Genomic DNA, 144,179 nt, shown 5'->3' with positions numbered 1-144,179 from the left:
AGTAATAGATCTTATACATTAGAATAATACATAGGATATAATTAAAACATATATATGTAAATTGGATGAAATATAACAATAAACATCAAGTAACACTTACTTGATATTTATCACTTAATTTTTTATATACATATAGATATATATTCATTCATATATATACATAATTAGAAATCTGAACATTTAACTTTTATTTACATAACTACATATTTATCATTATATTTCGCCGATGACGATGCAGACGAAGTTGCGCTGGTCAACTAGTTTATAAATTATAGATTAAAAAAATAATCTAATCTATTATGTTTTCAAAAATATTTGTATTAAACTGACCAAGCACATACAGAAAACGGTCGTATTTTAATTAGTTAAATTTATAGCCGTCGTTGAACCATAAACTGTTGAGAGATGCGCCATAAATACCATTTGTTTATATGTCTGTCCACCCTCTCCAACATACGGACACGTAGGCGTGAACATGTCTTTCACTACAGTGGGCGTTAGTGCATTTTTAAATGTACGATCCATAATTTATTAATACTATGTATCTTTCTATGGGTTCACCTCTCCAATGAACTATACTTATGTAGATCTATGATATCCCATAATTATATAAATATACATTTTACCATCTTTTGGGTCTTTGAGGTAAAAATGGACATTTTGGAATTAATAATAGTGTCTCAGCACAATTCACACAGCACCATCTAGACCCAAGTTAAGCTAGCTAAAAGCTTGTGTTATGGGTACTAGATATCTGATATTAATATATAGTTTTTTTTCATAAATACATACATTTTATACATAGAAAACACCCAGAGCAATACAAAGAATCATACTCATGAATACAACTGTTTGTACCAAGGAATCGAACCTGTGACATCGGAAGTAAGACGGTGTGCTAAACCGCTAGATCATCGAGGCCGTCGAATTAATCCCAATTAGCATAGATACATTTTTTTTGTAAATATTATACATATGTTTAAAATTGAGACCGATGCAAACAATCATACTCATACAATGTTTCAAAATGTTTTGACCGTAGAGGAATCGAACCCACGATCATCAGAAGTAAGTAAGCATTGAAATATTACATTCACCTTAATAATGGTAGCACTTCATACATTTAATATTATCACGTAAATTTCTGCAATCAACTATATTTAAAAATATTTAATACCTTCATAAACACTTTTTTTTTGTGGCTAACTAACCCCTGTCTCTTTTGGGGTATGAAAAATAATTATAGATCCTATTCTTAGACTTTTTGAATAGACACACGAAATTTTAAAAGATTCGGTCAAGCCGTTTTGGAGAAATTTTGTACAAACACTGCGACACAAACATTGTATATATTAGATTTATATTTAGTCTTATTAAAATTATGAACACGAAAGTTTGTGACTATATATAGATATATAGATGGATATCTGTTACTCTTTCACGCAAAAACTACTGAACGGATTTTGATGAAACTTTCCAGTAAATTAGTTTATACAAGAGAATAACATATGGGCTATAAATTTCTTGCAACGGAAACCTCGGGTACAGATTAGATACATAAATAAAGTATGGCTCATTATATTATTATCAGATATTCAAATAATTTATGGTTTATGATAATAATTTACATAGTCATATTATAATCATATCATATCCTCACGCCATTACAAGTAGAGTAAACAATTATATTCGACCGTTTTATAATATTTATCGCTAATGGAATTTACCTTATCGCTTACACTTTACGAACTTAATTCCTTCAAGTCATTTACATTGTTACTCGATAATGATCTCTATCTTTCACGTATTAAAGTATTTTTTACCTTTTAAAAGTGTGTAATATTATTTTGAATAATGTTATCGATATAGAGATTACCTATCTTATTGGAAACTTAGACGATTTAATTAAAGTGTTGCCAGCACAATTTATTTTAGTTACCATTAAATTTGAATAACAGCGGGGTTGCTATTTATGACCTTATTCTATTGTAATAAAGTACTTTAAAAGGAAGATATTTATACTTGACTGTATTAGTCAATTCAATTAAAATGGCGATCAAAATTACTACGACCAAATAAGACAACTGAGCCAAGGTTGGAACCTCTAGCAATGCCCTCAGACTAAAGTCGTAACCGTCAGGCAGGAAACTTCAGCCGCTCGGAGTTGGGTTTCAGCCACTCCTTAAGTCCTTCCTTTGGTTTGGAGTTCTATTTGCACTCGCCTCCTATCGTCCGGTAAAGCTTTACAGCTTTTATGCCAGCTGCAGCCAACAGCATTAGAGTAGTCTGAAAGCTATAAGTACATTTGTACGAGGCTTTCATAGAGTTTGAGAAAGTCGTATGCGTGGATTCAAACAATCATACTCATGAATATAAATATTTGTACCATGCGAGGAGTCGAACCGGAACCATCGGACGTAAATAGACCACCGAGGTCGACAGAATTACCATCAGCTTATTTAGAATTCTGATTCGAAATAGTATTTATGTCAGTTGTCCAGTACCTATAACACGAGCTATGCTTAGCTTGGGACTAGATGTAACTGTGTGAATTGTCCTGAGATATTATATTAATTGGAGTTCATTCAGAAATACATCCTGTATATGGGATATGATTGGAATCTGCGATTTACGAGTTACCCACATACTGGACACCCTGTACATATCAATAACACAGAATATAGTTCAGTCACAACAGAGAAATAGAGACGTAGATCAAGCTAGTAGGAAGTGATCATAGATTCAATCTAATGTGTGAATATGCGCATATATCAAGATGGCGGCAAACATAAATTTACTATAATACGAAGTAATAATAATAACTAGCTATGACCCGAGATTTCGTCCACATAGATATTACTTACTTTTTTATTTAAATAAATTTAATGCCTAAACTAAAAGACTAAGTTGCTCCTTATAACATTAGCGATCAGTCAGTGAAAGTTTCGTCAAATCGGTTCAACTATTTCACAGATTAAGGATAATTATCGATTCCTAGCACAGTCCAAACAAGGATGATTTAAAAATACAAATGGATGCTCTAGATGCTGCAGATAAACAGCTGCAGCATCCATTTGCCAGGAATCGAACCCGCGACCATTGGAAGTAAGGTAAATAAATTTTATGTGTTATTACGATTTATTTAAACATAAAATATTTAATATCATAAAATATATGACTAACAGCGTATCCTCCAGCAGATAAATTCAGAGTACTCTATATATTAAGACAGCGACGAACATAAACTACATACTGTATGAAACCGAACAGATTCAACTTTGTATCTCAAATGTAATCTCGTGAAATTTCAAGTCGATTATCATAACAACGTGACCGACACGTCACGTGGACGACGCGTGCACGTGACGTGCGTATAACAAACAGAAAACCACCAAAATGTGGACAAACTTCAATTATGATATTTGTTTCACAAAAAGAACTTAAGTAGGTATTTACTTTGTTTTTCCTTACATAATTGGTTTGAAAAACTGTTGGTTGATATGATGGTAAGTGGTAACATAACTTATACACATGAGTATCTAGAGACATCACGTAATCACATGATAGTGATATCGTGAACGTCTACTGAACCTAAAAAAGCAAAACCTTAAAATTAGGGACAATTACGTGCTACTATCCCCTAAGCAAACACTTACACAATAGATAGCTACAGAGAGTTCTCTTTGTCGGGGCTGCTTTGTAGCCGAAGAAACGGCCGCTCACGTAATCCTGGAGTGCGCAATAGTGGCCACACAATGAATACAAATCCTGGAACGGTGAGGTCGCTCCGTGAAGCCTGTGAAGACACTAGGTGCCTTCTGCGCTTCTGGAAGGAGCTTGTCCGACTACTTTAGTAGTCTCAGCTGTATGGATGGTCTGACTGACCTGACCTCATACTCATCTTATCATCCTCCACTGATGCCTCGCCAGCGTAAACTGTTAATATAGGAGGATACACTATTCCAAATATTAAAAAAGGTAGACTCTGTAAAAGTCACCTCCGTAGGAGACTCTACCTCAACTATTACTGCCACTAAGCAGCTTGACTAGATTTAAAAACTATGGCCACTAAATCCTTTCGAAAGAAAAGGGTTAAAATAAATAGTATCGCTTACATTGAGCAATGCACTTTTTTAAGTCGATTTAAAAAAAAGTAATATAAGAGTACTAACAGGCATACTAGCTGACCCGCGCAACTTCGCCTGCATCACACTTACCCAATTTACATAATATCTTTTTAAATTATAGCCTATGTATTATTCTGATAGCCTATATTGCTGTAATGTCATCAAAATATTTTAAGTAGTTTTTGTGTGAAAGAATAACAAACATCCGTCCATCCATCCATACTCATAAACTTTCGCGTTTATATTATTATAAGACTGTGATAAAAGTCCCATAATAAATATAAGATTATAAAAAAAACACTATTAAATAGTGATGAGACATTATTTTAAGAGGAAGCTACAGCTATTAATTATATAATTTATTTTTAAATGTAACTGGTACTTTATAGGTCAACGATCAATTAATTCAAAGGTCGATAATAAAGAAAACTATTTTAGCTTTCTTATGGTAGAAATTGATAGATATTATGGTAATGTAATACCCACTCATACATAATATTATATGTAAACTTTGTAGAAAGTGCTCTATATAATTATGTCTTATTTCTTATTCTTTGGCAATAAGAATGAATAATTATAAAATATTTATATAAAAATATTTTTATTTCATAAAAAAAAACATTATATCTAAGTACATACTTGCAATATATTGTTGTTACATCTACAGAGCAAAGAACACTATGATTTTTTAATAGTTGGTATCTTTATTACAATTCTTGTAAGAAAAGAGAAGCAATGTAATATAATCAATAGAAGAAAAGTGTGCATATGAGGACAAAATATTGAAAATTAATCTGTACAAACAATTGCGTGAAGATAAAATACAAAAACAAATTGTATGAATTCGGGTGAATCATAGAAAAAATATTTTCTTAATAGTAACCTAGTGCAGCAAGTTGGGCTACGGCCCTAATTAGAATTATTTAATTCATAAATATTTACTGTTCGAAATTTGAAATAATTATTTTTTTCAATTTATGTGAAAAGGGGAATTCGTGATACAGCCATGAGTTATGACTACAGAGGTATTTCTTTATTACTTTGTCACTTTTGCTTGATATATTAATTTATGGGCTGTTCATTAAAAATAATAGGTACAACTTTAATGGCGATGAAAAATGTGATATATTTTTCAAATTGAATAAGTACGACGAATACAAGAGTTATGAATGATTTTTACATTTATTTTATTTAAATGACTGAGATGCATGTATGTATGTAAGTTATTCTTTCTTGTTAAAAACTAACGTCGTTAGTTTAAAATAAGAAATCGTTGTTTTTTAACTAGAGATAGGTTTCTGTTCAGTAAAACAATGTTCTATTATTTATCATGTAGGAACTATACTTTTCCTGTTGGATGGCAAATTGTTTGACTTTGTCAATGATTGAATTCAATAAATAACAATACACGCAATTGCAGTGTGCGCATTTCATGTTACTGAACGAATTGTCAGGTACCTACCTATTTATAATTAGCAAGAGGTTCTTATATTTTAATGATACTTAATTTTTAGATTGTCCAAGATGCCAATTTGCTTTCACGACTGCGAACATAAACAAATGAGATTTAACAAAACGAGCATCTGATTCGAAATTCGAACAACATTGGAATTCGTAAATCGAAGTGTCCCTGATATGGCGCGCAATCGGCATACGGATTTCGCGTCCGATAATTTAGGTCAGAGCAATTGGTTTGACAGCCGACGCCCCCAGCGATCACATTACTGTTCCACGTCTTTATTTGGATGGTCAATTCTGTATTTCTGTACAAATTATTTGACTTTCGAATTATATATGGCGGCCACGTTTTTGTATTTTGTTGCATAAATATTTTGTTTTTTTTTATCGTAGGTAGGTACTTGTGAAGGCTGTTCGATTCAACTAAATGTGTTGTGTTCGATATTTGAAAACAGTTTAATCTGCAGTCTTGTTTCGCAAGGTCGTTGCGATGATTATCTACCTAATGATATTGACGTCTGTTTTGCTATCGAAAATTCAAATACAGTAGTCGAAGTATGTTAATTACTGATAAAATGGTAATAAGTACAAGATAAATATTGAAGGTACATTGTACAAGATAGATGCAATTTGTAAATTAGGTCTACGTTTCCAGTGGGTAACTTAAGAGTGACAAAAAGTCAAGAACGAGTAATACATACATAATAACAAGGCGTAAAAACTACGAGTAGCTCTTAAGAAAGTTACACTTCCGCATGATTATATTGCAGCTCAGAATCATGTACCGACCGGAACTTGTCATTTTATGTTATGGCAATTAGCGTAAAATGTAATATTATAAATATTATAAGTCTGTTATCTGTGGTAAAATCAAATCATATGAATTTGTTTTCTAATAACAATTCCTTTATTTATTGGAACCAATCTTAAACTAAGTAATATTTGTTTTAATTGATAAAACTATATTATTGTGTGTAATAAATTTTCAGAATGATCCTGTGTCACTGTGCGTGTGTTCACATGTCACGAACGACGTGTTGGCCACCGATCGCGTCGTGACGCCGCACCAGGGATGCCAATCGTACAAGATTCCTCGTTACGAGTACGAGATTTTTGGTCTTCGGTAGGTGAATATTTTAATCCTCGCGTAAGTTTGTCCAAGATTTGGACTTAGAGAAATCGGTCAAAGTACTATTAGATTAGAAAACTAATTTGAGGATACGACATTTTATAAAATTTTATGGGAGGAAAATACCAGCAAAGTCTCTATACAACCTTCTAAAGGAGCTTGTTTTGTCTATAACTGCAGTAAGTTATATACTAGAACGTGTATTTAAATATGCATTAAAAGGTTCCTTCCAAGGATCAGATTTGGCCCGGTATAGAGGTAAATACGAGTGGTGAAGGTGTGTTTTGATGAGTTGTTGAAGATGAATGTTAAAGTCAAGTTTAAGGGGTCTCTTTGCTGACGTCCCCATATATATACACTCGCGTCTCAAGTCCCAGGAACTGCTAGAAGTTTCTCTGCTACACAACGAACCCGGCACCCACATGGTAAATTCATAGAATGCTAAGAAGTTCGTCTCTCTATTTCTTTCTTCGTATGACTCTAAGTGTGGACTCAAATGATTGACTCAAGAGTCTGCACTGCACTGCACCGTCCCGCCTTGAAAGTCTTGAAAAAGTCGAGTCAGAACTTGATAATGTGTGCCCATTCTAAGTGTCTTAAGAATTTTTATTGGATGATTATGTAATGATACACCCGCCTGCGCTAATGGTTTATGCTGGCGGGCCACAAGTGGGGCATGAGGTCAGGTCGGTGGCCCATCGCGACAAATTCGTTAGGAATTTATCACGATGTTTTCCAGAGGAAACCTCATGATCAACCTGACTTGGCCATTGCTAGCCATGGAGTAATTAGACTAATTAGTTCATATTGCCAACAATCCCTTTCTCCCAGTGTCTTAAGGTTGGCACCCCTGCGACGCAAGCCGCGTGTCATTACCTATAGGTACCGGCCACGTCGTGAGCCCCCGTTTCGGCAACACTTAAGTACAGCAACCGATGTATATCTCTGAACGTTTTGATGGATTATTGTCAGATACACTCGTTGTAATATCCTAGAAATGTTACAGATAAACTGTATCGTGTCACTTGAGTTTGTAAAGTAGGCCAATCCTTTGTTTTGTATTCTTCTAAACTTTATCTACTTTACTAGGAAAATACTTTCGATCATTGATGTAATATTTTCATGTTTAACAATACGCCACCCTTGCTTTTTTTAATCTTTTTATCAGAGAAATCTCCCCTGGTCACTATGGTTCATTTATTTTGATACTCAACTAACTATACAGTTTAAAATTGGTATCTTATTAATTGTGCTTTTCATACGAAATCTTAAAACACAAAGCCATGCACTATTTAAAAAAAAAGAGAAATAGGTGACTTCCTTGCTCATTATTATTGACTGAATATGTACGTAGTCTCAAATGGATTGTAGATTAAAAAAAATACTATCTTATTAATATTATAAACGCGAAAGTTTGTAAGTATGTTTGTTATTACTCTTTCACGCAAAAATTACTGCACGTATTTTGATGAAACTTACAGTAATATAGCTTATACATCAGAATAACATATAGGCTATGAATTTATGCGGATGAAACCGCAGACACAGATAGTAGATATACAAATTGACACAACGTATTTTTTGATGTCATCCAAATAATCCTTTTGTGTGTAAGTTTCGGTTGTAAACCACTAGGCTATGATGTATCTTTTTATTATATTTCTTAAGCGTTTGATGTTTTTTTAATTTCATAATTAAAGATACATTTGTTTATAAATAGGCTCGCCTGTAACGTTTTCCAATCCAGTAAATCTAAACACAACCATTTTATGACCCTTTCTAGTTCCATACAAAGGCACCATCTAATTTTGTATGAAAAACCGGGGACAATAGCCATGTTAATGTGTAAATATCTCGCTCGTGACCATCGCTGCGTATAATACCAATGTGTGGTGAACTGAACGATTAAGATTCAATGGATGTGACACGGGGAAACAGGCACGTCTAATAATAATAATAATAATAGTATATATATAAACATATATATATACTATTATTATTATTATTAGATCTCATTACGCCACAATGCGTAAAAAACCAGTAAAAGCTTTGAAAAAAAGGCAAGACAATAATAATAATAATTGATTTATTTGTGAACGATTTTGGGTACAGTGCATGATGTTAATAATAATTATTTATTTATTATCAGATTACTTGCTCTTTTTGTTATTATTAAAATAAAATCTTATAGTCAATGTTAGTACGTACAGACAGAAAAATAAAATATAAATAATAAATATTACAATATGTAAATTAAAATATAATCACATAACAATAAATATTTAAAAAAATTAAAAACCATATAATAAATATTTAAAAAATGAAGAAAATATATAAAATAATGAAGACATGGCCCTTACAACATCTAAATATTTTAAATTGAACAAATAACATTTAACAAATTAGACTTTTTACAAAGTCATCTGCTTGAGTAAGTACCCTTCACCTATTTCAGGCACCAAGCAGCTTACATTGTAAGATGTATTTCAGTTACAGAGTGATTTTTTTATACTACGATGGTGGCTAAAAAACAGACGGCCCATCATAGATAATGCAGTGTGATGATGTATGTCCATGCCGCTTTGAGACAACGGTCACCACTTACCATCTGGTGGATCGTCAGTTGTTTTACCATTCCAATTAAAATAATAAAATAGGAAAAATTTTATTTTATATGTATTCGTTTGTTTTATAAACTCAGAAGATATTAAAGCTTTTCATTTTCTTATAAAAAGTTACATTATCAGCATACCAAATCAAATCAAAATATCATTATTCATGTAGGTCTATTACAGACTATTATGATATGTCAAAACTACCTACTAAACAAAATGTCAGCTCTTATTCTATTCAAATGAGCTTGCACATTTACAAATATAGATTCATTTCTAAATTCAAAATGGGGAGAATAAAGTGACCAATTCTCCCTATTTTGAATTTAGAAATATTTTGAACTTACACCACTTATTACGATTTTGTTAAAAGAATGTGGCCGTAACCTGAACATACCAGTCCCCACAAGCTGCACTGGTTCACCAGTATGACGAATATGGAGGTATATAGGTACAACAAAGACAGCGACACGGGATAATGCTAGTCTGTAATAATAAAGTGATTGAAGCAACAGTTGTGTGTAAGAAGAAGTGCAGTTACAACACTAAATGAAATCTACTGTCAATTCTATAGTTCAGTTGTAAGGAAGAGACAACAAACTTGGCGGTTAATATTCAAAAGAGAATGTACATAGTTTTAAAACAATATAATAGATAAGTATAATCAGAAAAGAAGAAAAAATAATCAGAACACTCCAGTCCCCTCAACACCTCTGCTTTACTACATTGCTTCTAAAAATAATTTAATGACATATCAAATGTCATAAAACGAATCTAAAAGATTTTTTCTTTTAAAAAGTCTTATTAAAAGATTATTACAAATTACACACATTAAATACGACATCCTAATATGACTAATCCTAAGAATTTATTATTGCATCACCACATATTAGAATACCATACAAGTCAATAACACCACGGTACATAATTGGTGTGAATGTATCGTTTATATATAATTTATGGGTACAACTGTGGAAAGTCATTTTATAAGTTGGAAAGGATTTCATAAGGAAGAAGTTACTGTATTATATGTATAAGCAATCTTTACATTTTATAAATTGTATTTTTGTCTTTATTCAAATATGTTTAAATTTAGAATTAAAGTTTCTATATTTAAAAAAGTTTTATTGCGTGACCAATGTGCATAGATTATGTAGTGATTTATTTTAAAACGTAGTGATTATTTGCTCAGTGGTTTTATTTAAAAACCGAGTAATAAATACCGTTTTTTGAATAATATATTCACATAGTAATTCGAGAAAACATGTATAACTGTCTAGTGGTACGGTTTAAAGCTAAGGGCTATTAAATCACTTCTTTTCCTTCATGATGTCGGAGCTAGTTTTAGTGTTTTGCGGCTTGTGATGAACTATTTTCCTTATAAATGTGGCAACATCGAGGAAAATAAAACACAAATTGTGTAGTATATTTATAAATTATTTACGTAATCTATTAAACTGTGGTGTTACTGATTTCCTATTTGCTATTGTTGTACGTTGGAATAAAAATTTTAAATTTCGCGCTAAAAAGACTAGACCGTGTTCCAAATTAGAATTTGAATGTTTTAAACAATTACCAAATACTATTTTAAGTAAGTGTTCTCCTGGCTCATGTCATTTAGAACAGTCAGAATAAAATTTATTTTGTAGCAAACTGTGCATCTACATTTTTATTAGCGTAGCAAATTAGTAAGTGATTGCAAAGATTAATTTTGAGCAATGTCCTCAGAAACATTCGTATTAACAATTATTAGAATATAAGAATTTTGAAATAATATAAAATTTTATAATAAATTAAAATGTCAACAATCGGTTGAACAGATTCCATTTATGTACAATTCTTGTGTGAATCTATGGCAAATTATTTATTGTATTAATCTATATATGAAACCGGAAGCTAGCCTCTTATCTGATAAAGTGGGAACCGTTGCCTACAGATATGAATAATAGCATAGACAATATATTATCACGTGTTCCTCTGGTATCATCATCAATAGAATTAAGCCTTCATCAGTATAGATTCACTACTATATTCCTTCCCTAAAACTAGATTTCTAGATACAGATTATCAAAGCTGCATAGCTGCACGGCGGCAAAAATAAAGTGAGCCTACTCAGACGCCTTTGACGAAGGCTAAAGAAAGAATGAGTGATAGACTGGTTGAATGCTTGATTAATTGAGCACTGAATGAATGAATGAAAAATTAAATTATTTGAATGATTAAGTAAAAGAATACGAATGAATGATTGTGTGAATGATCGTTTACAAAATATAAAGTTAAACGGCTAAATAATATCGTTTCCAGTGTACTAAGTCGACGTGTATGTGTGTAGGGTAAACGCAACGACCCGCGATAGAGTCATTTCCTGATTTTGATGTCGCAATACAATGATTGCGTTGTGTATATGTTAATATCTCAGATACTTTTTAGAAATATAATTTATTTTAGTACCAGGTCTATTATAAACTAGCTGGCACCCGTGACTTCGTCTGTGTAGAATTAGTATTTCGATTATAGACTTATTAATTATAATGATTATATATTAATTACTTGATCAATAATTGATTCTCCATTTTAATCCCTCACGTCAAATTTTATTAAGATATTTATAACAGGTTAGTCGTGAAACTTAGTATTTGTACGGAAAGGACAAATATTTATTTTTATATAGTATAATATGACGACGGTCATAGAAACACTAGTATATGTAAATTTTAAAATTCTGTTGTGGAAATTTCACCTTCCTGTCCTGTCAATTTAGTCTCTGTGTTTAAAAAGCAGACTATACATTGAACTAGATGGGACTGTATGGATTGTCCAGAGTTTTTATTATTAATATTCTATTCATATATCTCTTTACAAATGGCTATTATTAAAATATATTATATGTATAGAGTATATAATATATAACACTCATTGAGTTTAATATTGTTGTTACTATGGTATATAAATGTCTTCGTATTGAACATATACTATCAGAGAGGAGTCGGTCGCACGAGGATGTTGGATGTCGGAACAGTGGCTAATTTCAACTAACTCCTACCAATGCACTCATACTGACAAACTTATTGACCCACTTATATAAAAATATATATTTAATAGAAAAAGAAATTTTATCAAAATCGATTTAGTAAATTATATTTTAAAATAATATTCGTGGTAAGTGTAAAAAGACGTCTGCGTGGGTATCACTGTCTATTTCAGTCAAAATTGTACTTAAAATACTAGTTGTTCTACGCACAATTTCATTATACAGATGTATTAAAATTTTGTATAATACTAGTTAGAGAATAGTATGAAATGCAATGGTATTTCCTAATTTACCAATTTACATACCAAACTATAGTATTGTAGATACCATCGACGTATAAATAACGTTAAACATCCAATAAATGTACCAACAATGGACAATTGTACGGAACTATCGCCGAAAACAGTTAATGGTCACAGATTGGCACATCACTAGTAGGCACTATTACATCTTTGTTTCTATGACCATAAGGTTTATAATTGAACGATAGTAACATATCCTATTGTTTTGGACTACAAAAAATGCTATGGGTCATAAACTTTACGCACAATACTCGGATTTAGTATATTATCTATTGAATTTAGTCAAATTTACGAATATAGTACAGTTGTGTCTGTGATTTTATACGCTTATTGTTTAGTGTAATTATAGGTTATGTTTAATAATAGGCTTTTATAAGATTTATTCTTAGTTCATTGGTATTCATAGACAAATGTCATTGTTTTTATCTATCGTTCGCACGCTTCTAAATTATTTATTTATTTATTAGAACTTTAATGCACTGTTACACAAATAAAAGTACACATGGCTGACTTAACATCTAGAGGCGTTATCGCCCAGTCAAAAATAGGGCAAACAGAGATTCATGTTGGCGGTGCATTATAATTAACATATAATACTTACTTACTTACATAACTTAATAATATATATATATACATGCATACATATACATACATACATATACATACAATATATATACAAATCAACAATGAAAGTCAGGTTCCTGAAGGAGGAGGAGTAGGGGAAAATTAAATAGTAATGATGAAATTTGGGATAAATGGAATTACTGTAGTTCAAGAAAAGGTGTTTACGCAATTTTGTTTATTGAATTACTTAGTAAATAGAATCTGTAGAGAAAACCGAGTGTTATTCAACAAAAGTAACAATAGTAGTTTAGCGGCTGAAATAGCTATCCAAATAAACTTGGATTAAATTTTACATCGGTAAACATTTTGGAGAGAAGCTTTCTATAGAATTTACGATTGTATATAAATATATAAACTACTCTTTTAATGCAATTTTTAGCAATAGATAGAGTGATTCAAGAGGCAATTTTATATGTAGGTATATACATATAAATACACTCATCAGAAGCCGGGGCGAGTAGCTTGTGCTTAATAAACGTCTCTAATATTATACTCTATTCATCTTTACATTACAAGAATAAAAATTCAGTCCAAAGACATGGCGTAAGCCTAGTATTCATATTCGAGTAAAACTGGGCAGCAACTATGTAATAAACAGTATAAATTCCTAACGGTAGATTTTCTTTAGATTATTCACATCTCTCTCCAGAATTCATAGATAAAGTCATTGCAACATTGCGTATAACACTATACTCGTAAAGTCCGGTATACACTCATGGTTCACGCATAGATATTTTTTTTTATGTACCTGATTCTGATAGAAATCTTGCTATGTACAAATAATAAACGTTTCATGTCAACAATTAAATAAAGTCTTGTTTGTCACCATCGTAGTATAAAAAAAAATCATTAAATATTCTTAAGACAACCTTAATATAAATAAAGAAAAGACGTATTAAGTTATTTTTAAGTTTTCGTGTTTAATATGCATTATTTATATTATTAACCGGGTGAGTCTTTCTTCCAATGTGGTAGGTCGATATCATAAATTGTCAAATATCCTGATTTATACATATGTTTGGTTCCAGAGGATGATGCAGCTGGAAACGAGTCACAACAAGAGTTTCAAGGGGTTTGTGGTCCGAGTCTACATCAATATGCTGTCCACCTTCATGAAGGAAGATTGCTGGCCGAAGGAAGTGACATATCGCTACCGCTGTTAGTGTCGTGACCATAGACACAAAAATTATGTTCAGTTTTCAAATAAATGTAGAATACAGTGTTTATAGATTTTAACATTAATAAATATTATATCTAGTGTACATGTACCTGCGAAAACTTTTTACATTTCAGTATTTTATATGTTGTTGTACAATTAGGTTATGTAAATGCATTATCTGTATTAATAATAAAAGTTACCACTTAGCAAATTTGTTAGTCTGTAAGATACATATAATATGGACCAATAGAGTTATAATATTAAGTTTCCAGAAATATAATAAATAAATTAAAAAGAGGTTACATTTAAATTGGTAATGTGTGTTATAAACTCTATGTTCTTTTCTATAAACAATAAAGATTTTACAGTTTAATAGATCTAAGACTTGCGCCATAAAAACCTTACTTTTTAAGCAAAGAAGACAATGGAGCTTGCGGCTCACCTGATGGTAAACGACTACCGCTGCCCATGCGCACCCAGGGAAATTGCAACACTAGAGAAATTGCAGGTGCGTTGCCGGCCTTTTAAGAAGAAGTAGGCTCTTTTATTAAGGATTCAATATTGTATCGATTCGGAATTAGATGGTGCAACAAAGTGTGTTTATTCAAAACGCTTACATGAAATTCATTTGAATAAAGAACATTCTATTCTAGTAGTATTTCAAGCGTAAATCTACATGACCTTGTAGAGTATAGATTGAACAAGTAAGTCAACACCAAACCACAGAGTAAATTATAGCAGTCTATCAATTAGTAACCACCCTATAATTACAGTATAAATACAAGTTGTTAATTGAATAATATTATACGCATAAAACAAATTGATATATAGAATCATAGCTTTGTGACTATTAAAATATACATACAATAGAATGTAATAACAGACGGTGGTTTTACTTAAAGATTTCGGTCGAGCCATTCCTGTCGCTAGAATTCTTTAGAAAGCATACAAAGTGGTAATTTTGTTAGAATCAAGCCTACATCGATAGATTATCTTTTCGTGCTTATTTATAGGCTATTGTAGTCGGTGTGTGTCCGGCCTATTTCGATCAGAGTTGACGCATAAAGCATAGTAAATAAGTGGACAGGTTTGTTGAACCTAAGGAACTTTTGAACGGGCTGATTAAATATCATTATGTATTTTAAGTGATTGTATTAAAGTTGATAATTAATGCAGTGGTAAGACTATAGTGAGTGAATAGTCTATAATTTGTAGTAACGAAAGAGTTATATCAATATTGTTTAAAATAAATCTTAACACACAAATTTATTATTTAAAAAACCAGCTGTCACCCGCAACTTCGCCTGTTAAACCTGTGAAATTGTAAAAAATATATATTAAAATAAATGAAATTTCAAGTACCTAAATAAAATATAAATAATCTAGTTACTCATTATAATATTGGCTATCTGTGTGTGCATTTCATACATAGTGCATTAGCAAAAACATACAGACAGACGTAAATTAAAAAAAAAAAATTCTCGCTGTAAATATCATATAAACTTTCTTACGCATTTATTAAAAAGCTGTTATTATTAAACAAACATACATTTTAATTTTATTTATTTGTGTAGATTATTAAGGTAAAACGCATATTAATGACAAATTTAATTAACTGTTTCAGAACGAACGAGAGCGGAAGAGCTCGTAATAAGTGGGTGAGCAGAGATAGAAGAGGTAAACAATAATTTTGTTAATAGCCTCACACAAGACAATAGGGTTTGTTCGAACCTGTACAGCTTCCACACGTTCTCAAAAGATTCGGATATTTATTTTTAATATTTAAAAAACCTCTAACGGTATCCCCTTACTGGTGCAGTGCAGGATGATAAGATGAATATGAGATCAGGTCAGTTAGCCAACCATGGAATTTACCAGGAATCTATCACGATGGTTTCCAGGGGGAATCGCTTGAAGGTCAACCTGATGTGAACGGTACATTGCTAGCTATGGAGTCATCAATCCACATTACTAACAATCACCTTCCTGTCACATAAGTCTGTAAAGTTCTACAAAAATAAATAGTTCTTGTAATTTACTTCTAGCTACTAAATTTACTTTGCAAGTAGAAGTGACTGCCACTTCAACTAGGCCGGTTATACCTGTCGTACAACAGATAGTTGCTGGAGCAGACATGTTTTAGAGTGGAGACCGCGGACTAGCAAACGTAGTGTAGGTGGAACGATGATATACGTAGAGTTACGGGAAATAAGTGGACGAGAAGCTGAAGATCGTGCCTTTGGAGAGATCTATGTCTAGCAGTGAACTACAATACCACAATATTCTTTTTGTGCCTCTTCTTCCGTACAATTACTAAGCCATTAGCGGTAACAGCATCACATACATCGTCTGTCATGTCAACAAAATTTATTACACCTTAATAATAAATATAGATAGCAAAATCTCATTAAAATATAACATGTGGTCACTGTAAAAAGCACAAGCTTTTAAATGACAATGCGTTCAGTGGACCGCCCACGGCACATCCGGCATTTTGTTACCGTATCATTCTCGGTGCGGGATTCGAACCCGCGACGTAGGTGTAACGTTTTATATTCTGACACAATCAGCTTTAATAATAGTAATCAGCGCTAATGACAATAACAGCTCTAGTCCGGACATGTTACGTATTAACTACTGCAGGTTTAGCTGTTTGTTTGTCTGAGAATATGTATATATTACTTGATTCTCCAGTGATAGAAACACGAATAGCAAAGTGCGTTCAACAAAATATCTACATTTTTGTTAATTTTTTTAATTAAATTGTCGCCGAATACTAACACCTAAAAGAACCGTTAAGGCATTCTTCAAATTGTATTTTTATATCTTTACGGGCAACACTTATTTCACGATCATTCAAATTCTATTAGTAAATATAATGTGAATTGGACATATAATTATCGACCGATATTTTCAATCTTGGTATAGTGTAATAAACCCATAAAATATTAGGCAACTGTGTAGACTTAACAAACATTATGTGAAACCAAATACGAACAAACATACAACTGGTTTAATAATTTCAGAAAACTATTTCAACGTTATAAAAAGCATGCAATACTGGTGAAGTTTGCCATAAAATTTAATTGCGTTTGGAGATTCTAGGATTGTTATTATTTTGCTATTACCATGTATCACAGCGAAAATCGTAAGTGTGTACAATAAAATACCCATAAGAAAAGACACTAAATTTGTACATTGAACAAAAAAATACCCTATGTTTGCTCACATAAAGTTCTAAATAGCTTTTATATGTACTATAAAACTTTATGAGATGTACGCAAAAAGGGTACGAAACTCCGACCTGACCGTTAGACAATTTCATCTATATTTTATATGTATAAAACTATTGAACTTATATGCTTGTCCGTGGTCGTATGACAGGCATAGTATATGAAATTAGATAAAATCATAGACTAAGCAAAACAGATTAGGAATGACCGATAATAAAAAAAACTATTGACATCATTTATAAGTATCTATGTGCGGTTAAATACCCATTCTTGGCTTCTAGCTGATTTCCTGTCATTTTGCAGTTTCCTTTACATTATAGGTCATTAGGTATCGTATCTTATCTCGTTTCGTGTAATTTTGCATTTGAAAAGATCTAGTTTTTGCCTATTTTTTTTGTGTATTTTATAGAACACTTAGCAACGATCTGTGGATGTTACGGATAATTATTGAACAGCTTTAAATTATATTAGGAATCAATGAATATTGAATAGCCCTAAAGCAGATCTGTACAGCCAAAATTGAGATGGCAAAAATCACTTTTAAAAGGAATCTACTTATAATTACATAGAACAAAATGGGCTGAATGTAGCAATGTTTTGCATTTATATAATACTAGCTAACCTGGCAAATGTCGTTTTGCCATATAAATAAATATCGCTATTAAAAAATAGGGGTGGTGGTGGAAGGGTAAAAATTTACGACTGTATCTATTTTTAATGCCAAATCATAAAAATTGAATTGATGTGCAAAATATAAAATATTTTTTTAGAGCATGCGAGGAATCTAAGCTTCGACCATCGGAAGCAAAGCGGTGTGATAAACCGTTACACCACCGAGGTCATGATCCCTAAAACTCTATGAAATTATCAAAATATATGAAATTATAGCGTTACGTACGTCCAAAAAATACACAAATATTAGATGTCAAGTCGTTTAAAAATCAGCATATACTGTGGTTATACTTCTATTTTAATAAATAAACCCTTACAAACAAATTAAGAATTCACAGATAACAAAATAAAATAAAACAAATCGTATTCAAATTACATCTGCCATATATGCACCGGTCACTTATAAACGATGAATCGTTTTATTTCCAGGCAAAAAACACTCATTAGGCCAAATCTGGCGTCTTTTACAACATACAATTCAATGCCTATTGGTGACTGGCAAATCAACACCTTCTCATTACAGTGTGACGATTATTTAGGTCAATATAGCATTGTATAGCGCCGTTTTAGCACTGCCCACGCTGGACACGCGCTAACTTTCTATACCACTGAGATGTATATTTTAAAATAGCGTTACCGTATCTTAATGTACATTATGTATGCATATGTATATATATGTTTTAATGGATAATTATTGATTTAAGCACCTGTTTACTGTAACGGTATACGCTGACAAGGTACCAGTGGAAGATGGTAGGACGTGGATAAAGTCAGATCTGTTAGCTCATCATAGCGAATTCCCTAGGAATTAACCACAATGCTACATTTAGAGAAACATGATGAAGTTCTATTATGAGGTATTATTCCCTATTACTTATAATCCCTCTTACCCTTCAAATATTGTATCACTTATATTATGCCTACACATGAAACATCAAAGGTTCCTTACAATAAAAAAAAAGAGTATATTTCTTCTATTTTTATCAGCCATTGTTCCTTTATACCAAGCTCGGTAATAAATAATCAGTCTATCTGATTTCTCTAACGATTTAGATGATTTTTAAATATTTCTAGAAGCCCAAGGAAGATTTAAAAGGTGAGAATAAATGAAGAAGTTACAAGGAAAATAGTGAACATAACTATTTTATTTTCCCATACGAACTGTTCTGTGGGCACGGCTGGTTAATAATATGATAATAAACTTAAAAAGAGGAAGTAAGACCAATTAGTAAAATTACCTATAGTTAACTGTTTGCGGTGTGCTCAATTTTATTTCATGCAATTAAATGGCAATATTGTGGATAATAATTATTTATTTTCGCACGATATCGAGGCAGTGTGTCTAAAATACTGGTAGCATTCTTTTTTTGAATTGTCATGCTTAGTTATATATAATAGACATATCTCTTATTATTCAACAAAGTTCGTATTGGTTTAGTGACTTGATCGCTCTATTGCTTCGTCCTCCGTGTAACCATCCATAAATTCACTATAGGTGTCTAGGAATCTTAAGAAAACTCTCAAAAGCGTAGAAACAAAGTGAATTCTCACATATCTTACGACAGAGCGTCCATACTAAACTGAGGGCCCGGTTTTGTTCTCAATGTGGCGCTATTCACGGGCTCGAAATCGACTCGTTTACACCAACACGTTTATTCGAGTATTTTGTGCATATGTTAAGGTGACATACAGACAGTAAGTTGGGAAATTACACATGTTAAGAACTATTATGTCTATTTTACACAGTAGGATCGTTCCCTGCAACATTAGGGTCAAACACATACATACCGAATAAAATTTGGTCATACCAAGTTGATTAGCTACAAGATTGTTGTTCTTCTATATCTTCTGAATGTATTGGTCTTGAAGGTATTATTATGTTCTAACGGTCCTTTATTTTTATATGTTGACAATTGAAATGTATTTGTTTGTAAACAAGCGAAGGTAATACGAAAACAAACCAAATTCTAGAGACTGTATCCATCTGTATATCAACGGTAGATTTCGGTTGAAGATCTGAAACGTGCATGAACATAAAAACAGAAAGTCTAGATGGGAAATATTGATATAGCTATATTTTACTGGGTATATTTTGAGACCAAAATAGCAGGGGAAGAGCCTACCGCGGTGCTTCACTATCATTTCTTGTGATAAATGTAAATTGTCTTAAAGTAATTTTTTATTGTCAACCAGATTTCAACTCACGACCTCTTCAACGTAATCCAGGGTAACTCCACTGGACCATGATGATTTATTATCGACATTTATTTGTAATTTTTATGTTTAAACCGCACAGACCGTGTGTCACAGATGTTGGGCAACTCGTCTCTAACTGTTGTGTAAAATAAGCGGAGTTAACAAGCAATTCGTATGCTTATTCCGGGCTATTCGTTGTGAATGTAAAACTTAGTTTATGGCCACAGGGGCTCGGCATGCCGACCGAATTCCTTCTACTATCACGCTGGTTCGATTCCTGAATGATTTCTTAGTATCAATATTCTAAATAAAAAATACAAAAGATTAAATAAAATCCCAATCTGGGGAAAGGTGATTATTAGTAATGTGCATTAATAGCCCTATTATTAGAAATATACCACGTCAGGGTGACCTCCACACGGTTCCCTCTGGAAACCATCATGTTAAATTCCTGGTGTATTTGCCACGATGGGCTAACTAACCTTACCTCATACTCATCTTATCATTCTCCTTTTGTGCCTGGCCAGCGTATACCGTTAGCGCATGTGAGTGCACCATTCCATTATCATCCAATAAAAAAAGTACCCCTTATGCATTGCCATTCGCGAGGACTATACCTCATCTCATTCCACCGAACCACTTACAAAGCAAACTCCTGGCTGAATCAACAAATAATAATAATAATAATAATAATACCCATTTACAATTAACACAACGTCATCTAATACCAAAATAAGCAAAGTGAGTACTAGAGGCATTATTTCAGATTAGGTTCGATTCTGGTGATCTGTATTCCAGGTTATACCTATTTCAACACCAGCTTTTCACATCAATTGGTTGTAATGGTACATTTTTCCATTGTGTGATTATAAATACTACATATATTTTTGTCATCCTCGTTTTGTGAAGAGAAATAAGTAAAATAAGTACATAATTACAAACAAATCACACGATGACGTAAAGTTCTTGATGCTGTTCATGTTTTCCATGGAATCGCTGAATCTAATCGTCGAAATTCATCTTCTCTCTGAACTCCTTTAACATAAAATGTTATACTATACCATCACCAGAAGAATGCACCCATGTAATTTGAGAATACTACTTCAAAATTTTAAATTTAAACATAAGAAGTCTTCATAAAAACATTGATAGGTTTTTAGATATTTTTAATAAAATTAATTTAAAATTTTAAAAATTTTATAATACCGTTAAAACTTCTTCCAAGTACTACATTCAAACTTAGTTACTTCTATTTCCATGATGACAAATAAATGATTTTATTAATGAATATAGTCAGCAGGTCAACACGGTCAGCAGTCAGCACTTACGTTGACCTGTGACTCTCGACTCTGACCCCACTAGTCACTGCAGTTGGTTGAGGTCACATTATTTGCAAATCTGCGTCATTCGTGACTAATTATTGTCGACACAAATATAAAAAGGTAATGTAACTTAATTTTGGAATAAACTATTATATATATACTTTAATTCACCGCTTTACTTCTGTAGTCGCAGGTTCGTTTCCTCGCACAGTGGTAACAAATCTATATTTTAGCATAGAATTTTACGTCAACTCAAAGGCTCCATTTAATTTTGTGTTATGTATATGTTTTTATGGAGAAAATAAAATATGTACATTATTAAAATTCTGTATATATTTCCAAAAAAATATTTATATCAATTGTCTAGTAGCACCATGCTAAACAGAGCTTGTATATATAGCTCTGCTAGTTATTTATATTTCTTCTCCAATATTAACGTTATGACGTTGGTTATAAATGGTAGCAGAGGTATTTCTGGCGTTACATGAAAACGTGATGTCCGTGATGCTGCTCTTGCATATCGGCGACGGTTCTTTTGCTTGTTTACTATTTGAGATAAATAAAAAAATACTCAATTCTCATCAGACATGCGTCCTCGCGTATGTCCCTGGGTAATACCTGAAAATCAATGGCTGTTTGTAGCAAACAATACACTTTAGGTGCTGCCTTTTTTGCGTTTGGGCGATTTACTCACACCTTTTTGTACCTATACTATATTTTAACTGACTATTAAATTGTGTATCTACTTTTTTTAGATTACTGTGCCTTGTGTGTGTGACTTTAACACAAATAAAAGTATTATCTATCTAATCACTGCGGTGGCACAGAAACACCTGGTCTTCAGTACAGCTACAAACCGGCGGCAATTGGCAGCGCAATCCCGTCCGGCAATTGATGTCATTTCAATCGGCATTCATTTGGTAAGTCATTTGTTGGAGAAAGGTACTCATCGACGATGCCAGCGCAATTTCCGCGTTAGGTCTGATGCATACAACAGTATGTAATATTATGTTATCTGTGGTCTTACTAAAACTGTAAACAGATATTAAACATACTAATATTATAACTGCTAAAGTATGTCTGTCGGTCTGGTTGTTTGTTAGTTTTTTATGAACTCGACCGGGAAGAATATTAATAAAATTTGATGTGAAAACAGATTGTATCATAAAGTCGGAAAATAGACGAAAAACTTACAACTTATTTAAAGAATCAATTCAATTGCAGCCTTGGATCTGGGGGGTGGGGGGACATGGGGTCCATGCCCCAGACGGCAACTTCTGAGGGTGGCAAATTCGAACATGGTAATTGATTACACAACAGTTTTGACGCACATTTGATAACTTTACCCCTCAAGGCAAGTAAATTGTTTGTGTTCAATACATTTGAAAATGAAGATGACACTGTTAAAATGTCATTATAATTAACAACAATACTAATTGTACTAATCGTAGATTAATATTATTGCAAAAATGTTGGCCGGAGGGGTAGGGCGGGGGAGTGTTAGAGGGACGGCATTTTTTTGTTTTTACCCCGCCTTTAGTTTCAGTTATTGTAAATCCGCAGATGTCAATATTTTACTTTTACTTATCTCTAAAAATTTTACTTTACTTATTTAAGTAGGGCACTTAAATAAGTAAAGTAAATTTTAAAAAATATAAATTATAACGTCGTTTCTAGAATTACTTGTAAGCACACATGTTCATTTAAATGTTGTTAATTGAATATAATTAAGGTTGCCCTGAGTATGCCTAAAAAAAGTATATTAATATTGTAATGAGTTATATATATTGTAATTGTGTTGATGTCAACCTTGTTGATGACTTAATAAATAAATAAATACTAATTCAGTAACGTTTTAAATGCGAGAATGTGTCTTTCTGTCTCGACTTTATTTTTTATTATACAGAGAACTTTATTTTTATTATTCTCTCCAATAAAATAAGCCTAATATACAGTAATATAACATATTATAGTGGACATTGACTTTATCAGTAACTAGAAACTAGCTACTTAACCACGATGATGGCTGTAGCTCTGCAGATTAATTTTAGCGATAATATATCACGAACTAAATCGAAAACGGTGAAAACGTAACGCGATATGTAGCATCTGGTCTCCGTTACAACCGATCATTTCAATGTGGCTAATAAATATATTGGTTGATAAAATCAATATATCTATAAATAATTTAGTTGTAAACATAGATATTTTTTCTATGTAGGATTCAACTATTTAAAATACAAACATTTTAAAAGTTTTCTCATAATAAAAATATTTCTTTCCTTTTGTAACATATACCTATGGGCTATGACATCTAGTTCCTCGGAATGGCAACGATTTAGGGATATCAATAATATCATGATGTCTGACTTACTATTCTTAAAAATAAATAATATATTTTAGTAATACATTGTTTTAAGATAATATAACTAAAGGGGAAAGGATTGTTAGTGAAGGGGAGTAATGACAAGACCCCATTGCAAGTTTTGTACTTGTTAGGTCGACCTCCACACAGTTCCCCCTGGAAACCATCGTGGTGAATTCCTGGTTATTCAATCACGATGGATAAACTGACCTATCATTCTCCACTGGCCACCATCAGCGTATACCGTTAGCGCAGGCACACCATACCAATTGTCTTCCATAATATATATATAAATAATTAAATGCTACCCGGTGTACCAACACCGCTATGAACCTCGATACATAGAAGTTATTTGTTTAGTCTGACAATGTACATTATTGAATACAGCCTCCTTCTACTATCGGACCACACCGTCCGCATAGAAAATAATTTGTATCCGCAACTAAACTAACTAATAAGCAGTAGAAGATTTTTATCTAATTTTGAGTTTCAGTAAATTTCACTTCATTTCAAGATCTGACCACTCCTGAATAGGTGAAAAAATTTAAATAATTTCATCTTGTATTAAATTCATCGATTCGATCGATTCATTAAACTACAACGATATTATATGGTTGTAGTTTGATGTTCATCAACAGATAGCGTCTAGAAATTCGGTTGGAATATTTGTCCGTAATACCAGAATTACTGAGATCGATTATTTATTAGGATATTGAACAAACACACACGTATATTTTATCTTTTTTCGAACTATTCTAAGCCGTTCGCCACATCCGGCTTTTACAGCTTCTGAGAACGATGGGGCGCGAGTGTAGATGCGCGAGTGCAGTCCAAACCCCCATATGGACCTATGGCGAGGCTGAATACTAACTCCTGCCTGAAATGTATATTTATATGTATATTTTACCGAGGTATACTTTGTAAAAAGTCGTCTGCGTGGATACCTCCAAACAGCTTGCTTTGTAAGCTATGTTTCAATTAGACAGTGAGACTAAGCAGTGAAATTACAGAATAGGGCATGATATTTTCTTCTTCAACTTATGAGTCGCATCACAGGTGTCACATAATATTATGATAACCGCAGTATTGTTCATGCATATAGACGACGGCACCACTTACCAACAGATGGGCCGTCGGCTTGTTTGCAAATTACATAAAAAAAAATGGAAACATGACTCATAGTAACAGTGGATTCCCAATGGAAAACTAAACGTACTCCGAACTAATAATATGCGGGCAAATGTTTATCTGTCAGTACTGAACAAACAGACAGATCCGAATGAGCGTTATATCTATTTACTTACACGAAATCGACCTTAATGTGTTAGCGTATCACTCGAGGACCAATCGACCGATTTCAATAATATGTTGAGGTTAATATTTATGCAGTTACTGAGTGCGATCGCGTCTTTTGTCACGTACATTTTTATCTAGTTAGTCAGGTCCTATACAAACAGTTCTACGGTAGTCAAACAATTCTTATTACCAGCGAAACTCGACCGTAATTAATTTATATTATAAATTTAAACATTAAACAAAAGAGTACGTGTGTGTGTCAAATACATAGTGATAATATTTTCTTATTGACAAAGTATTTATAATGCATATTTAATTAAAATATTAGTATTCTGCACTCCTTCTCTATATAAACTATAAGTGTACGAAATTGTATACTCCTGCGTGTGCGCATTTCCGTAAAAAGGGTTACAAAGTTTTTGCTCCACGTATTTCTATATAGAGTTTAAATTCTCTATTAAAGAATGTGTACGAGTTTTGTGTACAGCAATCTTTCGTTATACAATCTAGTGAAGGTGGTTCGTAAAAATACTGACGCCAATCGTTTTTTGAAATCGCTGTATTCCTGTCAGCTCTTGACCACAGTTTTTTACTACCTTGTGGAATTTTTCAAGTGATTATCATCAGCTAATGTAGACCGGTGGGAGTAAAAATGAATTAAAGTAATATACCATAGATGCTTGTAGACGTTTATTATAAGATAAGACGATCTCGGTGGTCTAGCGGTCTAGCACACCGCTTTACGTCCGATGGTCGCGGGTACGATTCCTCGCACGGCGCAAACATTTTGTATTCATGAGTATGATTGTTTGTATCGGTCTGGGTGTTTTCTATGTATAATATATATGTATATACGAAAAAAAAATATCTATGTATTTGTATCAGTTATCTAGTACCCATAACACAAGCTTTAGCTAGCTTAACTTGGGACTATGTAGATGGCGCTGAGCGAATTGTCCTGAGATTAGTATTATTATTATTATAGCAGAGCGCAGTGAAATAAGTAACAATAAAACTTGTATAAAATGAACTCTCATATTTTAAATATGGATAAACGAATATAAAAGCTGCCAGTGACTCACATTGTAGATCTAACAGTGGAGAGTGTGGACATTTATCGCACTAAAAACCAACGGTGTACTACCAAATAACTATTACCAGAGACAGAGAGTTACGATAGCATTTCAGCGCGATACCTGCGGAGTTTGGCATGACCTTTATATATTGCATTTACGACTCGAACGAAGTTTGACCTGCCCTTTATATATTGTAGGATAGGCCTAATCTCGGTTTGGGTTACAACTTGGTCCTACTAGTTAAGGAAGCGCAAGCGTACTTGTGCAGGCTTCCTGGGCCAGGAATACAGTTTTTGTCAAGATAAGGAAGAGACCACAGCTGCATAGTGCAACCAAGTCAATAAGTCAATTATTTATTTATTTATTAAAACTTTAATGCACATTATTTTAAAGTACATATGGCGGACTTAACAGCATGCGGCATTATCTACCAGTCAACCATGGGTGGTGCAGAGAATAATTGTTGACGGTGCAAATATAAACATATTAAACGATACACATACATAAACTATACATAAATACATATTTAATAAAGAAAGTAATTAGAAAAATATATAAAAATAAAAAACAATGAGTAAACAGGACACAGGAAAGGTTACAAGGTCTAATAATGTTCCCGTAATTTACGTTTAAAAGAAAATCTACTCGTGGTGGTTTTGATATGAAGGAGTAAGTCAAGTCAAGTCAAGTCAAGCCATCCTCTCTGTTGAAATTGGGATTTTCATTTTAAAATATCCAAAGAAAAAAAATATCCAAAGAAAAACAATAAACCCTCCATTAGGGTAGCTCAGACCACTTATTTTGCAAGCTGTGTTCATGATTGATGGATGAAATATAACAGTTAAATATTAACAAACAGAAAACCTTTGTTCTCAAGAAGGCTAGCAGATGAGGTAGCACAAGCCTCACGATGTATCTTTGTAGACGACAATTCCCAATTTCCATCAAATGAACCGTTAACGTGTTTATCATTCAAATTACATAAAAAATGGTTGTGCATCAGTGTATTTGTTATACCAATTATATAAAAAAATTGCTTGTGTTTATGTTAGAGGATTTTGTTACATAGCTGTGTATACTGTTGGATATTTGAAACTTATATACCATCGTTAAGTAAGAAGCACATATTTGTCGTTATCTACGTATATATGCGTACATTTAACACCAGTACATGAAATTTAACACTCGCGGGAACCATGGCTTTGCCTTTAGTGTGGGCGATGTTTGGCCAAGAAAAATATAGCGGACTTGAGCGCTATACGCTACATCACTTCGATATTTGGCATTACAAATTAATATATACGGCAAACTATGTCGTTTTTATAATCCAATATGCCATATGGAACATTAGAGTATGAGATGAATTTCTTAGCGTTTTTTTTATGGATTATAATGGAATGGTGCACCCGTCTGCGCTAATGGTTTACGTTGATAAAATGAGCATAAGGTCAGGTCAGTTAGCCCATCGTGATAAATTGACTAAGAATTTATTACGATGGTTTCCAGGCGGGACCGCGTGGAGACAACCTGACATGCTACCTTGCTAGCAATAAGATCATCAGTCCACATTACTAACAACATCAACCCCTTCCCCCCACTTCTTAGCATTCCATGAGCTCACCATGTGGTGCCGGATCTATCGTATGGCAGAGAGGGAAACTCCGAGCAGTTCCTGGGACTTGTGACCCGAGTGTAGGTTAAGAAGCACCTTTGTCGACGACGCCTTATATTTGACGATTATATTAGTATGGAAGTTTTGTTTATTTAACTCTGTCTATGAACTGCATACATTGTTCCTGTCTATAAAACAAGCTATATTCATATTCTCGGTTTATTAAATTTCATAACTCACTATTATCACAGATAACATAATATTACATACTGTTATTGAAGATTATTAATTGGTATAGGACAATTTAATATGATCAGTAACATATAAAATTACACCGATAAAGTTTCCACGTATATTTCAGGTATGTTTGTAAACAATAATGCACCGCTTACTAGTTTCTCAGTTTGCCTTGTGGTTGACTGCGCCCTTTTGGTGTTAAGTTCACCATATGTACATCATTACATAGTATAAAATAAAGTTGCTGACGCTGTCTGCCCGTCCCTATGTATGCTTAGATCTTTAAAACTACGCAACGGATTATGAAGCGGTTTTTTTAATAGATAGAATGATTCTAAAGGAAGGTTTACATATATAATACATGTACACCCGGGCGAAGCCAGGGCGAGTAGCTAATTTATAATATATTGTATTTGTCCATTAAAGTTTATATAAAAAGGTGATCTACTTTAAATAAATAATACTTCCTCTCAAGACCACACACCATGATGCCATTATAACTGATATGTACTATCTAGTATATACTCATCTTGGAAACGTTTTATTAACAATATTTTAGACTAATCGTAATATACATATCAAAGTCACAAACTGTTACCACGACACCAAATAAGGACCAAACAGTGTTTCCAATGCTGGAAACCAATAAGTCAGACGCAACAAAGTTGTTTGGTAATGTCGTTTCTCAATTTGTGGCACAGAGTAAGTATATACACAGAAACACTATAAAATTAATAGGTACTTTATTGTACCAATAGTCGTAATATGACCTTAATTAATTTAAATTATAAATTTGAACGTTATTAAGCTTCTATTGTCAAAGACTTGCTCTGCGTATTCATATGAAGATTCCTTTGATAACAGCATAGAAACAAACCTTGATACTTAATTGTATTTTTCAGTGCTATCCATACTAATATTAGAAATGTCTGTCTGTTTGTTACCTTTTCGTGACTTTAGTGTGAAGACCATGAGAACTTACGCAGGTTACCTTGATCTCAAACTAAATAACAAAAGTAGATTTTTTTATTAATTAGAAAATTAGAATTATTAGTAGAGAAAATCTATTAATACAAAAAAATGACATTCCTTAGTGGCTAAAATGTCCTACATGAATAAACATTTTTGATTCAAATTTGATTAGTTAGAAACTATTCTTTTTATACCGACCATACCGTACCACGGGAGAAATGTTTATAAAGTGAATAATTATATGTTTTTATTTTGACAAAATAACGTACCGTACCACAGGAGTAAACTTAACTACTGAATAAATATATCTTTTTATTTCGACTAAATAATACAATGAACTAATTAATCCCATAATCACTTATTTAAAAGGTCATTACGTCACATCGGCATCTACCGTCAAAAAACCAAACATAAATAAAGGGCACACTCCTTTACAAATGGTCGTTTAAGACAATACCTCGTAACCATCACTGTCGCCACTGTCCCCACTGGTGGCCATGTTTTAAATACTGACGACCCATTAAGTAACTTTATTAAGGATGCCAACGACTCTGTTGAGATTTTATATTATATTTTATTTACCGACTTCAAAAAAGAGGTCCAACTTCAATGTTAGCACATTTTTTAAACATTATGACTTGACTGGAGCACATTACAACAATAGTTGGTGTGTGCTCCAGTCACGCAATAACTGTTGTTGTTGTTGTGTTGTAATGATAATTAAAAACCAGAATAATTGTACTAAAAGGCTGGCAGTAGTCAGTAGTAGTAGTCAAAAGTGACATATAAAAAACAGATAACAAAATAATACAATATTTATAACAGGAATAATGCACAGATTGTCTCGTTTGGCCAGCAATAGATTGTTATATAGTTACATAGTTTTACTCCATTGTTTATAAAGCGATTTCAAAATAAAACCTTTTATATTAGTCCCTTAGAAATATCATCATAATCATTTCAGTAGTTTGGTTGTTGTAAAAACAATAACTAATAAACATCACTGAGTGATGTTGTCGGTTGTAAGAGTAGTCGAATGAACTGTCTATCGTCCAACTTTATCATAAGTTAATCAATTATGATGATAATTATAAATTTGTAATAGAAAAAAAATTAACCAAACACGTTTGTTAATGATTGAAGTAATATTTTATAACCTTATAACCTCTACGTGAAATATTTTTTTTTTATTCGCAATGTTAATTTTTTTTTTAATTAATTTTTTTTTTTATATACTCAAAACTAATTTCTACCGATTATTATTATTAAACTCTTGACACCTTCACATGGGTATATGGCCATAAGATATGACAAATATAAAATACTATGTACTTATGTAGATCAATAGCGTTACTCTGATCTTAGTTTTATACAAATTATATATTACAATCCTTGAAAAAAATCTGGTCAAAATCGATAGACTCGAAATTTAACGCTGTTGTCGGTGGAGCTCTATCAACTTTCCACGACCTTCCATCATAGTCTATAAACCTTCACAAACACGACTCCAATTCTGTTTTTCATTTGAATTTGAAGTGATCATAGATTAATAATTTTAAACGGTTATGAGGGAATAAAATAAGAAGCTTAACATAATGATACCAAATTAATAAGAGCACCATATGTCTGCGCAGAAAAAAAAATACTGTGGGAATTGAACCTCAGTCCAAGGCGACGAAACAATCGTAAAACTGTCATTGTTCACTTACATAGCATCATTACAAAGTATAAAACAAAAGCTCTCGCTGTGTGTCTGTCCCTATATATGCTTAAATCTTTAAACTACGCAACGGATTTTGATGCGGTTTTTTTTAATATACTTATAGAGTAATTCAAGAGGAAGGTTTATATATGTATTACATGTACACGCGTGGAGCTGGGGCGAGTAGCTAGTTATCAATAAATTTAATACAAATATATATAATAATATATATTATTATACGATAAATAAAGCTAAAACATTCTATTTATGTTTTAGCTTATCGTATAATAATATATTTTCAATGCTTCTAAAAAGGAGAAAATATTGTTTTGTAATATGACTGCATACAGTTATCATGTAACCGTTAGTTCTCAAAGTTTAGAATACAAAATGCGCCTACTTCAGTTCAGTTGTGGTCCAAAATACCTAAGCTTTTACCATAAATATCTCCAGTTGTAAGTATCTACGCCAAATAAATTATATAATTTTACATAATATGGGTTTTATTGTTCTCGAATAGTATACATTTATTAAATTAGCCGGTAGGTTCACTATAAAGTACCGTACTGATTACCTGAATGAATGGTGTTCTTCCACTGTAAATTTATTAGAATCTTCTGGCCATGCATAACATTACGGAAATTTTACAACAAAATTTCTGATCAGATACAATATTGACACCTTCTTAAAAGAGCTTAAACCTCTATCAAAATAGTAACTTATATACAATTCCAGTAATGTTGCGAGTGATCATAGAAGACATAAATCACTTACCATCAAGTGTACCATAGACACGTTTTCTCCTATGCTATAAAAAATAGGTATTTAATATTTCCGCTTCTAGTTTATAACATGTAACCAAAACGTGCATAGCACCGAAAAAAGTCGCGCGCGATCATAAAATTTTACAACCAGCCATAAATATCTAATTTATCATTAAATATTCTAATTACTACTTTCTAATAATGGCTTTTGATTGCATATACACTGACTTTATAGATATATACGACTTTCGGATGTAGGTTAATAATACAAATCACATGTTGAGGTTCTTATACAGAATTCATAAGTAGAAATAACAATATTAGAAATTACAGCTATGACCAATGACTTGTTTTTCAAAATACTAGATTAATTTTATATTAATAATTTTAACCGACTTGTTGTAATAGAAGAAGTTTCCAAGACATTGTTGTGTTTTATTAAGTTTATTTATCCTGTGTTCTTACATATCATTTTCATCTTTCTTTCATATTTCTTACGTACCATCTTCTAATATATAATTTTAACAAAATGTTAGTAAGAATAATCTACACAAACAAATCAAATTGGAGCGTCGGTTTGTAATTTGAAATTAACAGCTTTTCACTAAATAATTTTATAAGTAGGTACGGTACTTAGAAAAAAATATTTTAAAAATAAATTATCCAATAGTAGTTAAATCCAAAGGCCAGATAAGGCAGTTAAATTATAATATATAATAATGGCATTCCATTCTTAAAAATGGTAAAACATGGATATCACATGATAATGTTATATCTGGATTACTGTTTATTAATCTGTTCACACGTATTTACGACGATTACCACTTACCACCAAAATCATCAATGGGCTTGTAAGGTTTCCGTTCCAGTTACAAAAAAAAAATAGGCAGTAATTAGAACACCTCTATATTTAATATTATAAAAATAGTACAAAATAACAATACAATATATTGACACTTGTAAAAAGTTAATCTGAGAATAAATATAAAATTAATAAATGTATAATTTTGATATAATGTACCTACATACAAACAAAACGGCCTGTCGTTTATTGACCAAAGTTAATTTCACATATTTCAAACAATCAAACATAATAAGAAACTGAACATTCAACGGAAACAATAATTTCCTTGTTATCTACACTAACAACGAAACTAACCACAAAAATAAATAAACATTTAAGTTTTGTGTTTTCAGTCAAGTAAACTTAACAACTATCACTTAAGTAGTTCTCCAAACAGCTCATGATACTTAAGTAGTCAGCTTTTAAGTTGAAAGTCGAATAAAGAAGTTGTAATGTTAAGAAAAATTATAATTGTTGGCTTAAGTAACCGCAATATCATTATTTCATTATTCCACGTAGTTTAGAATCTAAGAAGATAAGGTAAGATACAATTTAATGGTAAATTGAACTCAATTATAAGAAGTACTATTTGGGATATTACTTAAAAAAACATTTTAATAATAATTAAAATAATAAATAAAGAGTACTAAACTCATGTTTTATAATTTGTTATTTAAGTTTAGTGAGAACGATGTGATCGAAAGTTGACTCTCCTAGGATAGTATCAACAATAACAAAAAAATAATCCGTAGGCGCGCTCCCTGACAAGTTGAATTTAAATACATATATATATATCCAGCAAAATATGGGCATATCAAATGTCGACGTAGACAGAAATATTCCGAGATTTTCTTCTTTGTTAATTACGATTAAATTTAATATTTAATTAGTAAAGTACTAGCCCGCTCGGGCTTTGCACGAGTGTACATGTATTATACACATAAACCTTCTTCTTGAATCACTCTATCTATTGCTATATACCTTGCGTAGTTTAAATGATTAGAAGATAGCGGAAGCGAGTTCATTATGTACTATATGAAGATATAGAAATTAGAAGTTGGAAACTGCATACTTTTTTCGATTTCACGATTAAATATGAACGTTTATTAAAACGTAAAATGACAAAATGTTACCTCAAACATAACTACATAGACACAATACCTTTGCCTTCTGTGACAAAATAATTGCAGCAAAAAAAAAATATAATAAAATACTGCTTTTAAAAATATAATTTTAAAATTGCCAGTTTCAACGTTAAAAAATTAAATAATAGTATCTGTATAATGTCATCATTAATCAAGACAATTGACGGATACTTAAGAATAAGATAAGAATTAATTGAATGATGAATTGGAAATAGTTGGTAATAGGATTGTTAATGGTTGATTAAATATCCAACATATTTAGTAGCGCAAGATGTTACGTATTACACCTGTTCACCGGTATTGCCAATATAAATAATAAAAAAACAGGATCCACTGTTAACAATAAACCGATGACACTTAACTTTTATATAAAAAGTTCTATGCATATTATAACTTATTTTATTTTGTCTCCTATAATAGTTACTAAAGAAATTGTAATGTGTACAATTCATTTATTCATTATTTAAGAGCGTCGCCATTGTCGGTGGAGCTCTTACCACTTTCTACGATGTTCCATCATACACTTTAAACCTTGACATCATTGATTCCAATTCTTCTTTCATTTGCTTGATGTAGCTGTGCCTTGGTTTAATGTGTAGAATATGTACTATTAATTGAATTCCATATTTATCTATTAAAAAATTTAATACATTATCAGGTAACTTTATCACATGGCAAAGGAATAAGGATACTCTATAACACTATGTCATTCCCATCGTAATAGACAATATCGTAAATGAAGTATATCATACTAATACAAGAGAAAGGAACGCCATTCTTCTCTCTTCTTATTTCCTGACTATGCCCAATACAGTCCAATTTTCTTCTACGACTGTAATAACAAAGCACTGAGAAATACACACCTATATTTTGAAAAAAATACGTGAGTACAAATTAAACACAACTATAGGTAATACATAATACCTGTGTAATTTTTATTGTTAATTGCGATATATTCTGCAATCTAGACAGGTAAGTACCATTTTATCTATAAACAGAAGCTTTAATACCTACTTGCATTTAGAAGAACCGATGTCGCAGATAATAATACTAATTTAATTTAATAACAACTTCAATTAATGTTACGGTAGGTTAAGTATGTAAGCGAGGTCGAATCATTACATTAGTTTTGATTAAAACTCATGGGCGCAGTGAGTGCATTCATTACATTTTCCCGACTACGTTGTACATTGCTGGTTCCACTGAAATTTCTAATATTAATCAAGAAATTAGCTGTTCAATGTTTGCTACGAACGCAAAGTTGTCGTGAAATTATTCGTACAGAAGTTTCATTAGAAACAGTCGTAGAGTCATTTGTAATTATTACTGTTATTAATTTTAAAGACAGAGAATTCAATGTATATTTAATTCTCTTTAATAGATCTCATAACAGCGCTATGTTATTTTGTAAATATATTATTATATAACAATATTGGCCCATATTGTACGCACCTTAAAGTCTGACTGATATTTAGAGAATAATAAAATCTTAATACAGTGTAGCGGCAGTACACTACTCCCTACGGCCAGTAGTCTTCCTTCAGGAAGGTGGACAGCATGTTGGTAGGGACCCGGGTCATGACAGTCAGTCAGTCAGTCAGGGTCAGTTATGACTATGTCCATACAAAATGAATCAATGCCAGCAATTGCTTGCAAATAGTCCTAAAATATTGGGTACACAGATTTCTACAAAAAATATTTTGCTCGAAGCGACACTAATTAGATATTGAGATGAATGAACAAATTAATGATACCTAAATTGAATATATAGCATAGAAAAGGTAGAAAAAAGTGGTTGCACTTTTCAAGTGATTTAACCTGATTACTGCTTACTTACCCATTCTATGTATCTACATGGTATTTGTTATTATATGCGTATAACAAGATGTTACTAAGCCTATACAATTGCCATAGATAAACAATCCATAAAAACACTACATACACTAAAACAGGCTCAGATCAAGATAATTTTATAATAATTTAAAAATAACGAACGACCGACAGAAATATTTTCTAATTGGGAAAATAACAAGACAATTTTGTTTTTCTAAGCATTCCGACAACTATTTACATCAGAATATTATTATAATTTAATATTATTATAATTCCACGTGGAAAGTTCTTGCTTGTTAAAACAATGATGTAAAAAATTAATAATTAACACGTAATTACACGAGGACAACAATTGATGTGATTCCAAGAGTTAATGGTGAAAATGGAAGTGGAATTATTACTTACAAATAACTAAGTAACGCAACATGGTCTAATCCATATTAACATATTCTAATTATTCTAAAAACGAGTTAAAATTAAAAATTATTTGGCGGGAAATCAAATTTGAGCTAACATAGAATATGCTAATTAATACTCTATATTTTATTTGAACAGGAATTTATTTTATATTTTGTTTGAATTTCGAATTAGAAATTAAAAACTATAATTCTAAATTTAAAACAATAAGTCGTGCGTACACAATGTCTCAATCAAACAATCGTCTACTCTGAGCAAATAACCACTACGTTTTAACCAACGCAACGCGAATTACATTACGTGTAATTAAATTTAATAATTAACTATAAAAGACTATAATCACATTATGAAGTTAAACAATACAATAGGTAATGAAGCTTGCAAATTAGGCGCTTTTGTATATAAAAATATTATTGGGCAAGAAGTTTCATATTATTAAAATCATATTCAAGTTATTTTCCAATATCCAATGCAACTTTGCTTACTGATCTGTAAGATATAAATTCAATAACAACAATATAATTGTCAGTACATTGTTGAGGTCGAACATTTCTTTTTGTTAAAAACATTATTTCAGATATTGATGTATTATTTAGAAATCTATTTAAAATTTTTGTTCTCTGAATATTTTGGTAGATTGGTATTGGTGTGTCATGCTTCTTTTAATCAAAATTGGTTTAATAACCCTAATATATCTGTATATTTATAAAGAAATATCACGGTTATTATATCACATGAATGCAAGTGAAATTCATACTTACTGTCTTTGGTATTAAGTCACAGATAAGACGGTAGGCACATCCACAGAGTATTTCATAGCTACATCAATACCAATTATTATAATTACTGTGGAGTGTGGACTAACGGGTTACGACGTCAAGTACCCGCCTAGTCAGTCCAATTACATCACGAAATTATATTAATAGATACGTCACCTATCGGCCATCGTCACGCTTCCAAATTTGAATTACAAATTCGAAAATCGAACCGAAAAAACGACGTTTTAACGGACTTTTTTGTAAAAAAAACACAAGGTGCAGAGTTGAAGAGTGCATTTGTACGCACCTGCGTTTTTTACGCTATAGCATGCTTATTTCCAAATTTATTGTAACAGGTGTATACTTATAAGAAATGCAGTCTACGGGGATACAGAGTGGACCTAATTAAAATGGAGATATGGGGTTTTCGATGACTGTAGTCGAGTGAGGCACCAACATTAAAAAATATCAATATTCAGCTAAGCTCAATGATACAATACTAATCCTCTTATGTTTTTTATATGTTGTTACATTTTAAAACGACTTCCGGAAAGAATGTAAAATTCTTGTATGTATTTTATTTTTTATTTTATATTTTTCGTATTTTTAGAGTCTTTATTTTAATGATTTCTTTTATATTTTTAACCTAATGAAAAAGGAAAGAGGTTTGCAATTCGATTGGATTTGTGTGTGTACATTATCTATCACCAATTTCGAAGCGCTTTTATAATTCTATTGTCATTCAAAGGAGAATTTGAAATTATAAATTATTGAAATTATTCTAATTAATGAAGTTTGAATACAGTTTTTGTTTTGATTCTCTTTATCTAAATCAAACTATCATTGGTTATTATATATGAAAGATAGATAAAGCAAACAGATGTAATAAATATATGCCATAGTTACTAGGAATAAAATAATTTTGTTAAACCAAAGTTTTTTTAACAGTACGTCTGTGCAAGTAATTTTTGCGTATATTTATTTTGAATTCCTTGTCAGCATTTCCAAACCCAATTGATATAGGTATGTCTACAAGATCTCTTTTAGAAAAATTTTAGGTTGTTACATTCATTTAAATATGTTACAATTATCTTAAGGACTATGCGGACTCTTATTAAATGTGTAATAATATTAATTGCTCGAAGTAATCCACTAAAGCATATAAAAATAATAATTAATTTAATATTTATTTATTTCACATATTTTGTACAAATAATTTATGATGTCCCTAATTCAAAAGTAGGTATAGAAAATACCAGTTCAAGAAGCCAGTGTCCTCTTCCATATTATGGTGTACTTATGGTTGATAGGTATATCTATCAAATCATAATTAATCATAAATAAACCTGCGAGTTGGGTATAAATTTGTCTTTTTCCTCATTCATATCTGGATATTGAAAGGTGGATTTCACGTTGAATATACGTAGAACCGGTAAGAGGTCAACAAAATCATTAAATACAGGATGTCAAACGACGAACTGTCAATTTTGAATTTGGTCAATTTTGAACCATTACGAATCGTGTATTGTTTTAACCTTTTCATATTTTTACTAGCTGACCAAACGTTGTTTTATATATGAATTAAAATAGCTATTAAAAATAATGCAATTAAATATTTAAATTAATATTAATATAATATTCGAATTTAGGCTTTATTTATTAAAATAAAATTTTTAATTATTAAAATAAAGGATGAAAGTTTAGGGTTATATGTATGTTGAATGCCACATTATACAAAAAGGAAAAAAAGTTCAGTAAAAAAAAATAAGCCTTATAACTTAGGTATGAACAAAAAATAGTAGCCGATTCTCAAACCTACTGAATATGCATATAAAATTTCATAAAAACGGTCAATCCCTTTCGGAGGAGAATGGTATAACTAACATTGTGACACGAGAATTTTGTATATAAGATAAAAAATGGTCTGCGCACTTCAGTCTCACATATTTCCGCTAAGCAGCTTGCTTTGTAATATGCGTTTTGGTTAATAGATGAGATAAGGTAGAGAAACTACGACATTAAGGCAATAGGACATGAAGGATCTCAGTCTTCCGAAATATCGTTAACTCAATAATTATAAACTTTGAAAAATTCTTTTAAAATTTTATATTTAAATTCTAATTACAACAGTTTTGATATTTATTATATGTGTTTAATAGTATCTACTATTGTCTCTTTAATAACTCAGGACAATTCACACAACGCCATCTAGATCCAAGTAAGCTATCTAAAGCTTGTGTTATGTGTACTAGATGACTGATGCAAATACAAAGATATAATTTTCGTAAATACATATTAAACAGAGAAAACACTCAGACCGATACAAACAATCATACTCATGAATACAATTGCTCGTATCGTGCGTGGAATTGAATCCGCGACCGTCGGAAGTAATGTGTAACACTAAACCGCTAGAATGACACTTTGTCGAACGTGTAATGTAATTTATGGGTGATCGCTAATACATTGAATTTTCAATTAGGTAGGTAATCACTCATAAAAGTACGTTGGCGTTATTAAGGCTGCATGTCTACAGGCACTGTCTATCTGAAACACGCTATTATGAAAATTTTCCACCATAACTAATTAAACCCGATAAAATTTTGTCCCTATGATTAGCAAAGTAACATACTAGTCATATGTTCTTTAAACAAGTTTGTTTTACGATTATACTTTTTTATAGAATTATATCTAACAGTAAACCTTGATTTTCATCAAAAAAATTACCTTTCCTTATCTCATTCGTATGAACATTCAATCAAGGTAATAAAAATTTAAATAAATGTATAATAAATTGGAATCAAATAAAAACTATATTTATATTTACTGCAATAATAGACTAAGCCGAGTAAAGCGGAACTTAAAATTTACGGCAAAATTTCGATTAAAAGCATTACTACCGCGCTTGGGTGAGTGTAGACGCAAGATCTCTGAATAGAGATAGAACGATTACTAAAAAATAATTGCATTGCGTGTACATACTCCTCTTAATGGCTGTGCACAGTTATATAGTATTGCCATAAAGCAAAAGATCGCACATTCCATTTACACGGCCACAATTTATTAACCTATGGCCGATGGCCGATGGGTCGTAAATCGCGCGACCCCATGACCTTGCCGGTGTAAAGTGTTAGACGCGACATCTCCTACATTGGTACGCGTTGTTTAGTAAGCATAGAATAATGTATCCAGTAGACTAAGTTTTACACCTTAAAACATTTGCCTTATGTGAATGTAAATGTCGTATTTTTTTTTATTGGGTAGTTTGAGCTATTGTCAGGTGCCTGTAGCACCTGTAGCACTGCGACCTACATAGATCTATTGTGCTCGCCCTTTTTCAGAGTTCGCTACCTAGAACCGTCAGGGACAAGAATTGAAGGATATTCTTAGTAGCGATGGTTTTTATCACCTAAGTAAAGAGTGTAAACATTCCAATGGAGATATTTCGTTTATGCATGAGTGGGCTACAACCACATAGAATATGTTTCCTCTTCAGTTTGACAAAAGTCGTCATAACAAAGGCAAAAAATTCTCAAAGGTGTTTATACGAGAATCCCGAAAGAAGGCCATCCTTGCAATATACTGATATTATCGCATACAAACAATTCTACTTTATCTAGACTCAGCACATCATTGAAAAAATAGGAAGTTATATCTTCATCGCTTTGTAAGTTTATTTTTTTACTTAATAATATATAATCTATTCCAAATATATAATAATATATTCTTCCAAATAATAATTTCGTTAAGTATTGCTTTAAATGAATCATATTTGATGATTCTTTTTTTATTTAAAAGCTAGTACTGGTTGTCATTATTTTAACGGGTCAACTTTTGTTTTTTTATCATTACATAGTACTTATAAAACAAAGTCGCTGTGGCTGTCTGTCCGTTCCTATGTATGCTTAAATCTTTAAAACTACGCACGGATTTTGAAGCGTTTTTTTTAAATAGATAGAGTGATTCAAGAGGAAGTTTTATATGTATAATCATTTACACTCGGGCGAAGCCGGGGCGAGTAGTTATTTTGTAAAGGTTTCAGGCTTTATTTATCTTCTAGGGGGTCTCGAGTTGGGTTCTCGTTCAAACCTATCTGTGTGAGATTTTCTAATTGGAATTTGTACTTATATCATATTACCTGTATTGCGTGTGTCTGTCCCAACTACTGGATCTATTATTTATTAGACACAATTTAATACAACGATGGTGTAGACAGAACATAAAATATTGTTACGTTGCATCATACAAAATATGCAATGTTAAGTCCAGTCTTAAATAATAATTATTATTTATTTTATATATAAACTTCTCTCATATACTCCTCTGAAACGGCTTGACCGATTTTTAGAAAATTGGATATGCATATTCAGTACACACAAAATCGACTACTATGTTTCATACTAAGTTATGAGTTATCCAGCTCTAACATAATTTTTTTGATATTTTTTTATTTATAATATGGCACTAAGTAATAGGTACATACAACCCTAAATGTTCACCCTTCTACCATCAACCCCTATTTTTTAATAGCGATTTTAATTTATATGGCAAAACAATATTTGCGGAGTGAGCTATTATTATTTTTGTTTTTTTGGTAGTTCTCGTCTCTATCATTTTTCTTTGTAAATAAAATAATATACCATTTACAATATAGATACATTAAAATATACACATTGAGACAATCATAAATATCTCTATATTTACTTCGCAGCACACATGTACACGCGAGTAACACGTGACACCAAGAAAAGAGAAATTCAATATTTTTAGAAAATGTTAAAAAAAACATCTAAAAATAAACGACATATCCGCCTACAGATGGCAGCCATTAAATTAATACATCTCGAATGACAACTATATTGGAAACGAGTTGACAAATAAATTCAAAACTGATTTTGGCGAAATGTTACCGCAGTAACTACAAATTTTGAATTCTACAACATCTTGTAAATCTAAACGGTTGTTGGGACGATAGAATTACCAAAAGCGGCGACTTATATAACACATGTTCATAAATTGTAATCGTATTTACATTTTTAATACATTTAACTAGATTTATAATGATAGTTTAGATTAAAAACGTTCTAACACGGTATAGTTGACGGTTTAATGTTAAAATCTTAATTTAGACCAGCGTTTCTGAACCTTTTTCTGACGACGGACACCTAGAAATACAAGAACAATGTGAAGGACCCCACATAATAAAAAAAAATACAGAAATCCATTTCGGACAATATATTTTTGTACTGATTAAATATCTTACTAATATTATACACGCGAAGGTTTGTAAGAATAGAATAGAAAATCATTTATTCAAATAAACTTACATTGAAGCACTTTTGAATAGATGGAAGGATGGATAAGGAGGATATTATATGGAGGAGGAGGAGGATAAGTATAGATGGAAGGATGTATGTTTGTTACTTTGATGCATAACGGACGGATTTTAATGAAATTTTACAGTAATATAGCCAGTATATACATCAGAACAATACATAGGCTATAATTTAAAAAGACATTATAATGGTAATGATAACAACAATTGTCAAGTAATTGTGATGTAGACGGAGTTGCGCGGGTCAACTAGTATTTTAGTGTAGCAGTTACAACACTAACTGGCATTTATTATTTAATTTAAATGTCTATAGATAATATAACGGCGGACCCCCAGGGGTCCACGGATCTCAGGTTGAAAAACACTGTCTTGGACCAATAAGAGAAATTAATAAGATAATTCGTGTTAAGATTCTTATAAGATTATAGGTCGGGTCTTATTCAAATAGTAGATGTCAGAATATTAATACTAATAGAGCTATCAAATTAAAAGAGCGTCGTGATCTAGCGAATTTAATCTTTAATTGAAATTAATCTAGGGGTTAAATAATATCTACCACATATTATTGTGCACTGAAAATATTAAAAAAATAGTATACATAATTAAAATTAAAAAATGTCGGTCCCTATGTGAGAAATAAGATTTCTCAATGCGGTCTCCGACGTGTTAAAGAAACTATAGATTTCAACATGAGGTTGGTGGTCCGGTGGTCGCTCGGTGTCTTACCGGTGCATCAACTTTTTGCCGCGACATGCAACACATGTCGGGCGCGACGCCGTTTTTTAGTCGCGTGATCACAACCCGGTCCGGCCGGTGTGCACCTTCCCTTATGAATCGGTCTACTTTTTACGTACTACTACCAATTACGTCCTCTTCATGAAATTCACTGAATGATTTCGTACTTTTGAGTTGAATGGTCCCTTATTTATACTCCGTCTTGCCTTGTGTAGGCTGCCATATGGCTATCCAAGGATTTTAGGGTTCCGTCCTATTAAATAACATACAATATATGTAGAAATAAGTTTAGATTTCAAAATTTTGTTACATATTCACACGTTAATTATCATAACATAGCATAGAATTAGTACAGAAATAAATTGCATTGATTTAAAAATAGTCTTATCAAAATGGTAATTAAAACGCGTTCAAAAAATACAATCGAACTAGAAAACCACCTTTTTATAATAGATCAAAATACCTACTTTTCTAGACATATTTCCTGACTAAATTTCAGAAAATATCACCATTCTTCACATGTTAATTTTAGATACCTACTTCAAATGATGATATATATTAAAAAAAAACCAATAAGTATAGAGGGTAAAATTTTCAAACTAGGCTATAACCATGCTATCACCAAATACTACACCATGCTATCACCAATAATATCACCATTCAATATATCTAAATAAATTACCTCATAGTTAATGAATTTATTTTCCAAACTGAATATACGGAACCCTCGATGTACGATTACGTCTGGCACATAACCAGTTTCTTTTATATAAAATCTCCTTCTATCTTGTCAAAGTCGATCGGAGCGAGGACTTTGTTACTAGTTCACAACCATGCTACCATATCTGGAGAGGCAAGAAGCGCTGGCCGTAAAATCCTACCACATATGGACATTGTGCTTCTGGTATTTTTGTTTAGAATAGGGAATATATTTCAGCACTCCAAACTCACGAACTATTCGCGTTGTTTGTTTTTTTTTTTTTTAAATCAAACGTTCATAAACATTGGATTAGTTAGTTTTTTAATGGGTGATTTTTTTTAACGGATGATAATGGAATGGAACTTGCCTGCGCTATTGGTTTACGCTGGCGGGCCAGCTAGTGGAGGATGATGACGAACATGAGGTCAGGTCTATTACCGTCGTGATAAATTCCTAGTGAATTTGTCACCATAGGACAAATTCACTAGGAATTTAACACGATCTTTTCCAGGCGGACCATGCAACCTGACTTGGAACATTGCTAGTCATGGAGTAATTGGTGCACATTCCTAACAATCCTATTCCCCCCCATGATGGATATTATAATGGTCCACTAGAGAAGAGTGATAGCATTAGCATGTAGACAGGTCAGTTAGTCCATCGAAGCGAATTACACTAGGAATTAACAACGTTGGTTTCCAAGTGCGTCCCACTTGGAAACCAACGTTGTTAATTCGTGGAGGTCAATCTTTCAATTATATAGCAATGGAACCACCATATCCTAATAATTATACCTAATCGACCAGTAAATTATCTTAAAAGACTATCTGTAAAATGTTCGTCTAAATAAACTGCCATGTGATTTTGAGGGTGGGATTAAGATTTAAAAAATATGCATAAGTGGGTGGATGCAAAATATGCATAGTGTCCTAAATTAATGTTGTTGAATTTTAAATTTTAGATTTGTCTCTGACCTCACAACCCGACAAGACATCACACTTTCCGCGATCTTACATCAAGCTCTTTAATATATACTACTTCTTTAATATATACCGTCATACTCGTGAACGGGTGCTGCTTGTAGGGACTGGTCTGCTCTAATCACTATGACTGATTTCCTCTTATTAATTGTTTAACCAGTTGGTTATGTATTCAATATTTTTTTCTTTTTGAGCATTTAATTGAATTAGTGCTAATCGGTGGTTTGTATTCACACTTAAACTTAAATTGTAAGTAAGAATAAATTATTTAAAAGAGCAACACACAAGTTTCTTGCTTGTTCTTCTTGTGATGAGACAGCATTCCGAATGAGCGGTAGATTAAAAAAAAAAAAAAATGTTATGACTATTCAAAAGTGCTTCAATGTAAGTTTATTTGAATAAATGATTTTCTATTCTATTTTCTATTCTATTCTAATTCTTGATACGACACGACTCCCATTTTTGTTGAGAAACTCTTTTGATATATTTAAGGTTTTCTTGTATTCTCTAATCAAAATTATATTATGTCACTTCACTCTCTACCATCTTACCATTAAATATATTTTTCCAGTCATAAATAGTTTTACTACATATTTCGACAACAATTTTGTCCTTAATTTGTTTGATGCAGCTGTGCCTTGGTCTTCCCCTCCCCCTCTTTCCTTCTATTTTTCCCAACTGTTAATGTAAGTATAAATTAAAGAATTTCTAAAATATGACATATTTTTTATTCGGATAACAGATATCCAAACAAATATTCTTCTTTATAACATAAGTATGGTTTTAGTTGAGAATATTATGGAATGTAGCGTTGCACGTGATTATACAAAAGCTAACTGTCAACTGAATTTACTGCAATAATGGCATCCAGCAAAAAATACTCGAACACAGTGTATATACTGTGTTGCGAAAACACGCGAAACGTTTCGCCAAATATAGAAGCTGTATGAGGTTCAAGGTTGAAAAAAAAATCCTCCTAGCAACTCGTACGAGCTGAGTAAACATGACGTAACTGGGTTTGTTGACCTATTTTTAGTGGTCCGCACCAAAAATATACGAACTCTAAACACGCGTAATCGATTTGTTATAGTTTTATCGCAGTGATTTTATTTGGTTTTAATTATAACTATAATAGTATTCGCCACGTAGTCGAATTTTGACCATAATTAATTGAAAATTCAATAAGACCATAGACAAATAATTTAAAGACAAACAATATTAATCTCTTCTTTATTTTACCACATACTTTAACAATAAACAAAAGAGTATATATGTGTGAGTGTGTCATGCATGGTATTGTGTGTAATTTTAAATGCAAAATTAAAAAAAATATTAGCATTCTGCATTCCTCCCCTAGGTATATAAACTATAAGTGTGCGTAATATCTCTCTGTCTCCCCCGTCCGTGCAACTATGAAAAAGGAAATTTTAAAATATAGATTATATTATCAATATGATATTATTTACAATATATAATTAACACAAACCTTTGATAATATTATATATATATATATATATAATCTATATGTAGAAAACATATCAGAAAAACTATTATTGGGGGACCTTATCCACGCAATAGAACCCAAAACAAAATTCTCTCAATTCCAATCTCAAAATTGTGTTTTTTAAGAAGATATATTCATTTATTTTTTGTATACCTTGATCTGGAGATGGACGCAAATGACTGCAACACAGTTTTTCTATAAACTAATGTGTTGTTTACGTTAAATAAATAAGTTAGTTAAGTTTTTTAATTCTTTAATGACTGTTTCGAATTTTCATCCATTTACCTAACAATGAGTGCGCGTTAATATCTGAAACAGAATAACCCATTTGGGCGCTGTTTTAACTGTTTCACCTGTTCTAGTAAAGTTTACTTAAAATGTAGTGTTTTTAGAAACTGTTTAAAACAAAAATACACGTGTACGAAGGTACGAATTACGTGGGCTCAGCTTGTATGAAATAGATTATGCGATACGCATTCTCGCGTAAAATTCCATACATACACGCGACACGTGTTTTGCTTATAATGAAGACTGTGTAAATGAATGTAAGTAGACTTTATACAAAGTTATCTCCGTGAGCATCTTTGTTCTAGCAATTTTACCTAATAACATGGTGTGTAAACTGTGTTTCGATGGAAGAATGAGATATGGCAGTCAAATTTCAAGGTAAGTTTGCACCTCAGACCTCCGGAGTGCCAATACATGAGGTATACTCTGGGCATCACATGATGACGTGATGTTCATGGGGCTGCTCATATCGATATGCGATTAGCAATTACTGTTAGCTTTTTTGTTCAGCAATTCTAATTAAATAAAAAAAACTTGAAAAACATCCAAATATAAGACTTTTTCAAATACTCGACTAATTGACGGGTTGATACAATAAGGTTGTTTTTATAAACTCGATACTTTCATAAATTTTTTTAGTAATATTCCTTTAAAAAGATAAAGCGAATTAATTTGTTACTGAAATTTATATCTCTGCTATATATAGGTCTCTTGTAACCTGGAGGCATTATTACTCATTGCCCAGAGGGTTCCAGTCCCAATCATTGCTCAATTGCCGTTACCCGCAGACGTATCCACGAAGATGGGCGACCTAAGAATGTCTAGAACGAGGTTGTACGACTCACTCCAAAGGACAAGCCTACTGCACTACTCTTATAGCTGCCTCTTAAATACCACTATAGCCAGTATAGCAAACGAATATTGAATTCCTGTATAGTTAATAAAAATTTTAAATACGGAACCGCTGATAATAGCTAATGATTCCAACGTTACCGGCTTTTTTCCAATATGGCGCCAAACACAGAGTTAGCCACGGTGACGCGTTCAGAAATAATAATATAATATTATAATTAATAGCCACAATGTTGGATCTTCATGACTCATGAGTTACGATCACAGATAATATGCGTAAGCTACTGTTTATAGAAATTAAATTACTTATACACAGTTTCAATTTTAACTCGTTTCAACGTCAAAGTTTTACTTCGAGTCTTTACCATTTCATGTATTATTTGAGATATTTTTGAATAAGACTTTATATTTTTATGCCGTAGGTACCTATCTAAGATGATTTTATAGTTAATTTCAAACGGGTATTATAATTCTTTTTTTGTCGACTGACTTTATTTGTATTTTTCCGTACTGTAACCGCAGAGACAGTTAGCCCATCGTCACAAATTCACCAGGAATTTATCAGGATGGTTTCCAGGGGGAACCACGTGAAGGTCAACCTGATATGGTACATAGCCATGGGTTTATTAGTAAACATAACTAACAATCCCCTGCTCTCTTGAAATACGTGTTATATGTATGTTTGTGCACAATTTATTCAAAATATATCTATTGTGGCACAGATCATAAAGCAACATTACTTTAAGATGACTATTTTATAGAATTATACCTCTAAGAAGTATCCACTAATTATGATGACGACTTAGGCTTTGAAGCCGGCTACCGGAAGAGAAACCCCAAGTAGCGCCTGTGACTTGTGACACGGGTGTAGGTTTAAAGGGCCTTTTAGAATACATTAACACTCAACTTCACTACTTGCAGCTTCCCCACAGGCCTAACTAAGACGGGATAAACCCATTTCTAATACAATTCACTTTAGTATCCAAAACACAACCGGTACGTTCTGTGCTTGTCGACTAAATGCCGTGGCTCATTCAACGAAAGAGAATTATTCAACTACCCACCTCCGTACTTATAGATCGAAGTCAGTGTAGTATAGGTAGAGTAGCGGGGGTAACGTTTTATGACAAACAACTTAAATCTGTTCATAAATACTAGATGGCGCTATTTACAATATTTGTAATAACAAACGTAATCTTTACATTGGGTACTTCATTAGTACTAAACCCAAACTACCTTCTTTTAATATATTTTTAAAATATAGGATTTTTCTACAATATTGATGTGAACCCTAACATCTATGACTATCTTATAGAAATGGCAATCCAAAAAAAACACATTAAAATTTAAGTCTGCTTAATAAATTGCATACATGGTGTTACACTAATCTCGATCATCGCCGATTCGCCGATATAACAAATCGAATCAATTCACGAGTGCCCCTGAATCGAGTTGATTCCGATATTGGCAATATCCATCATTCGTACGGTACCGAGCTCAACACGGTAGGTGGCGGTTTGCGCGCCGCGGGTGGTGTTGGCCAGTGGTTCCCAAACATACCACAATGAAACACCCTTAAATTTCTTTAGTTATATAAATTTCAATGTAGTATTAATAATGATGTTTCTTTACTTAAATTATAAATTTAAATAATAATATTGTAGCTAGTATGTATGTCAATATAATAGAGCTAATGTCATCTTAGGTATGCAATAAAAAAAATACTTACTTTCCATGCCAATTTGTTACTGCGCTCTCGTGCTTTTGGTAATACACATAGTTCAGTTGTGTAATATAGATATTAATTCGTTTTTTAGAGGTCCTCTCCATTGATTTTTCCGTATTTTACATATAAAATACGTCTGATGTCAATTTATTTCTATTTCTATCAACTTATTGTAATAATTAATATTATTAATTACATATCAAAAATATTACGGAAACATAAAGCTTCATTTACATTATACTTATCTTTTTTTAATTGTCATTTAGTAGATATGTTAACATCTTCGCCAAAACAGCCTAAAAAATAACTTAATATTATGATTTTCTGCAATAATTAAAATTAACTTTGGTACCAGTTAATAATAGTAGTCGCGGTTAATAATACTAATTTTATGAAAATATTTAACATACAAGTACAGATTCCTGGATATCGTTTATAAATCAGCGGGTTTATATGATTGCTACTTAAATAAAAATCAATATTAACATTTAGTACGATTTCCTTCTAATTTAGGGCAAGCAATACAAGTTAGTTAGGTATTTTATAAAAAAAATATATAGATTACAATTTATTTTATTTAATAGTTTTACAGACTGTTGACTCAGTCCACTTTGAGAACCGCTGTTGTACACTGTTCGCGAGTATTACCTTTGCGTGTCGGGAGTTCATCGAATATAAATGAAATGCACTTACCAATTATCGAGTGAATGTTTAATTGTTAGGCACTAGTTTTTATTTTACACGCCGAAAAGGATAATTTTCAATCGATTTCCATAAAAAGGAGCATGTCAATTCGTGATTATTACTATATGTTTTATTATGTTAATGAGACTCACTATAAAGTTCTACGTAGTTAGTTAAAATACCAGTGTTTAAAACCAAAAGTCATAACATAGGAAACATTACCTTTTTTTTAACTTGAGAAAAATCGTCATGGAAAACCGCCCGCCCCGGGGTTGATAGACGGGGTACTGTCGAAGTCTTACCGCTAAAACCCCAAGGTGTTGCTTCTCTTAACTTTTTGCCAGTGTTACGGGAGTGCGCAAGTAATCTTCCGCAACCGCAGGAAAGAGTTTTACCTACAAATTATTTCATATTAAACCTACCTACATACATCATTGTTAGTTATTTTTTAAACAGGTCACTCGTAAGGACGGCCATAACGCTTTTAGTGTAGGATACATTTGTCATATTTAATACTATTTATATTTTAATCATAACCTTTTATAATAGGAATTGTAATATGACAAATTATTGTTATGCGTCAACGAAATTCAAAGTCTAATCACTTCTAGTCTAATCAGTGTCAGGTTGACTTCCACGCGGTTCTCCCTGGAAACCATCGTGATAAATTCCTGGTGAATTTTCCACGATAGGCTAACTGGCCTAACCTCATGTTCATCATAAGATGAACCTTAGCCTTAGTGGGGGATGATAATCATCCCCCACTAATGCCCCGCCAGCGTAAACCGTTACCTCAGGCGGGCTCACCACACTATTATCATCATTAATGATTGAAAAAATATGTCAACATATTTTTTTTTTTTTTCAGTCTACCTTCTATCCAATGATTTATGGTTTTTATTGATATCCAAAGTAATGCCTTACTTATTTTTAGGGCAACGAAGTGGACATTTTTTTTTAAATCAGAACAATAAATTTTATTTTAATTTATATTCAACTTAGTGTCAAATTTCTAAAAGTGTTCAAGTTAAATTTTATAGTTTTTAAGATTTAGTAGCAATGTCTAACATATACATTTATGTATGTATATATTAACGAATTAACATACTACCTATTTATAATTTATGGCTTATATTAAAGTAAAAAAACGATATAAAAAATAAAAATACTTTTTAACATTAATATAAAAGTAATAATTTAAAATCTACGAGACTTTTACTAAACGATATTTTTTTACTATGTCATTAATTTATCGTTTAGTAAATCAATAGTTTATCTAAACATATTGCTAAATTTATCGATGTTTGTATGTATATTTTAGTAGTTGTTATTAAATAGTATTTTCAAAGTTATTCAATGCAAAAATTCTTAAATTGTTTTCGTTTTATATATTAATATTCAGACTGATAAAAACATGAGTATTTGTACTGTGCGAGGAAACGAATCCGCGGCCATTAGAAGTAAGGTGGTGTGCTAAACCTCTATACTACCGAGGTAGGCATAATACCTATACATTTAGAATAGCATAGATATTACTGAATTATATTAAACTAATCGAAAGCCTTAACTTGTTTATATGTTTATTACGAAACCGTTACCTAAGGAAATATGTTCCTTATTGCAGCATATATTTCATAAGCGGTTATTTTAATGGTCCGCTAATGATTTGTTTTAATGTACAGTCGTCTGCAATAACATGGATATAAAGTACCTTGTCACAATAACAATCTCTAACGGTACTATAGTAAAAATATTTAGGATTATCAACGATGTCATTTTGATAAGGTACCAAAGTATTGTGCCGACGCCCGTAGTAGCTCAGGCGTTGCCATTCCATTCCGATGTTATGACTCCATATATTTTATTTAATATATATGTATAATAATATTTAATGAGGAACATTCATAGAATACATATAAACTACCTACTCACAAATGATCCACTTCCTCGGGCACACAGATGTCTCGATAAAAAAAACTAACAATTTCACAGTTATGGAGCCGTGTTAGCATACTACCAGGACTCTGACGGTTTCCCCATCTCTTGCTGTAATCTAGACAGTAACCCAGACATGCCCAAACATTGTACGTGTAGATAAGACATGCGTTATCAATAAATAAATACATAGATACATAACTGCACGCGTTTGATAGTGGTGTGTATACTACATACACAACAAGATTCTTTGTGCGGCTACACGTGGCGTTCCCAATTCAGTTATTATAATACTAGCCTTTCCTGCGGGTTTCCATGCGCGATCACGCGCGAGGTTTCTATTATGATCCTGCCTTAAAGTCTATGGGAAATATGGCTTTTTTATAATAGTACAAAAATGGTAATAAAAATGAATATAATCTTTGTTCAATTAAACTTTATACAAGCACTTTTGAATACTTGTATTATTTTTTATTCTGCCATTCATTCGGAGTGCAGACTCAACACGAGACATTTGCGTGATCCTTTTTAAAATAAATATTCTTTTAAGTAAATTTTCAATAATAGGTGGCATGCGACAATCAACATAGAAACGCACTCATTTTTTGTGCAATGAGATGATATTGTCAGCATTATGATTTGTAAGTTAGTTTTTTCTACAAAAACAATAATATCATTTAAATGCCGATCTCAGTCGTCTAGCGGTTTAACAAACCATTTTACTTCCGATGGTCTCGGGTTTGGTACTCGCGCGGTGCATTTGTATTCATAAGTATGATTGTTTGTATTGTTCTGGGTGTTTTCAATGTATATATATGTATTTACAAATAAGAAATATAATACCCATATATTATTTCTTAATTGTTAATTTAAATACAACCATTGCCTAACTATCACTGAACAATTTATCATCTAATGATATTTATAATTAATTAATTATTAATTACAAAGAGGTCAGTAATTCGTCACTGCTCGACACTTTATATCGATCAATCATATGGTTATGAAATATGTCTGTACAATAATTTGTTATTTCTAAGTCGTAGAGGTATGTAGAAATTAAAATTTCAACATGCAATAAAAAATAACATATCATAAAAACTTGCTCTACATGGTTAATAGAAAATTTTAGGACATTAATTGTAAAAAAATTACATTTCATAAAAAAAATCTTACTGGGTACAGTTAATAGAATATCTTAGGTTATTAATTATAATATATATATATATATATATATATATATATATATATATAAATACTTGAGATAAATGTTTGTGCGTGGATGTATGATCTTTGTTACGCCTTTCACGTAAAAACTACTAATCGGATTAATTGATGAAACTTTCCAGTAATGTAGCTTATAGATCAGAATAACACATAGGCTATAGTTTAAAACGATATTATGCAAATTGGGCAAAATATAATTGTAAATGCCAAGTAAGGGTGATGCAGGCGAAGTTGCTAGTTAAGCTAGTTATTATATTTTGGATTAACGTCTTTCACATAAAAGATATATATCTATATATAGCAGTTTTTTTTGTAGATCTATTTAAGAGTTGGCAGAATAGCTCGCAGATGGGAGATTTCTTCCTATTTACTTGATATCTGTCATTATATATCGGCAAAATTGTATAATATCTCTTTGAATCATAGCCTATATCTTTTCTCAGTTTTTGTTTTACATATATTTTTCACCGATTTAAATAATATATATATATATAGATAAAAAAAGTTCACCATAAATAAAATACCGTTATAGTAATAAGCAATAAGTATCTCGTGGGAAGGTTTAGACGAAATGTCGTTAAAATGTAAAATCTCATTGTATATGCAGGCTCTTCTAATTTCATGTAATAAAATATTAAACATAATTAAAAACATCTCTATAAAATTGTTTGCAAATGGCAAAATATGCAAATTTTACGATTCATTTACCTACAGCATACGATAGGCGTGTCCATCAAAACAGACCGATACACAAACAGGAAACGAATATGTCTATTAAGACTTATACATACCAGTAAATGCTGCGGTAAGGATACTAAGCTGATAATGATAATACTTAGCTGTTTATGATAACAATTTACAGATGACATGAACGTTTTCAACCAACGGCTAAAACGAAACTTAAATTTAATATAGTTTTGTAGATATTAACCAAAATAACTGTTACTCGTATCTTCAACTGCGTAGAAACTTGGCTCTTATACTTTTCAAATGTGCTTATGTGTGCATGAAAACAACAATAAAAATAAATTTTCAAATTCAAAACTAAGCAGAATAAAGTGACCAACATCCTGTGCTATTGCAATTTTATCACATTTATATTAGTTTCTATAGACTACAAACTTTACAATGCGTTTTTGAAATATGTTAATCATTACATAGTATATAGTATAAAACAAAGTCGCTGTCGCTGTCTTTCCCTATGTATGCTTAAATCTTTAAAACTGTGAAACGGATTTTGATGCGGTTTTAATAGATAGAGTGATTCAAGAAGAAGGTTTCTATATATAATACATGTACACCCGTGCGAAGCCGGGGCAAGTAGCTAGGTTTAATTATATGGTTTTTTAACCAGGTGTTATATATAGGCATTAAAGATCACTTGAAATAATTATAATAATAATTCCACACAACGCAGATGGCGTTGTATGAATTGTTCAGTGTATATCAATTATTCAGTACCAAGGTAAGTGAAGCTTATGTTACGGGTATTAGACAATTGATATAAATACTTACTAAATACACACATAATATACATAGAAACACCAAGACCGATACAAACAATCATACTCGTGAATACAAATGTTTGTACCGTGCGAGGAATCGAATCTGCGACCATCAGAAGTAAAGTGATGTATAACCACTAGACCACCGAAGCCGTTCAATGGCAAAGAGTACCACATATAGGTACACATATCAAATTATTAATTAAATCCATTCGCCCTCATTTAAAATTCATAGTTCCATATCAATATGCAAACTGCAGACTATCAAAGAGGATTAATTTAAAATAATCTATTTAATAAATTGGCTGCCACAGTATATTTTACGAATCTATAAGATATTTGTAGTTCTTCTCGTTAATAGTTTATTGCCAATACTAATTATTACTCTGTGTAATTTTTAACAGATGATAATGATTGTGCTCCCGTCGCGTGATATACGCTGTCGTTAATATTGTAACAGTAATTAACATTACTCTCCTTTTTCATCATTTCGAAGTCACATGCTTTTTTTATAAAATAATGTACCTATTTATGATAGCGTGATATTCGTGGTGCTGTTTAAATGTATAGAGGCAACGGTTGCCATTTGCCACCAGGGATACAGTCAGCTATTGCCATTCCAGCTATGTAAAAATACTCGTATAGTGTGTATTTTTTTATATAAATGTTATTTTTTTTATGGATGATAATCGAATGAATCATCTTCCACTGATGCCTTGCCAGCGTAAACCGCAGGCGGGGTATGGAAGATAATAAAACGAGCATGAAGTTAGATCACTTATAAAACCATCGCTTCTAAGAATATCCTTCAATTCTTATACCTCACGGGCACTAGATAGCGAACTTTGAAAAAGGGCGAGCACAATAGATCTATGTAGGTCGCAGTGCTACAGGTCTTAACACCTGACAATAGCACAAAGTCTCAATAAAAAAAGGCAATGACTAGTGTATTTGTGATATTGTTATGACAAAAAATATAGCATAACTTAAATATCTTGAATCTAAAGAGGTGCCATTTGTAATCATTATGTGGCATCTGCGTACACCTACAATCGTAACATTACAAGTAGATTATAATGAATTATACTATGAATTGGGACATGGCGGCATTTACAGATCAGGGTTGCCAGGAGTTCGGTATTCTACCAAACCGTTCAGTATTTCATCGTGTTCAATATTCGGTTTGATAAAAATACATAAGTTTGGGCAATTTGATATATTTTCTGATTAATTTAACAACTCAGCAACCAGTTTCGTTAATTTCAGAATTATCCTATACGATATCTGTCGTGCAATGCAACGATATAAAAGAAAATGTAAAATTTAAGTGAGAAATATCCTAATGTATTCATTACGGTGTACATCGTATGCTTCATTATAGTTTATTTCTATGGGCGTATCTATATTTTTTATTATTTAATATTGTTTGTTAACTTATTTACATGTCCCGCCTACTTTATTTTTAGTTACACTCTCATTCCTAAGGGTGTCTGGAGGACAGTGCGTTAGTGGAAAGACCGCCTTTGGTTCCTGTGTCTTTCTCCAATCTTTGATTTATTTTTCATTGTATTTAGTTTTGATGTTGGTGCAATAAAGCAATACGTTTGTATGTACATAAAAACTGGTATATTCATCTGGCTCCAGTCACATCGGCAACCCTGTTCGCAGGCCATAACACGGTGGTGTGGGTGTCCATGGCTGTTTACATGGTAAACATTCATGTTTACATCATCTCAGCGTCGCTCTAATGAGCGGTGCAACGGTTTCGTCACATCTTGAACGTGATTGCTTCCATTCTATGCCTTTATTATAGTACTAGCCGTTACCCGTGACTTTATCTGCTTTTTTGAGATAAGATATAGTCTATATCCGCCTTCATATTTTCTTCGTAACAGAATTAAATCCTAAATTTGTCGTAAAGATAGATATCAACCTTTACGACAAATTTCACTAAGAGTAATATTTAAGTCTTTTAGTCGGATTTATATAAGTGCATCATTATAAACGCTTGTTGTATGTCTTGATTAATATTTAGTTTTAATTCACACAGCTCAATCTAAAACTTTTAACTGCATTATGGGCACTAAATAATTAATTGAAATATTTAAAAATATATATTTTTCTAAATGCATACAAAAATCACCCAGATTGATAACAACACTCATGATCATGAATATAAATATTTGCATCGCGGGAGAAATCGAAACCAAGTATTAAACCACTGAAGCTGATTTTTTTTTAATATAATGTTTTACTTTATTATAATTCGTCAGCTGTATAAGTTACTAAACTAAAGACAGGCTGATGGCCTGATGCAAATACGATAAATTTTTTTCGCACTATTCCATTGCTTTTAACCTCAGCTGGCCTTTACAGCATCACAGAACGATCGTCGTGTGCGAATGGCACTGCAAATCTGCGGGAGGACTTATGGAGTGACTGAAAGTCAACTCCTGCCTGACGAATACGATTTTAGTCTCAAAGCATCGCTGTAAGCTCAAGCTGTCATAATTTTGATCCCCGTTTGAATTGGACGTAGGATCGATCCAAGGGACAATAACTACTATAATAATACTATAATAACTTCAGATAATTAAAGAAGGTGAAAAGCACCACCGTCATATTTTCAAGAGACCATTATGGAGAAGAGGAGAAAGATATCATGGCTCCAGCCAAAATACAACTTAAGTTGAAAAGCAAATTACTTAGCGGTAAAATAGCAAAATAATGGTAATTGTTTGTACATAGTTTTCTACGTAATTTAGTATTAGATATTATAGCTAATGAGACTATAAACATAAAGTCTGTCAATAGCAAATATAATCACAAATGCATTTTATGGCCTATCTAGAGAAAATACAATCGAATTAAAACCTCCTTTTCCTAGTTTAAATTAAAAAAAGTATTGTCATCATCTGCTTCTTCCTTATCCCATTCATTTGTGGTCGGCGTAATATGTTTTTCTCTTCCATTCATCCTGTTCCAGTCATCCCGTTATTTACTCCCTTTCTTACCATATCATCTTTCAAACAACCCATCCATATTTGTATCGGTCTTCTTCTACCTTTGTAACAATCTACATTCATATGTAATACTTTCTAAACTAAAAAAAGTATTATATTTAAAAATAATAGAACGAGCTCTGGCATGTAATTTAGCAAACTCGCGTGGTAATTAAGGAATAACTCGGGTATCTGGGTTCGATGCTACAAAATTAATGTACCTATAACACACACTTGGTTACAAAGATAGACTTTTATTTACTGAAAGCAACATTGTTGCTAATTTGTCTGCGCAAGCGCAACACCAGTGAAATATAATGATGATAACTTGAACACGACTCTAGAGATAAGATTGCCGACTTTTCAACAAACAAACATTTATACAGATGCTGATAATCCGTTTGAGTTATAAAATTACTGCATCCTGTTTATGCGTAGGTAAATTAATAATAATTAAAAAGATAAATTAGATACCATAGAGTGATTCGAAGTATGATAAATATAGTATTATTGACAGATTTACAAGTGTTTTGTATCTAATCGAATATTAAAAAGAGAATTGATTTTTTATATTTCTAGTGGATAATTTCTATAAATTCTTAACTGATTATAAAATATATTTCACATATAGATAATAATAAACATTAGGAGAGATATATACATATAAAAAATCTACTAGAATTGCAATTGTATAAAAATCCGTAATTGTAAGTAGCAAATATAGTAATATCGAGTACGAATCTTACTGATATTATAATTGGGAATGTTTGTGAGTATGAATGGATAAATATGTTGATGGATGTTTGTTACTCTTTCACAAAAAAACTATAAAACGGATTTTCATGAAACTTTACAATAACATACGTTATGCATCAGAATAACACATAGGCTATCGATTTTATACGGATGAAACCGCAGGCACAGCTAGTTCTAAATAAAGTACAAAACTTATATAAATGTATATTTATAATAGGTACCCATTGTAAATTATGTGATTAAAATTATGTTAGCTTACTTCAGGGTAAACATTTGTATTCATGAGTATGATTGTTTATATATAGTACTTTTTCAAATATCATTGGATACGCATTCATAGCGCTTACTTTACCTACTCCACTTTTAAACTAATTATTTTATCTTCTTGAGTATAAGCTCTTAAGCAAAGTACTCAAAACAATATTTACTCTTAAACAACAAACTATCCACTTGTCTACATTCGAACTATTAGTGACGAATAAAATCCTTGTTTAGATAATGCACTTATATCAATTAACTCCGCATTTGGGAGGCAAACAAATAGCATGACCAAAGGCTGCCTTCATTAGGCCTACGCGTGTCACGACACAGAGAACATGATGTTACTCCACAAATTAGAAAATGGAATAAATTAACTGTAACTTCACATAACGTGAAATACCTATTGAACTTTAATCCAAGTGGATAAAGTTAAAATTTGTTTTTGTGTGCTGCTTTCAAAACTTTGTCGTATTAAGCTCGTATGCATTAGAATAATTGCAACGTTCCCGTGGTGTGGTTATTAAAAAAACATTAGAGTGTGTCATATTAATTAGTTTATAAGAAATGTTCGTTTGTTATACCGGTTAGGGGTGATACAAAAGGTGCCTTGGAATACCTTTGTAGCAGCCCTAACTTGATTATTTGCAGAAGTGCATTAGAGCTGTCAACATCAACTGCAATTAGAACAGCATCGACATGACTGACAGGGCGCAGCCGGCGTCCAGTTGTTATGCTTGTAACTGCAAAACAGAACCGCTGTTTATATTAACCACGTTGGTATGTAATGTAGAACAGAATTAGCGCAATCCCTAATAGTAGTTTCTTCAATAGTAGTTCAATCGACATTCGATACAAACGAGTTCTTTATAAACGACCCATCTTATATTCTGTGATTACCACCGCCTATGAGCACCTGCTACACCAAGGGAAGATGTGTTGTCGGTCTTTAAGAAAGAAAGCAGTAAATAATAAGAAACATAAAAGGCTTAGTAAAGACATATGAGACTACCAAAAACCATTAGAAATAGAACAAGTAAAACATTTGTCTAAAATCTCAGACTCGCTTAATCTGATGGTCCCACCATATGTATCAGGAAATTATTTTTTTTTATTTGTATTCAATGTTTTCTCTCTTATAGTTGGTAGGTAAATATATTTGCAAAAATCTAATAAAAATCATTACAATATAGTTTCTAATAAATACAGCTGTAAAAAATACAAACGTATGGATATTCAATTTGAGGCTGTACTATAATTTGTTTATCAGATCATTAAGTATTTACTTATATATAATATTTATTTTTTTATGTTTGTATATTAATTTTTATAGTAAATTCTTATATATATCTTTTTAAATATTTTTCTTTTATGATTTTGGTACACCGCTAACAATCTTTCTCTGCACCTCTCATGGTTGACTGGTAGATAACGCCGCTAGGTGTTAAGTCCGCCATATGTACACATTTTTTTATGCATTTAGGTTAAATAAATGAAGTTAGTGGCACTATAAGATATTCTTATTACCTTTTTGATTCGGGATGTTAAGAATAATGAGATTTAAAAGTAATCGTCACATTACGTATAGGGTCCCTCTAAATTTTATAGTTCCAATCTTTATATAGACACGGGGAATTACAAGTGAATGCCAATTGAGTTCTGTGTTTAAAATGCGACACGCAGTTTGAGAGCGTGTTTTTATGGTCTCAGCCTGATGATTCTTTAGCCTTTCTTTGTGAATAACAATGACATCACTACTCGATCTCAAAATAGCGACTATATACTAGTACAACACGCGAATTTGCTTTCAATTACGTAATGTTGGTTCATTCAATCACACAAAATTTTGACACGAGTCGACCGTACGAGGATCCTCGATCTTTGGTACAAGGGCATTATTCCATCGTCCAGTTTAACCGGGAATCGAAATTATAAACTCCTAGCAGTGCCCTCAGACTGTCTTATCCGTCAAGCAAGGGTTGTTGCTCCATAAGTTCTTCCGCAGGTTTGGTGTGCCATCTAATATTAAGAGTTATGTAAAGAACCAACCAGAATGTCAAATTATAACTATACTAACAAATATAATAAGAATATAATAGTATTTATATTATTCTTACTGTAATGTGTAATGTGTTGTTTTGATGTAATAAATTTGATTTTATATACCATAATACTGTTCATACGTTTAAATATTTACTAATAATGTAAGTGATCAGTGATTATTGTAAATTTTGATATTTGTATATAGCCAATATAAGATTAAACCTTTTCCATAAATAAAATCAACAATAATTCAGATATAGCAATGCTATTTCTTAAGAAATAAACACATAAAATACAGCCCAATTAAGCACCTCGTCATGGAAATCGATTGAAGAGTACCCAATTAACTTTATACCTTTAACAATAATTGAACTTAGGACCTCAAACGCATTATGGCTTTGACGTATTACTTACCATTCAACCTAAACCTTGGTAATATACAGTCGCAGTGGTTACTTAAATATTCAGCCCTATAAGGAAACAAATGCCTTTGACACGACCATAAATATGAAAATCCCATCAGTAGGCCAACCACAAACGGTCGGTCGGTAGTACGGCACTTTTCCTACAATAAACGTTTACTGCGAGCTAGTGTAATATGGTCTTAGAGACTGATGCTAGAAGTATTTGGTAGAGGTCTAGTATATTTGGCGGCGGGTAATAAAGTTGGTGACATAGATACCACCGTTTTAGCGCGCATTAAAAGTAATGAAAAATCTAAATTATATAATGATACTTATTTTACACATATATATACCGAGGCAGACTTTGTAAATAGTTGTTGGTTTGTTATCAGTGTTTCTACCACCAGAGTAATTTTTTTTAATAGATGTTTTCGAAATTTTATCTCACCCACACATACCACCAATAGAGTATGAGAGCAGGTAGGTAGCCCATCGTAACAAATTTAGCAGGAATTACCTCGATGGTTTCTAGGAGGAACCACGTGGAGATCAATATGACTTGGTACATTGCTAGCAATGAGACCATAAGTCCACATTAATAACAATCACCCTCTTCCCTCACCAAAGTGTTATACAGAAATACAAGTTGAAACAGATTTTTAGCTTTTGTCCAGACTCAAAATCACACTATTTTGTAACCACTAAATCATCACTTTCTCTATTTTTTTTTATATCTACAATATACTGTTAGGCTATAAATTACTTAGTTGGGTTTGTTCAGTAGTGTCGTGTTGCCTACAAGGCGAAAACTTCAAACTCGGTAGTTTACGGAGCCCATAAAATTGTGCACTAAAGCTTACAGGCAATAAACACATCTATGCTCAGCGGTGATGGTCATTGATGATTTGGTGCTGGTTTACTTCTAGTATTTTATGCTAACAGTATTGAATTTAATGACTCAATTTCTAATTTTACACAAAATCCGATTGATCAAACGGTGGGCATTTTTTTAGACTACGATGGTGGCATACAAGCATAGGTCCTAACGAATGGTTACCGTAGCCTAAACTGCCAGGGGAATCCGTGGGCATTGCTAACCCTTGAGAAATATTAAATATAACTGTTTTCAAAATTCCCTTGCTCTCTAGAGAACACCTCGGCAGTTAGTTCATTCCACAATCTAGGTATTAGTACATTCCACAATCTACTAGTTTAATCCATAATCTATCTAATTCAAAAGTACGCGTGTGGAAACTCTTCTGAAGCCGCACTATCCGAAACCACTTAGGTTCCAGCGTGTGGAGATAAATTTCCTGTCGATAGCGAGAGGTACGATGGTAAAAGATCTTGATAGGCATCGTGTCGAACAATTCTTCAGAACCCATTTCGTTGTATATTCGGTAAATATACAAAGCGATGCGAAGTCTCAACTCAGGTCGACTCAAGTCAAAAAGCTCGATACCACCTGAGAAATCGAGTTCATCGACAATTCTCATAGCAACGTCTCTGAACCAAGTCAAAAGGAGTTGGTATCCAGATGCGCCTGTAGAGAGCAGGTTGTTTCTCCCTTCCAGTACATAAGAAATATACTAATTAACATATATATTGAAGTAGACACACGATATATGTTGTTATAAGTATATAGATACAAAATAATATATGCTAATTTTTTATTAGTAGGTAACTATGAAAATATTAAAATTTTATTACGACAAAATAGTTTATTTACATTGTTTATGTTAGTGTTAAGTATTAATAAGTTAGGAAATATCATCACAAATTACCCATAAAATGGCATATAATAATATATGACACAATAAAGCGCCCGCCCAATGTGTTATTTCCCTGAGTTGCGTCTTATCGAGCAATAAACTCAGGACCACCAAAGATCTTTATGATCCGATAGAAAAAAAATATCCACACCACTCTAGATTCGATAACCTACATTTCATAACACATTTTTACATTAAACCATCGCATTTGGTTTCTTTTTAAAGAACTTAACAAGATTATTGATGGATTTTAAAATTACGACTGTTTTTAACAATATATTCCTAATCATCAAATGGCTTATTTGGAATTCAAAACGATAAGAATATAATTTAAACTTAATATAAAGAAATATTTGGTTCAAAATGTATTCTTATTAAATCATTTCTCAGTAGACTAGGTTACTACAGAAACTTTAGACAACTTTAGAAACATGATTCATTGCAAAAACATGGTTGGAATTTATCATATATACAGAAGGTTCCTTTAGGATAGTTTTAGAAGAGTTTTTCTTATACCTAATAGGGGCCGATACATAAATATAGCCTACCATAAAACACTTAGATTCGAATAAACGAATTTGTACCTCATAACGGTCAGTTTGCCTCATAATACTCGGTCCAAAATACTATGATAGTATTTCTATTTTTTCCTAGAGATGAATATCTCGTACAAACTTGTGTAAAAAGACGATGAAAAAGTCCTCGTGGAGAAGGTCCAAAATCACGTTTTTTATTCGGACTACTCTAATGCTGTTGGCCTCAGCTGGCCTTTACAGCTTCACCAGCAATAGGGGGCGAGTGCAGATGGCACACCAAACCCCGGAATGACTTAAGGAGCGGCTGAAGGACTACTCCCGCCTGACGGATACGACTGACGGATAAGAATCTGAGGCCACCGCTAGAGGTTGAACCTCGACTCAGAGCGTCATAATTTTGATCCCCGTTTGAATTGGATCGGATGGGATCACGTATTTATATGAGAATACTAGTACGGTTGGCATACCTGTATAGAAATCATGTACCGCTGTTTACCCAAACAGTACTAAAATCTACTATCAGCGTCATCATCATCTGCTTCTTCCTTATCTCATTTATTTGTGGTCGGCGTAATATGTTTTTCTCTTCCATTCATCCCTGTTCGCAGATCCTTTCTTACCATATTATTTTTCACACACATTAAAATCATATCATATTTAAAGTTAATCTAACCAATTAATAATATTATTAAAGATAATTAATATTGTATGGAAATTTTGTATCGATCGTTTCTAAATATAAATACACCATATTTAGAATAAATTAATATAATTTAATCTTGATACTGGAAGTCTGCTAATTGCTACGTAATTTAAGATACATAATATTTTAAACTGATAAATCTAATTACTAACACGCAATACTCAAATAAATATAATATTAGAAAGAAATTAATCTAACTGAATTAAAAAATTGGGAATGTTTCTCCAGAGTATAAAACAAGTTCTCCGTCCCTACAAGTATAATTAAAACTAAAACTTTGTTAGCATTTAATAATTGGACTATTAGACTATTACCTGTGCATTTAATTAATTAAAATTATACTGAAAAAGAGTAATCAACTGTATTAGTTGAGTAACTGTATTTGTTGGAGTAATATTGCTGTGTTTATAATGTAATAATGAAATAAAATGACTTAGATATTTTTTTAATGAATGCGTACATAATATACATAGAAAACACCCAGACAAATACAAACAATCATACTCATGAATACAAAAGTTTGAATCGAACTAGCGACCGTCAGACGTAACGCGGTGTACTAAACACCTAGACCACCGAGGCCGTCGATAGATAAATATGTTGATAAATTCTAAACTTACTTAGTTATTCTGCTGTTGAATTTTGATTGTCACTTAGCAGTTATATGGTCAGTAAATTACCGAGTACGCAAGAACATCTGAAATTTCTTAGAAACAAAAAAGTTATCTGAATTAAACGAATGCGTATCACAAGTCTATTACCATACAATGGTAGAGTGGAGAGTCGTGCTTGCCTTGCTTAGGCCCACTGTCCACTGGTGTCTAGTTATAGAGGTGACAATAGTGCGAAAATAATAATAAAAATACTAACATTAAAAAGTGTTTTCATTAATAGAGAGTTAGTAGATAAATTAACATATATAGATTTTTTGGTATCGGCCAAATTTGAAATTAGACCTTTGAGGTCGAAGTGGGATTATAAACCAATGAACTGTGATGATGTCAATAATTGAGTTCAGAGAGAGTTTCATCATGAATTAATTTAAACCCGCAATTAGGTATACCGAACTTTACCGAGGTACACTTTGTAAAAAGTTGTCTGAGTGGGTAGTTTAGTTTCTCCTATTTTAACCACCAATAAGCTTCTTTTATATGATAACTTGTAGTAAGATATACAGGTTAAGTAGTAGGACCTATTGGAGTTCAGAACAGGCAGCAGATGAGTCACTTGCGTCACATGATAACATTCATGTATATAGACAACGATTACCACTTACCACCACGTAGACCGTCACCTTGTTTGCTGTTCCAATTACTTTAAAAAAAGTAACGATTTATTTAAATTGAAAACGAATCATATTACATATTATAAAATGCAATTTAATAGAACTTAGACGGCTTTTTCCAAAAGAATTACCCCATTGGAGTTGCAGGCTCACAATATATTCGTGAACAATTTCTCTAATATAATAAAAATCTTTTTCACCTGACATATGATAGTTTCAAAAGTCACCTCTATAATACATCTCAGTTGGAGGTGGCTCTTCAAAACGTTGTCAGTCTCCAGCTACCGCCTTTGAATTCAATTGTTCACTGACCAAAATATCTTCATTGTCGCGATGAATACCGCTCCACGGCTGACAATTCATTGTCTATTTTATTTCACAGAATTCATTTAACACTACACGCGTACATTTAAATTTTAGAAATACTACGTTTTTCATCTATGATATTTTTATCGTATTTTATTATATATAGTTTTTCTACTAGTTCTACTACTATTCGTCTCTGTCATTTAACTTTTTTTTATAGCTACTTCGTTTCCGTGGAAATGATTTTTTTTTGTCAAAGTAAATACAATTTCGAAAATATAGACACTACATTACATCTTATAACATTAAGTATATAATTACAACTGAAAGTCCTGTCAAAATCAGTCCTGCCGTTTTAGAGATTAGAAGAATTTATAAAGATAGTTTCCAGGGAGTAGTCTATGGAGGTCAACATAATCATTGCTAGCAATGGGATCAATCCCTTTCTCGCCTCTGTACGTGTTATAGACATATATTTGTAAGTTTTAGAGCAGACTGTATGAAAAGTGTACGAATGAATCCGCTCAAAATGGGAAATATCACGCCCATCCTTCTTCCATCCTATTTCTTTCTTAAATATTTTCCCTACTCACCCCTTCTTAACAACCTAACAACTCATCTACTACTTCCCTGGTGTTTCGGGTGCTCATGGACGGCGATAATCACTTACTATCATGTGTGCCGTATTACTGATAATTACGCTGTGATAGATTACTGTCATATATAAAAAAAACTTAATTAAATTTCAGTAAGATGTTCATATTACAATTACGTACTTGAAATTACAATCCGAATGAAATTAAGTTACGCATGTACGCCCCGAGGTCTGTCTATAAATCTCGAACAACACCTACACAAACAAAATCTGAATTTTAAAGCAACGTTCACACTAGCATGCAGGGTTGCCTACATTACAAGATTTAGCCTCGAACAAGAAACTAAATCTTAAATAATTTCGTATATGAGCTCAATTTAGGTCTCTAACCTTGTATTTTGAGCGATTTTCATAAAGACAAACTTCTGGGATTTTTTTTACTACTCTGGTTATACTCTGTTTTTTTACTACTCTGTATTTAATGCTGTTAGCAGCAGTTAGCCTTTACAATTTCCCTGGACATAGAGGGCGTTTGCAGATGACACTCGTAAGCTTATAGAAAGACTTATGATAGATACGACTTTAGTCTGAAGACACCGCTAGGGGTTGGAACCTCAGCTCAGCCATCGTAATTTCGAACCCCGTTTGAATTGGATTGAGGTACATCGGAGGGGGAACTTCTGGGAATAATAAAATGATAAAAAGCATAGTGTTTGTACGAGGTTCCTGGTACGGTTGGCATCCTTGGTGTCATGGCGGCCGCGACACAACCGGCTTCAGTCGGTTCGTCAGCAACATTTTAAATTTACGTATTATCATAATGCGCCGATCAATATTCGATGTTTGCTCCGGCGAGTGAGAGCAACATTTACATGCTGATTGCATCCCGGCCGTCCGTGTGTTACACTCTTTATTAGGGTGTCTACGTGGCGACAACGAATAGTTCTTATTGCGAGACTTTTTTTTAATAAACCATATTTTGTTTTTTTTCTACAAAAAAGAAAAAGTTTGCTATCGCTACGGTTTTATCAAAATACACTATTTTATTTTGTTCAAAGGAGTAGTCTGACACTACACATCTTTTTTCAAATTGCTCCTAGCTCCTAATTGTCTAAATATTTTACCACTACAATAATATCTACAATAAAAATAATACCTACTTATTTCTATCTAAAATATATCGTTCACTTTGGATTAAAACAAGGAATTTAGATATTGTATTTACATGTACTTTTATTTCTTTATTCTATACGACTTATATTATTTATGTATAATGTCATAATTTTAATTAATAACATAATTCACTTTTTAATATCCGTATCTCTGTAAATATGAAAGGAAATGAAATGAAAAATATTCTATGAAAAAATGTTCCTAACAATGTACAATATCAAATTCACTTGCGTTCATGTAACAAGAACAGTAAAACTAGCGTTCCATTTTTAAATATTATTAACTCTCTTAAATAAGAACAATGACAGATTATATTGCTTCGAAAAAGTAAAAAAGACGTTCCATTTTTAAAAAAAATATTAACAAAATATTCTCGACTGACAGATATTACAGATTAACACATAATGTCGACACGAACACATGTATTGTAACATTGTATACGAAAGCCGACTTAATTATGTTGTACAGATGCAATAATTATTATCCACGACGTTGATTGAATGGGTAATTACAATTTGATCGATGCATAACAATTTCTATAGCTATGCTTTACCTATGCCGTTAGAAAGCTAACGTTTCTGAATAATCTAGAATGATCAGAATTACTATGGTTTCAGGGCTGCATCTAAGTATATGTTTATTCTTAAAATATGCTGTAAATACTTTGAGAAGTTATATATTGGTACTTATTATTATGTTATGCACTCTATAACAATATTATAAAGAGAGAGAGAGAGAGAGAGAGAGAGAGAGAGAGAGAGAGAGAGAGAGAGAGAGAGAGAGCAGATTATTATGAGGAAAATAAACTGGAAATACTGTACCAATTTGAAAAAATATTTTACTGTTTGAATGTTGTATTTATTCAGCGATATAAGCCATATATTGTTGTTATACACAACAATAAAATATAAAGCGATATGTATATATACAAAGTTTTAATAAACAAAAACTAGTCGCAAATAATCCTCAAATCAGATTTACTCGAGATATATAAAATACAATTGTAGCCCATTAAATAACAGAAATAGTGACGGTTGTAGTTTTGATAATAAAAGAAAATAGATTTATGTATTGTGTGGTGGTCATTAACAAAAATATATAATATTTTATAGAATTATCTTTTATGTACATATAAAGTCAGAATTGGAATGAATCTGTTTCTTTATCTATTTATTTATATACTATTAGATTGGTTAAATAATAATAATATACATTTATTTATTAAAAAAAAATTATTAATATATATATTTTTTTATTTTAATCTGTATTTACAATATATACCTATACAAAATAAATAATAAAATAATATTTTTGTTAATTATTTCTTTACGGTCAAGATACGCAGATAGACTCTGGCCAATAAGAAAGTAAATAGATAGTAAAGTCGATCCGTATACCTTCATATGCTTAAGCAACCTCTTCAGTAAAATCTAGTTTATGTTACTTACATCTAAGTATCTATGCTATTAACCTAAAGTAGGGTATTACTGTTACGCCATGGACGAAATCATGATACAAGATAGTTAAATAATAAATCAGGTAATTGCTGAATATCCTTACTCCTTACTAATATTATAAATGCGAAAGTAACTGTCTGTCTGTCTGTCTCGCTTTCATGCCAAATCTACTGTACCAATTTAAATAAAATTTGGTACACAGATAGTCTAGACCCTGACCCTTAAATACTACAAATAAATATGTGTAAAAGGAGAGTATGCTCAGATATGACGACCGATAGAGATCAATGGAAGAAGATGTCATACTACGCCGACCCCAAATGATGGGATACGGTGCGGCAATGATTATGAGTAGTCTCTTTCTATAGTAATAAAAATTAAACTTGTTTTAACACGAAGGCAAATTTATATCCTTTGTTATGATATTATGTACACATTATTTCAAACTCCCCCATTATATGCGCGTCACTACGAATGATTTATCCTGCAATAAATCGTGTAACGTGGTAACCTCACTTCTTATACAGTTTCATAAAATGTCGCCTGGGCCTATTTGTGTGTATGTATTGTATATTTTAATAGTATCACTGGCTCTAATGGAAAACACTGAGTGCAATGACCACTGACTGTCTGTCGTTTGGAAGTTAACAATTAAGTCTATATGAATAACCGTAAGCTAATTAAATAGAATATTTATATGCGTAAGTATTTTGCAATAGCTGTATATAATATCTACAATATTAAGATTCGAAACTTGTTGGACGACTGTATACCTATAGGTCGTCGAACTCGTCTTATTGGATTGGGTTTAAATCTGTTTTTATTGCAAATCTATGAAATGTTTGCATATTAACAATGTACACTATAATACGAAAATTATATTGTATTATATTAAATTTTATTAATACAATAATCTTTACTGATATATAATTTGAAGAGACCTGTATTTTAATAATTGAATATAAAATGATAGTCAATCGATATTGCTTCATTTAAACCACTTATTCATGTATTTTTTTCAACACTACTGCTTCACAAAATATAAATCTCACTTTAAAAAAATAACTAGCAAAAATATCTTCGAGTACACATATTATTATAAATAAAGGTAACTTGAATACTCCTTTAATGCAACAAATTCTTTAAAATATATATTTATAATTGACAGTTGTTAAACTTTAACATAGATCAAAGCAAATATATTTTTATAATGCACCTTCTGCATTTTCTCACTATATGATATATAAAATATTTGGATGTAAGTCCATCTAAACACAGCAAAACAACTCATCAAATTTGGTTCAGAACAAAATCGCATCTATTCATACGTGTATAAAATAATACATTCGATTTAAAAATCTACTAAATATTATATATGCAATATGAATTTTCTGTATATGTTATATTGAAGATATTGGTATGTTTTGTGTACCTCGTATTAATATATTATGAGGGTGATGAACGGTGATTGATTGAATTATTTGTTTTAGAATAGAATAATAATTATAATATATTTAATGTATTCAAATAAACTTAAATTTAAGCACTTTTGAATATTCGTACATATTTTACTTTATCTACATCTCAGAATTCTCTTATCACAAGAAGAAAGAGCAAGGAAGATCGTAAGCATCTTTTGCATATATAGATATATAACCTACGTTGTAATTTAGCTACGCCTATTTTCCGAATGTCAGAATAGATTAAAAATAATCAATTTTAAAATACTGAAAATTAGGTTTATGCGAATAAATTTAAAGATTAAATCTATGTATATGTTATGTTATTGCTTTCACTATTGTTCTTTCTTATCTGTAAGTAAAGGATATGTTTTTTTACCAACTATTTCCTTCCTTTTAAAGAAAGTGACAAAATACTAACAGTATTTTGTCACTTTGGAAATAGTAGTTTTTCTGAAATAGCTGAAAATTCATTTCCATTTTCAAACAAATTTAACAATATCACACAAAAACAAAATAGTGGGCTTGGTATTAAAATGGTGTTTAAATTATTTACCGGTACCTATATGTGTTAATAGAAAAGAAACAAAGTGCTTAGCATTATTTATAAATCGATTTAAATGCAAAGGTAGGCGATCTTGATCGATTTTCTACTGATGTTTGCACTAGTTATCTGTCACTGAATATTGATCGATATTTACTCACAGTGATTGCTATTCTATTACACCTGTATAATAGAATAATAATCACCAGGTAGAACCCTGTTATCTGATCCAGAGATCAGATAAAATGAATAACTGAATGTCGCTTTGGTAATTAAAATTAGCAAAATTAGCAACTTTCTTCTAGGAGCGCATTTCAAATAATTATTAATCTCATAAATTTGAAATTTCATTTAGATATATGACATAAGTAAAGTTTGTCGTCTATTACTTATTTCATACGAAGACATTACGATTGGATTGTATTCGGTACTTTACTAGTGAACCGGCAGTTTGTATTCCAATGTATGTAATAATAAAAACAAATATAGTCGCGTAAAATTAAATAGAGAAATATTAATTATTACAGCTGGATACATGTAACTTTTTAATTTGTATAAATAATATACGCTAAATAAACAAACTAATTTTCATATAGATGTTATTAAAATCAGAAGATGTAAGTACCTTATGATTAATTTTAAAAAATTAACAAAAAAAAATCCGACTCAAAAGACTAATAAAATTGGGACTAATCTGAAAATTTTTGAAATAAACAAAATTAATTTTATTAAGAAAATACAGTCGAACTTCCTCCTTTTTAGGAGTCGGTTAAAGTAAAATAGAAACAATGTTTTAAGTATAAAATAGACATCACCGCACCAAACTAACTTACAACTATAACATTTAAAACCCACATAAGTCATGTCACTACCGTAAAAGCACTCAGAAAACCATTAAGATTTGCATTCGTGCACAGACAGACAAACACGGAGATGTTGCAATGTGGGACCGAAGCAATGAGAATGCAGTAGGTCACATGTTTTAGAGATAAATGTTGGATAGATGTCGTGGTACGTTCCACTTCGAACTTCAAACTCCTGCATTTGTATCGTAGATCAACCGCAAAAATAATTCGCATTTTTGTATTTTTGTAGTCTTCAAAAAGAGAACCGCTTGGCATAGATAGAGATGGAGATAACGGATGTAGAAGGAAGGAAGAAGGACGAGAAATTGGTATTATATGATATTTACCGTATAAAATACATATTAGGTTAACTGTCGTCTCCACTAGGACGCTTTCTCTGTCGTTAGCGACCAAAAACACTACCTTTTAAATATATTTTTAAAGGATAGTGTTTTATTCAATTAATTATATTTATTTCATTATGTTAACAATATAGTGATACCAAATAAGCGTTTTTAGAATCTGAATATAATAAATACTTATAATACTTCAACTTTAACAAATTTAGTAAAAGTTATGAAAACATTAATTGAAATCGGTTCAGTATTTATCAATGATATTGTGAATTATATCCACGAAAACCACCCTGAGGATCTCACCTTATTTAATTTAGTCACAAATATATTTACAGAGATAGCTTACACAACTATCTGAACAAATTACAAAGTGAATTTTAATCCTAATTGATCCCTTCCTTATTTTCTTTATTCATAACTTTTCTGTAATTATAAATAAGAGTGATATGTAAAGGCCAAAGCGCAATAATCCAGTGCTATGGTCCATTATAATGCTCGAGGTCCATTTATCAATCAGTGTTTGTACAAGAGGCCTGTTTCGCGATTATCATTAATTACACTTTAGAACTTTTCTTTTTGTTATAATTAATCTTATTTCTTGTATATTAATGTTAAAACTTTCATACATTCTTATAACTTTAAATACTGACAATTTAATTAAAAAGTTAACAGAAAACCCTTCCGGTTAAATTTACTTATATTAAATTAATCTAAATTCAATATAACGACCTCGGTGGACTTACGGTTTAGCACACCGCCGATATTTCCAATGGTCGCGGATTCGATTCCTCGCATGGTAAAAATATTTGTATACTTGAGTATGTTTGTATATATTGTTCTGGGTGTTTTCTAAAGTACATTATGTGTTTTAAAAAATCTATCGGTATCTATACTCAGAACACAAGCTCTGCATAGCTTGCGACTAGATAACTCTGTGTGAATTGTCCTGGGATATTATAATTATTATTAGTAAATTGTTTATTATTGTCATAATGTTGGTTTTTTATATAAAAAATATTAAATGTATATCCGTCCTTGTGATATAATCTATCCCTATATCTTTCACCAAGATCCGTCCAACCGTTTATCATGAAAAGGTATGAAATAGACAGACAGACACACAAACATATATTCCTAAATTATATATCTATAGTTAATTCCTCAAGTCCGTATATGTTACTTTTTTGAAGTAATTTCTTTTCTGTTTGTTATCAATGTTGTTTATTTTTATTGCAAATATTGTCGACGTTACTAAGTTATTGTTCTCTTCTGCTGTAATAAATTCTAATCTGTTACTAGCTTGTCTACATTCATTCATAGAATTAAAATAGACAGCACAGTTAATATTCCGGAATATTCCTACATTTTCTCCTATCTGTCTATCCATACTCCAACATGCCGGCAAACCACTAAAAACGTCAACTTCCACAATATTTGTCAAAGATATTTGCGGACAGACCCGGAAGACAGATCAATGACCTTGCAAGTCAATAGAGGAGCCACGAGATAAACACACATCCACGTGTGAAGCGACAAGCGATGGACACTCGCCTCACTCATATTGAATTTTCCAAGCAATAAATACTTGGACCTTTAGAAAAGGGCTCTTTTCCATTCAATCGGCCGCATGAATGAATTCTTACTCGGAGATGTTGCAAGCTGGCGTATTGTGATTTTATTGCATCGTGAGAGATCACAAGGTGCCGCTAAGTGGTGGCTATGAGCGCTTCAACAGTTGAATAACAACTGTTGAACATTGTATGAATTGTACATAAATATGAGTACGGTAATTTCAACTAATATATTCTTCAGGCCGATGGCCTAGGATGTATCTAAAATATTACTTATAGCGTCTTTTATAATTTACTTATTTAATATACAGTTTTATTCTTTATTTGTTACCTGTACGTAATAAAGAGTTATTATAAGTAAACCTAATGTGTAGGATTTCATAAATAGTCTTTTACAAATACAATAAAATATTCAAAATCAGTAAACCAGACATAGTATAAAAATCATATTCTCTTTGAAAAGGACGTTTCAATAAAACAAACAAAACTATAAATTATCCCTATATTTATTGTCTCATATACATAATAGTTCCTTCAATAGTCCTGGCTATATAGGCAAGAGTTACCATTCACCATCAGGTCCGGTAGCTTGTTTGACGTTCAATAACATAAAAATCAATATACCTTTTAAAATCATTATTTAGCATATAGAATAGTTCTAAATCTAATGTTTAGATTAGATCTAATCTAGAACATGTATATTTAACAGAGATTATGGAACACTATAAAACACAAACTGGCACTAAAAGAACATATTATTTTCGGCAAGTGGTCGTAAAATGAACTACCGTTTGCCATTTTATTACAATCAAAAGCAATAAATAGTAAGTATTTTCTTATCTAATTTTTGGCGCCAAACATAAAAATCATAAATTAAAAGATATAGTTTTTTTTTCTATAATAATGCGCGGGAATTATGATCAATACTCATGCTTTTACATGAAGTGAGAAAACTATCAGGAAAGGATACTAATATTCATATTTTATGTTATGTAGACGTAAATAATAGTATGTATAGATCTAACAAGAATTTAATTAAATTTGTATCCACCACTACATAAAAACCTTTATGAATTGTATTAATTTTTCAATCAACTATTAATGCAATTAATTCATCTACCACAAGTATAGTCTACAGACTAAAAATGAAATAAAAAATGCCAATGACTAAATATCACCTGCTCAGTTGTAGAGTTGATTAACAGAACGAAGAACGAGAACTACAAACAAATACAAATTATAACATCTTCAATACAGACCGCGACAAACAACCTGAATAAATTATTTATAACTTGATTAATTCTCTCTGGTCGTTCGCATGCGTGGACTACTGTGTCAGCTCGTTAAAGGCTGTATGATCACATGTCGCGATGTTTAAAAAAAATAAGACCATAGATAACAAAGCTTGCGCAGTGGGCCTCATTGTGAGTAAACTGCTACTGCACTTTTGTTGCAATAAAAATGTGCTCAAATTATATTACTAAGACTATAAGTACGAAAATATGTCTGTTTTTGTGCTATTTATGCATTTTCAAAACTGAACGGGTGAACGGTTCTATATAAAATGTATAGTTTAGAACAATAAAACATTACGTTTTAAGAATTAGTTATATCGATACGAGAACTAAATACATAATATATATATTCTATGCAACTAAGAGTATGTAAAAAATATTTTGATTTCGTTAGAACTTATTAAATGTTTTCTTTTATAGTATTGGCTGGTATGGATTATCTAAAGCCGTAAAAATATTTTTATTTAAAAAAAAGCGAAGAGTTAGTGACTTGTGACGGTGATAGCAACTCGTGGACAATGTCAACAGAGTGTACGTGTAGTGACAACAGTGCATGTTCTCACGATGCTGTTCCGGCCAGCTATGACATAGGGATGTGGAAAAATATCGAATATGATAAAAATCGATTTTAATATTAAAAAAAAATTACTTAATAATCGATCATTTTTATCGGACCTAGTAGCCTAAAAAACAATACCAAGTATTTACGGTTTATTAAAGGTTCGGCTCCTAGGTGCGAGGAAAGGAACCCGCGACCGTAGTATGTACAGTAGTCTCTTAAACTGCTAGACCACCGAGGCCGTATAACTTTACGTTAGTTATTCTATATTCTTAGTTATAAGTAATCTATTCTATCTAACTAGTTCTAACTATCTGATATATCACAGTGTATGGTTTTTAATATGTTTGAAATGACAGTTATGCTGAAGGTGCAGCTGATGGTAAATGGTAACTATTTAAATGAACTCTTATCCTGTAATTATATTCAATTCATTATGACTAATATCTAAATCCTTTGGAATATTATTTAGAAGACAAATGCATAAATGGCTAATTTGAAAATGTTTCTATTGTTTATATAAAATTAAAATTAGATAAAGGAAATTTAAATAAATATTATAAATTAACATATGTAATAAAAATTAATACAGTAAGAATATTAATATTTTTTAATATATTTTTTTATTAATATTTATTATTTATACGCACGATATAAGCAGATTTTAAAGGGCTATGTTTTCCGTAACCTCCTAAAATGTACATAAAATTATTATTATTAATAATAAAATTAAGTGATTATTTATTATTTATTTCTTTACTTATATAATGCTGATCATATATACACCGGTTTCGGAGACTCCTGTTTTCTCCCTCAAACAAAATACAATCTACTGACCTACTATTAAACAAACAAAGAGACAGCCATTCGTATTTCAACTGAATTTAAATGGTTTATGCCATAATAATTATCACATTTAAACGTATTATTAAAATAGCTTATTAAGCACCAACGATAGGCCATACAAGCTGGTGTCGTTAGCAAAAAAGCACATACCAATAGCAACCGTAAACGTGATGGTTAATGCCGAAAATGGCATGTCAGGTATGGACAGATGTTAAAATGGAGTGACCAATAATAATATCAAACAAAGAGCTGGCTGATTACTGAGACGCAGTGGCCATGCAGTGGTCACGCGACGTTGTCATCGCGCCTGGGCGGGGCTGTATGATTAATTGCGCCTGATCATATGGCTTTAGGCTGGTCTCACACCAAAATATTATAACTAACATGCTATAGGTAGCAGAGACAGACGTAGAAACATTTTATATATATAAATAACATTGAAATGAAAGGCATTCGGAAATATATAAGTACACACATAATAAAATATTTTTGAATTATTTTGTCTGCTTGTAATGACTGTGTTCTTGCTAATCTCTGACATTGAAACAGCTAGACCGATTTTGATGAGACTTTCACTCACAGATTTAGTAATAAACTTAATTTATAATTGTGGGAAAGAGAAGGAAGCATTATGTCATCTCTAGCGCACACAGCTGGCGTCATGCGGCTATTCAGCTGTGAACGGTGAGTGAGAACAGTCTGTGTGCATCTGAGACAATTAGTGAGACAAACAGTACGATTTCCATACCGTAAATATCCTTATATTTTAATAATCAAACATATTTTATTTATGTTAGTTAATTTTGTGAAATCTTGAAATATATTCAAGATTTGCACAAAATTTAACGTATAGCTGACGGTATACACCAGCGTTATAATGAGTCCCGTCGCTTTATCTTATCGCAATCTCATATGAAACTCCTTTATAATGAGCAATGATGAGTTATGTCTGACAAGATGTGTCACAAACTGACAGCTACTGAGTGAGGGAGACAACAGTTAGCCCTGTCCTGACACGTTTATATCATTCTTATTTATTATTATAATAAACTTACTAATATTATAAACGCGAAACTTTATGTATGCATAATATATAAACTTGTGTAGTACGGGTGAACGGCACTTGTTACTCTTTAATGCAAAAACTAAGGATTTGGATGAAACTTTACAGTATGAGTACTAAATAACTAATAAAAACATACATAATATACATAGAAACACGCAACAATACGAACAATCATACTCCTGAATACAAACGTTTGTACTGTGCGAGGAATAGAACCCGCGACCATCGGAAGTAAGGCAGTGTCTAAACATATAGTCTGATTACAGGATTAGCAAGCCTTGAGATTTGATATCGTAATCGGTATCACGGGTGGCTTATGGAGTTATCACGGGTGTGATATGATGACGTGTTATCCGTGATGTTATTTATGTATATAGGCAATTGTTGTCGCTAACCAATCATCACGGTGGACCTTCAGCTTGTTTGCCGTTCCAGTATAACATAAACAAAATGCAAAATAACATACGCTGAAGCTTATTGAAATTGAACCTAGTGACTCACAGCACACACCCTCTATGATTTTAATCTTATGTACAGTCCGCTTAGTAATGTTATTTTTTATTACACTAACTGAAACTGAACTAATATTGCAATTAAAAAATAATGATTGATGGCAGAAGGTTGAAATACCACAGCATAAAAAAAATTGTCCAAATAAAAAAATAATGTTAGGGGCGCACAACCCTTATCATTTACAGGAGTATACAAAATAGATAGCAGCAGATTATAGGACCTACTGAATATGGATATGCAATTTCATAAAAATAGGTCAAGCCATTTCGGTGGTGTATGATTGAATAAATAACTGACATTGTGATAGGAGAATTTTATATATTAGTATATCTCGGTAATATTCAACGAATCGTTCCTTTTTATATGAATATCTAAGCCACGTTACATTTTTAAATAAATCTATGTTCTATGCAATCGGTGACAGAGATAGATTTGACAGCTTGGAAGGACAAAAAAAAATATAGTAGTTTTGCTTGTATATCTTCCATGTACAGAAAGCAAACATTTACATTTTATTACATGCATAAATATACACATAGGGTGCTCAAAAATACGTCTCTAACGTAAAATATTAATTTTTCATTATCTGTCTGATGTTTTGCTTTCTGTACTGTGGAAGATATACATGAACAACTATTATATTATTGGAGTATATTATTAATATAATACAACCCAAAACAGTGAATATAGATTTTTGTCTGTTTGTGCATTTTTTAAATAAACTCTTATCTCAGAAACGGTTTAATCGTTTCACGTACGTAGTAATGTAATAAACTAAACTAGGAATGCATTTGTTTTATTCCAATAAGTTTACAAACAAATCTTACTAATATAATAAAGGCGGAAGTTTGTGAGTGTTAATATTGTAGATGGATGTTTGTTACTCTTTCATACAAGAACTACTAAATGGATTTTAATGAAATTTGCAGCTTATATATCATATCACATAGGCTATAAATTTCAGTTTATTAGTATTTATTTATTTATTATATATATTCAGGAGAATAAACCTAGTGGTTTCAACCCTGAATTACACCCCAGAGGAGAGCGTCATAACCATAAAAATATTTACTTTGTACAAAAGAAAATAGAAAATGGTTGTCCCATATGAATAATCTCATATTATGATAGATCCGTTTATAGTAATCCACTTTAATGATAGAGGGAGTATGCAACTATAGCATAATCTGCAAAGCATTCTGGTATCATCAGGTTGGTCCAACCACTTCAAATATTTTTTCTTAAATTACGATGAACGGAGTAATGTATACTAGTACAAAATGTGGGGCTCAAATAGTCACTTAATATATTTATACGGCTGACTGTACTGCACCGAGGTGTCCTCAGGTTCGCATGTCGTTTGACATACAGCACATAAGCTTCGTATACACTTGATGACAAATGACGGACAGTGCGAGCTTATCGCAACACGAACTGTTCATATTTCATTATTAAAAAGTAAAAAGCGGCGAGCCGGTCGCGTGGGGGCCAATGCTTCGTGGATATGAAAATCCGAGATAAGAAAGAGATTTTAACGACTTTTGTACTATGTCATCTGAATGGATTAAAGTGGACCTCTATAGCACCTTATTTACTATCAAACTTGCTTTGTAAACTCTATCCCTTTTTTTATTATTTACACTAATTATATCAGTTGTCTAGTATCCATAACACAAGCTCTGCTTAACTTGGGACTGGCCCACGCTGTGTCAATTGTCCAGGGTTAGAGACATTATTATTTATATCTCTTCTACTAGGTTTAATTTCTCATTATACATGTATATTGATATGATAGATTTTTATACTGCAGCTGCAATTTGATACGGCAAATTTTTAGATGTTTAATGTGTTTTTCTGAAGATGATTGATTTACGCCTATAAATATATATATAAATACATATTTATTCTATTATATTTTACTTATAGTGACAGTTACATATATACATATACATATGTACTTAAATATATTAGTATACATGTACACAAATATAGCTATTTCATTTTTTTTTTCTTTAATTGGTATTATATTGTGATTTTATATTTTATTATGTTACTGTCTTTCCATTCAAAGCAACGGAGTCCTTACTTGGACCTTACAATTAGAAACTGAACTGAGAATTGCAGCTAATATTTATTATCTATACAGATAAATAAAATTGGAGCGTCTGTTATATTATGTTATCTGTGGTAATACTGAAATAACTGTTTTTTACTACTTGCATATGCATATAAATACGGTATATGTACCGTATTTATATGCATATGCATATGCACGAAAATAACATTTTTTTACAATTTTTGTCTATCTGTCTGTTTGTTTCGGTTAATCTCTGAAATGGCTGGACCGATTTTAACGGGACTTTTTTTGGCAGGTAGCTGATGTAATAAGAAGTAACTTAGGCTACTTTTATTTTAGAAAAATAAAGTTAAATTCCACGCGGTCGAAGTCGCGTTTACAGCTAGTATTACATAATAAATATCCCGTTTGTCTTAATTATACATTGAAAAGTAAAATAAACTGTGGAACTTAAATTCCCTCCATTTGCACTTTATTAAGATTACAACATAGATAGATCGGACAGTCGTATTTCAATTAAAAAATAAAGGAACTGTAATCTTAAGATCGCCATTGAGTTAATAAAATAAAATGCGATGACCTTTTACAATATAAAAGTGAAGACAGATTTATCAAAGGAATCTATCATGTGGTACTATGAACGGATGGTTGCTAGATTAAGGACTGTGACGACAGAGATCAACTCGTTCTTTTTTTTTTAATTATGTTTTTAGAAGAAGGTAATAACGTTATTCTGTAATGACTTCTCGTAGTTTGATACCAGTACAGCATAAGACAAATCGAGTAGTTATTTTTGAAATTTATATTTGTGACAATAGATAATTACATTATACTATACTTTTTCATTTATTTACATTCTTTTTTATAATTACAAAGTCTAAAATAAAGTCGCTGTCGCTGTCTCTATGTATGCTTAAATATTTAATACTAGGCAACGGATTTTGAAGCGGTTTTTTTAATAGATATGATGTTATTCAAGAGGAAAGTTTATATATATAATACATGTACACCCGTGCGAAACCGGGCCGAGTAGCTAGTATAATATAAAAACTAAAACATTAATTAAGATATAGAAAACATAATTGCTCTTTTAAAATAATAGGGATGTTATAACACTAAATGATATCATTTATATATTTTTAAATATTATATTGTTACTATTCAAATATTGCTCGCGGCATTATCTGCTTCAATTAAGATATATATTGCCTATTATGCATAAAATAAAGTGATCAATCTTGTAAAACGCTAATAAGAAAGAATTAGGTGATATTAAATAAATATATATTTCAAACTAATTGAACATATTCGTATTATTTTCTTCAAAATAGCTGAAAATTTTGAAGCTATTTAACTTGCGACAAATACACAGCGTATTTCATATATTTTTTAATGCTAACTACATATAATATGAAATAAAAACAATGTTTATTCAAATAAATCTATTAATCAATAACTATCCGTGTTAAATACAGATGTGTGTATCTAAAGATTACATAAAAACAAGAAAATCTACCAAATTTATATGTGATTGCGTGAGAGTAATAAATATTGAAATATCTAATACAGTTTTATTAGAAAAATGTTTTTTCTATTAAAACTTCGTTACTAAAATTGCACTCGTTGTTAAAATTGCCTTTAAGAAAAATATACAGTTGCGTAATAATTTAATACATAATAAATAAATCAAAATAGCCACATTGTAATTTCTAGAAAGTTTAAAAATAGATCGCAAAGCTAATGAAAAGGAATGATAAATTCCGGAATTTTATCTCCATTGTATGAACTCTACAATTCTATTTTGATATATTGTAAGCAATATTTAAAATTATTCATATACGTCTTAAATAATTTATTGAGATGGAATACTGTTGTAACACCTTAAGATGTTTTAAAAACTATGAAATTCCATCTGATAACACGAACAAATGTAAGATAATATATTATAGTTTTATCTATTCACATAAATAATTTTATGTCCATTAAACCCACGTCGCTACTACATTTTTCATCTTTTTTTCCGACCAAACAGTCAACAAACGTAACAAGCCAATTTATTCATGTATATGCTGCTATAAGCTTTATAATTAATGTACAACGCATTAGGCCAGAAAACTAATTAGTTAATTACTCAGAATGTATGGCAAAAACGTGGGTGCAATGGAATTTAATATTATAATATGGCAATTCCTATCATTATTAATGATACACCAGTTCACGAAGTTCCACATCCAAATGTAATATACAAAAAATATATATTTAAATATAATAGTTTTTATAATTGAAACGACAAACAGAATAATAGATATTCTGATTCTGAGAAATTCTTGAAGTTAGAGTTTAATTTCTATAACTTCTTACAATAATCTATACCATTATCATATATACTATCATATCATATATCACACATATATGTGACTGTTCACCCAAGCGAACCCGGTTTAGTTCATTATTATAATATCCCTAAAAAATCAGACTCATCTAATTCCAAGTAAAGACCTTATGTTATGGGCACTAGACAACTGATATTAATATATAGATACATTGTTTTCTAAATACCTATATAATAGAAAACACCCCGACCAACACAAACAATCATACTCATGAATACAAATCTTTGTACTCTGCGAGGGATCGAACCAGTGGCCATTGGAAGGAAAGTGATGTGACGAACCGCTAGACGAAGGCTGTCAAAATTATTCTGCAGCATCCAGGATCCTTTCAATATCGCTCATATCAATGCAGCAAAAGAGACGATATAAAAAATATATATTTTTATGAAATTACACCTTACTTTTTCACCATTCTCTTTTTAAAATATTAAATATGAATTTACCTGCTATATAATGTAGGCTTTAAAACTGGGTACAATGAATCAATGAGTGCATATTTACCATAAATGATAGACCACCTGTTTATTCAATGTTCGACACATCCATAATTGTGCACCCGGGGCTGACGTCGTGACGGTCGCCGGTTCAAATCCTGGCAACGCGCGGATAATTGACGCTGTTGGTGGGTCATTATACCTCCATAGAATTGGTGATTACATAGTCGGTACAGAGTAATGAATAGATTCTATACAGCGCTCCTAGGTTTTGTAACAGAGATGACTTGAATAGAGGTGGCGAATGTCAGCCTCAGGGTCTAAAAACGCATTTCGCTAATTATAAAAAGTATCGCTTTGTGTAACTCCGCTATAAAAATATAATAAGTCCACTAATATTGTGCTATCGTCATGAAAGACCCTCGAGGCAATAAACTGGCTCTTCATACAAAGTAAGATTATAGATATATCTCTAAGAATAAAATGCAAAATATATATTATAGAATATTATATAGCTTTATTATTAATACATATGTGAGTAGGTCAATTCTATGTTAATTTATATGTTTTCCTCATTTTTTCCTGGATCAGAACATATTTTAAGGATATCAATAGTAGTCGTTCAAGTTTTGAACCGTTTCACAACACAATTTTTTTATAAAATAAAAAAAAATAATATTGTTAAGTTCAACAAAAAAGTGATATCCGGTTTAACAGTCCTAGCAGTATGTGTTTTTTATATTTTTTATTATATGGTAGAACCTTAGCTCAACGAAAAACACATTTTTTTTATTTTAAAATGATTTTAATAATATTGGATTATTTATTTTCTCATTCATTGACGAGTACTACTTTGACTTTTATTTTATTTTGGCTAAGATACAGTTCTATTTTTTTTTGTTTGACCCATGAGGCAAAGAGCCGTCTTCCATTTTTTTTTATTTCGCTATGACACTATTTAGGGTTCTAACACCGTCATCTCAGTACACCGCGACCCAGAATCTGACATTGCAAGCGGTTATTACTCGCCATATGACAGCGGGGTTCATGGAATCCTACTTAATAACTATTAATAATGATCATAATCAATTTGTCGTGCCGTTTATGTTTCCCACGTGGTTCTGACCTTCCCGTGAGGCGGTTGAGCTTCAAGTTAAACTAACCGCTATAACTAACTTCCAATGTTGCGGTTAGTTACGGTGTTGTATAACATATTGCCTAGTAAGTTTGGAAGCGGAAAGGTCTATTGTGTATACCCGAGAACTATATATAGGTAGAAACATTATACTGCATCCCTATATATGATGGCCTCAGTGGTCCAGCGGTTTGTGTGTTAAACCGCCATTTACTTCCAATGGCTGCGGGTTTGATTCCTCGCACGGTGCAAACATTTGTATTCTTGAGTATGATTGTTTGTATCGTTCTGGATGTTTTCTATGTATATTATGTATGTTTGTGTACCTATACAAAAACAATGGTTTAGTACCCATAACACAAGCTCTGTTTACAGCAGGACTAGATGGCGCTGTGTTAATTGTCCACGGTTATTTATTAATTTTTATTTATATAGATAAAATTCTCATGTCACGGTATTTGTGTAGTAAAAAGGTAAACCTAATAATTGAAGTTCATTGCAACGAATTACTCACTTAAAATATTTCACAAACAAAAGCCAACAAGAAAACCTTATCCATTCATCCACATTTCCTGCGAGGCAGTAAGTTATAGGAAAAAGTGGATAATTCGTTTAATGGCTGCAGTTATTTCAATGCAATCGCTCCAACACAATAGGCATAAAGTCAAGAACGTAAACTGTGTCACTCGCTATTTGACAGCAAAATTGTTTTGTACGGACAACGCAAAAGTAAAAAGGAAGGGTCCTTTTTACTTTTTGCGTTGCCTTAAATTGGTGTTTTAAATAATAATAAACTTTAATCAAGTATTAAACTATTTGGAAAATTATTTTACATTACAAGTATTTTTATTGGCTTTGTTATTTAAATAATAAATCATTATTATTTAAATAAGTGTCCACAATCGTACAAAATAACAAAGCGACAACAACTTTCGCGTTTATAATATTAATAGGATGATTCCTATTAATATTACAAACGCGCAAGTTGTAAGTATGGATGTTTGTTACTCTTTCACGCAAAATCTACTGAACAGATTTTGATGAAGCTTGTACAGTAATGTAGATTATGCATTAGAATAACACATAGGCTATATTTTTTATTAAAATTTATCGTGTGTGAAACCGCGGGCAGAGCTAGTATTTCAATATTAATAAGACATGTATACCTTCATGACTATTATTCCAGACAGAGATATCAGAGGTATTGCCAGTTCAACGTTATTGCGACCGAAAAAATTGACATGCCCTCATTTTGCTATGTATATTTGAAGCCTATCTTACAGTAAGCAAGGGTACCCTTGTCTCTCTGATTGATTTTGGTTTGTTATATATTGTTTCCTTAAAAATTATCGGAGAGTTATTACCGGGGAGTCAGTCAGAAATTAACACATCAAGTATTATTTTTGGTATCTGTAAATTTGAACACTAGATCTTTTCCGTATAAATCAGGGATTCTAGAGTCTTGTCACAATTTTTTTTCAGTGTCACAAATTATTTTACTACAATATAATTTAACATAACAACTATTTCTTACTAGATTACAAGTAATTGTGATAACTTTAGAATGTTGTTCTAAGAAATCTTCGTATGAATCTGGTCAGTTATACCTATACTGAAATATCTAATGATATTTTTATAAACAGAAATAAAATTATAAACTTCAAACAAATATATTAAAGGAATTAGTTAAAATTATTTTGATAAGATATTATTTGTTGTACTATGTTAGTTGCTGAGAGTAAAGCTAAGGATGATATAATTTTCTTGCTGATATTACTTTACTCAGAATAACAATTTTTGTTAAATATAGATTACATTAAATCTTTTACTTGTTATTTCAAATAAAGAGGTAACAATAAGTCACAGTACTTTATTTAAATTTGGATTTTTAAAAATTGCTAAGCTAAAAAATGTTATTATAAAAGCCAAAAATGAAACCAATAATGTATTAATTAGTTTATTAACTCATTGTATAAGTATAGATGTACCTACCCGGAGTTATAAATTTAATTAAGCTATAAACATGTAAATTCTTCCAAGCCCTATAAAGTTATGTGGACATAAATATGATAACACCTTTGCATACACATGTTTAATGACAAATTGATTGGTATTTTGTTACACCATTTATGACAATAATGCAGATAAAATTCTGAATATTCAACTTTAACATCAGCAGCTCTTAGTTGATTTTACATTGACTCTTTGTTTTTACTTTTTAATTGTATTTGCTACATTGTTCATAATTATGCGTTGCCAGTTCCATTATTTGCCAATTAAATAGAAAATATTCGTGAACGTGCATTTTATGGTAGTTATGGACTGTTTAATAAGATAGAGACATTGTACTATAGTGAGAATACTGTTAAGTGATTGAAAAGTTAGTTGCTCCTTTTTCAAAAATCTATTTTCTTTTTAAAAAGGAAGTAATGTTTTTAAATGTTACATACCTATCAAAGTTATTCTTTTTTTCAAAATAAGAATTGTCTTTTTAAGAACCAAATATATCTTTTAAATGTTACGTTTGAAAACTTTAAACTAATATTTAAGTTAATATACACTTGACTATTAACTTATCATTGTTTTCAAAGATTTGTGTAGGTACCTTTGATTTACGAAGATTTTAATGGAGATAGGTATTTTTTTTAACATAACAATATACACAGTATTATTCAGAATTTATTGGGTACAATATTTTTTATTAATACAGAACTGATTCTGATTGGTCAACACAATATCGCTTCACTATAATTCCTTTCTTTTATATCTTCTTTTATACTATTTCCTTACATAATTTTCACTGTAATTCTCAACAATTAGATAAATATTCAATTGAATTTCGAAACCCCTTAGGTGGTTTCCAAAGCAGACTTTGAAATATTTAATGCTTTAAAAATTATACACATAAAATTATAACCAAAAAAGTGAATGTAACAAAATTACTCAGATAATATTTTGGCAGAATGACAATAATGCTTTTGTCCGAAATATTCGCAATTTGAATTTCGAACGCAACTCAGAGTACAGTGCAATAACATTGCAACCGCGTGCGGCGTCATTACTGTTATTGTAAACCTACAGCCAGGAACTTGTTCGACTGACATGACTAATGCACGTATTTATACCGTCCCTAATTTTGTAGCTACCTTGTTCCACGGTACAAGTACGTCTCACAGTATCTCAACTACTATATATTTATAATTTTTAGCATTTTTACTTTCAGATCAAAATATGACCGATATTCCGAAGATTACACTTTTAACAGTTTTTGTACACATTGTAGGCTTTCTTGCGCCTATTTATTTAACAAAAAAGTTTATACGCCTAAATTGTTTCTATACTAATTTTATTCAACGATTTAAATATTATAGGTATTATTACACATTTTCGTGAGGACACTCCTCACTATTATTGAAGCAGTATATCTAAGATAAAATTAGTTTTATTTATTATTTATTAATAATCAACTATAAAACTAGTATTTCAAATTAACTAGTAAACAAATGTTATATATTTATTTCATTTTCTCTTCAATGTTGTTCTATTGCAATTTCCTATTCTATAATTCCTAATAAGACTTCCATTTTTAACTTTATACTAATAGTACTTGACTTTATGCTTATTGCATGAATCAAATGAATATGAATGTAAATTGTTTTTTTTTTTAAGGATCTGAGTTTACTGATAAAATACAAAATGTTAAATGACCCGACTTACTGATACGTCATATTAAATAAACAAAGAATAGAGTTGAAATCAGCTTCAACTACTACGCGTCTGTTTATTTTAACAGCTGCTTTGCATCGTGTATTCTAGATCATTTTTGATATGATTTAAAACCTTAGTGCAATGTAATAAAGATTTATAAATAAATACTGAAATTAGTTTGTATAGATTACGAAAGCAAACTAATGTCCATGCAGCTCATAAACCATTGTTAAAGTGAGTTAGAAGCTTGTTGACATAAATCTATCTATTGTCGGTATTCAAGGTAAGTAGGTATTTTATAAACTACTGAAATTATAAAATCAACTATTAATTAGTATCTGACTAACGACTTGGCATTGCTGATATTAATTTACTGGGATAAAAACAACATATGTCCTTCTCCATACTAAATGCCAAATTTTATGACGATTGGTTCACTCGCTAAGGCGCCAGAGGTAATAAACTTGCTTTCACATTTACAATATTTATATTATAGTTTGGTTTAGTTATAAATAGTTTTGACGCATATATAATAAAACATATTACAAAATAAAGAGATTCTTTAAATTGATGCTTATTATTTTGAGGATATTAAAAAAGCATAATCATCTATAAAGACATAATTTTAGAAATTACCAATCGTGATACAGGACTTTATTTTTCAATTATTATATACACATATTACATAACATACACATAGGCTTATAGTATATAAATATGAAAGTCTTAAATATTAACCTTATCGCGACCCCGATCGACAAAGATCATTGCATTCGACCATCGCCATTATAACTGACATATTGTTCTATGGCTATGCAAAAATAATTCCATATTCCTATGTAAATACAGTTGAGTGTTGCTACTGAAATCATTTATGCATAGAAAAGTTACTGCCTGTCATATTGCTACCGGCTACCGATATATGTATATATTTATGTGACATTTGTCCACTTTAACAAGCCTTTTGAAATTCATTTTAACGTTAAGTGAAATACAGAAATGTTTATCTGCTTATTTCTGCATGTTTAGAGTTATTTATAAGCGGACTACCAGTTGTCTATTGCATTTTCGTTAGCATATATTTTCTACTTTAGCAACCGACTTCAAAAAGTAGGTTTTCAATCAACTATACCTATATTACGCGATAACTACCAGAATTATGGACTTATCATAATTATTATTTTTTAAGTATTTATTCTTGGTGTTGGTTGATTGAAGTCGAATGGTAAAAACAAAATAGAACTACATTCTCTGTATCTAATTATATAAATATATTTATTGATATATTTATCACACATACTGAATTTTTCTCTTACAAAATCCACCTTATGGTCGCCATTTTGTTCATATGATCGAAACCAATCTTCCGTGGTTTTACATGCGCTACTACTCCGGAGAACTAGGGTGTGACACCTCCGTACCCTGTACCTTCACTGCCATATCTCATATCAGAACCAAATAGTTTATGAAACAAGCTGCGACTAAAAAAGTAGATTCTGATGTTTAGCCGATGAAACTTGAAAGCGCAACAAACCAAATAACAAACTCACTTTCGAATCTATAATATTAAGTGTACAAAACAAATAAAGAATTTGAATATCTTGCTTTATAAATACATTTACGAGTAGGTATGTCTCACAGCTTGAGCAATAATCTGTCTTTCTGTCATTCTTAGAAAGAAAAAATAAGATAACTAATTGCAGTTGACTTATAAACAGGGCGACCATATCAATAATGCAACAATGTAACGATTGTAAAGCGTTGAAAATATTTATTAAGTGCAAATATTGCACTCACGTATGGCTGTATAGCTTGTGTTTCTTAAACACTGCTCACCAAACAAAAATATAGCCTTTGTAAATAAACGTTGGACAGATAAGATTGATATGGACTTACATTCTTGTGTAGAAATTGAAAAAACAAGTTTTAACATAAATGCTTTATAAACAAATGCAGATATTTATAGATATATGTGTTTACTCGGAACTTAATTAAATATTCATGTACTTAGTGACACATTGTAGATATGTCTTGTACTATTTTATATTATAAATGCGAATATTTCTGAGCATGGATGAATAGATGGATGGATGGAAGTTTTTGTGTAAAAGAGTAACATCTTTCACCCAAAAACTAGTGAACGGCTTGTGATGAAACTTTAGAGTAATATACCTTATACATGAGAATAATACATAGGCTTCAATTTAACGATGAAACAGACACCAGATGAAAGATGTCCTAATATATACACCATTTCTACAATTTAATTAATTATATGCTGCTATCTGCACCAGTTATTATTTTCTCTCTCGTAAAACATAAAATATATCAAACGTTATGTAACCAACTAAAACACTCATAAACACCAACGAATTGTATGCTATTCTGAAAATAACCGTTATAATTTGCTCGCATCAAAAATAGTGGTTTTAATCAATCTCAATTGTGGCCCGTCGGCTTATCAACACCCGTGCACATCCTGCAATTGTTCTAATCTATAAATTAACAACCATAATGTTCTATTCACAGCGTTGTGCGAGTTTCGACTCTATAAACAGGAGCCATAAAGGCACAATTTGAATATTAACCATGACATAACTGTAGCTATCATGTTTACTGGACTACGTGATGTATTTTATATCTTTATGGTGTAGTGCCTCTGAATACTATGGATACTATGGCCTACATGCATGTTCTATAGAGTGAGTGGACTAGAGCGTATAGATAATTTATCTATGTATACCACAGAGATAAAGAATCTAAGGATATCGAGTTTTGAGGGCATTATGGAGTTTTATAAAGTCTGTAACATATCTACACGTTATTACTAAGATGGAGTAAAAACAGAGTAAGATTGTCATCGCTTCTTTTTATGCCCAAAATGTCATAAGAGTCAATTAAAAGAACAATGTACACATAAGCGCAGGAAAGGAAAAACTTAAATACTGTAAATGTAAAATAAAAAACAAAATCAACATAAAAATCAGGAACAGATATGGGGGCAACGATGACTTAGTTTTTATGATTTGAGAAACTATTTATATTTCAAATACTATTTACATGTTCTTTTTTAAATAAAATACTAAATAATTATTAATCACAACAAATTCTTAATCTGACAACAAGATGCAATGGGTACACTTTTCTATATGTATATATTTTTTATTTCGCGACCCTTTTTATAGAAACAAAACATGACTTCACCGTTTCTCTTTGTTTTCGAATAAAAACAAAAACAAAATGAGCATCACCATAGCTGTAGTGAATTATCTGAACCTGTCCACTTATACTAAATGGATTTCAAGTCGGGGTCAAATGACACTGTGCTATTACGTTGATTGCCGTACAGGCGACGACGGGTCAAACATTATTATAGGGGCCGGAATTGGCTTAACTGGCCTTTAAAGGGCCCGTATCATTAAAAAATCTCCGAGCTACTTTTAGACGATAGGTATTTCTCCACATTTTTCATACGAATCGCTAAATTAATTTATTGCCTCGGCTTTGTTTTTTTAAACTCTTTCAATGATTCTATTTTTGCTCTCAAGAGTCTAACTTAGAGTTTTATATTACATAGACAAGAAATTAAAAGTAGACACTATATTTCTAATTTATTGTCTATTTGGTGCATAAGCAGTATTCTGTGTATGCATGAAGTAGCTCTCACAAATGTTTTAGATTTTGGCTAGTAAACCAAAAACATTTTGTGAAGGCTCCATGGGTAGCAATGAAATACGTCAGATCTTCCACGTGGTCCCCCTGAAGTCATCATGTTAGATGAAAATGTCACGATGGGCTAACTGACCTGATATCATCCTCTAGTTAGCGCAGGCTAAAAATGTTACATTTAAAAGGCACACGCGTCATTCACGCTGCAAGCAGTCGTGATGAAGTTGAACAAAACTTATCATTATCAATTTATATAAAAAAAAATGTACAATAGAATATAACGTAAGACATCATGACTGTGTATTCTGACGTTTGGTTATTATCGGAGCTCATTATTGAAATAATTTATATATTATATAATAACATATACAATTGTAATAAATTCAGGTAAGAAACCATCTAAACCTAGACAAGATACAAATTTCATTACAAAATCTGAAATGAAATCTTCCAATACGCGTTTATAGTGATTGTTGAGATCTAATTTTAGATTTTTAATGCCTATTATTCCCGAAATGAAAATGTATTTTATTTTATTTTTACGGAGATTTTTTTCAAAATCATTTCTTTATTTTAGATGTTGTTATTTGTTTATATACATTAATTCTTTACCATAAAAATCTTATTTTCAGAAACTGAAGAACCATTGATAATGATTTGTAATTATTTAAGTTCTTACAATAAATATTTTCTATGATTTTGAAGCAAATATTTTCCTTTCCATTTCATGAAAAATACTTTAATATCAAAAATATCTACGCTTGTTTTCAAATGAGTAGATAGTAAATAACTTTGTGTGAGTGTTTTAAAAAATCGATTATTCGGTTATTAAAATTTATCAAATTAACCTTGCGAATGAAACGGTGGAATTCTCGCGTGACAACTTACTGTGCTTCATATCAACATAAAACTATTTGGTGCTAACGCGCTGGCCTGCGTAAAACTACTAACTTATTTGGACCGCATAAAACCCGCTAAAACACATGTTTACAGTCTTATTCCACTGTAAATATGTACTATAATCGTGGGTGTTTTTAGTTCAATTGTCGCAAATTGAGTTGGCATCTCAATAACAACGCTCATTTGGCTCGGTGCAATTTGTCGGGGTCATCAACACAGTAATGGATTAGTTCAATTCACTTCACAGAATCTCAGGGCTGACGTTCATTGAACTACGGAAATATATAATATTTATATATAAAATAAGACCTTCTCGATGTAACGGTACTTACGGATACTTTTATCATCCAATAGTTGCGGGATCAATCCCTGCAATACAATTGTATTCATAAATCTATTTGTCGAATAATTTACCTAAGGATATTTTAAGTATCATTATATTTGGAGACTTAATTCATATGAATAATAATTTTATTATGTGCGAAAACAGTATATAATGCACATATCCATAGTGTTCGTCAATCGAAATTTCGTACATTGTTAACTACTTTAGACTTTTACAGAATTCATCCAAGCAGCATACGATGTCCATAGCGCCCCTTAGATAAAATTCCGTATAATATTAAGTGCTTAGTACCTTGATAGAATTGGTAGAAATAATATCCGATATCTATAGTGTCCGTTAGTTCAAATTATTATGAAAGATTACATTATTATGAAAGGTTTTATTTGGATCTTGAAAGAATTTTTGGAAGCAGAATTACAATCATTATAGTATCCATAATGTATGTTAGTCCAAAATTCAGTACATTATTATGTAGTTTTTTGTTTTGAACTTTGAAAGTATTGTCAGAAGAAGAATTATAATGTACATAATGGCCAGTAGTCCAAAATTCCATACATTATTATTACGTACTTAATTTTGGACCTTAATAGAATTTATGCAAACAGCATACAATGGCCATAATTTCTGTTGGTCCAAAATTCAGTACATATTATCAAGTACTTAATTTTGGCCTTTGATAGAATTGATGGAAGCATCATTATAGTATCCCTAATGTCTGTTGGTTCAAAATTTCGTACACTATTATTAAGTACTTAGTTTTGGGCCTTCAAAGAATTGTTACAAATAGCATATGATGTGCATAGTGTCCGTTAGACCTAACAATTAATCCGGTCGAGCCGGTGGCATAATTACACTGAGCAATGACATCAACCAACGCGGCGCCGGCGCAATTGCGACGACCTTCTGTCCAACTGATGCCCTGCTATACTAATTATAATCTGATTTAAATAGGCTATTGGTTTACATTCTGTTAGCGTAGGTCTATTTTTTATGGATGATGATGGAATGTTGATTCTCTTGCGCTAATGGTGTACTCTGTTAGGGCATCGGTGGAGGGTGATAGGATGAGCATAAAGTCAGATCAATTAGCCCATTACCGCGAATTCACCGTTTTAGACTTTGTAAAAAGTAATCTCCGTAGGTACCTTCAGTCTTGCCTATTTCAACTGCCAAACATCTAGTTTTGTAATCTGCCGATTAAGTGGTGAGACTACGGAGTGAAATTAGGTATAGGATGAGAGGCATGGATATTTCAGTCCTCTGAAATAGCAACGCATAATTAGTTCAACGCATAACTGGCATTACATGACATTGTTATGTTCGTAGTTCATGTATATAAGCGATGGTTACTATTTACAATCTAATGGACCATCATGCTCGATATACAAATTACAATAAAAAAAATATCAGAAAAAACCACGATATTTTGCAGAATAGACTATATGGATGCTTCCGTGACTAAGTTTTGTGAAATAAATTATGTATTAGACTATTCTATAAAAAAATAGTAACAAGAGAGCGTTATGACGCAGTCGTTTACAGCACGACTTAGACCGCAGAGATCGCGAGTTCAAATCATATATCTGACTGATTCTTCGGTGTTGAGTATACCATCAGGTCTATAAATCAAAGTTGTATAACACGGGGTCTAACACTCCCATTGTCAACGTTAATTCAATTAACAAACTTAATACTAATTAATGAACAAAATGCACCCCAGTACTGGTTTCTGTACCCAATTAAATATCATTAGTATCGATATAACTCGATGACATTTCCATAGAACGAAATCGATCAGTTTAATTATCGAATAATCTATTAATTGGATCGACGCGGTCGCTTTGAAAAAAGTTCGTTTGTCATGTGACAAATACCGTTGGTTTTTTCATAAAACGCATCCTTAACTGGCACTGCGTTGGAATGAACCAAGCATTTCAGACATTGAGGTATTATTACTATGCTATAGAGCTAACAGTGGTTATAAACTCTTGTTCCATACGATATAAGATATTACTATACATACAATACAATGAATCTTAACTTATTTAGTTGTGTAATATTCATTATGGCATATTTTATTGAAATTAATTTTATTATTTATTTACCAATATATTATTGTCAATAAAAAAAATAGGTTATTTTCAATTACACATGTGATAAAAAATATTTTGTTTGGTAGTGTAAATAGTCCCCATTAATTATTATTATTTCAGATAAAGAGATGCATGATGATAATACTTATAATAACTAATTGTTTTCTAGTAACCAGACTCAGTCTAATCACTCCTCTCCATCCCAAGGTTGCCTGGAAGAAATCGCTACTTGGCGATAAGCCCGGTCATTGTGACCACTTTTTTAATGTAATTATGTTGGTTTTTATATGTGGCATACCTATTAATTTTTGTAATTGTTATTTTGTTTCTGTGAGCGGTATAATAAAGAGTTTTTCATTTCATTTAATTTACATGTATTGCGGAGCCAATAGTGCCGCAATTGATAATAACGATAAATGCGGTGTCTCCTCTAAAACGTTAGTACTTAATACCTCAATGGCTCCAGAAGCCAATAACTCTTAATTTTATTATTTTTTCATAATACGAATAGCTTTAGCCGAAGGCATCAGCATATCGGTTTTTAAATATTACGTTAAAAATCGATACGCCTGAGGCAAACACAATTACTACGGCGAGCGATTTTCTGTTCATTCATTATAACACGATGTTCCCAATTTAATATTTAAAACGAGAAAGTAATTAATCAAACGACATTAAGTTTTGATCATAAATTATTATCCAAAATTTTTAGCCCGAAGAAAACTTGGCAACCTTCATTTATTTTAAGCAAAACAGTTAACTAATTATAAATAGGAGTTAAATTATCGACGAACTCATTAATACCATATTCAAATACAATTTTGTTTGGATATTTGTCGTTTTTTGAATATGTCTTTCTGCTAACTGAATAGAATTTAGAACATTATTTATACTTACCATAGACAATAAATAAAAAAATTATACTAATTTGCCTCTATAAATAGTATCAAGCATAGTTGCTGTTATCGTTCATTTGTTTCACAAAATATTTTTCTATTGGATGGGATTATATATGTACTAGAAGAAAATAAACTCTATCACATCTATATATCTATAGTAGTATCAATAATTATTATGAGAACATTTTCAAAAAATAATACGATCTACATCTGGGCTCAAACTATCAAAAATCCATTTGTTACATTCGCACATTTTTTTTAGTGCTCATCACGTGTTGGTCAAAGGCCCAGCATCCAAACAGCCATCCGACGTTCAAAGGGTATGTACCCGGTTGTTAAACTGCAATTTGTTGTATGTAATCGATTTTTGATGAATCCTCCTTTACTTGGATATCCTTAAATTAGCTAGCCTTTTTGCGCATAGCTACAGCAGTGATTGGTTCTCAGTAATGATTTCAGAAGTTAATGCATAATGCACTTTATTGCTGTTACCCTAAGGCACATATTTAAAAAGAAATATTCGGTCCAGTTATTATATTAGGCATATATGTATACTAATTACATTAACATCCAGAACAATAATCATTATCACAGATTAAATAATCATGTAGAACCTAAAATAGGTACTGGTGTTTTGGTTGGCTTCCATTATTTAGATTTTTCGTCAATCAATTTCATTAATAAGTAAAAATAAATAAATACAAAATGAAAACTTTTTAATAGCGCGGGGAATACATACATTTAATGCGACACGGTGGATCAGAGACATAGACGGTAGCTATTTAAGAAAGAATTAAGATAGTTAAGATAAAATATAAATGTATAAAATGCATACAATATTTTAAAAAAATCAATAAAGCACTACAAAATATATTTAAATAACACTAGTAGTGTTATTTAAGTAGCTAGTTTATATTAAAGTTCATTTTAAATAGAACATTAATTAAAAACTGTTTGAAATTTAAAAATGAATCTTAACTTTTTCTATTCAAACAATGGCCCAGGAAAATATCCAAACTTCTAAACAGCGCCCACATCAGCTGAGTCGTCGTAATCATACCGGCATTCCTTAGCTCCTCTGTCCATAAAAAAGGTTCAATTAGGTCTCTAAGTGGTGAAATGTCACTTTACTTACTAACAAATTGCACAACGCGTATTTCTTCTGGAAATACACTTTCGAGCGTAGATGTTTTTGTAAGAGTAAAGACACCGCAGGATATTCGCTTGACCACTTTTTAATTTAATAAATTTGTGAACATACGGCCGATGGAAAACGAAAACTGTGGAGCATCCGTTTTGGTGTTGTTTAAATATTTTATAAACCATTGACGCATTTATTGTAGTTTATTTTTAGTATGTAGGTACCAATACTATTTCTACTAATATTAAAAATGCGAAAATGCGTGTATTTGTCTTTTGTTTGACTTTTCACTATTAAATGTATCAACAGATGAAAATAGATTGTATCGTATCACGAAGACGTTTTTTCATAAAATAATGCAACTAAATATATAATAATAATTAATAGTTATAATTTATGTGCTAATACTTTTTATTCTATACAGTCTTAGGATGTATTGTACTTTCCGTGTGTGAGTGGTAGAATTAAAAAAATATTAGATTACTATTTAAAGTGCTTATATTACGTTCCCTAAAATACAAGATAACAGTTAAAACACAGTCTTTAATCAAACAAACTTAGGTTTATGCTCTTATTGATATTAAGCTAAGAAGAAACTCTAAAAACTCAGACGATACTCTTTTGAAAACACTTCTCTTTACACGTAAACATGTTTTATAACTAATTTTCAAAAATGTGATATATGACTACAAACTATCAAACTACATAAATACTTATGAACTATGTTTAAATATTATTAAAACACATAAAAATGCTACTTTCGTATTATTAAGTTTAAATATTGTCAGACACTGTTAACCACACTAAATCTGACACTTGCCGCAAATGTCAAAGATAGTATCATATAAATCACAGGTCCTTAGCTCCTTTGTTCCACAACCGCAGACCAAGTTATAAGAGTGGGCGACGGCGACGTATCGAGTACAACACTTCACCGACGGGTTTTTGTGGGTCCTTTAATTGTTGGCATCCGAGAGACACTTTGTACCTAAAGGTAGGTATAGTCAAGACTGCCATGTGAGACGCTGCAACAAAGTAAAAAACAAAACTATATACTTTATCAAAACTTATCAAATTAGTAATAATAATAATCATCTCAGGACAATTCACACAGCGCCATCTAGACCCAAGTTAAGTAGCTAAAGCTTGTGTTATGGTTACTAGATAACTGATACAAATACATAGATAATTTTTTTTCGTAAATACATACATAATATACATAGAAAACACCCAGACCGATACAAACAATCATACTCATGAATTCAAATGTTTGTGCCGTGCGAGGAATCGAACCCGCGACCATCAGACGTAAAGCGGTGTGCTAGACCGCTAGGCCACCGAGGTCGTCTAAATACAATACAATACGTCGAATTAAATACAGATTATTTTAGAATTGGTACTAAATTTGTTTTTGCGTTTGAAGACAAGCTTCATCCATTTATTTGAAGTCAACACAGTATATCACTTTCTTCCATCTCTGAGATTTTTCTCCGTTAATACATATCTTTCATACAATACATCCATTCGTATATATAATAAAAAAGTATATTTTTTTATTTAGTAGATGTGGTATAATGAATTCGTTTTATAGAACAACGTCATATTTATTATTCATCTAAGCTGGTGATTGACATTGTAGAAAACACGAACCTATGTTCCACTATCTTCGAAACATATTAAATGTATTCCATAATTACTGTATTTTAATATAACAGCTTCTACCGCGAAATTCTGTTTTACCTGGATATTTAATATATAAGATATAACAAATTTTATGATAGTTTGCGGTAGTTTGAGAATCAGTACTACATGTAACTTGTACATTAACGGTTCATTAAAGATAAATATTATTGTCAATAATTGAAAGCTTATGCACAAAGCACTGTACGTAATGCTTAACTGTACCATCCAAGAACCATGAAAAATTCATCGGATGGACAAAGGGAAGTGTTTTTTATACAAGGGACAGCTCCTTGTGTAAAAAAAAACTTTACTTTGTAGTTTCCTAAAAAAAGAATAGTTAAAATTTTTCTAATAAATTATGTAATATATTTCTAATTGTTCCCGTATTTATGGGAGCACGTAATAAATACGTGGTACTGCCTGCAAACTCGTGTGACCAAAAATTATACTACCATATCTCAACGTTAGAAATAAGCAAACGAAGTACAAAGTTCACCTCGGTCAAATTCCAAGCTCCAAAAACCGTCACTGTAACAACAATGGAATTATTAATAATAATGTAACGTTATAAGAGGTCGTTCCCGAGCCTTGCCTACAATTATATGTAATTAACATTTCAAAATTATAAGGTGTTTGGTTATAAACAGCTTTCGAAGCTTTTACGGCCGCCGTCACCGCAACTTCACATGCGCTTAACTCACTTGTTTAGTGAACTGTACTAAACACCGACATCCAATTATATTATAAGTACTATCAATAAGTTTCATAACAGAATAGTTGCCAAGTGGTTTTACTACCCGGACTACACCCAAAAGGTCGCGGGATCGATTCCTCGCACGATACAAACATTTTTATTTATGAGTATGATTGTTTGTACCACTCTGTTTTCTATGTATATTATTTAAAAAAAAAAGTTATGTATTTGTATCAGTTATCTAATACCCATAACACAAGCTCTAGCTAGCCTAACTTGGGACTAGATGGCGTTGTGCGAATTGTCCTGAGATATTTATATTATTAATGTTATACTCTTTTAACAAGGACACTAGGCAAGAGCTTCAATAGGTTCAAGACAATAACAACGAGACAGTATAATATTCATTGAAATTGATTTGTTTACAAGCACATTTATGCGTAATGAGATACATCCGGCGTCAACTCTACCTACATTTATGACACAGTTACTGTTATAGAGCACGGTTATAGTTAAACTAACTTTTGCCCACGGCTTCAGGCCATTAATTACCAGAAGCTGTAAATGTAGAGTCGTTACCTATTTCAGAAGTTATTGTTACTAAAGTGGACTGTTAGCAATATACCATGTCAGGTTGACCTCTGGCCCTGGAAACCATCATGATAAATTTATGGTGTCTTTGTCATAATGGGCTAACTGAAGTATGAAATTTCACTCACTTACAGTATTTTTACACTTGTAATATTTTAAATCAATAAAAAAACATCACAAACACTACCGTGTAAGTATTTGAGACATACATGCATATATATTCTCTTGTTTAATGTTATTGCAGGTTGAAATCTTTTTGTATTGTTTATAATGTTCGAATTTCGACCAGTGGTCCAACTACTAGTAGTATAAAAAGTTTACTCAACGAATATCATTAGAAACTTATTGCTCAGAACGCTTAAAAGCTTAGCGAGCTTTAACCATAATTCCATAAAGTCCTAAGTACCTGGTAGGTAGGTAATTAGTAATCGAATAAGCCAAGTATCTTGATACTTGGCTTGTATGGTAATTGTAATAGACACAAAGTCGATTAACGCCGATAGGTTCAAAAGTAACTGAATGGAAACACAAATTGTCAACCTTATTGTTAGGCTGTAAGGTTCAATATTAATCCGTAACTATTATTACTGACCGTATCGACGGCCGAACGCGCTTCGTGCCACACGGATTATCTTGGATTATACAGTAATAGCTGAGATTGAACATAAATCCTCGTTATGGATGTAATTCAAATAAGGTATGTTGATAATGTGCAATCTGTTGTTTGAACTAAAATGGACAGCTGTGCGTGTACGCAGTGTATCATAAAGAAACACAGATATGAGAACTGATTTAAAAGTAACGTCTTCTGAAGAAAAGCTTCCAGCAAACAGTTGTTTTTGAGAATGATAGTGGAATGTTGCACCCACCTGCGCTAACGGTTTACGCTGGTGGAGCACCAGTGGAGGATGATAAGATGAACATGAAGTCAGATCAGTTAGCCCAACGTGACAAATTCACCACAAATTTATCACGATGGTTTCCAGGGGAACCGCGTGTAGGTCGACCTGATATGGTACATTGCTAGCAATGGGATCATCAGTCCACATTACTAATAATTCCCTTTCCCCCCTCCAGTCAACAGTTAGATGTATAGTTTAGAATGAACTTCCTCATAACTCATAATTCAAGAATGGAATTTTCGATTTTTAAAAAAGATATCTTAAGGACTAAGATACTTACTATATTTTTGTAATCTATAAATATTGGATGTTATAATGTATAAATAAATTTTATGAAGTGTATACTTTATCGGGTTACCTACCAATGCATAATTATAAGGTGAATATAAACTAACGTCAGTTAGTTTACATATATTCACCACACAATTATACAAGTAAATTCACAAAGAATTAACGGTTTTCAGAAGGGGTGGAGTGAACGTGGACCTGACTTAGCACATTTCTAAGACCAGTTCCCGTTACTAATAATCTCCTCCCCCTGCAAACTTGGTATTTCAAGTTTACAAACATATAAATAACTGCCAGATACTTTTATTTTAAATACATACATAATATATATCGGAAAATGTTCAGATTATTTGTAAAATACTAGTAAATACAAACGTTCTTATTGTACGTAGATCGAACCCGCGACCATCTAAAAATAATGCAGTGTGAATAACCACTGTACCATAAGGTATTGTTATCTGTATATTTCACGTATACTACATAATGCAACCTAATCGCTTTATACGCTGTGTCTCACCTTACGGTTTTCAATCAACGCCGCTCGCCTCAGTAATTCGGGTGCGCTTCCAGACATCAAACTGACTCCCACGAAGCGGCTGACCTCACTATTAGCACATTGCAGCTTGTGTCATATGGCTTAAAGGCCAAATGAGACGACCTGTATAATTCGATTTACTTAATAGTATAGTATTTATTTTTAATTAATGAATATGAAATGATCCGTTCGTGGTGGTCTCACGATTTATCACACCGCTATAAATATATCATCATTTATACCTTTTAAACAGTGAAATGTAAAGTGTTTTATGTAGGGTGACTAGTGGCCCTACATAAAACATTGGGTCGATTTCTACACTGTTCGCCTGGAAATAATTCCAGGGGTGTACAAATATTTAAAGAGAATTGGTTGATGTTACCTCTCTCTCTGGATGGAAAGGGGATTGTTAGTAATCCGGATTAAAGACTGCATTGCTACCAATCCATTCGGTTCCTGGAAATCATCGTGGTTAATTCCTGTTGATTTTACGATGAGTTGGAATGACTTCATGAACATCTTTTTGACGACTTTTGACGACTGCGGTGGTCTAGGAGTCTAGCACACCGCTTTACAAGGCACAAACATTTGTATTTATGAGTATGATTGTTTGTATCGGTCTGGTTGTTTTCTATGTATAATATGTATGTATTTACGAAAAAAAAAATATCTATGTATTTGACGGCTATATGGCATTCTCTAACAGCTAACCCATTAGTCTAGTTATAAGTAATCGATGTAGAGTGCAATAAGTATAGTTGTTATAAAATTCATATTAATAAAAAGCATACCAATCAATTTCAATTCGCAGTTAAAAACCATTTTAAAAAAACACTAATTTGTCATTTAAATATCATTCAGAATTCGGCAGATTCCAAGGACGAAAACTGAAATTTTACGAGCATATTTTTCTTAAATTACAGATTTCACTGCGACATCGCGCAACTTACACTGCAGACAGCCACATAATGCAGTCACTGACCTAAAATGTGACTTTATTAAACCCAAAAAATACCAAATACGGTAACTTAAAGCCTATAGAATCGTACCCCGGGGCTGCGGTTCGTAACAGGAGAGCCACCGCATAGTGTCACATTACACTATCCATTTATTTTCTACGCGCTCAGCGACAGTTTTTATTTATTTTGTTTGTCCCTCATTTCGGTCGTGCGATGATTCATAAACGGGAAATGGAACTCGTCTACGTTTCGAATTTAAACACAGAATACAATCGAATTTTGAATTTGGAATGCGTTTTCTATTCTCTGTGGAATTTGTTGCCGCCACAATTCCATAAATTGTGGATAATTATATTTGTCTATGCAACGTGCGTGTAGTTTATTATTTTCTTTTTCTTGGAATCTGTACCATAGAGAAAATTTTAAGTACATTTTTTTAAAATAATTTCACCGTCATGTCCGTTGAGTAAATAATCACTACGTTTTATCGATTATGTATGCAATGTGCGTTGGGCGTTGATATTCAAATCTATTAATTAATGATAATTAAAAATTCAACAATCACCAAACAAACAAGAATTTACGATTCATTTATCTAGTAAACGGAACACTATTAACATTAACATGAGTAAATAGTTTAATCTTGAATAAATACTTTCTTTAGACTCGCCCCGTTAAAAAAACAAAGGCGCCAGTGTGATGACAATCGTCAATATCTCAAGATTACAAGGCACTTTTCGCTTACACAAGCGTGTGTGAGTAGATAAAATATGCTTTATTTACACTACACTTAATATTACACTTATCGTCATTAAAAATTAAACAAACGTTTACGATGTACCTACTCTTTAAAGCAAATCCGATACGTCGTAAAAATGTGTCGTTTTATACTAAAATATATTATCCATGTTTTATAATCACTAAAAGGATAAACCGATATCGTAATCGATCGATTTGATTTGATTCAAATCCATATTGTTAGACCTGTGAACCGGCAAAGATTACTTCTCGGAAAATTATAAACAATGCAGGACATGACAATAAAATAATACGAATACTTATTTTGGGTGACTGGATCTATTCCAACACGCTGGCAGGTCAAGTCGCTTACCATTAGTAACCGATAAAGATCAATAGATCTATGTAGGTGTGCTACAGGCACCCTAATACAAAAAAAAATAGTAAGCGACATCCACATGACAGCCTCGGTGGTCTAATCGTTTAGTACACCGCCTTAACTTCCGATGGGCGGCGATTCGAGTTCCTGTACAATGCAAATATATATACGGCCCTGAACAATCCAGAAGCTAAGCAGGGCTTGTGTTATTGGTACTAGACAACTGACAACAACAGAATACAAACAATCATACTCATGAATACAAATGTTTGTATCGTGTGAGGAATTGAACCCGCGAACTTAGAAGACTGTGTGCTAAACTTGCTATTAATACAATCTAAGTAACCCCTTCACCTTTGCCGTCGGTTATAAACTTCTAACTTAATCTTCATACTAGAAACTAGCAATTCTCATACCCAGAACATCGAATATGTCTTAAGATAATTGAACAGTAAGTACTGTTTACGTTGTAATTGAAGTGATCGTCAAACTAAATCCTTCCTCATAGTAATCCATCACTTTACATCTGCAGGGTGCGCACTCAATAACCTGGGATTACGTCATTGAGGGCGACCGAGCACTGCCCAAATACCATTCAATATCACTTATTGGTTGATTTTAAACTATACTTGCCTTTGAGGATTTAATTCTGATTGATGGAAGCTTTATTTCGACTGACTTGACTTTCAAGAGATCTTTCTTCAAAATGGATTTTTAAATAGTATATTAATTATTTGAAAATAACACTGTAGTGTTGTGTGTAACATAATAATGTGGTAATAAGTGGTTACACCAGATAGTTATGCCAATTATCTCATTCTTAGGCTGTAACCAGTTCCGCCCTTGGAAAGTTCTTTCACTAATAGAAATGTACACTATCTTTGAGTATAGGTTTGATTCCATTTCCCATGGGAATGGGAAATAATCAATTTGCACAGATAACACCATGGAACGTTTTCATTCGAAAATTACTGATCAGAAATAATATTAGACGATTTTTTTCTTAATGTTCAGTTTAACTCTTTTTTAGGTTTAGATTTTAAAAAAGGCAGTATATTTTCAATATTACATAGGTAACATTAGCTAATACTGAATAGGCATTAAAATTGAATTTGGCAGTACTATTGAAGGAAGATAGAATGAACGTGAAGACAGGACAATTTGTTATAATGTGACTGGTAATTAGTGATGACGATGATTTCTAGAGACCGCATAGAGGTATCAGAATCACTATTCTCTATTACTAATAATCCCTACCATCCCCCCTATTAGTTATATTGCTAGTATTACATCGACTTTACGTCATTTCTTCTAGTTCTGGTGTATTGATCACTATGAACTAAATTATTTGACTACGTCATCAATGTTATTTCTAACATTCTATATATACCATTGCCTCTGAAAGTATTACTATTTCTTTATCAAAGAAGTACCAGATACTTTCCAAATTGAGGTGAGTTCTAAATTTTAGGGAGCATTTTAGACAAATAATACAGGCACTCAAACTATTTATTACCCCACAATCTTCTAATGACATCAACGTATCCATTTACACCATCCCGGGTGGTCCTAACGAACAAAAATCAACTCAACCAATATGGGATATGCAACGCAACATATCTTCTTCATGCCCATTATAACCTATAAATTTACATCCACCATACAAATAAGTACTGTCACCATCCTAACATAAACCCAACAACACACTTTGCAACTTTTTCATAAGGAGAAGTGACAGTTTCCTTAGAAGCTTCCCATGCAACGAGCCATGAAATGCCAGAGTAGAACACTGCCAACCATTAATTACATACTTCCATACAAGGGCCCTAGAGCTTCTGCTATCTTCAAGAAACAGCCAATGTAGCCCGATCCATATGAAAAATAATCTATTATATTCAACCTTAAGTCTGTTAATATAAAATTGAAAATGGTGACGTTTTTCTTGAAACGACAGCCACACATGGGTAATCGTCGTGGGAAAAGACTGTAGTAGCACGATGACGATGTTGAATATTCTTGCTGAATGATTTTGAGTTTTAATCTATTTGCTTTTGAGTCTCTTTTTGTTGAATGTGTGTTATTACTTTCAGCAATTAATTAGAATTAAGCAAAAACATGTTGCAATTTGTTGATAAGCACAGTTCTCGCCCAGTACTTTGTTGCTAAACACCTATCAATTATTAAACAAAACGGAAACCTATTGTTAAACTAATAAGGTGCAGGTTACATGCAGAAAGTATTTTCTCACTACTCACAAATTTAAAGTACATACATAACAGTGTATCTAACAGGTATTAACAAAGTACCATTAACTACTTTAAGGTGTTTAAAATTATATGTGTAACATATGTAGGTATAATATAAATTTGATAGATTTGACATATTTTTTAATAAACTCGATCTATGGTTAAAGATTTTGTTCACCTATCAATACGCAACATCTGTTGTATATGAATTTATTAAGTTATATAATAATATAATTAATATATTATTTGAAAGGCTGTCCGTTTATATAAATAATACTATATTACAAACTACTAAAAATATATAACAGTCATATATATACTCTAATTTCCAATAAAATTATATCCTATGCGGATAACTTTTGAAATACAGAAATAATATAAATAGCGTACGTGACAAGCAATACTTAGCCAAGCCATATTTTTACATTACAAATACATACATATAAATATTTTATATAACTAATTTAAAAACATGTTATCCAATACATCTTTTCTATCTTTTCTGTCTTTGATTTATTTATAATATAACTAGTTTAAAAAGACTTTCCATTACTAAACAATCTGTGCTTTTAAATAGACGCAACGCAATAACTACAGACTATGTATACTTATCCTTTTTGTGTTCTGTAGAAATATGCCAACAAAACAGTTCTACTACATTATTGAGATAATTACGGCATCTAATTAAAAATTCCAAGAAATTAACGTCAACTAGGTGTAGTGTACTGTGCAGCATCTTTTAAACCAGTTGCCGGTTCTCAGAAGTGCGTTTCTTGTATTCAAAGAAACAATCACATGAGATACGGTGGTATTAACCTTAAGAGTGCATAACATAAGACTTTGCATCTGAAAATGAAAGATTTCTACTTACGCCAATTTCAAATATTGTAGCTGATGTGATATATAATAGTAGTTAGCCAGTGTACGTTAGTCTAGTCATTCTATCTAACGTAACGTAGGTTACATAGTATATAACATATATATGTAGTGATAATAATTAGTCTAAGTTATAATTATAGATTTCTTCATCAATTATAGATTTGATCGGCAGAGAAGAAGAGAGATATTTTTCAAGTAGTGCTCATTTTCAAATATTGTAAACGGTGTTATATAGTACTTAAAACAAGAAAACACGTACAATAATGTACCATGATAGACTTTATCTAACGTACCAGTGTACGTTAGATAAAGTCTAAAGTCACTATCTAACGTCACGTAGGTAATAATTAGTCTAGAGTATAAGATATAGTACGACATGTAATAACCGAAATATACAAGTGTCGACCAATCCTGTCATTACACTTCTATACAATATAATAATATATAAAATAGAAATACAATATAAACACTATATCTAGGGCTTTTCCGATCGATCCCTTGTGCATCTGTCTCATCTCAAGCCGAGGTTCAGAACCCTTGCAATACATCCACTAAAGTCTAATCCGATAGGCAGGTGTTGCTCTTCAGCCACTGTATAAATAGCCCCATGGTTCTTTGAAATACCTTCCTTTACGTCCGGTAAAGCTGTAAAGGTCTGCTGGTGAATACTTGAAACTTATGTAATTATAGAATAAACAACGGAGTAAACTCCTTCAATAAAAATCGATTCAGATATAGATATCATGTACCTAAATGACACGCAAAAAAAACAAAATTCAGTTGTCATTCACATCTTTGAATTGATGGCATTATAAATTTGGATACTTTTGAACAAATCCCATTATCAAAGTAACAACTGCAAAGTTACGTATTCCTAAAAAAAATATATCGTAAATTAAAAAAAAATCATTAACGTGGGCTTTGGTTAACGAATTTTCAAATTACTACTACGCAGGCGTACAGAATAATAAGTATTATATAATACAGCCGCATCTATTGCAGTTTCAAGTTTATGCCATTAAAAATATGGTGTATACTTCTGTAGACTATATAAATATAGGCATTTTAATTTTATTGCATAATTGGGAGCTACTTAATTACACGTTCAAGAATCAACACAAACAATAATGTTATGTTGCGACCGTAGTTTGTAATTACCATCGGAAATGTCTCAATTTTTGTCCAAAATATATGTTTTATAGTAATATAAGATCAGTGATGGATAGTAATGGTATACAATTATGGTTGAGCTAATTCTACCTTTAACGTAAATATCATTTGATTCTTAGAGTTGATTGCATGCCTACGCAATGTAACTCACTATTCCATGAACTAGTCTATATATACTATATTATTCTATACGACCCTAAAATCAGAGACAATATCGGTGTCAGAGGGTCCTGGTTCACTTCCTAAATCGCATCATGTGCAGGAAAATCGTTAGAGGCAGTTATTGTCTAGCTTTTTTTTCAAACTATTCTAATGATGTTGGCCCTAGTTGATCTATACAGCTACATCGAACGATAGGGAGAGATGCAGATGATACTCTAAACCTGCAGATGGACTTATGGAGCGGCTGAAAACCAACTCCTGCCGCTAAAGGTTCGAACCATACCTCTGTGTCTCAAAATTTCTAATGATCTATTTTGAGAAACAGAAGTCCATACAATAATTACGCCTCTACAAAATCAGGTAGGGTTACTAATATTAAAATAATTAAGATTTTATGACAACTTCATTTAATTATATAATAATATGAGAATTATAATAGCTTTTTTGTAAAGCGTTGTCTCGTTGTGCAAGCATAGCAGGCATTCGGGTGGTGAAATAGCGGCCACTGAAGACGACCCATATCTGTAATAGAAAAAGTAAAGTATTAAATTATCAGAAGAAGGAACAATCTTAACAAACACATAAAATATAAACATAACACAGTTCTTTCCCTACAAAAAGTTGTAAGATATTCTATTATATATGTCTATTGTATCGTATTGTATGTTGAATTAGGTGTAGAGCTGTGATTTCTAAACCAGCCAGCCTCCCTGAAGCACAGCACAGCCTCCTGGTATCTTCACTAGTTTGACTGATCAAGCTATGTTTGCTTAGCTTAGAACTTTGCTGTGTAAATTGTCTTAGGTTATTATTATAGGTATAGATACTTATAATAACTATTCGGCACTAAATTCTACTAAGACAATACTTTATTCTTAAGCACTGTCTATATTTATTTAGTAATCAAAATATTAGACTGTACTTTCATAATTCTATCTATATTTTGCAAACAACTGCGCGCATCGTCAATAAATAATTTATTCCTTACTTTACGAGTAAATTTACAACACACAGACATACTTGTAACCCCATTACAAACAGCTTTCTTCGTATATCAACAAACAGTGCAGTAACGCAGCGGGCGTTCTCGACACCTGCAGCGGTCTATTGTCCACAGTTCAATTCCCGGCGCGTTCTATAACGAACTCTCTCGACGTGATTTTAGATTCAGTACGCAATCTAATATCGGGATATATAAAGTGTAATGATATTCAAAACTGATGACGCACATGTAAATACTTATTATAAAGCATTAGTTAAAACTTGTTTAATTTTGATGACTCATTTTTTTATATAATAAAAATGTCTTGAAAATCAATTCATCAATTTCAAGAAATAGAGTGAAGAAACGTTACATTTTATTTTGAGTACCTAAAACTGTTTTTTTTTACATTTTTTGCTAATAGTTATCAGCATCCGGCCAGCACTAAATAACAGTCTACTGCTAAATATAGATCACTCCTAAGGCATATCAGAGGGCACGATTTCATAAAAAGAATCTACAAATACATAATCATAACATATATTTATAAAATTCTACTTTTATTTCTCAATAAGATGCTTATAGAATTGTGTAGAAATAATTGAATAGAAATTACATATTGTCTTTTCTATAGTTCAATATTAATATATTATTTTACATTTATTGAATGTTTATTGAATAAATTAGAAACCGCTCTTCAATCGTTAATCTGAACGTCGTCTTACTCAGTTACCTATATTTTTTTAAACCAATCCATCCCGTTATATCAAAGAGAAGACTTGTTGGGAAAAGAGGTGTGCGGATAAGTTAGAGATGCAAAAACTTGTCATATTTACAAGGGAATAGCCACTCTATTGAGAAGTGCCCACTCCACAAGAAAAATAAGGATACCATGTTCACATATGGGTAAAACGTCAGCTATTGCTGTACCATAAAGATGATCAAGGCCATGGAAACGTTAACCATATTTGAATTGCAATGTTCTAAGATTCCTTAGTAACAGTACAAATTGCCACATTGTGTTTTAACAGAATATTGAAAAGATTATTTATAAAAACGAAAGAATTCGGTGACTGAATTTATTACGTCTTGAATATCTTCATATTTTTAATCTCACTGAGAAATACAGGTCACAAAGCTGCTTCGCGGCTATAATAGCCAAGACACGATTGGTAGCAATGTATGGTACATTGCAAGCAATTACCGACCGTTTGATCAATAGGATTTTGTTTAAGATTAAAAATTAGGTCACTAAATTCAGCATTGTTGGTATAATATAAGAAACAAACCAACACATGCATAAACATGTAAAAGTAACCTTCGTGTAATATCTAGAGAATTTACCAGGATTGCCTAATTGAACTGACCCCATGCTCATCTTATCATCCTCCACTGTCCAAAAAGCACTAGGGAGTGCATCATTCCTTTATGAAACATTGAAAAAGGCCCCATATTTTGAAATAATAAAAATATATAAACTAAAAATATCACATCTACAACTATTTAACACAAAAATGTTACTGGAGTCACACTCTCAACAGTTATTTATTATGCGAGTCTGGAGTCTATAAAGAACCACAAAGCCATTTACTCTAGTACTTAACATAAACATAACATCATTTCCTTATTTGTGCAATTGTTTTAACAGAAAACAACATACAGCTTTTACCTCTTGCATGCAAAACACACAAGAAAACTGCATTAGAAGCTTATGTTACAGTGCCGGATTAACCTAGTGGCACTAGTAGCAAATGCTATGGGCCCCGCGCAATGAGGGGCCTCATATTAAAACCTCGCCGATTGATCCCCTGCCCAATTAAAACGGGGATCGAAGTTACGACGACCTGAGCCAACGTTCGGACTTGCTAGCGGTGCTCTCAGAATGAAGTAGTTTCCATGAGGTAGAAGTTGGCCTTTAGCCTTCTACGGTTTTGGAATATCGTCTGTATTCGCGCTTTATCATTCAGTAAACCTGTAAAGGTTAGTTATGCTTAAACATTAGAATGGTTAAAAAAATTAAGTACGTGTTTTTAATATTTAACTCTTTTTTCTCGTTCTACATAATGTAAATCCAGTATGAGATTATTTAAGTTAATAAACGATTCCAAAGAATCGGTCTTTGAAAAGATTTTGCTGCAAGACCCGCGCTGACTGAATTCGGCACTGTTACGTTACGCTGTATGCAGTAGTTTCACCATACACGACATTAAATTTATGCAGAAAGCTGACGTTTTTAGATCTTTGCTCATCTGTCTATTTGTTACGTCTATTTGAGTACGGAGAGACGATTCTTTGACAGGCTACTTGGTTTATAGATGTGTGGTGCCTTTTGTAATTGAATGATATGGACGCACAATCAAAATCTCTACGAATATTTATATAACTTAAGAAATCGTTTATTTATTTGAACACGCTTATCTCGGAAAATATTAGATGGAATTAAAAAATTCTTTCGTTGCTGAATAGCCCATTTATCAAGGAATATCATGTTATCCTATTAGTTATACATTATCATGTAATGTATAACTAATAGGAGCGTTGCAGAACAGAGCTGCTCTAGTCAACTATTTTAAAAGTGATTTTCCTGCAAATTGTTTTTAAATAATTCCTTTTTAATAAATTACTATTTATTACACAATGACAACCATATACTCCACCTGATGATAATCAATTTCAGTAGCCTATAGATGCCTGAAACAGCAGGGGGTTCATATACACGTTGCCGTTTCTGAATACAGAAATGTAAAACAAGCTCAGGTTCTAACAGATACCAGTACCCCTTCTGTGATAGGAACACCCCTGAATGTATTTTTCCAAAAGAAAAGGTATCGTACCTCCGTAAACTGTAAGTTCGCTAACATTACGATATATTGTTTTTAGTAAGTACTTACGTACTTTAAGTACTTACTAAAACCTACTAATATTTTCTAAAGTCTAGAGCCCCTTCAAAGACTGAAAGCTCGACGTAAGTGATGAAAAAATAAAAATAGAAACCTTTATACCTCTATTCGTCGCCTATCGTTCTGTCAAAGAGTTTCCTCCCGTTTTTCTTTATGTATTCCTTTTTTAACACGTCTGAAGTGGTTTCATTTTTTGCCGTCTCTTTTTGTCTACACGTAAGTGGACAGTGCATGCCTTCTAATTTCAAAATTTTAGCTTTTCAACTTTAAAATTTTAATCAAATGTGTTCCTTGAAACTTAAATTTTACGTTGAAACTGTTAATAATAGCTACTATGTACTTAGTGGACCGTCTCTTTAGTAATAACTCATATTTTTAGGATCAATCTACACCCACATGCTCATGCTGACCCACACAAATTTGAAATTTTATTTATAAATGTAAAATTTCAAAGGTATCAATTATAAATTTATAAATATGAAATCATTGTCCTTTTTCTCGTACACCGTCAACAAACTTTAAATGTCAACGTGCTTGGCAATAGTCATTCATGCATTGGATTTTAATTTAATATTGGACATTGACACCTAAATGAGTAAACAACCTGCGCTTTTGAAATAATAAATTCAGTTGAGTTTCTAGCAAATTTTTTTCAATTCTAAATTGGACCATAGGGACAAACTACTTCTTTGTGATTTCATTTGGTTGTACATAACGAAATGTCTACTTTATTCTAAATATTATATTACAAATATCCAATTATATTTTTATATCTATCGTCGATATGCAAATATCCGTAAAACGAAACGTACAGGGTTAGATTACGTTATCTGTGGCCCCGAATGGCACAGGTAAAGCCCGCGCGCCTGCGTCTCCACAATAAGATATAAACGCCACCCCTGGCCCCCGTCTCGACGCCTCCATATAAAATCTCAAACGAAATCCTCTGTAATCCTGGCTAAAACCTGAGTACCGACTGTCAATTACAAACTTGATAGCAATACAGTTGTTATTTTTAACGTACTACTGTAAACATACATAAAAATGAAAATATGTTTGTTCAAAAGTGTTTAGGTAAGATTATTTCTACTTCTATTTTAATGACAATTAAAACTCTTTATTACCACTCACAAAACTACAGAGTTGAAACTACTCCATAAAGGAGAAAGAAACTTGTCAGTATTGGGGCAGTAGACCCCATAGCCAATTTCTTGTTAAATTAACCTCCACACGATCCCAGCTGTAAACCAATCGTGATTATTTTTTTGCTGAATTAGTCATGATGAACTAACTGACCTAACATGTACATACTACAAAACAGACTATAACCATCTATATACGATATACGTACATGAACAGTAAAACTCATATAATCCTATTCTTGAGGACGAAGGTCTCATATCATTGAACCATGTATAATTTTAATATCATATACCATCCATCAAACGAAAATACAGCTTGCAAACCACTGCTAGCTTCGAAAATTTTGCGAGACCCACGCAAACGACTTTGCAGATATACCTTTGTATTATCGCGCAAATGAAGTAATTTCACAGTGCCTTTAAACAAACGACATTATGTTACAGACAGTTAAAAAGTAGGTACCCTAGAGGATAAACTACACACCAGACGTCTGAAACATTCACCACATCCATTTCCTTTTTCACGGCAATAATATTCTTTTTAAGTTATTTAGTTTCCACTCTGCTTTTAGCTAACCATTTTATGTAGAGCTCCACAGTTTTTTACAGCAAAAACTGTTGACAAAAGACTATATTTCTAAATGTTACTTTTACCAAAGGTAGAAGTAGAATGTACAAAATCTTCTAGGTACTTCTGTCTCATCCACTTCAGTCGCCAAGTAGCTTGCTGAAGAGTGAGGTAAGGCAGTTTAACCCTCCAAAATACAATGCTTGTATACTCTCGCTGGTGATTTCTCTGCTGTTCTTGTACATAGATGACGGTTATCATTTTCTACTAGGTTCTCAGTTTGCCATTACAGGTTATTTTAGGTCTATATATATATAAAAAAATGTACCCAAAATGTTGTTTCGCAAGGCAGGTCAAATTACAACGGTTGGGTTTTAAAGTAGGCAAAAACAAAGGCCATATACCCGGGTAAGCAAGCCCTCTCTCATTTGCGCCTCTTTAAAAATGCAGCCGCGTCTAAAGACTGCAATGGCGACAATTTTAATGTTTGCCCATTCAAATTTTGTGAAGATACCCGCACTTATTATTCAAAAGGGAGATCGTTACACATGGCAACCGTTGCCTTGCTATATTATTAAATACATCTCTACATATTGTTTATGTAATTATATTGACGAAAAAATGCTAAAAATAACTGACTTAATATTGAAAGAGTTGCCTACTCATCAACCTTCTTGACCCACGAAGTTGGTGCTTATTTATTCATGGTACATATAATTGTGAAAGAAAAAATAATCTGATTAATTGATATATATAATGAATTGAGATTTGTTTTCGTTATGTAAATACATAAATTTTTAGAATGCCTTATAATTATTATTATAAATATCTGACACTGTAGAAAAATTATTTCCACAATCTAAGAAGTTTCTTCTGTATTTTTCCAATTTATACACATAAAGTATACAAATAGTAACATTGTTCTTTAACCTTAGTTATTATAGCCGTCTTTTATATATTATTACTATATAAAAGACAACCACTACGTGTAAATGTAATTCAAATATTTTTAGTTTTTGTTTTTTTTTTGTATAAAATATTATTTTTACGCATTTTCTAAGTTTCATTCGCTGGCAACGCAAGTCCTTTAAAGATATTTTCCTCCTATTTTTTGCAGAATATAATCTGTTATACTTTTCATCTTTTATCATACTTCATTTGAAGAGTAATGCATCAAATCTCCGACAAATCTTACTGTCATGTCAGCGGGATTAGAGATTTTTCTGCTACCTATATATAGGAGAAGAAAAATCGTCAAGTATTCGCGTGTATTACAAAAGAGGGTAGGCTTACCCCTTGCTCCCACCCTCATCCCCTTCAGGATGTTTCGGCATCTATACGGATGAAGGAATATTTTTATGTTTGGAGATGTCATAAAGGTTTACTACATTGTTCTACAAAATGGGGGAGTCATTTGTATATTTATTCTTCGTTATTTTGTAATGTGCCATATTTATTAGTTCTAATTGAAATAACAAGTGACAGACATATATTTATCTGCAGTATATATATATGAATATATATGTCGATACATGGGAATATTTTTAAGATATAAATAAATATAAATCATCGTTTTACGTTTTATATTTCATACACGACATATTACGACGATGTTTAAAAATTATTATTAACATTCAAAAGTTACCGGAATTAAGCATTACTTATTATATGGTATGTTAATAAATATGGAATAAAGACATAACTTTCTTATTCTTCGAAAAAAATGTGTACTAACTACCAACTTAGATAGTCATAGAATCAGGTAATCAAAATATCATATAGGTATATTTTTTGTAATTAATTAATTTATTATGGTTTTTACAAATATATATATATCGTATAATTTTATTATACATACTTTAATATATTACTTCAAGTAGTAAGCGAAACTATCTATTTTAAAAGAAATCTTCAAAATTACTGAATTGTCAATACCATACAAATTGCTTGTCACAAAAAAGTACAGTCAGATTAAAAAAACCTTTCCTTTTTAAGTAGGTCCAAAACATAATTGAAATTACATTAAATTTCCACAATTTGTAACGGTCTGTCCACTTTTAAATAGATTATACGATTATAATTCATACAAAATGATGTTCGTAATCGAGCAATATAACTCATCTCATTTCTAACACTGTATTCGATTAATTTTAACTTCCATAAATTATTACCTATATAATTTAACCGATTAGTCATGTTAGTCCGGTTAATTATCTTTGATGATAGGTATTTCCGATGTTTTGACGCACTTTATTTAGTACAATGACGTACTGTCAGAAAAAAATATACGGTAATAAGTTAATATATTTTTTAAGAACATTCTATTTAGTGGTTTCGATACCGGTTGAGACGGGAAATGAAAATCAATGTACATTTACTGAATTATTACTTTATTTTTTTATTCTATTACTTTGATTATAGAGTTTAAATCATACTAATACTTGTTAAAGTAAGAGTATGTATATAACTGTATGTTACGTTTTAAAGACCAAACATATTTTAATGAATTTAAACATGAAGAAAGATGTTACAAAGTAGATCTTTTCTATTTTTTATATCTCAAAAAGCTGACGAAGTCGTGTTTAACAGCTAACATATTTAGAGTTATCTAAAATTCTAAGGATTCGATTTGATCATTTTCCTATAAACCATTAATTAAGTTGGGGAGTGGAAATCACATTGAAAAGATGTAAAGAACAAGTTACAGCATCGACGCTTTTTAATCCATTTGCTAAGAATTTTTTTATTGTTATTAGAATGGAAAAGAACAAAACACGTACATCTCGATATTATCATATGCCGCCCGGCCTTAACACTCATGTTGCTCTTGCATTATTTCACACTTCAACTGAAACACAGCTTCAAAGCGAGTTACTTAAAATAGTTGACACTGAGGTTTTTTTATACTACGTTAGTGGCAAACAAGCATACGGCCCATCTGATGGTAAAAGGTTACCATAGCCCATGGACGAAATGAATGAACTGAAATACTAGTGGTGACATGTGCGCGTTACCGACCGTTAAGATACCTTAATATACCCTTCTTGGAAAATCCCATGCTGTAGTCTCGCAAGGAAACCTCAGCAGGTAGTTTATTCCACAATCTAAATGTACATAGGAGGAAGCTATGAAAGCGACTTATTACAAAACTTTTTATGACTAAGTTGTCCATACCTATTTACCCTGTAATTTATCTGCCATACCTCACCAAAATTCGAAATACCACCTTCAAAACATTCTTTGGTCTTCTTTCGTTATAATTTCAAGTGGGCGACGCCGACGCGACGCCCGGCGTGGGGGGGCGTGGAGGGCCCGGGTTCACTACAAGTGCGGAGTCAGGCATGGTCGTGACCTCGCATAGGGAAATGACCAATCTACCCTCACACTCAATACTCTGTTGTTTGCCATTTTTGAGCTTAAGCCTCGAATGAAGCATATGCATATATAAATAGGTACGTGTGTTATTTATAACCTGTTCTAATATCATTAACATCAAACGGCCTCGGTGGTCTAGTGGTTTAGCACATCGCCTTAATCCGAGGGTCACAGGTTCGATTCCTCGATCGGCACAAATGTTTGTTTTCATGAGTATGATCGGTCTGGGTGTTATATAATTACAAAAAAGTGTATGTATTATAAACTATACTTTAATATATGTAGGTATTTAGGTTTAGTACCCATAACACAAGCTCAGTTTAACTTGGGACTAGATGGCGCTGTATGACTTGTCCTAGGATATTATTATCAGTGAGTTTGTTTGTTGTAATTTTTTCGAAGTAGACAATGTACAAACTCGTCTGCGTGGATACTTCTGTTTCGTCTATTTGTGCTGCCAATTATGTCCTATACAAGATGTTGTTCATCATGTCATGGTAAATGGAAACTCATGAGTTTATACATGAATAGCAATCCAGAGACGTTACATGATAACGTGATACCCATGATGGTCAAACCCTTATTTGTAAATTACATAAAAAATGTCGAAAAATACTTACAGTTTGTTTACTTAGTTGTTAACTAGTAATGTTTTATTATACCTATATATTTTTTCATCTAAATAGAAATTTAAATAATCTTTATTCAAATAAAGATAATTTAAACATTTCCAAATAGTCATATTTTTTTATTCTTGTGATGAGTCTGCGTTCCGAATGAGAGGTTCATTCGGAACGCAGACTCATCACAAGAAGAATAAGCAAGAAGTTTACGTGTTGCTACGTGTTATTTAAAGTCGCGTTACCATTTAACAATAATATAAACTGAACTAAAAATAAATCAATACAAACAACAAAAATATCTTACGGAAAAAATATATTCTAAGAATTAACAAAACAATATCAGCAATGATATTAGTATTACTTTCATTTGTATATCGTTATAAAAATACTTATGATATTCCTCAAGGTTCTTAAACATGTAGTACCTACCAGTGACGTTCTACGTTACTGAAGAGCTCTTAGTTGTACTCGACCGCCCTTGCCATTGGGCCCTCGGCCTAGTGAATACATATAGCTACATACTCTACCAGAAAACTGTCAAAATTGTATGACCTTACTACTTGAGTCGTTGAGTATTCATACTCATAAACTAGAAACGCGAAAATACAAACTTTGTTGTATGGATGTTTATTACTCTGTGACGCAAAAACTACTGAACGGATTTTGTTGAAACTTTACAGTAATATAGCGTATGCATCAGAATAACATATAGGCTATATTTTATATCGAATTTTAACGCAGGTGAAATCGCGGGCACTGTTAGTAAAAAATTTTGAATAAATACGTAGATACTGCTGTCAGTGAAAATGGTTTAAAAAAAATTCTGCCCACTTTTTAATTAGAATATGTAGTTTTCTCATTTTTTTTACAAAACAAAATATATTTTGAAGTATTTTAAACACAACTAAACATGGGGTAGGTATAAACGAAAACTAGTTTAATACTTAAAGATTTGTACGATTGATAAAAACAGGCTTTTCAGGACCATTTTTCAATAACATAACATATAATATAAATTCCAAATCCCAAAATCTTTTTCAAATAAAATTATTATTATTACCGACCGGTATTCGTTTCAAGAATACAGTTGGAAAATCCAATAATCAGGCAGTATCACCATATAAGTGAAATTATTGTATTCTATACATTGGGTACGGTTTTAAAGTACATCACTGTGGGGACGGCACTCGAGGTACGAGTAACATGAGACCTCTCCACCCGATCTGTAGATAGTGCATGTTCCCAATTTTCGTTCTAAAATTCAGTCCGTGCCCGGCCTTGTTTACCAAAAATAATCACGAACATTGTATATCAGACATGTACGTAAAGTAGGTAAGTATTTTTCCAACTTTTTAGAAAAGAAAAGTTTTCAATTTCACTGTTTTCTATATCTTTAGAGATTTTGTATTATATATATCGTTTGTATACAGAAATGTATTTCTATTTGTAAATGGAGAGTTTTGAAATAATTATAATTAATGAAAATAATTTTTAAAATTGAAATATTGTGACTTAGTTTATTACACTCGCTTATAGATTTAGATACCAAATATCATGAGATTGGATTTATTAACATAAAAATCTTTAATTGATTAAAGCACCTATAAAAAACAAGGTTATTCTGAAAAATGACGGTAGTATTCTTCTACATTAAAAAACGTGGATGTCAATTGCAACATCACCACAACATTTGTATTTAACAATGGCTATGATATCTACGTTTACAGTTATCAATATAAATATATTGCTATTAAAAATATAAGTGCATTTGGAATTTAAAATTTTTACGTATATAAATTTGAAATATGTAAATCATACACCATTTGATAATACAAAACATAAATAACGTATAATGAGATGAAATCGCTAATACACGCGCACGTACCTAATTACGAAATCTAAGTAATAGGAAATTCATGCGAACAAATCTACGGGCGGTCTACGTATTCGAATGATTTCGACAATTAATACCTATTTGATTTATATTCTTACAATCCGAGCACAAGATTTTCGGTATATCGTATATTTCTTCTAACGAAACCTTCTAAACACCCTACTCTACTTTCATTCTTACTGGTTTAAAATTAAGGTTTAAAATTGTGTTTAATTTTATTACACTCTCAATTCTCACGGTGCAATGATTTATCGAGAATAGAGTCTTAGTGTAGGCGTAAACAACACATCTCGTTATTGCACTACGAATTATTTCCTATAACTTCTTGTTTCGTTGATTTATCTCACCTGATTATGTTTTCTATATCTACCAAGCAACAATTTCCCAATTTTTATATAATTTAGACGCTTTTATATCGTCGTGACTTGTGTCCTAGTGCTGTTCTTATTTATAGGTGGTTAACACTATACATCAGGTGACCCGTCAGCTTATTTGCTGTTTAAATTATATAAAAAGAAAGAAGTGGTAATAAAAAAGCATGAAATATATTTCATTGGAGAGTTATTTGACAAGAACGGATATAACAATTTTATCAAATATATATTTTTTTTCTTCATTACATAGTATAAAAGAAAATCGCTGTCGCTGTCTGTCCGACCCTGATGTATGCTTAAACTGCAATAGTGGATAGTGATATTATAAGTAAAATCATGGTAATTGGCCCACCAAAATGCATTTACATATTAGGAATTGACCACGATGGTTTCCAAAAAGAACTACCTCGATATCAACATGACTTGGTTCATTACTAATAAAGCTACCTCCAGTTCCCATTACTAACAGTCGCTTTCTCTCCGTATAAAAGGTATAATTTTATAAATAGTAAACTAAACTATAAATAATACAATCTCAGACTTTAATCGACTATACATGGTAAAGATACTAACCTATTTGAGTTCACAAGATTATCGGATGAACATAAATACAGGCGTTTCTAATCTAACAGTATTGAATTGCGAAATACTCGTCAACATTGGGTGTAAATCAGGGGTGGCAACCACATGAAAACCTTCGTAGAGTTACAAAATTTCTGGTCTTAGATACAATTATAATTCTTACAACTTTACACTGGATTTTAACTTACGGAAATCGGTAAAAATACAAAGAGCCAAATTAAGCAAACCTTAAACCAAAGACAAATATGTTAAAAATGTCATAACATTTTTAACATATTTGTAGGTTTAAGATTGATATTAAATTAAGAATTGAGGGGAGAAGGGGTTTGTTTGCAATGTGGACTGATGACCCCATAGCATAATATAACAAAGGACACCATCGATCGACGACGCATTCCCATCTAGACTATAGTGGTTAATTCCTAATGAATTAATCAAGATGGGCTTTCTGGCCTGATTGACTTAATGTTATCATCTTCATTCATCATTCATCTTAAAAGGTTGGCAACCCTGGTGTAAATGTTCTGAACGATACGAGTCGCGCCCACGTCACGATAATCGGATGTAAACCGTCGCCATTCCTTCACACCGTCAGTGATTCGTTTACACTCAACTAAATCATTCCAGTAACTATATCAATAATCAATGCGAGTAACTGCCCGGTATATATTTAGCACCTATGTTATAAATATATATATTTAATACAATTATTGAATGTTATTAATTAGTATCTGTTACCCACTAGTCCGCGTACGCGTAATCGTTTGTTTATTAAAATAAATAAAATGTCTTAAACAAAAGTAGCCTTAGATCCCACCTTTTAGCATTAGCTATTTTCGAGTGAAAATCTCGTGAAAATCGTTCCAGCAGTTTCAGAGATTAGCAAGAACATACAGACGGACAGACAGACAAATTGATTAAAATTTATTTATTAATAAAGTAAGACCTAACGGTTTACGCTGGCAGGACTCCAGTGGAGAATGATAGGATGAGCATGAAGTCAGGGTTGGTTAGCTACGACAAATACTGTAGGAATTTATCGCGATGGTTTCCAGGAGTGGAGTTCAACCTAACACGATGCGTAGCTAGATATGAAGTCATCAGTCCAAAACATAACTAACAATCCACTTATTCCGAGGACTGAGGCGTTCTGACACAGTCCACTTAGTGGGTACCACCAAATGGGTCATTGACTCATTTACCATTCCAGTAGGATTTCAAAAAATCCAACCTACGCATTATTATTTATGATGTATGAACATACTACTAACAATAACGAATACTTACACTAAATTTAGAATGATAAAGTGTAATGACATTCAATACGATGTAAACGCACCTACGACGCTAGTGTCAGCGTGGGCCCGTGTAATGTCGGGCCGTAGACATAATATTGCACAACACTACTGTTGACTCGATTATATACTATTGTTAAGTTAATCGATCGATTATAGCTTTGTAAATATATTCGTTCTAAATACAAACGATTTTGTTATACTAAATTCACATAGCACCATCTACTCCTAAGCTAAATGACTTGTGTTATGGGTACCAGACAACTCATATATTCTTAGATATTTTATTTTTGTAAACATATACATAATATACATAGAAACAAATTTGTTATACCCATACTCCAGTACAGACTGGACGTACGAGTATAATAAACTGTGCCTCTATATGGTATTTAACTGTAAAAAACTCTACTTTTTAAACATATGTGTCATTTCAGATGATTAAAATATCTTCCTCCTAAAACATTTAAAAAACCAACTATTCTAACATCATCCACACAAATAAACACAGAACGGTTCAAAGATTACTAGCAAATTTCTAAGAATGAAAAATCATCATCGCTTTAAGCATCAAGGGATTCTATCCACCGTACACCTTAATCTTATAGATACGAGCCAAGCATTGAGTATTAATTACACAGTGAACCCTAGAAATAATCTTCACTATTAATAATATACTAATAAGTGAGTTTGTTTTGGTTTTACATCATTTTTATTACCACGAATTTGGTAAATAATATCTTACTTTATTAATACACAGCATTTCATTTGACAGCAGGACAGGTCATGGTGACCGGTGTAGGCTACTGTGGTCCATCGGACGTCGTCGGAGGCAGAAGCTAGTTAATTTTACTTACAACACAATATACAGAACTCGATTAGTACTAGATAAAGTCGTACATAAACTGTGTTCAACATAATAATACGAGTTAGTATTCATAAATTTGTCTGAACATAATTTTGCTTGTTAATTTTAAGAGCCGTCCTGTCTATAAATCAGATGTCCAGCTACTGAACTAACGTGGCATCATAAATTTAGTACTTATAAGTCTGCTTTAGCAACCACCACTAGCCCTGTAAATATACTAGAAATTTACAGTAACTATTTGGTTTAGATATTCACTCTTAATTGGAAATGACTTTCTAAATGCAGTAGGCATTTAGAAATTATTATGCGTCAGGGAGAGACTAAGTGCCATAGCATTCTTTCTTTAAATATATTTAAAATAAAGTATAACTAGTGAAGCGTAGGTATCTGATGTACCTGATGAGTGAGAGCTATTGAGGGTTTTACGAGGAAAAAATACGGAGATAATAGAAAATGCGACTAATACGACAGCGATATATAATAAAATGCTACAAAAAGAATATATCAAAAAAATATTATTATGAAATTCAAAAATAATATATAAACCTATCAAGGAGTTCGCTACAACTATATAATATAATAAATAAAAAATCCAAATTTAAGCACTTTGGAATAGATATAGTAATTTCTTTTAATCTATCACTCATTCAGAAAGCTGTCTCATCACAAGAAGAAAAAGCAAGAAACTTGCGTGCTGCTCTTTTAAATAATTGTTGCAAATTTATACTTAATTAAAAATGCATTTGCTGCTATTGGACAATAGTCTGAAGAACATCCTAATACTGACACTTTGAATTGGTACCTGCCAGGAAAGGCTCCGTAATTTTGGATTATGAATGTCATATGGCATCGATTGACCTCTACGCGAACTCCCCTAGAAACCATCGTGAATAGATTCCGGCGAATTCTCAGCGATAGGCTGATTGGACTTAATGTTCATCGTATCATCCTGCACTGGTGCCTCGCTTTTACCCTTAGCGCCGGCAGATTCATTCTATTTCATTCAATCAATATAAATGATCTGCTTTATCCGTAGACTATACAGCTATATACAACAAATTATATTTTATATAATTTGTTTTATTCTACACTATATATAGTTGACTGGGAGAACATGTCTCAAGGTGTTAAGTCCGCCATGTGCACATTTTTATTTATATATTGAAGTTTTAATGAATAATAAAAAAAATTATACAGAGCAGTGAATCGGTAGGTTAGTTTTTATACATTTCTGCGGAGAATATAGGGAAAAACAGGCAAGCCCCCAAGAAGGCAATACTGTATTCGTGGAAACGTCGCTACTTCGATAGGCCAGTCGTGTACGAATATGGGAAAAATCCACGATTGGCAGAAAGGGTGGCTCCACATGTCACCGTGAACGTATGGGCGGGGCGAGACGGCACTTTTTCTTATACAACCTACCCCTTATATGAAATCTTCCACACATGCGCGAAAAAGAGTTGTATTGTATTGTACTTTTATCATTTCAAGTATTTCTTTTTATTATAGGGTTCGGGCTATCACTTGGTGCCTAAACTGCACTGCGATCTTCAAAGTATTATTGTGCTTATCTTTTTTAGAATTCACTGAACTCTAAAAAAGGACAAGCACGCTAAACGAAATATACTTATAATGTTTTATAATCAGGTGAATTTGCAAAAACTACTCATTTATAAATATCTTCATCAATATCTTGACATCATCGTTTACTCAATTAAGCAAAGCAATATATGACGTGCCATACTTTATTAATGCACGACAACGAATTACAACCTATAACGGGGCATTACAGAGCCGTTTTGGCGATAAACATGATGGGGTCAGCCAGTTCAAGTTCACCGCGAATGTTCATTAGGGAAATCGATGCTACGACGAGTTACAAATACAAAGTTATTTTTTGGATATAGCAACACTTATAATGGTTGCGTGTACCTGAATTAAAAAAAAAATATTTTAAAATAAGAATGAAGATATAATCATAATAAATACAGTAAATATAGGCATGGTAAGAAGAATTAATAGGCCAATTTAAGATATTTTTCCAGCTGTTTCAGTTATTCCTAATGTTAAAAAAAAAGAATTCTGAAAAAGGTAACAAGGTATAATTCAAAAATATATTTATTTATAAATACATTTGCCTATCGAAAATATAAATTCAAAATTATATGTCTATATAAATCATACATTACAATATGCAAACTGCCTCTTCGTGGTTGAACATTAAAAAGAAAGATATATGAAGAATTGTTGCATTATATTACGATGAGTATACTTTCAAAATACTTGTTTCCCTGTATTATAATGTTTGTAACATTCATGAATAAAAAAGATATAACTTCCATATGCAACCACTAATTGCCGTATCTTTATAGAATTAACATACAAAATACACTGTGTAATATTGTAACTAATCATATATTTCGTATGTTAATTAAGAAGAGGCTAATAATAATATATTATTATATGTTTTAAACATTATAATAATGTGTATTAGTGAAATATTGCCGTATCCATCCGCCTCGAGCGCTGGTCAGCTGGGTTGCCGTTGTAAAATAATAATACTCCCATCTAATTGAGTTGTCGGTTATTTCAACTCAGTTGTAACGAAACACCATAACATTTTTTTATGTTTTTATGATTTTCACAGTTGCGTACTTGTGTTGGATATTTATATATATGGAAACTGGTCTCATAGTAACTGTGCAATTGATCAGTGGAATATAACTTTTTTTTTAATAGATGATAATGGAATGGTGCACCCGCCTGCGCTAACGGTTTACTATGGCGGTACACCTGTAGAGGATGATAGGATAGGTATAGGATAGCATAGGATCGGATAGCATAGCATAGCATGAGGTTAGGTTAGTCAACCCATCGTGGCAAATTCACCAGGAATTTATCACGATGGCTTCCAGGGTGACTCTGCGCGGTGGTCAACCTGACACGGCACATTGCTAGCAATGGGGTTTTATTTTTTTGCACATATAATCATGTACAAAAGATAAAATGAATTGAAACTTCCTCCATTCTTAGAAGTCGGTTAAAAATTATCTGTACCTACTATGATACTGATAGTAATTTATTGTTTGCTTCAAACCACAGATAAGATAATATTACCTACACCAAACTTTTGTAGTACATACATATAACTTAGTCTAACTTTATTACTCCTACCAAATTGAAAGCTAATAAAAAATAATACGATATTAAACCTTAACAGTATAGCTTTAAAGATAATTATCGAATGTCACGGTAAGGTACAAGTAGGGCTTTTTATTTCGAATTTCATATGTGTGATAGTAAACATACATATAGAAAGGAAGCAGGGGCGGGTTATGGAAGATTTGGGATTTTTCCCGACATCTTTACTACTATTGGTAGATGCTTTCGTATCGATACTTACAATTTACTTACCTACAAATAAAATCAATGATCATTATGATGATTTTCTTTTATATGTAAGAGTGTATATATATTTCTTATATAATTGATATTTCATTTAACGTAATTGTTTGTTAAGTACTCACATGGTCCAAACATTTGTATTGTTTGTATCGGTCTGGGTGTTTTCTATGTATAAAAAGCATATATTTACGACGAAAAAAATATATCCATATATTTGTATCAGTTATCAAGTTAACTTATGTAAAGCTTGTGTTATGGGTAACACAAGCTTTACATAACTTAACTCTAGATACCTACATTTCTTTTCATTCTCGGGTCTAGACACATTTATCTCCTTATTCAGAAAGAGTAAATCGTAATATAAACCTATTTTATCTATTACAGTGATATTTAGGCACAAACCGACTTGAATCTTAAAAAAATCGACAACATACTAAATCAATTACGATGTTAGTTTTTAATTAGTTTTTAGTAATTGTACACTGAGGCAGTGTACTTTTGAAAAATAAACTAAGGACAAACAGATTTTTCTAAATATTTAAAATAAATATTCCATTTTGAAAGTTTGGAAACAAAATTACGATCCACAATAGATAATAATATCAAAATACGTACAATACATTTCACATCCATGAGACGATATTAAAAAACCTCTTAACGATATCGAAGTGAATTTATTTTCAATACTCATATTTTTCATACCGCGGGTGACATATCACGAATCATAATGTTGTTCAATTGGTAGACGAATATGCACTCTATCTGAAGAGTAGTAGAGTTACCTTTCTAATATTCAATGGAACAATCCCTCTTTTGCGATTCCGTACGATTTCACCCAGTAATGATTTGGCTCGTAATGAGAGAGACGCGCGAGTAATATTCAGAGAGGAAATTCTTAGATAAAAAGAAATCTGGATAAGAATCTTACCAGTATACAGACATATAGAAAGGATTTTTTTTTAATTGTGGTAATATCTGCTAACACTCTAACGAATTTGGTGTGATATATAGATAGATAAACATTTTGGAAAAAATCACAGTCATGTATGTAAGATTATTATGTATGTATGACGACCTCGGAGGTCCAGCGACTTGCACACCGCCTTACTTCCTATGGTCGCGGTTCAATTCCTGCACAGTACAAAATATATAATAAAAACATATGTAATCATAAAAAAAATCTATGTATTTTAGATTGCATACAGTTGTCTAGTACCCATAACAAAAGCTCTAGGTAGCTTAACTTGAGACTATATGACGCTGTGTTAATTGTCCTAAGATATTATTATCTTACTATTATGTGTATATTACATTAAAATGCCAATTAGCAATAAGATATGGATGGACCATGTTCTATTACTATAGTAGGAATACGCCGCTGCACCGCCCTAGAAATAGGGACTGAATATTCCACCGCCAGATCTCACATTAGATCGACCTCCTCAATCCTGGTTGGGATAACTGACCTGACTATATCAAGGGAGACTTTCTACAAAATCTTGAGACTAATGTACTTTCTCTCCATTTTAATTTTAGCTGCCTCTTCAGAAGGTTGTGGGCTCAAATATTTGTATTCAAGAGTATGACTGTTTCTATTAGTATGGGTGATTTCTATGTATATTATGTATGTATTTACAAAAATTATATGTGTTTATATATATGAATTTTCCGCTCAGGCTCTGCTTAGCTTGAGACTAGATTGTGAATTGTCCAGGGATGTTATTGTATTAAAACCATATTTCGTGGTTGACAGAACAGATTGATAACGTTTTAGTGTTATTAGTTTCACAAGAACAATACAAAACTGGATTAGACTAAAATGGGTATTAGATGTTAGAATACAGAGTAGACCTAATGATTACAGGTATAGTTACAAAACAAAACAATTTTCATAATAGTATAACTTTTTGACACGTAGCTATTGCTAAAAATCTCTCCTTATTTATGAACAACTGCCACAAATAAGACATAGACCATTAATAAATAGCAGATATGGCTATGTAAAACAGCACAATCAGGTACCAACTATCGTAAGATTAATGTTAGTATACTCGTAGTTTTGCAAATATTTCATATTATGTACAGTAATGGAGGATATAAATAATGTGTTCACGGGTTCAGTTTTTTTCAAACAGATTAGCATACAAATAATCTTTATTTAAACAAATTTAAGGGGTTACATTTTTATTCTGCCTACAAATTCATAGCGTAACTATTTATATAAGGACCTAGTAATTTTGTTTTAAACTATTTCCTGTGACATTGTCTGCTGTTATTGAGATAAAAGATGAGTATATATACGTCCTCGTCATACAATCCAACTTCAAATTATTAGATAATATTCAAAAGAAGTTATTTGGTCATCAAAAGTATCAATACAGTTACAGATAGATAGCCAAGAATAGTTTCGCATGTATAATATTGTTTTAGATTTGTACATATTTCATTTAATTTATAATTACTTTAAAAATTACTTATCTAATATCTCGTAGAGTGTCATAAAACCAAATCGGTATATACCTACCTATATTTATAATAACATTATAAACAGAAAATATTTTATTACATGTTCATTTTTCTCATATTATTTTGATAATTTTAATAATTCTTTTCCTACATTATTAGGTAATAGGTAACAAAAGAAGAATCAACAAGAAACGCCGTGGGTTTATTTTAATCTGAAGTCGTTAATGGCGTATAGTTTATACACATCGTGTCACTAAAATTAACATTTCAACAGCTACATTTAAATGTGTGGGTGAATGACAGCTCCTCTAAACCCACACAAGCACCAAAACTCGGCGGCGCTTTCGTCACAGCAGAACCAGTGGCAACTTTCATCTCATTACTGTTGACAACGATAGCATTGCTCAAAATGCTTCAAGCATTGTCACAAAGGCGGTTACATTTTTCATAAAATACTTGTACAAATGCCTCCCATACGACGTCTCAGGCTACAGCCTGGGGCTATGACGTAACGAGTAACCAGTGTATGAAGACTCTCAAAACGAAAGCCACTCGACATCACCCCCTCGTCTCTCGCTTCAACCTACCACGAGGAAAAAAGACAGACGCAATGCCACTCATATTTTTCCCTTTACCACCCTCGCTATCTGAAGCGTTCTTTTATATAAAAGAGGTTCTCGAGAAAATAATAACGGGACTGCTCAAAGGGCACCCAACTTTCGCTATTCGCTGCTTTGATTTTCGTGTTCGCAAAGAATTTTCGCGGCCACAAAGGATTTTCGATATTGTGCAAAGTATTTAATTTCCAAGTTAATACACGAACTGTACTAATAATTATTTACTTGTAAAAGATTTATCGAACGATAAAGTGGTTTTCCAAGAGCTCGCTACTGGCCCTTTAAAGGCAATTGGCTCTGATAGACTGTTCACAAATTACTCGGTTACATGCGAACCTATTTGTACTAATTTAATGCCAACATTATAAACCTCTCAAGCCCTCAATTATTGATCTCGAAATTATATTAATTTTCTGTGGAACTCGATGATTCAGGGTTGTTATAAACGTATTTCACATTTTTATGATGTTACAAAATGTCGCATTTAAGAAAACATTTTAAGTAGGTACCATGAACTGACATTATTATGCACTCGGTTCTTTCGCTATAAACTCTTTTAACATATTCTCCGTTACTGGAGTACACGATAATATTTCTGCGAGAATTTTTCTTTAGATGAAAGATTTTATGACGACAAATGACAAAAATACTCAACGTTTCATTGTGAAACTTGGGAACGGCGCTGTGAGCATTTTTGTGCGCCCTTAGCGCTTCCCTATACATGTGTACAGAAGGGCGAAGTTATTTGCCTTCGCTTCTCTTCCGTCCATTTGCCCCTCCACCCTCCACCTTCTTCCGGTTTCCATATTCCGCCTACCACCCGCCGCGTTTCAAGTTTCGCGACCGAAAATAACCTCTATTTAGTAGTAGTACAATACAATTTCAAGTGTTTCACGCTTACTATTTTTCTTTTACCTCTAAGAGCAACGTGACAGTTCTTCGCGAGGAAAGAATTCGAACTTTGAATTCAAAGACACACATTTGAATTTGGAAGAATTTGCTCTATGGCTGTTGATACGTTGGGATACGTGTTCCAAAATGCGATTTCCCCCCGCCGAGTGCGGAGCGAGCATGGACCGTACGAAAAACATATTTTTTAGATAACGACAATGAGAAAGGAAAATATTCAGATGAAAATTCTCCGATACGGAGCGCCGGGTGCGGCCGCGTGGAAGATATTAAGGGGCGGTGTGCTACTTAACGATATTTTTCGACATGCTTTACTTTTATTGCTAACTCACGGCTCTGATATCGGATACCCGTTTGTCGTATATCAAATAGAATGTGATTTTGGAATACATTAAAATATTTATTTCACGACGAGAAAATATATTAAATATATATATACTGTATTTGACTTTAATACGTATTTAAAATAACCACAATCAATTGTTACGTCCTTTCACAAAATTAAGAAAGCAGTATAACAATATTCTCAAATTTATTATCTGAACAATGTCCCAGTAGGATATTAAGTAATACGATATTAGCATCCCTCGGGAGGAAAAGGACAACGATATGGGTTTAATGGTTAATTGAAGCGGGACAGGGCTATCGAGGGGGTGATCTTGTCTAAAGGACATTGGCCTCCGGGGCACGCAACCGTTGATTCGAACTCCTTTTTAATTCCTTTTTATTAATTATACCGCGGCTATACAATTTTAATACTATTTAATGAACACTTTTAATTTATAATTTGTAAATATAATAATCGTATTTATAATTTACCCAGAAATATTAATACGGAATATACGAGCGCTTAATTAAGGCATTTAACAAAATATTAAAATGTAAATCCATTACTTAAAACTACTTTTATAAGTGCTTAAATACTTCTGGACAAGTGGTCAATAATTTAGTACGCTAATTCATTCTTATGTACATAGAACTATATATAATATATAATTTTAAGAGAACTTTAATGAAATAATATCATCGAAAAAAAAATATTGTTTGACATTTTACTGTTTGCCTATTGATTTGTGTACGCTAAACTGAAAAGTAGCTTAATCAACGAGTGCAGTTTACATAAACGAATTATGAACGGGTAACTTCAAATTTATTATGGCAATCTTAATTCTAAATTGCAATATATAAAAAAATGTTACAAACTATTACTTAGAATGCCACGATACACTAATACGAAATCACGAGTTCAATTAGTTGGCAATATGTTAAAGTATAACATAAGTATAGTAATCAAAACACATTAATTAAATTAATTAATATAAATTATGATTCCCACTCTATCAAGTATCAAGATCGCACGTGCCCTGATCAAATCTTAAACGCCCCAACTTCCTCTGTCTCATTAAAGAGCTTTTTCTCAAATACGCGACGCCGGTTTCATTCGCAACTTAATGGGCATCGCCGTCGGTTTCTATAATGTAAACTTGGCAATGAACGGTGTGCTAACTGGGGGAGACTCGGCGAAATTGGGTCACTCTTTGACTTAATTTTTTCCACCAAGGTCGCTAATAATCAATACGGGGGCGTTCTAAATTTACGCCTGTCGGTAATTAGATTGAATCAATCGATTTTGGGGTAGGTCCGGGGTATCATTGTTGATGTTACGATTATGATATCGAGTTGCGTATCGATAAAAATCGCATATTTAACGTTTGACCCATTTTCCACGAGTAATCAAAAGGAGTTTGGTGTTTTCGAGGTACATTTATTTGTTTTTTTATTCTTATAGATTATTCAAAAAGAATTTTTATTAGATATCATTCAATTTAATTTATGATAGAGCACAAATTCTGTAGAATATTTTGTTACATAAAAACTATAAAACAATGTTAGGTAAATTAAAATGGAAAGAGAACTAAAAAGAATGAAACGGAAAGAAATTTTAATGCGGACGATCGTATCACTAGTGTCATAATTAGAGAATAAAAATATTTTATGATCACAAATCAAAGGAAACTAATAAATCGTACAACATCACACAATCGTATAACAAAAAAAAAACTAATCATAATTGGTTCATTCGTTTAAGAACTGCAATGCCACAGATACGAATAAAGATGCACCGACGCGTCAAACTTATAACACCCTTCTTTGTGCGTCGGGGTTTAAAAATAAAGATACACAAAACCGTGAATACACGTGACATGGATAGGCTAATCTGTGCCATGTACTTATGTACATTATTATTAAGCCTCACAAATTTTACTGTCATATCGTTAAGACATTGTTATATCGATCTTTTTATTGATATTTACAAAGTGCGTATGAGCATACAGACTTGTTTGATTTCGGCATATTCACTAAGCCGAGTTGGGACAGTGAAAAAGATGTGTAATGTAAGACATAAAGCCCACTTTACACTGTTTGTTATAGGCGGAATGCGGTAGCTGAGGAGTGTGCAAATATGAGTTTGGTACGGTCAATACACTCACGAGTAAAGCGCGACCGTTGCCCGTTTTGAGTCAAGTACGGTCAGCAAAAAGGTCGACCTTCACAATAACTATAAGTACAATTCTCGGGTACAATTTCGAAATGGAACTGTTTTTAGTAACAGTTATTTTATGTTATCCATACTATATTGTACAGAGGTAAAGTTTGTAAGTTTGAGGTAATATCCGGTAGTGTTGACTCGGTTCTGAAAAATATTAGATACCTTATTTATTGAAAAAAGCCTTTACCTTATTACCTTATTTATAGGATAGAAACTGCAATTAAAATGTTGAAATAACGGGCACAATACATCTACATATGAAATATTATTATAAATACTATTAGTATAGTATTATTTATAATTGCCCATTTATACATATAATAGTTTACAATAGTTACATATAATATTTACAGTGAATATGTTATAAATAGTAATTCCGTTATTATAGTATTCAGTTTAAATAATATTACCTAAATATTTTATTTTCATGATTTATTGTATATTATATATTTGTTGTTCGTTCAATAATAACTAATATTCACTACAATAAATTATAAATCGGGAATGGAACGGAGCACCCGACTAACGGTGTAAGTTGGCGGGGCACTAGTGGAGGATGATAGGATAATAATAATAATCTCAGGACAATTCACACAGCGCCGTCTAGTCCCAAGTTAGCTAGCTAAAGCTTGTGTTACGGGTACTAGATAACTGATACAAACACATAGATTTTCTTTTTCGTAAATACATACATATTATACATAGAAAACACCCAGACCGATACAAACAATCATACTCATAAATACAAATGTTTGTGCCTTGTAAAACGGTGTGCTAGACTCCTAGACCACCGCAGTCGTCAAAAGTCGTCAAAAAGATGAGCATGAAGTCATTCCAACTCATCGTAAAATCAACAGGAATTAACCACGATGATTTCCAGGAACCGAGTGGATTGGTAGCAATGCAGTCTTTAATCCAGATTACTAACAATCACCTTTCCATCCAGAGAGAGAGGTAACATCACCCAAACATCACCAATTTTCTTTAAATATTTGTACATGCCTGAAATTATTTCCAGGCCGACCATGTAGAAATCGACCCAATGCTCCATTGTTACCAATAGGGCCATTAGTCACTCTACATAAAACACTTTACATTTCACTGTTTAAAAGGTATATATTGTTCCAATATAACATAGGCTATATGGTATGTTAATATATACAAAACTCACAAAATTATCACACGAGAGAAGCGGCGGCCCACTAATACGATTTCAAAGAATTATGGTAAAAGTTGTTGTAATGTAAGGTAAATAGTTAATTAACGATTGGTATTACGAATATGTACCTGGCATGGTTAATGAGGTATCTCCAATGGAAATGCATTGAACAATATGGTATTGTAATTAAGGGGAAGCTACTTTTTAATTTTTAAACATATTTTTTTATGGATGAAATTGGATTGGTGCACCCGCTTGCGCTTACGGTTTACGCTGGCGGGGCACCAGTGAAGGATGATAAGATAAGAGCATGGAGTCAGTTTAGTTTGGCCATCGTGATTAAATAACCAGGAATTAACCACGATGACTTCCAGGGGGAACCAAGTGGAGGTCGACCTAACATGGTACTTTACCCTAACAATGTACCATGTTAGATTGACCTAACAATGGGGTCACTAGACCCCGTTATTGACAATCCCTTTCTCCCCTTAAATTATATTAAACAAATTACCAATTAAATCGCTCGATTCAGTAGATTATTCTTATACTTTAAAGTAGTAAGAATACAAGAGATATACTAATATGAGAGTAAACCTTACCATATAAAAAAAGACATAATTTTTTTAATTTATCTTTTTCGCTATTTTTTTAATTGTTTGACTTCCGTGACTCACCAATCTTCTTGCCTAACTTACAACAATTGATTGGAAAAAATCTTATTAGAGTTAGGAAATTCATTGGAATAGCAATTCCAATCAGCGTATTTAATTTTATATCTTAATCTTAATAATAATATTATAAACGTGAAAGTTAGTGAGTATATATTAACGTTTGTTACTCTTTCGCGCAAAAACTACTGAACGGATTTTGATAAAACTTTACAGCTTATGCATCAGAATAACATATAGGCTATTTTTGTTATTGATATTTAACGCCGGTGTTACCGCGAGCACAGCTAGTTGAATATTAAATTTTAATTGTAAAAAAAAATTAGATTAAAATTAATATTATTAAATATTAATATTAATAATAATTATTAACATAACTATCCTATAAATATGTATTTGGTAAATTTATGTAAAACATTCAGGTTTAACTATCTGTTACATTTATTTTGCTCACAATGACTCGAGGAATTCTCAAGTAGCACCTGTTCTCACACTATTGACGTATTGTATATTAAACTATTGAATATAACTCATATCAGTAAGCCCGTAGCAATCTATAACTCAAATTGAAAACGCTACAAGAAACCATCAAATAAGTACTTAGTGTCAAATACAAGACGTTAACCGGTAAATATGACGGCACTAAAGGTAAAATGTGAGTTTCAGAGTCTAAAACTAATCGTTTAGTTATGTTAATGACTAGTTAGTACTTCTTACTGTACTCATTAAATATGGGTATTATCATATAATTCATGAGCATTTTGATTAATGAATGATAATTGCGAGTTCTACAAGAGAATTGTATAGTAAAAGCAAAAATAATACATTCTTCATTTGTGTATATGTAGATATACCAGTCTTATGAACATTTTAATATAATTTAATTGAATAAAAGAAAAGAGAAAGTATGAGAAGAAGTAATAAAACTATATATTTCGATATGATTATATGGTTTCATCATTAATATAATAAAAGACATATAAATTTCAATTAATTCAATTCATAAAACGTATGGCCTCATAAAACGACTACAAAAATACTAAACCTACGTTCCAACTACTGGAACGTCTGTCTGTACATCTTAGGAGAGTATATGTGTGTTTAATACTTTCTACTTTTTAAATTTAGAATTATTAATAAAATTTGCTTTGCTTTTTCATACTAGTCATTCCAATGTAACGTCAAACCCAACTCGGCTGGGCAGCGTTCGGGAAGCTCTGATATATCTTTTCATCCAAATTACCATGTCTCAAGACAAAGGTTTACAACCAATATGTTGCTAGTGATGACTTACGGCACACAGTCGTATGGGCCTTATGCATAAGATGCAAGTCAATCAGAGCGTAATGAGGCTATGCTTGGAGTTTCTCTGCGTGATCAGAAATGATAAAATATGCAGAAGAACCAGAGTAACCGACATAGCCCGAAGAATTTCGAAACTAAAATGGGCAGGGCACGAAGCTCGTAGGACAGATGGCCATTGGAGCAGTAAAATCCTCGAGTGGCGAACGCGGATCGAAAGACACAGTGTGGGAAGGCCTCCGGCGAGTTGGACTGACAATCTGGTCAAGATCAAGATTGAAGTGGAGATTTTTGCAGGAGGTCTTTGTTCAGCAGTGGTCGTCTACAAGGCTGAAATAATGATGATGACACTATTAATTCAATTTATAATTGTTACCACTAAAAACATATCAAACAAATACTTCCCCTTAAGTCAGTGACTACCTACCACATTGCGTAGCAATTTCATTTACTTGAGTTTCACGGCATCTAATTGCCAGGAAATCCAAATAAATGAAATGTGCCTTCGTAGCACGCAGGGCCCTATCCGGCCAGTTTGTATTGTCTACAGTCCACTAAGTAACGGAATAGTACCTATTACTATCTCCCATTTATAGAGGTGTGAAATAGACAACTTGGCAGGTAATGGTGGTCCATAGAGGTATAATTAGTAGATTATTAACAACTAACAGAGTCTGCAACTTCAAACCTTTTTTGTAAACTGATAATTTTAAATGAAGTTTAGATACCACAATACATTAGTGAGAGACCCAAATCATTTAAGCCGTTATAAGATTATCTCGGACAAAACCACAGACAACATATTAAACATACAAAAATTCTAACAAAAGTTATTTTAAATTCTTTATCACGTTAAGGAAGTACCCCAATTTTTCTCATATATATGTCATGTTCAGAGCTATGAGCTATGTAGCAGAGTCTATGTACAGAGCTATCAGCTGTCTTTATATTACATGTAAGCTTACATACAGTATGACATAAAAAATACTCCATATAAGAATCCATATAACTAATATAACTTCATGGTATATGATATTTCTGTGGTAGGTACCGCTTAAGTATGTAAGTAAGTAAGCATAATAGGCTTATTACAAACATTATCAAACAACTCTGAAATAAAAAACGATTTTATTCACACCTACCTGTTCAACTCCCCTATATCAATTTATATTTATTGTCTTTTATTTTAAGAGTTGGATATCCACATGTGCTTTTAAAATGCGAATTGTCTATAATAATAACCCTGGACAACTTATACACTGCCAACTACTCCCAAGCTAAGCAGAGCTTGTTATAAGTAGGTACTAGACAACGGATAATTAAATATTTTTTTTGTAAATACATTCATAATATACATACAATGAAAAGAGGACGAGGCGGGCCACTAACTGGCTGACTGATGTCCTGATCTCCTAGGGACATGAAGGAGTTGGGCCTGTCAAACCACGATACTTACCAGCAAAATGTACAGTGTCTCAAGATTTGGAAAACCGACCCCGCGTAACGAAAAGAGGCGAGAATAAAGAAGAAGAAGAAGACTTAATATGTATATACAAAAAACCCAGACCGATACAAACAATCATACCTAAGAATACAAAATGTTTGCACCGTGCGAGGAATCGAACCCACAACCATCAGAAGTATACATCACCGAGACTATCCATGTTTATATAATAAATACTAACTATAAAACTATTATTTTCTAAGAAGTCATTTACTTTAATAACCTATTAGATAACAATAATAATAATAGCAAAATGAATTATTTATAAGTCGCAACACTAAACACGAAGAAAAACTACAAGTATTTTATAAATCTACTATCACGATTATGTTATTTACTGCTTAATAACACTAATAAATATATTGCTATAGTTTTCGCATTTTTTTAAATATCGTGTGTATTGTGTTAATGAATTAAATCATAACATGCTGGTGCATAGTATGATGGATTATGCAAATATATATGTAATTTTTTTATAGCACAGGGGGCAAAAGAGCTTGTGGCTCACCTGATGGTAAGTGATTACCGCCGCCCATGAGCACCCGCAACACCAAGGGTACAAGTGCATTGCTGGCCTTTTAAGAAGGGCTAAGCTCTTTTCTTGAAGGTTTCAATATCGTATCTATTCGGAAATACCATTGTTGGGGCTTGCAAGGTATTTTGATTTCTGGCAGGTGGTCGGTGGTGAAACTCCGCAGCAGGTATTACACATTATTTTTAAAATGTCATGAAATTTAGGAAATATTTTTTCTAAATACTTCGAGCGTAAATTGCATATTGTATAGATAAATGTTATATAAAATAAATAGACTTGGCCAAAATTCAGTTGGTTACTTTAGGTGTACCTGATTGTTTGAATAAGAGTGTAAAATACGAAGGGAAAATAAATTAATTAATGGAGCAATAGCAGTAAAGAAAAACTATAATAGCTAACTTAAAAGTTAATACTTTTTTTATAAATTATACAGTTATCAACTAAATGTTATATAGTTGAAACTTAGTAGAAGATTAATGGCGTATAAAATCTGCCTTATACGCACAATTTCTTTGAAGAAGACTTACAACTAACGAGTGAACTTTTTAATTTGAACCCAACTTATAAATTGAGGTAAATTGTATGCTGAATATTTTGGTGTGTGCGAATGCGTAAGGCTGCATACATATTGGTAATATAGACACATATTGTGGTAGTATGCAACGGCATTATTAATATAATCAGACATCACTTACACTATAAAAAATGAAACGACAATAAAGTTACGTATCATAAATTATTACTCGTTAAATGAATATTGAATAGAAGGTTGAAATTAAGATTTAGTATGTATATTTTTTATTTCTTAATCAATGTTACATGTTGTATATATAGGTTCGTATCCGAAAGATATAACAGTGTCTTATTATTGTGTATATATTAATCATGAATTATTAACAATGCAACTCTCAATTACATAGAACAGAACTGTCTAGGAAATCTGTATGACATTTGATATTTGTGCTATCGACATTGACTTTAAACAGATTACTTTACGTGCGTAACAATATATATATATTTAATTTTAATAAAATACTCAATAAATATTTGTACATATAAGCAGATTTTTAAGGGCTTCATTAATGTCTTATAACTATACCTAATATATTATTGATATCTATTTTTATGTGAGGACATTAGTACAGAGCCAATATATCCTACATATGTATGTCTATTGACAATCATCGTCATTAATTGTTTAGTTACGTTTAGTGACATCTAAAAAAATTATATATTAGGGGATCATTTCTGTATCAAATAAATCACATCATATTTTTATCAATTACCTATTTTTTTTTTCTATACCGCTATTATAACTAATTTGTGAAAAACTGGCAAGAAAATTATTTAGTACATTTTTGATTCACAATTCAATTGTAAATATTTACTTTTTATTCGAGTGGCGTATATACGCCCTAACACGAGCCAATATCTGAAGTCTGGAAGTTTACGCGTAGCAGAATCAATTTGCGTCGGGCGACGTCAAAGAAAGAATTTCTCATAAGTTCTGCGAAGGAAGGTAACAGCGATATGTTCAGACGTCGTGATAACGTGATCTCTGTTTACAGTTTAGACATATCGAGTGCACAGAGACTCTGCGCTACGTGATACACAAGGCCTATTTTTTATGTACATTATTTATATTATTAAGCGGGTCTTAACACAAATAATTTTATGGCAAATAAAGGTATTTACCTCCCTCGACATTTCGAAAGTATCCTCTCTATCTGTGGTCACTGACTCAGTCACTGGTAAGTTGACTGACTCCAAAATAACTATTTTTTAAGTATTTGGTATGGTCAACAACTGACAATCCACGTTACTTGTGATAGTATACGAAGAAAGCCAATATAAGACAACTGTGTATGATAAAAATAATAATGATTATTAATAATTATATCAGCTATTAGAGATACAGTCCAGTAGTAGGTTCCCAATAAATATAGTACAAGTCATTCAGACAAATCGATGTTAAGATTCCATTAAGGTGTCATTCTGCAGCTCAAACTGTCATGCTCTGGCGATAAAATATATAATAAGTTGCCAAGTGGGATTGTAAATTCGCATTAAATATAAAAAACTGCATAGATGGGTAATAAGCAAATCTTACAGGAAACAGAAAGTGCAGAAAACTACAGTATTTACAAAATTTAAATAGTTGACAAGTACCTTATGTACAAAATTACCGAATCAGCTTGATCGATTTCTATGAAATATTTATATGCGTATTCTGATCCTGTCTGAGAATCCATCTAGTGGACAACCATTATCACTAAGGGGAATTTTACATGCCCCATAGTGATAATGGTTGTCCACTCCTAAAATGTTAGGATTTTTACTTTTTGGACAAAATTTCTTATTTTAATTTTTTTATAATGTATATTTAAAAATACATATAACCATAAATTTTCACTCTTTTACCATCAAGTCCTATATTTTAATAGAGATTATAATTTACATAGCAAAACAACGTTTGCGGGACCAGCTAGCAGTAATATTACTATTCCGTCACTATTTGCCTGGAATGTCATTACCAAATTATGTAAAGTAGCATTTACATTATACTTATAAAAGACATCAAAAAAGTGTACTTTACAATAAGAAACCAAACCGATTAAGTCTCGACTTTTTACTCAGGAGAAAGTCAGACATAAGTAAGGTACTGGAAGAGATTCCCAATAGGATAAGACCGTCATTGTATAAATCTCTTTGATATGTTTCTTATGTAAATTAGGTCTGTGTAAAGATTTGTCACACTATGACAACCCATTAATGACAGTACTTAGTATTATTTATATCTACAAGACAAATAATAATAATATTTCAAGACAATGCACACACCACCATCTAGTCCCAAGCTAATCTAAATAGAGCTTGAGTTATAAGTACTAGATATCTGTATTATTCATATTCCGTATTTATCCATATTTGTTTTTCTTTATATATTAATTGTTAAATTGCACCGCCTTATTATTATCTCTGATCAACGTGACGGTTGACTGGTAGAGAATGCCATCAGGCATTAAGTCCGCCTTGTATACATTTTTGTGTGCAAAGAATAAATAAATATCTGATACAAATGCATAGACATATTTTTTATAAATACATAAGTACATATTATACATAGAAAATACCCAGATCATTAGTCTGGGTCAATCAAAATCAAACATATATAATCATGAATGTTTGTACCGTGTGAAGAAACGAACCCAGGACCATCAGAAATAAGTCGATGTGCTAAACCGCTAGATCAACAAGGCCGTCTTGATGAATTTTAATTCAATGTATTGAATATTGTAAAAAAATACAATGTTACATAAATAATAATAATTACATTTAAATATTTTGAGTCTAAATTTAAAAGCATGTATGTCAATTTAAACAAAGCCCTAATTTAGTCAAGTGTGACATTCCACGATGGAATATTGCAAATTTAAACCTTTTAAACATCACATAATTCTATTAAAAGTTGTACATCATTAGAAAAGGTACAACAAAATCAGCATACCTCACGTAAGGTTTGTAGAATTCAGTACAAGAATCTCACATCTCAAAGAAAGAATTTGCAATAAAGTTGCTCAAGCCACGCCTCCCCTCACACACGTACGTACTATTGGAGAATTCCGCTATCGGAAAAATGGGTAAAATGGGGGAAAATAGCCCCGCAACGAGAAAGAGTTGGGAGGAGGCGCCGTGTGTGTGGATAAGACGTGTGACGGATAACGTTCCGATACTTTTATAGAAATGTTCCCAATGGGCGGAGTATAGGAGCGTCGGTGGCATTGTCTTTTTGCGAAAAGAATCTATCATTGAATGTGCTAATAATAATAACAGTTTACTACAACGACTTGAATCACAGACATTTTGAGTTCGATTCTAATCGACACTCAAAAATTTACAGACTTTGTAGGTAGATTCGAAACTACCACCATAAAATTAGCTAGCAATGTGTGAATATGTCAAAATTGCATTCACGATGACGTTGACTTGGGTATATTTTACTTAATGTCTACTGTGAAAACCGATTGACGATCACTTCTTTAATATTCTATCTTTAGCCATTTAAACAATGCATTAGTAAGGTATATAATATTCGCCACAAAACATAAGAATCAATCAGTTTAGTCACTGAACTGAATATGAATATTATTGGTGTCGGCACTATTCGCCAAAGAATTTATTTTTTCGAATTATATAAATCTCAAGTGTTTGTAATATTTACAAACAGTTTAAATTTATATAAATAGGCAAGAAAACCCCATATGATTAAAATAATTATAAATCGATGCTATGTAAATAACTACTATATTACTCTGAACTATTACAAACATATATATAATTCTAACTCAAATAAAAACTCGCATGTTAATATCAAGCTGCCCAAAAGACAGCTACGATTAACAAATATACAACATTATAAAGGAGCCGTACAAGTAAAACAGAGATTACACGAATTCCGTGGGACTTTAATAAAATATTCGTTGGAGGAGTGCAAAAAAATCACAAACTTAGTACCATGACTTAGTATGAATGAAGGTTGCACCAGACTATCGCGATATTGCTAAAGTTGTTCCACCGAGAACTTTTTATTAATAGCTGAGCAAGTCGACCGTCTTTTGTTTGGCGTCGGCACTCCTTTCCGACTGTTTCTGTGCGCGAAACTCGCGAAAACTCTTTATATATTAAGTAAACACGAGGGTTAAATTACTATATCCTTTTATGTAGTTGCAAACGATTCTATATCAATTTTGTTACAAATAATACTTACCTACCTACTTGAGGGTATAGATCTTCAAGATTAATATATTAAACTCTCTATTCGACAAACTGTTGATTGTTAATTGGGGTATTTTTGATTAAAAAGTCAAGTTCTTTCTACGAGCTTTTTTTATTTAAAACGAGGCATATTACAATGTGTTTATAGGACATTTTAGTATATAGGTATGTAATAAGTGGTTTAGTAATTCTTTATATATCCATGTAGAGACTTTTACGTACATATTATTATGTACCTAATTAGAATTGCAAAGCTGAGGGCCACCTGATAGTAGATTAACAGCACTGCGGACATCATCATCGTTATCCATACCATTCATGCATTGCTATTCCAAAGGACTAACTAAGATGCAATGCCTATTATCCTCTTATCACCACTGAAATCGTTATCAGACTTCTAAAAAAGCGTGAATAGTTTCAATCCACTTAGAGCAATCTGAATAAAGATAAACAAGGCAAATCCGATGTGCGCCGCAAGAAAAACGCATTTGTATTCATGGATGAAACCAGGGATGCCAACCGTAAGAGAGTTCCCGTACATATACGATGTTTTAGGCCGTTAGTACGAAGACAGTTTCGTAGAAGTTTAAAGTGTTTTTAATCTACGAAGTTCGGTAAATATACTATTATGTATCTACGAGATTTTATCAAACTTTCTAATTTCTAAGACACTATATTTTTTATATTGCCAGCCCTGAATAAAACATAACTCGGTTATTTTTCCAACGCCTCTATCTCTCTCACTCGGAGACTCGTATCTGTGGACCATTTGTATTTAATGCTCAATCTATATACAAAGATAGTCGCTTATGTACATGCTTTTCATTTACTCGACATCTTTTATCCCTTTCTGGCACATCTGTTATCCTTCTCTCTGGGTTTCCAAGCGCCAAATCCTACTTATAACGTTTCTTGGCTCAGCTGAAATGGATTTTTTCTAATATGTGACGTATAACAAATCTTGATTTTTGTCTTGAAGTTATTTTTCATCTATGAAAAAACTGAAAACCTACACAATATAACTACTTAAAAACTTGTAAAAAAATGTCTCAAATCAAGTTGTAATTAATTATATAGTTCATTAGAATGACTGTAAATTTGTAAAATTGATGTCAATAAAGTATGATTATTATTATTTTAATGTCACTGAATTATTATAAACGTAATTTATGTTACTGTTAAATTACAAATAATGTAAATTTATTATCATAAATATATTTCCTATACCGGAAATATTCTGGTAACATGTTTATGCAAGCAACAAAGAAACGATTTCGATTGAAACAATGTAATACATTTGTGGTACCCAAATGTTGTGTAACACAAAACCAACACGTGTCGGGAATGTTTGATACATTGTTTAACAGTAATTATAGTCCAAATATTACATAGTAGTTGCGCCCCAAAGTTACACTTATATAGAAATTATAGCAAAACTAGCTGTTGCTCTGAACTTTGCGTAGAATTAATATAAACTCGCATACTCTACCGCAACAAAAAGTAGCTTATGTCCTCTGCCAAGATCCAGTTATAATATACAATTCATCAAAATTGGTTGAGTGGTTTAGATATAAAAAGATAGGCAGACTTTCGCACTTATAGTATAATAAGGATGTATCCTATGATAATGAGAAGCAGTGTCTAACTATGAAGGCAATAACTTTTAGAATCGGTTCATTAATTCTAAAGATTATCACCTATGTGCTCGCAGTTATAAAAAAGTAACAAGGTTTAGTTGTATAGAATATTTATATATTCCAATATCAAAACCATTATAACGCTTTTTTTATACGGATACTATTATTAGTTACCCTAAGTTCGCACTTTAATTGCTTCAATAACTTTCAACTTATCTAGTTTCCTTGTACGATATACATCTATCCATCGTCTATTGCGGGACGCACTTAATTATTTATGTACCCTCATATTACATTACAAAGTACGGTCCTATTTGAGTCACC

Source organism: Achroia grisella, unplaced genomic scaffold (genome assembly GCF_030625045.1).
Source record: "Achroia grisella isolate CSIRO2021 unplaced genomic scaffold, CSIRO_AGI_Agris_v1 utg1239, whole genome shotgun sequence".
Lineage (NCBI taxonomy): Eukaryota > Metazoa > Arthropoda > Insecta > Lepidoptera > Pyralidae > Achroia > Achroia grisella.
The sequence above is the reverse complement of the archived record's forward strand: the minus strand, read 5'-3'. Positions refer to the sequence as shown.